This window comes from Grampus griseus (assembly GCF_964374135.1).
Source record: "Grampus griseus genome assembly, chromosome: 2".
In the NCBI taxonomy this organism is placed as follows: Eukaryota; Metazoa; Chordata; class Mammalia; order Artiodactyla; family Delphinidae; genus Grampus; species Grampus griseus.
In genome coordinates this window covers 48,737,991-48,882,169 of record NC_139018.1, presented here as the reverse complement: position 1 = coordinate 48,882,169, position 144,179 = coordinate 48,737,991, and the positions used below count along the sequence as shown (strand labels likewise).

The following is a 144,179-nucleotide window of genomic DNA, read 5'->3' as shown; positions in this document are numbered from 1 at the left end:
TTTGTAGTATAACCTCTAACCCCAGGCAAAGAAACTCCATCTTCCATCTGAGACTGTATCATTCACCTTTTCCTAAAGAATGTGAACAAGTGAAAGCACAGACAAATTCTAATTTCAAACTATATCTAGAATTTTTAGCTTTCCTCACCCCCAGCCTTTTTAATAAACACCCGTCTCCTCCCAGGTTTACTGAATTTTACCTGTCACGATTTGGAAATAAATGACTGTTTGTAGAGTTGTGTCTGTACCAGCTGACAGTTGGCTGCTGCACATAAATTCCAGTGCCTCTCAAGGCTGTTTCTTCAGGTCCCTGCCCTCAGTCTTGGGTGGCAGCACACAAATGTACCAGACAGGGGGAACTCCTGCTTTCCAATGGCAAATCCAGTTGATTCTGTCTGCCCTGCCAGAGCTTGTGGGTTTCATTCCCAAAGACAATAATCTAGGTTAACCAGGACTCCCACTGCTGGATACCAGGACACTTGTTTGATATTTTAAGTACAAAACTGAAGATGGCAATTTGAAATGTGTTTAACATACATTTATGAAGCCCACCTCTCCACCTCTGCGAAATTTCCATTCCTTCTTCCCAGGAATAGAATCCCCATACTCTCTGAACTGAAGAGACGGCCAAAGAGCTTGGCATTCACAGGTGTACTTTGGGGGACAGAAAAACAGGGTGTGTGAAGTGGAAATAACTGACTGCATGATTGATGGAGCCTAGATGAACTCAGGGCATTTCTTGTACCTCTTCCAGAGACTTAATAAGAACAGGAAGTGAGCACACACTGTAACCCTCTTCCACAGCAGGAACCCAACTCCCCATTACAGCTGGATATGGGAAATAGGGTGGGGAAGGTCCCTGCTATTTAGAGGTGGCAGGACTTGGGTCAGAGCTGGTAAGCAAAAGCAGAGTTAACGGCTTTGAATTTTCATTCCTTCCATTGGAGAAGTTGCCGTCAGATTAACTGCTAGAACTTGTATGGAAGAGATAGGTGAGTGATACCCCATTGGGTTAACTCTGGATAATCCAGCCTCAACAGAAGAGGGAGTCTGGAACTGTGCCAGAAATGGAAAGAGGGCGTATGCGGGTGTTCTTGCAGTCTTAGTATCCCCATCCCCATTATATCCCTGGAGCCTATGTGGACCAGTGAACCAAGCTTCTTTGAATAGATGAACTAGATAGATGCTTATAAAATATGATTTTGAGAGTTTCTGAAAGACCTAAATTGCCAAAGCTACATCAGTCCCCTCACTCTGAGGGCCTGAAATTTTACCTTTTAGAGTTCCAGTTTTAGGCTCAGGAATTATTGCCAGAAGATCCTTTTGAACTCAAATTTGTTCCCTAGGAACATAATGTATATTATTAGCCCCCATTTCTCCAGATTAGTTTATAAAACACTTGCACTTTCCCTTAACAGAGACTGGAGAAAAAGGGACTCTGGAATAATGGAACAGGAGACTGGTAAATTTTGATTGTATCAGAAAGAATGAGAAGAAAACCTGCTTCCAGAGTGAACATAAGTATGAAAGTATATTTAACAGTGTGAAGATTTGCCCCTGGAGTGAAGTGTCAGAAAGAAAAATAATGTTTAGAGAGGAGAGCAAAGGTTGAACCCTGACAACATCAAATCCAGTTCTATCTGCCAAATCAAAGAAGGCTGTTGTTTGATCCTGCTGTTTTATGGAAAAGGCAATTGATCAGAATGAATTGAAGATAATACTTGTTACCTGTTGTCTTTTTTATAATAGCCGTTCTGACAAGTGTGAGGTGATATCTCATTGTGGTTTTGATTTGCATTTCCCTGATGATTAGTGCTGTTGAGCATCTTTTCATGTACATTTTGGCCATCTCTATGTCCTCTTGGGGAAAATGTCTGTTCAGATCTTCTGCCCATTTTTTAATTGGGTTGTTTGTTTTTCTGATGTTGAGTTGTATTAGTTTTTTGTATTATTTTGGATATTAACCCCTTATCAGATATATCCTTTGCAAATATCTTCTCCCATTCTGTATGTGGCCTTTTCATTTTCTGATAGTTTCCTTCCCTGTGCAAAAGCTTTTTGGTTTAATGTAGTCCCATTTGTTTACTTTTGCTTTCGTTTTCCTTGCCTGAGGAGACACATCCAAAAAAAATATTACTAAGACTGATGTCAAAGAGTGTACTGCCTATGTTTTCTTCTAGAATTTTTGAGGTCACAGTTCTTACATATAAGTCTTTAATCCATTTTGAATTTATTTTTGTGCATGGTGTGAGAGAGTAGTCCAGTTTTATTCTTTTGCATATAGCTGTCCAGTTTTCCCAGCACCATTTATTGAAGAGACTGTCTTTTCCCCATTCTGTATTTTTAACTCCTTTGTCATAGATTAATTGCCCACATAAATATGGGTTCATTTCTGGGCTCTCTATTCTGTTCCATTGATCTATGTGCCTGTTTTTGTGCCAGTACCATACAGTTTTGATGACTGTAGCTTCGTAGTATAGTTTGAAATCAGGGTGTGTGGTATCTCCAGCTTTGTTCTTCTTTCTCAATATTGTTTTAGCTATCTGGGGTCTTTTGTGTTTCCATACAGATTTTCGAATTATTTGTTCTAGTTCTATTAAAAAATCCCATCAGTATTTTAACAGAGATTGCACTGAATCTGTAGATTGCCTTGGGTAGTATGGTTATTTTAACAATATTAATTCTTCTAGTCCATGAACATGGTATATCTTTCCATCTATGTTGTCTTTAATTTCTTTCATCAGCGTCTTATAATTTTCCAAGTACAGGTCTTTACCTCCTTCAATTTATTCCGAGTTATTTTATTCTTTTTTATGTGAATTATAAGTGGGGTTGCTTTCTTTTTTCTCTTTCTAACAATTCATTGTTAATGTATAGAAATGCAGCAGATTTCTGTATATTAATTTTGTGTCCTGCAACTTTACTGAATTCATTGATGAGTTTTAGCAGTTTTTTGATGGTGTCTTTAGCATTTTCTATGTGTAGTATCATGTCACCCACAAACAGTGACAGTTTTACTTCTTTCTTTCCGATTAGGATTCCTTTTATTTATTTTTCTTATTTGACGTGGCTAGGACTTCCAATATTATGTTGACTAAAAGTGGCAAGAGTGAACATCCTTGTCTTGTTCCTGATCTTAGAGGAAATGCTTTTAGCTTTTCACCATTGAGTATGATGTTAGCTGTGAGCGTGTCATATATGACTTTTATTATGTTGAGGTATGTTCCCTCTACACCCACTTTATTGAGAGTTTTTATCATGAATGGATGTTGAATTTTGTCAAAAGCTTTTTCAGCAACTTTTGAGATGATGATGTGATTTTTATTCTTCAGTTTGTTAATATGGTATAACACATTGATTAATTTTGAGACACTGAACCATCCTTGCATCCCTGGGATAAATTCCACTTGATCATGGTGTATGATTCTTTTAATGTATTGTTGGATTCAGTTTGCAATTATTTTGTTGGGGATTTTTGTATCTATGTTATTCAATTATTTGGACCTGTAATTTTCTTTTTTGTGTGGTATCTTTGTTTGGTTTTAGTTCCAGAGTGATGCTGGCCTCAAATAAGGAGCTCAGAAACATTCCTTCCTCTGTAATTTTTGGAATAGTTTGATAAGAGTAGGTGTTAACTCTTCTCTAAATTTTTGGTAGAATTCACCTGTGAAGCCATCTGGTCCTGGACTTTTGTTTATTGGGAGTTTTTACGTTACTGATTCAATTTCATTACAGGTAATTTGTCTATTCATATTTTCTGGCTTTTCCTGGTTCAGTCTCAGGAGATTGTACATTTCTAGGAACATTATATTAATTAATGGTATTTGGATGTGAATGAAATACAAGTTCCCAATCTTGAGTTTACAGATTTTTTTAGACTTTGCAGGGTTTTGTTTATATTTTGGTTTGATTCATACTTGTGAAAAATGTTTTACTTCTACTAGTGTTGAAATCATAGCCACCTACTGTTTTCTGTAACTATGAAATATTATGTCTTGTTGCTTGCAGAACTAATGTTCTTACTGATTTTCCCTCCTCACCCTTTTGATTAAAAAGCAGCGACAGCAGGAGACAAGGCATTGGACTGAGAGTTGCCCATTATTTTTATGTCTTCTCTTGTCACAGTAATTCTCAACCCAGACTTCACATCAGACTGAACTATGCAGCTTTTTCAAATTGTGGTATTTCCAGGGGGAGAGCCTGACTGGTGTGTGTGTGTCTGTGTGTGTGAGAGAGAGTGTGTGTGTGTGTGTGTGTGTGCACGTATGTTTTATATTCCACAGGGAATCTGATGCACAGCCAGAGTCAAGAACTCTCACTTTATTGACGTCAGTGAATATTTGCAAACTGTTTAAGTCTGGGGTTGGGAGTTGATTTAAACCTCTATTTTAAACTGATACTTACAATGTAAGATCCTGCCAAATGATCAGATCAAAATATTTTGTGTGTGCTCCTCTTTCTGCCTGGTTGTTTCTCCTGCTGCTTACACGAAAGTTGGAGATCTAAACTCCTTTATAGGTTACCCCTGTGGCTGAAGGTATAAAGTGTCAAGAATGACTTTTTAAATGTACTACTTTATACAAGGGAGGAATTGTTTTGCACCCTGAGGGTGGTGGCCTGAGCTGTGGCTGAGCCCCAAGCCTCACGGTTAAGCAGTGATGCTTCTGTGGCCTGTGAACGTAGCTCGCTGTGTGGACACATTGGTAGATGAGAGAGTCGCCTGGAGCGGAGCCCCACTGCCCTGGTTCAAAAGTTCATGGGCCCAGAAAGGGCGGTGGTGGAGTAGAGGCCAGACAGAAACGCTTTCTTTCACACAAGGGAATGCAGAGAAGCAATGTGACTCCTGGTTCGTCTGGGCAGACAGTGCCCTGCATGTATACACGGGGGTCCTCAGATTTCTTGCTCTGTCGGTTCAGGTTTATACACTATACAAATGCTTTCCCCTTCAGGAAAAATTGCATAGCATTTGACAGACGTTGTAAATATTCCTCTTGTGAGTATGCATTTAATATATCCAGTGAGACTAATTGCAATATGTAAAAGAGGGCATTGTTTCATGAAGTAACATAATGTATAGTGTACATATTCATTCAGCCATTTTCTCTGATATGTGATAAATACTGCAACAGGTATGAGCTCAAGACATAAGCTATGAAATGTGCGAGCACAGAGATAAATCAGATATGCATCAGATCTTAGAGTGCTTACCTTATGATTTTAAAGATAAAAGGTGCTTATAAAGGGCAGAACATGGCACATGGCACACAGCACAGTTACAGTTCTTTGCTGTTTCAGAATAAGGAGACTGACCCTAGCTGAAGGCAGTCAGGAGAGGCTGTTTGGAGGAGATAGCCCTGGACCATGAGGGTTAGGTGGGATTTAGACAATACCTGGCTTGGGGGAGTGGCAGCTGGGCAGATTTCCAGGCAGGAGACAGAAGATCTAGGGCACATACAGCAAATTTGGCCAGAATGTGTAAAGAGGCACCTCTGACACCTTCTAGAAGGCCTTCTTGGGTAAGTTACTGAACCTCTCTGTGCCCAGTTTCTTCATCTGTAAGATGGGGATGATAATAGCACCTCCTTCATGAGGCTAGGTGAGAAACAAATGAGTTAATATATGGAAAATACTTGGAACATTCCTTGGTACACAGTGTTCTATAAATGTTATAGAGTTAAAATGTTAGATCTGAGTTATTATCAACGAGAGGGGTAAAGAGATTTCAAGACCAGGTGGCTGTAAGGTCTTCTAATTCTAAGGACCCAGCACACAAACCCGCTAAGAGTTTTGAGTGGCCTCCTGAGGGAGGAGGCCAGCTTCCCAAGGCTACTGCACCACTAAACCTGGCGACAATTTGGGAGAACAGTGTGGGAGGAGACAGAGACCTGGGAACAGAGAAGGCTCTGAAAACAGAGGGCTGCTGCACCTAACTTTTGCTGTTAATATTAATATGGAGTTGAAAGAAAAGGAAAGAAGCCCTGTTAGGTCATAGCCTTCCCTCTCAGTGGAAAATTCCCTATTTTAATTTCCTTTGGCTCTTCTTTTGTGTCTTCTTTGGCAAATAAAGGACTTTTTTAAAAAGGAGAGTGGGAGGAAAACAGCTTTGCTGCAGAGAGAAGAAAAAATACAAGAAAAACAACCAAACCAAAACGAAAAAACAAAACAAACAGAAATCATCGTTATAATCTGTACTCACGGACACAGAAAATGGCCCCAAGAGCCAAACATCTATCCACCCCCTTCACGTCCATGGCAGAAGCCCACGAAGAGTAACTGAGGCAGGTTGTTGGGTGCAGGGTGGGAGGCTCTCTCCCCTCCCTCACTTGCTGTCCCTTGTTGTTGTAGCTCATTGCCTTTCCAAGGCAAGCATGGGCTTCCTCAGTCACTCCTTGGCCTTTTTACTCCAAGCTTGGGAGTCAGGTTTTAAATGATATATGATCTCCCAGGTAAAATTCTCTATGTTAAATGCTGAAAGAAACGCCCCTGAGACCCTCCTACTTCACTGGGCATGGTTCCCTTTGGAGTCTGGTCTCCACTCTGCGTGACTGCCAGGTCCTCAGGCTTCAGGGAGGGAGTTGGGAGTTCTGGTCTCCATTTCAGCTCCTGTGGCCAACCTGATCTCCGTCACACAGATTCCCGACTATTCTCACCTAAAAATAAAGCTGTCAGAAGACTTGAAAGCCCCAATCTGAAACCCCCTACATTTTATAAATACAAGGTGACATTGTTACCGTTCTAATTTTCATTACAGCACTCTCATTTTTTTTCCAGAAAAGGCATAAACAAGAAGACAATTTGTTTTGTATTTTTTTCACTTTCTTACCTCAAGCTCTCCTTTAAATTGCCAAAGGGAATGAGCTACTTGAACAGAGACAGAGTTATTATGGTGGATAGCAAAATAAGATATGCTAAAGCTCAGGGGCTTAATTTTTTGCTTCATTCAGTAACATATTTCAAAAGAGCACCAGTGATTGGAACATAATTTATTTATCAACAGGGTTCTAGATTACTCCCTTGTAGTTGACTCTGAAATCCATCTGACTCTTGCCGGGTGCTATAACCAAGGTGAGAAAGGCTAGAAACAGACCTGGCATTACGATTACCAAAGGGAGAAGAGCTCACCATGGGTATTTATCCACACTGGAATTTGGCAACCAAACTCTGAGTCTTTCTTCCCAGCTCCTGACACATCCATTTGTAAAGCAGGTTAATAATAGCATCATACCTACATCTCCACAGTTACAGCTAAATAACAGTTTCCATGATAAGCCTTTATTTTCCTGCAATTTAGAATTTAAGACAGCAATTTTATCTACAATATCTAAGCCTAGAATTTATTTTTGGCTTTCTCAAAGAAAGTTGTACCCATTTAACTCTGCCTGGCATGAGAGAAAATTTTTTTTAAAAGTACAGAGTTTAGGGCTTCCCTGGTGGCGCAGTGGTTGAGAGTCTGCCTGCCAATGCAGGGGACATGGGTTTGTGCCCCGGTCCGGGAAGATCCCACATGCCGCAGAGCGGCTGGGCCCGTGAGCCGTGGCCGCTAGGCCTGCGCTTCCGGAGCCTGTGCTCCGCAACAGGAGAGGCCACAACAGTGAGAGGCCCATGTACCGCAAAAAAAAAAGTACAGAGTTTAATTAGCTAGGCAATTTGCATGTCTCTAAACCTTCAAACCCTGGCCATTGCCAGAGGCAGGGAGCCAGATGAAGTGGACACGGTCAGATACAGGAAGGCAATGTCAAGGGTTTGCAGTGACCCCAGTTGCTAATAGCCTGTGTTAGTAATACGCATATCATTTTAATGACCTATTAGCACTTGTCATTGAAGTGAAAATTGGGTGATTTTTTAAAAAAAGGGTATCTGGGCAATTTTTAGAACATAGAGGGAAGGTGTATTTTTTTGCCCTTTGCTTTCAGAAGCAGTCTGACACCCAGATGTTGACCTTCAAGCTGCCTCTCCTCGCCCTGGGGCTTCTCCTGGCATTTCCTGGGCGGACCCCGCCTCAGCCTTCCCGGAACTGGGGTAGAGCTGAATTCCAGCTTGTGGCCGGCGTTGAAGTTGGGCAGATGGCAGGCAAACATCGCTGCAAAGGGAAACCGCTGGTGTAGAGCACCTCGGTCCAAGCTTGGTTTTGTTTCTCAGGGCCACCTTTTTGCTCCCCCTTTCTGTGATACCTCTGAGGAGGCTTTCACTGCCTTGGAGTTTAGGATGTGTCTTTCAGGAAGGAAGGTTCTTGTGAATACCTTCCTCCGCCTCTTTGGTAAGAGGAGACCTTTGCAGGAGTTGTTTTCACATCAACACCTGTTGCCCTGTTTCCCGTTGCTTGTCCAACGGTTGCCTTAGAGTTAGTGGTGAAACTCCCTGGCCCAGTCACTAAAGTACTTGTGAAGGCATTTTGTTCAGCCCTTCACACATCTCTGGCTGTTTAAGAAAAGGCTCAAGAACTGCCTCCAACCTTGTGTTGCTGCCTAATACAATAGCACAGGTAAAACCATAAAGCAGGGACTCTAACTGGATAAAAGCCTTGGGCCCCTGAGGATGTCGTGAAGCCATTAGCCACAAAAGGCAAAGGGTAAGGCCCTATGTCTGCCAGTATACAGAGCATACAGAGAAATGTCCCCAAATGCCTGGGCTTGATACCACTGGGCAGTTTTTAATAGTCTCCATCAGAGCTTAGCCATTGAATTTATTCATCAGCTCTTGACAGTTAATAGCCTCTGATTTGACTTTTTAATTTTCTTTGTCCGGCTTCCCCAATAACAGTTGACCCTTGAACAATGGGGAGGGGTGGTACAGGGGTGCCAACCCTTAGAGTCAGCCCTCCACATCCACGTGCCACATTCACGGTTTCTCCATATTCACAGTTCCATCCTCGGATTCAACCAACTGTGGGTTGTGTAGGACTGTACTATTTACTATGGAAAATAATCTGCGTGTAAGTGGACCCTCGCAGTTCAAACCTGTGCTCCTCAAGGGTCCTCTGTAGATACTAAGTACCCAGTAGACTCATCATCTTAGCCTTCTTGGTCAGCCTCATAACACCAAAATCAACTTCCTGAATAAAGAACTGGATATCCTGCTACTCAAAAATGTCTTCCCTGACATCCAGTTACCTACATCTGTATGTTTTCTTTCAAATGAAAATTCCCAGGGGGAGGATTGGTCCCTGCCAATCACTTCTTAATGTGAACTACTTCGGTCAGATAATCAGATGCTCCCAGAAAGAGAATCGAGGAAAATGGAAGTAATTTTTAAACCTGTGGGACTCAGGGAGAAGGTGGCCAGCCTATAAAGGAAGGACTTTGGGGCAACCAGATGTGTGTGTGTGTGTGTGTGTGTGTGTGTGTGTGTGTGTGTGTGTGTGTGTGTGTGAGAGAGAGAGAGAGAGAGAGAGAGAGAGAGAGAGAGGGATTGAGAGAGAGAATGGATACCCAGGAGAAGGAAGGGTTGGAAAGAGAATTCTCATTGATTCTGTAACTTGGTCTGTGGCTCTGGTGATGTGCGCCAAGCCTGAATGGGTGATTTGGAGCAAGGGTGGGCAAACTTCTACCTGTCACCTGTTTTTGTATGGCTCACAGATCAAGGGTTGTTTTTACATTTTTAAATAATTTTTTAAAATCAAAAGAAGAATACTATTTTATGACGCATGCAAATCATACAAAGTTCCAATTTCAGTGTCTATACATAATTTGGTTGACACACAGCCACACTGATTCATTTATGTGTGGTCTGTGACTGCTTTTGTGCAGTAACACAGAGCTGACCAGTTACAACAGACAGACTGTATGGCCTACAAAGCTAAGCTAGTTACTACCCGCCCCTTTACACGCAAAGGCTGCCAGCTCTTGATTTAGATAAAGTTTTCTGCTTGGTTCCTTTTTAGCGTTAACGTTTTTGGGTGGCAGCCTTTTATCGCTCGTAAAGTGAGGGAACAATATTTCTTCCTTTTCATGGCTAACCATTTGGTATTGGTTTAAGTATGGTACATCTACGCAACTGAAAGTTCTAGAATCATTCATTGGCATAGAACTATGTGTCCAACCGTAACTCTTTGTACAGCATAATCCATAAAAAAGGTTCCAATCAAAAATATCTTCAAAGATCCGTACCAAAATTTAGACATGTTATATCCAAGTGGTGGGATTACAAGTGATTTTTTTCTTCTTTTTGCTTCTCTGTATTTCCTACACGATTTTCAGTGAACAAATGTTACTTTTATAAAGAAGAAAAATATGTAATGAAAAACTCTTTGCCCTCTGATGGATAGAAAAATAGAATAGGATATTAATACATTAGGTATTTTTCATCCTTCCCTAAGGGAAAAAAATTGAGTTTTCCTGGGAGATATTGAAGCAAGGGCCTTGGCATCAAACGCCCACTGGGGTTCAGAAACCAAGTCTGTGTGTCACTAGTTCTGTAATCTGGAGTGAACTGCTCACTCTCTCTGAGCCTCGGTTTTTCTCTAGTGTAGAAAAAAAATCCTCTTGGGGCTTTTTCAAGCATTAAATAAGAATGCTTTCAAAGCAAGTAACAACTCATGTAGTGACAGGCACATCAGCATTAAAAAGCTGCCAGTTTTGGGGCTTCCCTGGTGGCGCAGTGGTTGAGAGTCCGCCTGACAATGCAGGGGACACGGGTTCACGCCCTGGTCCAGGAGGATCCCACATGCCGCGGAGCGGCTGGGCCCGTGAGCCATGGCCGCTGAGCCTGCGCGTCCGGAGCCTGTGCAAGCTGCCAGTTTCCAGCATACTTTATGGAGAATATTTGCTATAAAGATATCCTGCCTTTTGCAGCAGTGTCTTTGTGACAAGTCCCTAAAGTGAGATGTGTGGATCAAGTAGCAGGGGAAGGGGAGGCGTGGGCAGGAGGGCAGCAAGGGCACAAGAATGCCAGCTCTCCTGAGGACGAGGGAAATGGAGTGTTCAGAAGAACCATTGGTTGCTTTTTTCCTTTGGTTAGGAAGCTTCCATTACAACCTGCAGCAGTCGGGAACAGCTAGATTGCTGCAGGGAGGGAGAGTGGGCGTGGGCAGAATGTGTGCATGTGTGTGACGGAGTGGGTCTTGGAGGAAAATTGTTCCAACGGTTCACAGTTGAGCTCGATGGTTTGGAGTGTCTGTTAGGAGGAAAGTGCCAGGCATTCCAAGATGCAAAAAACACAACTCCAGGGGAAGCTACAGTCCGTCGTGGTGGGTTGAGAGAGGGGACTCTGGGGAGAGATTTTGGGCACTTGATCACTTGTGCGTCTACCACATTTTCTAGTTCAAGTAAATAGCATTCCAAGGAGTGCTTGCACACTCAAGCCTTAGCAAGAATGAAGATTATTACAACAGTATTCTTACAATTACCTTGTTTTGAGGAAATGATTGGGCCAGGAATAAAAAAAAGTCACTAAAAACATCTAAAGATAAGTTAGGGGTCTAGATGCCAAGAGCTTAAGAGAATGGGAAAAGGTGAAGAGAAGATTCTAGGTAGGGCCCATTGTACTTCAGCAAACATCAAGGAGCAACCCTTGGGTGGGATAACACCAAATGTAAACTCTTCAGTGTGCCATGTTCTTCTCATCCTCTTTGTCCTTCTTGTTTTCCAGGGAATACTGAACTTTTCCCGGGAAAAGCTCACTTTCCACTTTTACTCTCTCCCAGGCCCTCTCCATAGCCATACATTCCCAGCCTCCTAGACTGGCGCTTACTGTTAACACTGGCATGTGAATCTCGGTCCTTGACATTCTGTCCTCGAAGCGTCAATGGCCTACGTGAGCTGCAATCTCAAGATACCTGGGGGTCAAACAAAGCAAAACCTGTCAAAAACACAACCATTTTTTCATAAAGTTCACTCTGTCTCTCCCTGTCCTGCCTTGCCACTCATATAGTGCATTGCGCAGTCATTATTTTTTCTATGCTGTATACTTCTCTGCAGGTTTTTTTTTTTAACATATATTTGCGTTATGTTATTTATTCTAATTTTAGGATGGGTCAGGCAGGCCTTTGCTACATCAAAGAGACATAAATCATTCTCTCTTAATGTGTTCATGCCTGAAGTATTTAGAGTCTGCATAATTATATTGCTCATGTCTTACTCCAAAAGATGTACGTTCTTCTTAAATATATATTCTCTCTCTGCATCTCTTGAGGATGCAGAGAGAGAATATATATATCATGTTGTAAAAGGCACCCCAGTGAGGTGTCGTACCCCCATCTGCAGGAAAGGCACCCAGTAGACCAAGACTATGTAGGATTTATTTATGTTCTACAGGATCTGGGAGAAGGCTCTTTCTATCAGCTGGGCCCCCTCTGTGATTGGAGGTGGTATGTGGACCTTGCAAGCATTGGTAATGTAATGTAAGTTATATTATATATCCGGAAACCTGTTGAAAAGGAAGGTACCTAGAGTCACAAAATAGTTTGTTCATCTGTAAAGGGGATTAAGGTGGGCCTGTCAGAAGGAGCTAGGCCCTCTGAGTCCCGGAACTTGTGTCCTTCCCACTGCTGAAGCTGGATAATCTGAACCACTCCACGGTGACTATAAATTACCCAGTTTCCACACCTTTGTCTCCAGAGGGTCAGAGAAAGTGGTGTCTTCATTGAATATTGACAATATAGCCTGAAGCGTGATGGGTCAGTTTCCAGAGGCTAGGGCAAGTGTGTTCCCTCCAGGGTAAGGTAAAGACTCTCCTGGGCCACATCCTTGAATCACAGCGGGATACCTGGAAGTCCTCTGCAGAGGAATCAAGACTGTGTTATGAGGTCTGCAATACCTTGCAACATCTCCTTGGGCTTCTGGCTCCAGGAAAGAAAGATCCTCGATTCCACACACATACTCACGCTCACACATACACACACGGACTCACACACATTCAGTAATACACACACATAAACATTCACAAATACGCAATGCACCCACACACACTCACACATATACACAGTCACCCATACAAACACACACATAAACACTCAGATGCACACGTATGCAGACACCAGCTGGGTACTGTGCAGGCCCTCTCCATAGAACTCTCTCTAACCCACAGCCCTCACCCACCACCTCTGCCCTCGTGACACACTGACCTTGAGCTAGTGTCCAAGTGACCCTGGCTCTCCTGGGCTCACTCCGTGAATTATCCCTATCCCGGTAGCTCTAGGGTTGAGTCTCTGAAACCAATGCTGAAGGCTGAAGACAGGGAAACCCAGGAGAGCAGAGGAAGGCAGTGCCTTTCCTTCCTTCATCTATAAAAATGTTGGCCCTGATGATCTCTTCCATCTCTCTGGCTCAGGACACACTCTACAACTATCAATGTCCAGTAGGCACCTTGTGGTAGGAGGTGTATTATGCATCCGGTTTAAAACTGAGTGGGGCAACTGAGGCATTTCTCATGACGATCAAAGAAGGAATTGGCAGTGTCACTGAAGCACCGGTTCTAATCCTGACTGACAAAGAGACAACAGGGGTCATCTCTCACTTTCTTTTTCTCTTTTGTAAACCTACCTATCTTTACTTATTTTTCTATTTTTCATTACCCGATAATACATGATTATCATAGTATTGTGAAAACTTCCAGAAATACGAGTTAAGCCAACATCTGTCTGGCATCTGGCCCCCTCCTGTAAGACAGCCTGTGTTAGCGGGCAGCGTATGGTCATCCAGACTGTAGAATGTCTGGTGGAGTTTTTTCCTGACACAAATGGTACCCACTGCATAAATTGTCTTATAACTTGCCTTTCCCCCCCTTTAATTATATGTCTTAAAGGTCTTTTTATTAAGTGATTTTTTTTTATCAAACAAGTCAATAAACTTCAAGGGGTGGGAGCTTTCCCCATTTCTGCCAAGTGCCACGCTGTGCTTGTGGTTCTGTCTGAAATTCCCGATCCTGGGCTACTGCCTTTTCCCATCTGATGGTTACAACACTCGCTTTGCAGTGTCTCTGGGCTCCTGCCTGTCTGCTGTGGCCACGTGAAGGAAGCAGAGTCGTCTTACTGTAATTATTTGAGGTTCTGGGAAGTTTTCTGTGCATCAAATCCAGTAACACAAAACAGAAGAAAACCATTATGCCCCAAACCCAGCTATTTACTCCCTCCCACACATTGTTTTCTGGGAAAGGGAGACTGCAGTCATCTGGGAAAAGGATCGGCCGCCATCCTCAGCGAGGTCGGAGAGCCGTGATACACAGCGAGCACTCTGGGCTCCCAGGAGGGCCAACCCCTGGCAGATGGGACCTTTTTCCAGGAACACTAGCCCAGTATTAGAGCCACGCAGGTGTGATCAGACTCCCCCCCCCCCCCCAGATCCCGTTTCCATCACTTACTAGCTCTAGAACCTTGGGTTAGATACTTATCTGTACATCTCATCCTTATCATCTAGAAAATGGATGTAGTAAAAATTACAGGGGGTTTCGTGAAGTGTAAGTGAGGGAATGCATGAAAAGTCCTTAACACAGGGTATGGCATGTAGTAATTCCTCACGAAATATCGCCTGCTGGCTGAGCTCTCCCCTCCCCTTCCTTCTCTTCCAGATCTTCTCAGTGGTTCCATCCACTTGCGTCAGCCCAGCTCATCACCCTTTCCCGGTTCAGGTAAGCTCACAATAGCTAGAAACCTGCCTGCTGCCCCAGCCTGGCCCTTCCCCTGGGGGGGTGCTGCCTGGGATCTGCGTCACTCAGCTTTTCCAAAACCCACAGAGCTAGTTACTACAGAGCCTCGCTCAACCCTGAGCCCAGCTACAGCTTGTCTTCACTCCCTCACGCGTTCATCGTTCATTCTTTCAGTACACGTGTGCATTAGCACCTACTCTGTGCCAGGCACTGTGAGAGGTGACAGAGGTAGAAAAAGACACAGTCCCAGCTCTGAAGGAAGCCCAGTCTATTGGGGGTTAGAGGCCAATCAACTGGCCATTACAGTGTGGGGTGACAAATCCGTGCTCTGGTGGGAAGGTGTGTCCAGGCTGCTTCAAGGAGGGACATGCACACCAGGCTTGGGTGCCTTCTCCAATTTTTGACAGTTTCTCTAACTCTCCCTTCCAAATCTCCTACTGAAGTTTTTTATATCATCAATTACATTTTTAATTTCCAAGTCTCCGTCCTTGTCCTGATTATTCTTTTTTCATAGTAGTTCTTAAAAAGTCAGTAGGAGTCAGCCAGAAATGTGTATTTGGACCAGGACAGATTCTAACAACCTGAGCAGGAAACGTGGTTATGAATATCCCAATCTCCCAAGGTCAGGGTCTCTGTAAGATCCAGGGAGACAAGGAACCAAGCTGATAAATGTAGTCATTCATTCCTTCATGCATTCAATCCAGTGAATTCGTTGCATCGATGTTATTGTTGTCTGGCGTTGCAGGTTATGGTTTGGGTGGTGCGGGCATGGTCTGTGCTTTCAAGAGTTCACTGTTGAGTGGAAGAAACTCGCATGTGAAGAGTTATAACACCAAGGGGGTAAGCACCACGTTCATCAGTATATGGATTGATTAGGAAGCCATTGAGGAAGAGACTGGGCTGGGGCAGCTGGCGGGGTGCCCACAGCAGAAGAGACGATTTTATTGTTGAGTCTTAAAGGATAAGAAGTAATTCAGCAGCCAGAGAAGGGACCGAGGAAGTAGCAAAGGGGGAATGGCATTCCTGGCAGAGAGAAAGGCATGTATTAAATCAAAGAGGTATTAAAGGGCTTATGGCCCTTGAGACTGGTGAGAAGTTCTCTGACCAGAACCCGGTGTTCACTGAGTCGGGGAGGATGGATGGGGAGAGGACACGGTGAGTCTGAACTGTGCAAAGTCTCGCCTGTCATGTTCAGGGGCTTTTTTTCTTTCTTTCTTTCTTTTTTTTTTTTTTTTTTTTGTGGTTCTTAAACACTTATCATGGACCCTTTTGAAAATATGATGAAAATTACAGGCCTTCTCACCCCCCAAAATGCACATACACATAAAGTTTCAGGGCTTAAAGGATCTGAAACCCATTCCCATTCCTCAACTAAGGCAGCGGGGAAGCCCCTGACAATTTTAAGCAGGAATGTCCTGTTCAGATATAGGATTGAGTTCTGGCTCTTCCATTTCCAGCTGTGTGTAGTGGCAGCAGCCTTGCAGCTCACCACGGGTTGCAGTGGCAATTGAGGTGGGCGGTTCTGTGCAAGCTTGGACATGTCCTCACGTTGACAGTTGCGGCTCTGGGGACCCATACAAAGCCTCAATCCCAGGGCAGCTCCCGACCTAGAGGCCTAGGGGAGAGGGGTATCCATGCATAAATGCCCCAACTTCCTTTTTTCCAGGTCACCGTCCTTCCAATCACTTTCTTTCTTCCAGAAAATTCCAAACTATCTCATAAGCTGATGATTTGATAAACCTATCCCATTCTCTTTTTATACCTTTTTTTTTAAAACAAAGTCTTTAACGTATTGTGATTATCAGGAGGAAAAAGAAGTGCTTGTACTCAGTTGACAATGACTAATGAGACATCTGTTTAAAAATTTTTGTACTACTTAGAGTAAAAAGTTTAAAATTTAAGCCTTTAAAATACATGTTTAAATTTAAAACAAATATCAAATAGGGATTAAACATTGAAATAAATTAGAACCAGAATGGCTAAAATCCCTAAAACTGGGATTAAAGATGAAAACATTTAAAAATCACTTTTCATTGACCAAGTATAATGCCATGTGCTCAGAGTTCCACTACAACACTCTGTACAAAAGGCAAAATATTCGGAGTATGTGCTATGGTCCTAGGTTATGTAAAAAGGGAAATAGTGCTGAGTCCTAGTTTTGAAAAAGTGCATCCTCCTCCTGGTCCCAGTGTTCGAGATGGTTCAACACTGCAGGACTAGGAGGCCAAGGGCTTACAAGTTAACACAGGTGTTTGTTTTTTAAGTGGTCAAGTCATTGAAAAGAAAACTGAGGAAAATGATTCATGGCTGTGACCTTGACTTCTATCAACCTATGGTTGTGGCATTGTGTAGAGAGAATTGGAGTCCCCAAATCCTCTGCTTGCCTAAATACAGACATATAGGAGAAACTGGATTTGGGGCGTGAAGGTAGCAGAAGGTGCCGGGACAAATAAGATTATTAAGAAGAAATCGAGTAGTCTTTCTACTGCTTCTTGTCTCTGTGGTATAGGAAACTCACTTTTTGTGGTCTCTGAGCAGGATATCCAGAGTCTGTCATGGCCAGGAATCTCTTGGGAGAGGGGCAAAAAGCGAGAAGGAGGATAGGGAGGGGCGGAAAGGAAAACACAAATGGGAAATTTTAAGAACTTCTAAAATTTAAATTTTCTTAAAAGCTTTGTGAGGTCTTATTTTGTTTCCATTGTTGTTGTTCTCTTTTGTTTTGTTTTGTCTAGTTTTACCAGAATTTCCCATAGGAATGTATAGAATGACCTGTAAAAAGAACTCCAGCACTAGGGAGAGAGGACTGCTTAAACATCTCATCAATTTATGGTCGGTTTCAGTGCCTTCTTCTGTGGCTTTCCAGGATATTGGAATCACCAGGGAGGCATTAAAAAAGATGGATGCTTGGGTCTGTCTCCTAGCGATTCTGATTTAGTCATGAGTGTGACCTGGACCTCAGGATTTTGAAGATCTTTCCAAGTGATTCTAAAGTGCAACCAAGGTTGAGAACTACTGTTTTTAGTTACTATCTCTTATATATTACGTGAACACAAATCACCTGGGTTTCTAGTTAAAATGCAGATTTGAATTCAGTAGGTCTGGAGTAGGGCTCAAGAGTCTGCTTTGCTAACAAGCTCCCAGGTGATGCAGATGCTGCTGGTCTGAGGCCAAGACTTTGAGAAACAATGGACTAGAGATCTCTGAGGTCCTTTTGAGGTATTATTCTACCAAGATGTGGATTTCATGCTTTTATATATCACTCAGTTAGGACTCAAACAAGTCTGAGCATTATGGTATAAGTAGTTGATGGACTACTATGCAGCCATGGAAAGTTATGCTTATGAAGATTATATACTAATAATGGAGGAATGTTTATGTCATAATGGAAAATGAAAACATGATGGCAGATTAAAATGTTATATGCTCACAAATATGTCAGACAGAAAAAGTGCATCATTGTCATAATGTGGTTCTTCCTACTAAAACATTCTATTTCTCTGTGTAAAATACCATCTTCATGTCTGTTGAATAACTCAGGGAGCACCTCACATTGTAAGTAGTCATATGAGACAGGGGAAAGATGGCTAGGGCAAGTACCAGGGCGAATTCTTGAGTAATCTCACCAGGTAACTAGCTAGCTATGTGACCTCGGACACATTGCTTAAATGCAGTGGGGCCTCATTTTTCCCTTTTGTAAAATGGGTATTAATAGAAATGCCTACTTCATGGAACATCATAAAGATGAAATGAGATAGCAGGCACTCAATAACTGATGACTCATATCTAAGCATCTTGATTTGCTCATCAGGGAATGAGAGAGTAGACTAGAAGATTTCTAAGGTTCCTCAAGCTCTAACTTGTGAGGCTGGAGAGCTTTACTTTTGGAAGATTTATAGAAACAAGATTACTTGGAATTGCTCTGGATGTCAAATAAGTTCTTACAGTTCTTAGCACTGTACTAGGCAGCAAGGACAAAAAGTGAATAACTAAGAGGAGCTCACAGTCAAACAATTCAATACAGTATGATATGTGCCGTAATGGAGACATATACAAAGTGCTTTGAGCGTCTCAAAGTGGATGTAGTAGAGATGGTGATAACGTGGGTCTTGAAAGGCAAGGGGAGGAAAAGGCATTCAGGCAGAGGAAAGCACATGTTCAAAGGCTTGGAGACATGAAAGAAGATTGTGTGTCTGGTGTGGCTGGAGCGTATATGGGTGGGGTGGGGGGTTGGGAAATAAGGATGAAATCTGGATTGAGACAGTTTATGGAGCACCTTTTTGGCTACAATGAGGACTTTATGACATACTCTTTGAACTAGGGAGTAATATAGTCGGATTTGTGATTTTAAAATAAACTCTAACAGTGGTGAGGAAGATGATCTTGAAAAAGGGAGGCAGGTGGGAGGTTATGACAATAATCCAGGCAGGGGTAACAGAGAAACACAAAAGGGTGTATTAGAAAGATTGATAGGTCTTAATGATTGTTTGCATGTGCCGGCTTGGGCAGGAAATGAGAAGAGGAATTCAAAGATGCCTGTGACCCATATAGAAAATCAGGAGGGCAAGGTTGGTGTGAGAAGTGCTACTATGGATACATTAGATGGAGAATCCACGAAGACAGTGCAGGTTCGTGGATATGTGTGCCTCTAAGACTGGAAGCAGAGAGGTTACAGGATCTGTGTGCCAGTGGTGAAGTGATGGGTGGGTCAATGTTTGTCTCTGGAAACACCAGCAGTGTTAGGGGTTTCCAAGGCAACCTGTCTCTAATGTGGACCAAGGACAGCCTTACCAGCATCACAGCCCCCTGGTGCTCTGTCAAGGCTCTGTCAAGGCCCACTGAGACAGAATCTGCAGGATGAGAGATGAGCATTTACATCTCAGCAAGTCTCTCTTTGCTCTAAGAAAAATAGCCCTTTAAATACTGATGAAAGCTATGGACACAGTACCATCCAACAGAAATATAATGTGAGCTAAGTAGGTAGTCTTGGTTTTTCTAGTAACCAGGTTTAAAAAAAAATAATCAGGTAAGATTAAGTTTAATAATATTTTTATTTAGTCAAATACATAGAAATATTATCATTTCAACATTAATCAGTAAAGTAATTATTAATGAGATAGTTTGCATTTTTTTTATCACTCTAAGTCTTCAAGATCCAGTAGGGGTTTTAACACAGTACACTACAATTGAGGCTATAATATATCAGGCACTCAGTAGCCATGTAGTAATGGCTACTGCACTAGCCTGTGTATTTACAAATACCTCCCACTCCCCTGCTTTGGAAAAAAATACATACACGCAGAATTTTTCTAGAATTTCTAAGAATGCTCACAGCTCCTGAAGCATATCCATGTTTGGTTAAGAACTCTTGTTTTTCAGGTCTTTGGGTTTTTTGAGACTGATTCTGAAAATAGATGGCTTTCTTCGATATTGTGAGGTTAATTTTAAATGTTCTAGTCATGTAGAATATAAAGTACAGTACAGTGCAGAGTGATAAGAATTCATTCTTGCACATAAAAGAAAGGATTAAACAAAGCTTATTATTTTAAAATTCTGCAGTGGACTGTCTACTCTAAAAGTGGGATTTTTACATTCTCACAGGACATACTATTGGTTGCAGACTTGATTTATTAACTCTGTGGATATTGTTTCTAGGCTGGACAGAAACAAAGAGTTAAATGCAACACTTTCTAGGTGAATCATTTTAAACACACTTTTTAATTCAGTGAATTTAAAAAATTGGTTTAGGTGGTTTCCTTTCCCCTCACCGTGGTTATAGACATATTGCAGAGAAATGGCCTGAGACGTCACTCCTTTTCCAAACTCCCATGTGTAGCCGCTTTAAAGCAGCACCATTATAATGGAGACTTCTTTCTGAGTCTCAGGCAGAAGTATTTTTAGAGAAAGCATCATGCTGTATTTGAGAGAATGACCCTTCCTGTAATTGGCCTGTTGGGATGTTTGGGTTGTGGTCTCACATAATTACAGACCCGTGCCAGGGGTCTGAGGGCCATCAGCATATTTCCAAGGCCTCTAAATCAAGGTTATTTGGTTAATTGCTCACAGGTGTTTTCCTGTGCTCATGAATACACACAGTCTATGAATTTTACAAAACTTGGCAGAAGGAAGGGCCGTGTGGCCAAGGAGTTTCTTAGATTTACTCAGCTAATTAATCAGGCAGGGTAGGGATTTGGCTATTCTCTTGAGGGAGCTAAGCGTTTGGAGTATGACTGAGAAGTAACCTGTATTTTTGAAGGAGAGTTTAAGAGGAAAACAAAAGGAAGCAGAAACACTTCAGTAAGCTGCTGCCGGTGAGAGCTCAGAGTGGTGGCGTAGCCTATTCCGGCTGCTTTGCAGAGCTGGATCAGCTCTGCCTCTGCAAAGAAATGGTGCTGGATTCTAAAATAAAGTGACTGTGTCAGGGTATGAATTTTAATTTCTAAAACTGTGTCTAAAGTACAAGCCACACTGTTCATTCTTCTTTCTTCTGATTTCTCATGATCATTATTGTTTGGGCAATGGCCTTGGAAAGTGTGGAAATTCTGAGGAGAGGATTCCTATACTGGATTTGTTTAGAAATTCATCCTAAACAAGTGAATATGACATTATTCTGTAGCATACTGTGAAGTCCAGAAGAATGTCTCAATAATTGCCCTAGGTCATTTCTATGATAGTTATTCATGGGAAAAAAGCATGGGGGCCTGGTTAAATGAAATTCACCTGCAGTCAGTTAGACCACATCATTCTGCCCAAGAAGCTAGATAGCAAATTGTTTTGCAATTCATTTCAACAAGCGTAGGTGAATCCCTACAAAAAGACAGGAGGAAGAGTCCAGCTAAGAAACCTTGGTATTCAGGAAGAATATTACCAGCATACAAAGAACTAAGTGGAGAGTAGATGGCCATGAGGCTGGAAACAGAGAGATGACAAGCTCCATGGATACCTTTTCAAAGATGAGGGGGACTTAATCTTGCTTATAATCTAAAAGAAAAGATCCAGTAGAGGGGAAGAGATTAGAGATACAAGCAGGTCCTGGAAGATCTTGGAAGATATGGGTATAAAGGACATAGTTTTTCCTGAAATAGAGGGATGACTCAACCAGTACGACCAGAGGGCAGGACAACAGGGTGGTGGCACATGTAGAAAAGCTTGTGAGCAGATAGGAATTTGAGATGTTGGTGTTTACTGCCTCACATTTTCTGATGAATTTGGAAAGTTCTCTGCTTTAAGGCAACGGTTCTAATCCTTAGCGGTACACTGGAATCATCTGGGGAGCTTTAAAAATAAACCAAAACTGATGCTTGGATCCACTGCCAGAGAATCTGATATAATTGGCCTGGGATGCAGCCTAGGCCCTGGGATTTTTAAAAAGTCCTGGGGTGATTTTAATGGGTTGCCACAGTTGAGAACTCCTGGCTCAGACTAGAGTAAGGGGGCTGAGGAAAGTAGTGAAGAGGTCTAGAACAGCTGCTGAGGTCTGGAAAAGGGAGCTGAGGAGAAGCAAAATAATTGTGAGGCAATCTTAAAGCCAGGTGAGTCTTAAGATCATACCTGTATAAGAGCCCCAACCCACACACGGGCTGATTTCTTCCCCCAGCGGCAGTGTTATGTCAGCCAAGGAGGCTATCTGCGGGACTGGTCCCGAGGTGGGCTTTACACAGGCTCCGGGGAACAGAGGCATGAGAAAGGGGTCAGGTCATTTCCTGCAGTTTAGGCTGGGCTTCGAAGAAATCGAGGCAGGAAGCAGCCCAGCCCAATGCCACCATAATCCTATATTTCTACTAGTGGGAGTTCTTCTCAGCAGGAATTTAGACCAAAAAAACCAACAAGTAAACAACCCCACTGGGAAAAGCCAGGGAACCGGACACTCCAGCACTTACATAACTAATTGCTGAATAATCTAGAGGTGAGTGTACACGCTTACTATAAATACGTGTGCCACTGCATGTCAGGAACTCATTTCATGCCCATCCCTATTTGAAAATCACCTCTCATGCCCATGAAATAAAAAACCAGGATGTGGGTGATGGTGCGTATGGCTCTTCCATTTGTCATAGAAGGCTTGTCCCAGATCACAGGAGGGCTGTCTACTAGCCCCCATTTTCCCCCTGGGGACGGGCAGCATTGCTCTCGCTAAGGCAGTGACCTATTATTGAACCATTTTGCATGTGCACAGTGAGTCATTGTTCTGGCAGAATTCCCCGCTCTCCACACACATTTTTACCCACCTTTGGAATGTGGGAACACTGACTATGTATATAATAGCCTGGCAGAAAAGTGGCTCTGTCAGAGATTTTCCTACTGAACAGCAGGAGGGGAAGCCAGGAACAGGAGAAGGGAAGGGAAGAGGGAGTGTAGGGAGAGCAGTGGCAGGGGACATAGAGAGAAAGAGAAATTTCAAGATGAACCAGAAATCATGCTATCATGTAGAAGAGTGAAATTAGAACACTTCCTAACACCATACACAAAAATAAACTCAAAATGGATTAAAAACCTAAATGTAAGACTGACACTATAAAACTCTTAGATGAAAACACAGGCAGAACAGTCTATGACATAAATCACAGCAAGATCTTTTTTGATCCACCTCCTAGAGTAATGGAAATAAAAACAAAAATAAACAAATGGGACCTAATGAAACTTAAAAGCTTTTACACAGAAAAGGAAACCATAAACAAGACAAAAAGACAACCCTCAGAATGGGAGAAGATATTTGCAAATGAAGCAACTGACAAAGGATTAATCTTCAAAATATATAAGCAGCTCATGCAGCTCAATATCAAAAAAACAAACAACCCAATCCAAAAATGGGCAGAAGACCTAAATAGACATTTCTCCAAAGAAGATATACACATTGCCAACAACACATGAAAAGATGCTCAACATCACTAATCATTAGAGAAATCCAAATCAAAACCACAATGAGGTATCACCTCACACCAGTCAGAATGGCCATCATCAAAAAATCTACAAACACTAAATGCTGGAGAGGGTGTGGAGAAAAGGGAGCCCTCTTGCAGTGTTGGTGGGAATGTAAATTGATACAGCCACTATGGAGAACAGTATTTAAGTATTTAAGGAACAGAGGTTCCTTAAAAAACTAAAATTAGAACTACCATATGACCCAGCAATCCCACTACTGGGCATATACCCTGAGAAAACCATAATTCAAAAAGAGACATGTACCACAATATTCATTGCAGCACTATTTACAATAGCCAGGACATGGAAGCAACCTATGTCCATCGACAGATGAACGGATAAAGAAGATGTGGCACATATATATACAATGGAATATTACTCAGCCATAAAAAGAAATTGAGTTGTTTGTGGTGAGGTGGATGGACCTAGGGTCTGTCATACAGAGTGAAGTAAGTCAGAAAGAGAAAAAGAATACCGTACGCTAACGCATATATGTGGAATCTTAAAAAAAAAAAAACAACATGGTTCTGATGAACCTAGGGGCAGGACAGGAATAAAGATGCAGACATAGAGAATGGACTTGAGGACACAGGGAGGGGGAAGGGTAAGCTGGGGCAAAGTGAGATAGTAGCAATAACATATATACACTACCACATGCAAAATCAATAGCTAGTGGGAAGCAGCCACATAGCACAGGGAGATCAGCTCAGTGCTTTGTGACCACCTAGAGGGGTGGGATAGGGAGGGTGGGAGGGAGACACAAGAGGGAGGGGATATGGGGATATATGTATACATATAGCTGATTCACTTTGTTATACAGCAGAAGCTAGCACAATATTGTAAAGCAATTGTACTCCATTAAAGATGTTGAAAAAAAAAGAAAAGAAAAGAAATCATGCTACCTGCAGTATTCCTCACTAATGAGAACCCTGACTGAGTAGAGCTCAATGTCAGTGAGATAACCAACATGAATACGTATGTAAAAAACATTTAACATGATGAACATATATATATGTTTAAGACCCTGAGCAAGTTACCTAACCTCCATATTCTCAAATAAAAGAGATATTACCTACCTCACAGGGTTGTTATAGGGATTAAATGAGTTAATATTATTGGAGCACTCCTGGAACATCATAAGACAACAATAAATGGTAATCACTGCTGTTATGTTTTTTCTATGTATTAGGCAGCTCTGAACTTGAGGACGTTAAGTCACCTTTCCTAACTTATTTTTCTTTTTGAAACCTGTTTTTTACTATCTGTAAAAGGGGGATAAAATCATCTGGTCAATAGGTCATAAATGTAAGGGAATTAGAATACTCATGCACCTTCAAGTAAAATAAAACATGCAGGGCTTCCCTGGTGGCGCAGTGGTTGAGAGTCTGCCTGCCGATGCAGGGGCCATGGGTTCGTGCCCCGGTCCAGGAGGATCCCGCATGCCGTGGAGCGGCTGGGCCCGTGAGCCATGGCCGCTGGGCCTGTGCGTCCGGAGCCTGTGCTCCGCAATGGGGGAGGCCACAACAGTGAGAGGCCCGGGTACCTCAAAAAAAAAAAAAAAAAAAAAAAAAAACATGCAGTGTACAAATGCATTATAATGATGATCTGTTTATTCACAAATAGTTATTGAACATTTATTATATGCCTGCACTGAGCCAGGACATGCATGGTGTCTGCCCACATAGGGCTTAAAGTCTGCAGGAGAAGCTAGACATTATATATGATAGAATAATATAATATAGTATATGTTATATTATAATATGTATTATATTATAAAAATTTACAATTGTGGTGAGGGTTCTGAAAGAGAAGAACCAGTTGTTATGTTTGAGCATTACAATGGGAACTATGTTGGTCTGGGTACAAACCTTTGCTGAGGATTGATGTTGAGTTAAGACCTGCCTGATAAAGAAAGTAGAGATGGGGGTGGCGGTGGAGGGGAGGAGGAGGAAATGTTCCAGATCAGTTTACACACCAAAAGAAGAGTAAAGGCAGTTAGGGTTTAGGGAGCCAAGGGAAAAGTGGCAAGAGATCTAGACCTGCATTAAGGAATCTGGAACAAAAGCACAACTTGCTCCTGTTTACTTCTCTAAAAGGTCACCCTGGTTGTTGTGAGCAGAACAGATTGGAGAGACGCAAAGGTGGAAGAAGAGAGACCAGGTGGAAGGCAAAGAAATGATGGTGGCCTGGGAAGACTGGAGTAGATGGAGATGAGAAGCAAATTAGGCAGAGTTGAAATATATTGTGGAAGTGAAATTGGCAGGACTTGGTGATGGATTGAATGTGAAGGGTGAGAGGGCTGAGAGGTGCCGAGAATGGCTCCCAGGTTTCTAGCCTGAGGTGTTGGGTAGATGGTGCAGCCACCCATGGAAATGAGGAAGTCTGTCGGAGGAACAGATTCAGTGGGGAAGATGATTAGTACTTGTGATTTGTTTTCAAAATCATTTCATTGAAATGCAAATTATCGTAATCCATTGCGATCAGTAAAGAATTATAATACAATTATGATGTATATTTTATGAAAAACTGACAAAGTTTCATCTGATATATATATATAGTTATAATAGTAAGGAAATCTGGATGATTCTTGGACTCCCTATGTTTAAAGAACCTCATGTAATTGGTTGTGAGGCAAAAAATATGATCAGTCATCTGGCGGTTTAGTACCCCCTTGACCATTATTCTGGCATCATTTAAACTTAAAGATTACAGCTCTGTGCACAAAACAGAAATTTCTCATGACAAGAAGTTCTGTACTAAAACTTCCTGGTCTTGATTATCTATACAATGAAGAGTCTTCTCGTGTTTATATTAGAAAATGAATATTCATAGTATCTATACGAAAGCTGGGCAACATAAAGGAGCCCTTATCTTTCATATGTGCACAGTAGGCCAGGGCTCAACAAGTGACCGACTGATACAGTATCCCTTCCACAAGCTGTGACTGTGAGTGCCTGTTTATTAAATCGCACAGTTGAGCTTTGAGGTACAAGGAGGAAAAGGAGGAGAAAGAAGAGAAAAGAAAGAGAAGAATAAGGAGGACAAGGAGGGAAGGGGGAGGGAGAGAAAGGAGAAAGAAAAAATAAGAGAAAATCTTGACTTTCACTTGAATCTGTTGCCAATACATAAAGAAAAAATACCATTTGGAAGAGTTATCATAAACATAACAAGAAAGATTTCTTTCCAAATACGCCATAAAACAAACCTCCCTACCATCACTACCTTCCCTAACTACTCTTAAAGCACCAGAGACAGATGGGGAGTCAGAGAATATTCCAGACTCAGAGCATAAAGGTTTATAGCTAATGCACAGTTTATGACTGGAGCCTAGGACACAGATCAGTCCAGATGTTTGGAGAGTTCATGCTTTCCAACAGCTGGTCCCCGTACCTACCAAAATTACATCAGCAACTTGGTATACTTTTCAGAAAGTCTGAAATATCTCATCAGCTGGATTCCACATGTTTTCTTTAGGGATATAACATTACTCCATGAAAACAAGTGAAAAGAAAGACGAACTTGAGAAAAATAGTCAAGGCCTTTGCTTGTGACAACTGTATTTAATTTGCCCCAGAAGACAAACAGATATTTCCCCTGTAGTCAATAGTGTCACCCATGCCCTTTGCACTTTCAGTGGTGACTGGTAAATAGCGACGTGATTGGGCAGGTTAATTCACCTTTATGAGCCCCAGGTCGCTCATTGTAAAGCAAAATGCCTGAACTAAATGGTCTCCATGAGGTTTCTTCCAGGTCTTCCTTCAACTTTGACTTGCCTCCCTGGGAACACTGTGTTTAAACCCCATGGGAATTGGCTTAACTTGCCCTGTGGAGGTCATCCAAACCTGATTTCCACTCAGCTTGTCCTGTGACTTCTACTTTTAAGTTGGCCTGGGAACTTCTCTAAAATTTACAACTGGATGAAATAAATCCATCAAGGGTGGCTAATTAGCATGAATATAGTTGCCAGCACTAACTTATGAAGGAAGTTCTGTGAGGATAAAGGGAAATGATTCACCCCAGACACAAGAAAAGTTCCACTGATTTGGCACACGGTTGGGGATTGGGTGCCAGGACATAGGGTAGAGGGGTAATTACTAGGTCTTTTTCCCTGAGAAAGGCAGAATTCCAAAGTGGAAAGGGATAAAAGAGGCCCTGTGTCCCTGTATTTAGGATGAAGTTAGACTTCACCAGTCAGACATTGGCCTGTGCCCATGAAGGCAGGGCTTCTGCAGCCAGCAGCTGAGAGACATCATCTTCGCTTCTAGGGAAATCACCTTCCCAGGAAGCCTTGCCCACACCACCAGCCTTTCTCTAGCTGGATTTCTCCAGCTTGCTGAGCAGTAACTGTCCAGCCCCAGCAAGATCTGGCAAGACAGGGTGAGACACAGACCCAGGCCATGGCCACTGTCACTCCCATCGGCCTCAGCAATTTTCCAAGGGCTCCCACTGAACATGAGTGACCACAGCTGCTATGGGCCAACGTCTGCAAGCCGTGCCCCAGACATATTGTTGGTTGCAAGCTGGCACCAGCCTTAGAGAGCTGGGCCGTGCACCCACACTTGTCCTCAAGTTCTGACTTTCCCAGAGAGAGTTCCCAAGCAGGAAGTAGTAAATTCAGGGAGAAGCAGGATCCGGGCCAGCTGACTTGCCAGTTTGCTAAATAGAATCAACTTTGCTGCGATGGGGCTTTCACATCGCCACATTCCAGCACTGTAGTATAATTACTTTAAACACAAAGTGGCATCTAACCATGCCACTGTTTATGTGTCCAAATCATCACTCAGAGGAAACGTTTTGATGTTACCTCGACATTGCATGTGACTTTGGCAGGGAAAATAAGCCTGGTTATTTGCGCTTGACGTCTGACTCCAAGGCTCTGAAGTGGTGTGTTGGATCTGGTAGCCTGCCCACAACGGAGCTGTGTTGTCGTTCTCACTGCTCCAGCCTGCAAACCAGCTTCACATGGGGGCAGAGATTTCCTGCCTTGCTTGTCTTTCTCTAATAGTGATGAACTGACACAGTGTGACCCACCAAGGCCAAGCTATTGCCGGGATAACACTTCCTTAACTCCACCAGCACATTCAGATGCAGTGTTTCACCCAAAGGATAGGCACCGACCTATCTTTTTAACTAGGCCTGAATGTCCTGCTGCTCCACCCTGTAGACTGTTCAAGAAGGTGGGTGGACCTTCATGAAAGCATAACAGAGAGAACTAAAGCTACTGGATTAGATGGTGTTACTTACAGATTCTTGGATGTCTAAAATGAAAGAGGCCTTACGCACCTCTGACAAATTTTTTAAAGTGTGAATTTATATAATATCAAAACGATGACTCTTAAGAAGATAGAAAAACACAAAACAGGAACCTTCCTTGCAACGCACAATAAGTAGGTCCATGTGATTAAGACTTTAAGACTGGGAAACTGGGATTCTACCAGACCTACTTGGGGCAGAAAGGCAAAGAAGATGCTAAAGTCAGAACTGAAAGCTCCTACCTGGGACCAGCTTGTGTGGTCACAGAGGTGCCCAACATAAATAGGGTGACCATACACTTTACAAGGCAAACCAGGACTGTTTTTTCAGAATGAAAAGGAAATTATTAAAATTTAAACCTGGACCCATATCTTACGTCACTCACAAAAATTAACTTGAAATGGATTAAAGGCTTAAATGTAAGATCTGAAACCATGGAACTCCTGGAAGAAAACACTGGAGCGAAGCTCTTGGACATGGGTCTTGGTAAGGATTTTTTGGATTTGACACCTGAAGCCCAAGCAACAAAATAAAAAATAAACAAGGGGGCTACATCAAACTAAACAGCTTCTGCATAGCCATCAACAAAATGAAAAGACAACCTAAAAATGCAAAAAAATATTTGCAAACCATATATCTGTTAAGGGGTTAATATCCAAAGCATACAAAGAACTCAAAACCCCAAATAACCCAATTTAAAAATAGGGAAAGGCCCTGAATAAACATTTCTCCAAAGAAGATCTATGAAAAGTCAACAGGTGCATGAAAAGGTGCTCAACACCACTAGTCATCAGGGAAATGCAAATTAAAGCCACAATGAGATATTACCTCACATCTGTTAGAATGGCCATCATCAAACAGACAAGATATACAAGTGCTGGTGTGGATGTGGAGAAAAGGAAACCCTTGTGCACTGTTGTAAATTGTGCAAAATTTACATTGTACAAGGTGCACAATGTAAATTGGTGTAGCCACTATGGAAAACAGCATGGAGGATCCTCAAAAAATTAAAAACAGAACTACCATATATGATTCAGTAATTCTCCTTCTGGGGATATATCTAAAGGTAACAAAAACACTAACTCAAAAAGGTATCTTCACCCCTATGTTCATAGTAGCATTATTTACAATAGCCAAGACATAGAAACAACCTAGATGTTCATCGATGTATGAATGGATAAAGAAGTTGTGGTGTATATATATATACAATGGAATGTTATTCGGCTACAAAAATTGAAGAAATCCTAATATTTGCGACAACGTGGAAGGACCTCGAAGGCATTATGTTAAGTGAAATAAGTTAGAGAAAGACAAATACTGTATGATCTCACTTATATGTGGAACCTGAAAACAACAACAAATCAAACTCAGAGAAAAAGAGATCAGGCTTGTGGTCATGGGGAGGGGGAATTGGAGGAAGGTGGTCAAAAGATACAAAGTTCCAGTTATAAGATGAACAAGTTCTAAGAACTGTAATGTACAACATGATGACTACAGCTAACACTGCTGCCTGTTATATAGAAAAGTTGTTATAAGAAGATACTAAGAGTTCTCATCACAAGGAGACGTATTTTTTTTCCTTTATGGTTTTCTTCCTCCTTTTCTCTTTATTGTAGCTAGAAGAGAAGATGGATGTTAGCTGAACCTATTGTGGTAATTATTTCACAATTTATGTAAATCAAACCATCACGCTGTAAGCCTTAAACTTATACAGCCATGTATGCCAATTATTTCTCAATAAAACTGGAAAAAAACGTAAACAAGAATAACAGGCATAACCTGGGACTTTCTGGCAAACCAGGACGTACATCCAAGTCATTCTCCAGCAGCCTTTTTCAGTGGTACTGCATCTGGGTGAACCATGAGACCAATGAAGCATAAGCTTCGAGTCCCTCACTTGCATGGGTCCCTGTGAGCGCTGGGGGTGGACCGAGCCTGTAGTGTTGCAGGTGTGAAGGGAAAGCCAGACGCAATCTGGAAACATCTCTATGGAAGCAATGCTGGTAACTCCCCTAAAGATATTTTAGGAAACGTCCCAGATCTCCAAGGCTTTGGTTACCTGTTATGATTTTTTTCCTAAATCATTATTCATTTCTGTACTTAATTTTGCATAATACATAATTGTTTTCTTCAAGAGTATCCCCCTTTCCACCCCTTCACCTCCACCCAAGTTATTTAAGCCTCAGGTTTCATACTTTGTGCTTCGGTGGGGCAGTCTGGGGAGAGAAGTAGGGATCAACATCATCCCACAGGGTGCAAATAGGCTATTTCTTACCCTCACCATGTTTATACTAATGAAATTAGGATAAAATGATCATTAAGGGCAGCTCAAGAGAAGAAAATCAATCTCCCAGCTGGAGCTGAGGGCCATAGCTGATAGAAAAGGGGTAGCAGTAGTCTTGACTCCTAATCCTTAGTTATAGGAAGAAATACAGAAGAAAATGATTTATCGTATGTTTGTGAGCTTCAAGTCTTTTTTACAGTCCCCATTAGTAGAGTTATTTCCCGCCCTAGAGCTTCACTCAGAGTCAGTCCCTGACCCAGCTTCTGCTGCTGCCCAACCCCCAGCTCACATAAGCTCTGTTCCTGTTCCAGGGTATTTGCTCCTATTCACAGTACCCTAAAGATTCATCCCAAACCGAGCTTTGGGAGTCCTTCAATCTAATTCTTTCTCTGCACTGACTTATTTTGTGGCTCTGCCATTTTTCATAAGATGCTCAGTTTTCTTGGATGTGCAATGGAAGTAAATAATGCCAGCATCTCCTTGAAAAAAATAGATCAAAATTTAAAATCAGCTGACCTCTATGTGTTAAAGCAACACCTTAGGTGCCTGGAGTATGAGAAAAGAATAGGTGATTGTTAAAACAACACAAAAATGATCTTGATGGACTTTCTGATCATACTTCAAGAAATGAAGTGAGATACTCTTGTTTTATCACCAGCTGGATACATTGCAGAATCTTTGCCCCAAGGAGTTCAGCATTTTGAACCAGTCTGCCCTCATGTTTCCTGACTGCCAATCAAGGAAACGTCCTTTTGGGCTCCTGCATTCCACAGATCCAAACACTCAAATTGATTAGATTGTGAAAACTAGAGGCTGGCTGGTGACTCTGAAAGCTATAATTCTGCAAACCTCTTAGCCCTCTTCCAGCTCTGTCATCTTTCATATTTTTGCAAAGGTCATGCACATTTTCTCATGCCTCTGGACATGCTGTTTTTCCAGTTAGAATGCCTCTTTACAACTTCTCCATCTGGGCCACTCCTCCTTCCTTCAGGGTTTCCCTAGCTATCACAGTTTCCAGGAAGATTTCCTGAGCACTGCTGCCCTCCGCCCATCACCATTAGCACCTAGCTCCTGATCACATCACAGGGCTCTACGCTGCATTTATTATCTGTCTACTCCACTGCACTAGGAGCAATCTGGGTGTAAGGACTGTGTTTACTATAGCTGTAGTAGACAGTCAATAAATGTTGAATAAATGAGCAAATGAATGAAAGCAAGAAGGTATTGTAGATCATTAATAAGGCATGAGCTGTGACTTAGTGGCTCTGGAAATAGATTCAAAGAATTTCCTATGAACCTTATTTTTTTTTTTTTTTTTTTTTTGCGGTACGTGGGCCTCTCACTGCTGTGGCCTCTCCCGTTGCGGAGCACAGGCTCCGGACGCGCAGGCTCAGCGGCCATGGCTCACGGGCCCAGCCGCTCCGCGGCATGTGGGATCTTCCTCGACCGGGGCACGAACCCGTGTCGCCTGCATTGGCAGGCGGACTCTCAACCACTGCGCCACCGGGGAAGCCCTATGAACCTTATTTTGATGTTTCCCAACTTAAGAGACTGTAGCCCTTTTGGGGAACACCGTATGGGCAAAATATTCACAGATTTGGATAAAAGAAAATTTCAATGGTCTGGGAGAATTTGAGTGATATATAAAAGGGTAACTTGGACTCTCTTTCCTGGCTTTGAATATTGTTGGCCTCCTAAAAGCAAGATGGATTTGTAGGGTGAGTGTGTATGATGTATTATCCCACGATAGAATATATGTCTCTCCCATTGCTCTGTATTTTTAAAACAGCCTCTGCTAGGCACAGCTTAGCCAGTGAATGCGAGCAGAGTCCCCAAAGCTGCTTCTGTCCACCCTCAAGAGCCCCGAGGGATGTTTTTCACTTGCCCTTCTAAACTGCAGCACCGAGATAGCTAAACATCAGCACCAAATATTTTATGCTCAGCAAGTTAGTAAAATGAATTTTTAAGGTCCAGATTAGAGCCAAGGGAGCTTGGGAAAATTTGTCTGGAAGCCTAACTTGCTTTGTTAAAACTCACTAACAGAATTGCTCACCCCAATCTTGCACAAATTAAAAACTGTGTAATTATACACATTGGAAAGTGTTCAAGTTGTCCAGGTAATAGGAAAATCGTAATGACAATAATTACATTGTATCTAGAAACTATGCTTGAAGACTATAAAGACAGTTAAAGCTGTTTCTCCTGTTTCACTAAAAGATTCCAACATTGTTTGTAATTTTACAACCACGTCATTTACTGCCCACCGTGTTTCCAGCATAGTATGAGCTGTGAAATAGGTATAGGGATACGGAAGTGAAGCAGGGCAGTTTGGGGGCACTTTCATTACCAAAATCAGTACTTGAAACACTTGGTATCATACCTCCAACAATCTGCATAATTAGAATGGGATGAATTTGTCTGTGTTGGGAGAGGTGGTGATATATTTTTTCCCATTCAGCAGAAACTAATTCAGAAGAAGTTCAGTAATTTCTACTGTTGCATTTTCAGAGAAGAAATGACTGAAACTGAAAACAGAACACAGAAATTCTGATTTCTAAACCCATATTTGTCCCATGACCTTTCTGGGATTCCCCATACTTTTTTTTTTTTTCCCCTGAATGATGGCAAAAAATAGAAAAAGCTCTACCCATGACAGGAAGCAGTACCTGGATAACTATTCCCTGGACCTGGACTGGAACGTAACTTCTTTAGTGTCATAATGAACTGCCGTAGGATAAATCACTATAGCGTTTGCGTCTTTTTGCTCCCTAGCACAAGCCCCCTCACACCAACCAGGTAGGTGTCCTCACTGTTCTGGGATTCGGCATGCTCATTCCTAGTTCCAAGGATGCTCTTCCCTCTCTTCTCTGCTCATCCAAACTGTGTCTTCTATCAGGTTCAGCGAGGCCTCACGTCATTTGAGGAGGCTCCCCGCTATTCTCATCAGCTCATAACTGGGGCCCTGTCTAAACTCCGCTAGCACTTACTGTCTGAATCATTCTTCATAGAACTTCATTCTCTTCTCCTCTCTTTACTGGATTGTGAGCTTCTGGAGAACAAAGTCCATGTCTTACTTTGGAGGATTCTCATTTCCTACACTTGTTAGGCATTAAATAGGCAACTTATAAATGGTTGTTCAAGCAGCCCCCAAAATCATCTAATCCTTAGTGGTACTCCAAGGCTTGATGAAGAATGAGAAAGCATGATGGAAAGCACATGAATTTCGAGTCAGACAGAATTTTTTAATCTCCCTCGGTTCTGTTTTTTTATTTTTTTCCCCTGTAAACAGGAATAAGAAGACCTAACTTGCCAAGTTGTCAGGATTAGAAATACTGTGAAATGCCAAGTACAGTGCCTTCTATATAGTAGGCTGTCAATAAATGGAAGCTGTTATTGGTTATATACCAAGACCTGGAAAATAATGATTCTGTTTTATATTCGCTTGCCAAACAGATGGAAGAGTTTTGAGATTTCGCTTATCGAGGGAAAATAAAAATTATTGAGTAATATTGTTTGAACTCATGATCAGAGAAATCTGTAGGGAAAATGGAAAAGGTTGCAGCATGTTACAGGCTGTGTGAATATTTTTTTTACTTATCAGCATCAGGTTCAGAACTGGGGTTTTCTGCAGTGAATATAGCAGGAGTCACATCTTCACAATGAAAGGTTTTAAAGCATATTCCTTTGCAAATCATTCACTCTGTTCTCAGGATTTGTCAGTCTTCTCTGCTACTCTTGCCTGATGTCAGATTAAGAAGATAAACAATTCTGAAACACCCCAAAGGGAGATTTTCAAGGAATCTGAGATGCAATGATTTACCTTTAGTCAAGTGACTAGTTTTAATTACTTAAAATATGTGCATATATCCACCGTGTGATAATGTTCTTGACCCATAATCTCCTGTCTTCTCCTCAGTGGAACGGATGCCAAAATGTTTGCATTGAATGTAAACCAAAGTTGCTACTTAATTAGTCCTAATGACCTGGTAACCTGAACACAAATGGTCCTTTTTAGGTGAGTACCCTAAAAGAAGAGAGTCCTGTTCAGGAGAGTCTTACAACCTGGTGAACAATTTATAAAACACTGAAGAGGAGGCCCGCGCGGCTCAAGGACAGCAATCTATAGAAACCGACTAGATGCCTATTCTTGAGGGAGTCATATGTCCTTGGCCCCTTGTGGCGTCTCCATTTGTAAAAATGAGGGTGACAATTTTTACAAGATATTATCATGAGGTCTACTTAGATGTATAATGTAGTGACTGAGGACTCTGGCTTTGGGGTCGGAAAGACCTGGACTTGAATCCTGGTTGTACTACCTCTCAACGGCCACTTAGAGCAGAGAACCTCTTTATGTCTTACTTTCCTCATTTGTAAACTTGGGGTAATTATTGTTCCTATCTCATAGGGTCATTATGAAGATTAAATAAGGTGCGTGGAACATCACAATAACTCAATAATTATTAGCTGTTATTTGCAGAGTACTCTAAGCTTCTTATGGAAAAAAAAAGCCATATAATTCAAAATCCAGACTCTTCAATTGGCAGATAGGTTTGGGAGGGCATTTTAAATTTTAAGTAGATTTAAATAGGCCTCCACTTTAAATAAGTACTGTATGCCAAATTATCTCATATTTTCTGTGTGAAATTTACACAATTTCTGATTTCTTTTATATACCTGTAGAGATTTTTTATATGCCTGATTATTTTTCATAGGCCTGTAGAATTACAACCATCAAGATTAGGAGTGCATCACTTTCATCTGCGTATGCTCCCTCGTGATCATTTTCCTGTGAAACACTGGAACTGGATGAAGTAAAAGGGAGAATTATTAAATTATCAAGTCCTGAACTAGTCAAACTTCACTATTTTTTGAGATTCTCACCCACATTCACTTCTTCAGTAATGTAAATTGCAAATTAATAATCTTAGCTTCTTAGGTATATGTTTGTGGATGAGACCTAGAAAGAAGTTTGATAAGTAACTGAAAAATAATAATTAGAAGATAGGGTTTTCCTTGGCTTGGACTGTTACATACAGGGGTTAAGACAGTTCAGAGGATCTAGCCAGATAGGACACCCTGGTGCACAGATGACCGAGGGACTAATAGATGAAGAAGCACAGCTCAGAGGAAGTTGGAAATCGAAAAGCAGGAGTGGGATAGGGTGGGGCAAAGAGAGACTGCTGGCCAAGATAGGAAGTGGCAGGATGCGCGTATTGGGTGCTGGTTTGCAAAAGGTCAGGCCATGCAGGTGTGTGCTGCCACCTCCATTCCTGACATCAATGTACAGAAGTAATTCCGGTCTGCTTATCTGCCCTCTGCACCTTCTCTTCTGTGGCTGACATCACCCAGTCCTGCTTCCCTCCTCTGCTCACAGCTTACCCAGTTGGGAAGTTGGAGCACTGGGGTTGTTTACTGTTAGAATCAGAGAATAATGAATATGTGAGCTGAAAGACAGATGTATCCCTAAGAATACACCCTGATTATCATATTCTCCACAACCTCTGAATGTTACTTTTGATAAGGAGATCATTTCATGAATTGCATAACAATAAGCATTCTTTTTAAACAGCTTTATTGAAGTATAATTGATATATCATCTATTTTAAATGTACAATGTAATGACTTTTTAATAAATTCAGAGAGTTGTGTAATCATCACCACAATCCAGTTTGAGAACATTTCCAACACCCCCAAAAGCTCTCTTATGCTTGTTTTCAATTAATCCTTATTTCCACCCCTAACACTAGGTGACCACCAAATATGTCCCTATATATTTCCCTTCTCTAGGCATGTGCACGAAAGCATCCAGTATGTCCTTTGCACCTGGTTTCTTTCACTTAGTGTAATGTTTTTGAGTGTTATCCTTGTTTGTAGCAAGCTTCAGTAGTTTGTTTCTTTTTAGTGCTGAATAGTATTCCATTGTCCATGCACAATTGATAGACATTTGAATTGTTTCCAATCTTTTGCTATTATAAATAATGCTGCTATGAACATTCATATATATGTCTTCGTGTAAATATATGTTTTCATTTCTCTTGGGTTGATTCCTAAGAGCAAAATTACTGGCGAGGTTTAACTTCTTAAGAAACTGCCAAATGATTTTTCAAAGTGAAAAATACATTTTACATTCCCACCAGCAATGTAAGAGGGTTCCAGTTTCTCCACATCCTTGTCAACACTTACTATTTTCTGTCTTTTTAATTATACCCATTCAATAGGATCATAAGCATCCTAAAATGACCAGAGGTCATTTACCGACTTGAAACAGGCCCTCTGATGTCTGTACAAACATAAAAGGAATGCTTATTTGCTATTTCTTGTTTTGGCCAAACAAGTAGAATAAGTTCAGACGCATACACACACATCTAGCACTTTATGTGGGCAGGGGTGGAGGCTCAGCACTGACTATCTTCTCCCCTGGGCCAGTGGGCCAGCTGCTGCTCCTATACAACTCCTCCTCTGCTCCAGCAAATTGAAGCAGGTCCCTTTAGGATAATCCTCTCATAGCCCATGGTGTTATTTCAAAGAAAACAAGCAAACAAACAAATTCAGGGAAGTAATTTATTCTTTATTTTCTTCCCCAAATGGTGAGATTGGGTGATAAATAATGCAGGTAGAGGAGAAGAAAAGAAAGCAGAGAACCCAACATTTGTCAACTGCCCCAACACTGGAAATGAGATAAGCATTTTCATATTTTTCACATCATGAAATTTTCATAATCTTTGATATAATTTTATGATCACTATTTCATGGGTGAAGAAGTGAAAGCTCAGAGAGGTGAGGTAGATTGTGTAAGGTCACACAGCGAGTAAAGCTGGGATTCAAGCCCAGGTCAAGTAGTTTCGAGCCAATTTTATTTCAGTATGCCAACTGAGAAGAAATAAATAAGGGAGGAAAATTCTCAGAAACAGGGAGAAAAAAGGTCATGTAAATGTTAACTAGTGAGGAAACATAACAGTGAGATTTACAATGGTCTAAATTATACAGCCAACAATTAGCTTGTGGTGCAGGGCTTCTATTATTTCCACACTTTGGTGCCTATGCATATACAAAGTTCAAACCCTGGGGACTAGGAATCAAACTCGAAGCTTCAGGGAGGAGTGGTATTCCTGCTTATTCGATTTTCTCCCAGCTGAAAAAAGATTGTTCATTCTGAGCACTTGCCCAGGTAGTGCAGAGAAAAACCACAGAGACATTTTTACCACCCAGGGTGAGAAACTGAGAAGTTCCAGAATTAACCTGGTACATTTTTTGACTAACAGTTCTGCTTCCCTCGGGTAAGCGGTACCTTTGCTGATGTCATCACCACCCACCATCACCTGGCATCCCTGAGAGGTGGCGGTCACAGCAGGAGAGAAATAGGGTGGAGCATTTAGAAGAGGTTACTTGGAGGAGCTGTCTCAAAGAAACACATTTACAGATTCCACAGTGGAGGCCTCCTTAATCTCTGTCTTTAGGAATATTTGATTTACGTGTCTCTTACTCCATTTTTTTCCATAAATGTTTATATGGTCATCATGAAAGAAAAAGTGGTAACTCATCTTTAGGATGCCTAGTTTCAGGGGAAATAGCACTGCCTTCTTTAGTTCTTCTAGTCCTTAGAGCAGCAAGTTAGGGGTTGTTCATGCTTAGGTTGGGAATGTGGTAAGAGGGACAGGGGACGAGAGATGAGAATATGAGTAATATTCTGTGAAATTACGTTTGCTCTAACAACCAACACAAACTCTAGTATTCGGGGACAATTTGGATTTTTGCCAATTAAGTCTTCAAATTTTAGGGCTTTAAATTAAATCCTGACTCTGGCAGCAAACTTGTTACTCAGCTCATATTACATACTTAATAGCTCTTATTTTTGAATGGGAATAAAAATACCAGTTTACACCACAGGATCTCAGAGTGAGGGGAAAAACTAGCAAAAGTGATTACAAGGTACGTTGCCAGAACAAATGTTTATTGGTGTACCTAATAAAAGTGGTAATAATAGTACAATAGATCAATGCACTTTCCGAACTACGTTCTCAAACATGTTAACAGGTGATCTGTGGTGGGGAAAAAAAACCCCAACTCCATAATCAAATACATTTGGGAAACACGGAGGGAAATTTGTGTAACACCAAAAAGACTTTAATATATTAAATGTGCATTACCAGCTTTCAAGAGGAGGATGCTATAGGGGGATTTTCTGAGCTGCTTGAAAAGAGAAACTTTTAATCACAGAAACATTTCGTGAAACATTTTGGGGAAAGATGACACAGAAAATTTGCAATTGCTTTAGGAGTATATTTTCTTGTCCTACCCAAAGTTCACATATCCAGGCAACTCTCCGTTTCACCCATCTTCTGCCTAATATCTCCAACCAGGACTCAGATTGGTAAACCCATAGAGCATAGAAAGATGTTGAAAGAGGAATGATATCTATGACCCTTTCTAAATCTGAATTATCTTCTAAAAGCCTAGAGAGCCAGCCTGATTGAGACACTGATTAATGGTGGTCTCATGTGAAAAGGGAATTCTTCATTAAAAAACAAAAACTAACAAACAAACAAACAACACTAACTTGTGTGATAATAACTACATGCAGTGCATGGAACTTGTTTGGACCTGGATTCTAACAAACAAACTATAAGAAGATATTTTGGGGATAAGTGGAAAGTTTGGAGGCTAAGGAATTATTATTAGCTGTGTAACCAGATAACTGTATCTGGTTTTCTAAGGACATACACTCAAGTGTTTAGTGTGAAATATCATGATGTTTAGGATTTGCTTTAAAATAATTCAGGGAATTCCCTGGCAGTCCAGTGGCTAGGACTCCGCACGTTCACTGCCGAGGGGCTTGGTTTCAGTCCCTGGTCAGGGAACAAAGATCCTGCAAGCTATGTGGGGCAGCCAAAAAACAAACAAAATTTCAAAACATAGAGGAAGCAAATATGGCAAAATATTAATAACTGTTCAATCTAAATAATGGGATATATGGGGATTTTTTTTTACCATAGTTTTCTGTCAGTTTGAATTTTTTGATGACAGTGTTTTTTTAAATGAAGATTTATCAGTTCCAGATCTACTAAATGAAACTCTCTGAAGATTGGGCCTGAAAGTCTGCTGTTGTTTCCCTCCTCCTCTCTCTCACTCTCTTTTTTTAAATCATATGTAGTATCAGGGTTTTTTAGGAAAGCTGAGTTGCTAGCTTCCTCCAGACTGTTATAGCCTTTGCACGTTGCCCCATCCTTCACAGCCCAGTACTTGGCAGTGATGTAGGTGTGTAAGGTAGTTTGAATATAGGAGAAAGCCTATCACCCAGATATATAGGGTGAGGCTACAGATGCTAACTGAAACCTCAACCATCTCATTAAACAAGTTTAACATGACTTGTTTTTACTGATTAGTTTTGGTGTTTACTGTTTGTAATATGAACACAGTGGCACATCTTTGAATTAAAAATAAAAAAGTGAATAATTATTTGCCATAATTAGAAGGTAACCATAAAGTTATAATAAAAAAGTATTGTATTTTACAAATACAACATTTTAAAGCAAGCAGTATAAATAATAAACCTAATCAATTTCTAACACATTTACCTAAAAATAATTTCCTTAGAGAGAACGGCCATTATGAGTGGTCAGCATAATAAAGTTATATATTATACTTCACGTGCTAAATGACTGTCAACGTTCAGAGGTGACATTTTGATGTATCTTTTAAAAGAACACAGTGATGAACACAGAAATTCAGTACCTGCAGAATCCATGCTATTAAACCATATCAGCTGTACTTTCAAAAAGCCATATTGTCGTACTTTCTAAATGTTATGGTAGAAGGTTTACATAACGGGCCTGAGTGTCATGCTGTGGTGCATACGGTCTGCAGAAAGTAGTCACCAGCATAATTAGCCATGTTCTAAGCCATCACATCCATTGAATATGGGTTTATGAGCTGTTTTCATTTTTCTAAAATATTACATTGAAATGGACTCATAACTATTCTTTTTAAATGCTTGTCTGTTACCATCTAAAATCATGTGGCATACCACAAGGAGTACCCTTAATACACCTTGGGAAACATCAACCTAATTTAAGAGCAGCAAGATTATATCAGATCCTTTGCTAATAGGAAAGAAAGGGGAAAATGATTCCTAAAGGGGAAGAAGTTACGTCGTAATTATATTTGTATGACCTGTAGCTAGCACAGTGCCTAAAACATAACAGGCATGCAATACATGTCTGAGTAAATTAATGAGTGCTCATCATGTCTCTGAATTATCTCTAGCTCCTACTCTCAAAACCAATTATTTGTCAAGGTAAAGGCTTTTAATCAGAGCTCTTAGCCCACGAAAATTAAATTGCTGAGCCTGGCCCCTTTGTAGGAAATGTAAAACTCATGAAATTCAAGTACTCTTGGGAAATTCAAACACATTTTCATTTACCAATGTATATAATCGAGGCAAAAATAAATTTAGATAAATTTATTTAAATAATGGATATTAGCTTTTGACATTTCCTAAAACACTGGAAAAGGAAATGGAAAATCCTATCTCACGGATTTGGAGGCAGCTTAGTGTAACTGAAAGAATGCAGACAAAAAGCCCAGGCTCAAATCCTGGCTCTGCTGCTAGTTAGCAGTGTATAACCTGGTAAAGTCACGTAATCTCTCTGAGCTTCAGTATTCTCATTTATAAAATGAAAAGGTGAGATTAAACTATCTATAAGTTTCCTTCCAGCTCTAAAATTCTATTTTCCGATTCTTCTCCCAGAGACTCCCGAGCAGTGCTTGGTATGAAGCTTCAGGTCTTTTCCAGTACTAAGTAGGCAGAGGATGGCATGGTCCAGTGTATGGACCCAGAGCCATTCTGAATTACTTGAGCCCAGGTACTGGCAAACAAAATCATTGGCATATAAGTAAAGGCTCTCGGTTTTTCAATTTTCAAACAAATAAATTCAGAAAACAATTTAAAATGCTCTCATTTCCTTTAATATTTTAAATTTTATCGCAAGGCAGTACATTTAGCTATTAAGGACTACTCTCGGCAATCAGATTGTTTAGGACTAAATCCTAACTATAGAACTTAGACAAGGATAGATGTGCTACCTAACCTTACGTAATCTTATTTTGGTAGTCATTTCACAATATATACGTGTATCAAATCATCACACTGTACACCTTAAACTTACACAATGTTATATGTCCATTATATCTCAAAGCTGGGGAGAAAAGATCTTAGGACAAGGGTCTTCTCCATGACTCAATTACCTCATCTTTTTTAAGTGATTACAAAGAGAAAAACAATGCTATCTACTTCACAGGTTTGTGGGAGGCATAAGAATTAAATGAAAAACAATACTTGCAAAGCACTTAGGAGAATCCCTGACATGTAGTAATCACTCAATAAAGCAGCTACCATTGGTCTTTTCCAAATATGCTTTATCTAGGAAACAACTGTTTTTTCCTACTAAAGAACACAATAAAAGAGTTCATTTGGTGTGTACCTACCCCTTTGCTCTGAGCTACTTACATTTACATCTGCAGAATAAGTGAGGAAGGCAGGCAGGGATCATAGCCTGTCTGCTCCTGGTCACTCCTACCCTAGAGTTCTGTTCCACTCTGCAACCAACTAAATCACTTCAGTCAAGTCATCAAATTTGCCTAAAGTTAACCATCTGTCTAGCTGTGTGCTATTGGCCCATTCTGGGCAGCTCTACAGAAGTTGCCATGTGAAATGCTGACTTGCGTTGAAAATGATGGTTCAGGAAGTCCCTGTCCTGTTTTGCAAGGCCCATGAGATAATGCCTGTGGTTTAAATGCTGCAAAATGCTGTTCAAAATGCTGTCGCTTATTATACGTAAGGTCCAATTTGAAGATAAAATCTAAAGGGAAAAGGCCAGAATGTGGGATGTGACCTCTGGAAGGTCTCTCATTATTACAGGGGACTGTGCTCATGTCCCATGGGTCCCGGAGTGGTTGTTTCTCTGTCCTGATTTGGCACAATGAGAGGGATGGCCTGAGGGAGAAGAGGAGAGACCCTGTTCCCCAAGAGGGCTGGGGATGAAAAGATGGAGACACCATAGGGAAGAAAAGGCCATATTCATTTTGAACTATTTCCTCACATTCATAAACATTTTAAGTAAACAGTAATTGTATTTTACATTTAAAAAAATAAATGTTTGTTTTTCTTTAAAATTACTGACAGGAAATTTATATGAATATGTCTCCTATTTAAGGGAAAGAATGAACATTTGAATTCACAACCATTAAATCAAAATCTGGTTTTACTCTACAACTGACGTGCCCCCATTTCGTATGTTAATGAATGATGTTAAATGTATGTGTCATTTCTTTATTTTAGAAACATATTTTTGCAATTTTTTTTTTGGAAGCATAATGCATAAGAGTGATACCACTGGCTGGAAATAGTTGCTGGGGGAAAAAACTGACATCAAGCAAATGGCATGTAATCAGCCAGAACAGTACAATTAGCAATAACATTTTGCCCAACCGCACACACTTGCAGTGTCCGGTATCTAAAAACAAGCTTCAAGGGAATGGAGAACAGGGAAAACATTCTTTCCTTGTTAATTAGCATAAGTCACAAAGCTAGAGGGATTTTAGTTTGAAGTAGGAATTACAAGTAATGGGGGCAATATCAAAAACTGAGGCTAAAGATTAAATTCACAAGACAAGTTGATATCTTTATATCTTTGGGAAGGTAATCCATAAATCCATCTAAAACCATTTAAAAAAATCATTCCAATTTAACTCATCTCTCCCCAAATCTCTCAAAAGGTTTTAATGCCTGGCTTTTCCTGAAACTCAAGGACTTTTAGTTCTCCAAGTTGGCGAAGAGTAATGGGGAAATCTCTGATTTAAGAAATGGAACGTTTGCCAAATTCTTTCCGTGGGTTTGGAGTGAGATAGGATAGCATGGTGCCCGATCCTTATCCTCCACATCAGTGGGAACAGTAATTCGGTCCCTACCACCCCATTCAGACTGGGAGCCTCCAGCTGTGGGTGGTTCTGCATTGTTCGCATTCCTCCTAGAGACTGTCGGGGCAGGGCTGACGGTCACTCTGGGAGCCACAGCTGACAGAGGAGGCTCCTGTCGCGCGTGCTACATTTTACAGCTCGGCTCTAGCAATGATAAACAAAACCATAGGAACGAAAGGCAAAGGTGATTCCAGGGACTGCCATCAGTTCCCTACAGGGACCCTGCACTGTCCAACTCTCTCCTTTATGTTGTGTGTGTGGCTCAGATGAAGTAACTGGAAACCCGAAGGGGAAAAGCCAGGCTGCAGATAGAATGCAGAGACAATGGCAACTTACCTGAGAGCTTTGTCATTCTTCCTTCAGTTTATCAGTTTAAAACCCGGGCAAACTTAAGCTGTTAGGGTGGAAGGGGTGCCATCAGGCACTGCCCTATTGACACCTTCTTGTCAAATGATATATAATTCTTTATAAATTCATTTAATTCTTTATAATTATTTAAAAATAGATCTGTCCACTGGCAACAGGGCTGAGAATTTTGTCCCCAGCCCTTCCTGTCTCAAATCTGGGTTTGCACACCTTTGAGTGGGCACAGATCTTGGGTATTTCTCAAAGTTTTCTGATACCATAGCTTGCTGTCTGAAAAATCAAACACTTCGCTAAAAAGTGGACACTCTAGTGTCAGGTTTTAAAAACTGTATTGAATGCAGATGCAAAATGTGACTTTTCCATTTTGCTTTAAAAAAATTATTTACAAAGTCTAATACTAAGGGGCATTTTGTATTTGGGTATGTTGTCTGTGCCCTGGTTTCCTTATCTGTGAAGTAGGAATTGTACCTATCTCAGGGGGTGACTGCTATGATTAAATGAGATAATAAATTTAAAACCCTTGCCACAGTACCTGCAACACAGTAAATAATAAACCATCAACTGTCATTTTATTTTATTCCTGGAAACAACTCTTTTGAAGTCACTCGTCATTCATAGAACAAAACAGTATCTATCCATGCAGGCTTGCAGTTATCCATGAGGTGTCGGTCACCTTCCAAAGCCCTGAGTGGGCCAGTGCAGTGGGCGTGAAATATATAGATGTTTATCAGGCAGCATTAAAAGAGCAAAGCTATGAAATGGGAAGAAATAAAAACTGGGATGCTTATATATTCTGTTCAGTCTATATTCTCAGAGCTGCCCTGCAGCATATTTACAGAAATGTTAGTTAAGACTCTGATTCATTTACATGCTATTAGATTCATGTGGAAGTTTCTGGGGACTTAATGTTATTGTGATGTTTCCGGAGATGCGTTATTCATGTTATTCACATTATTCACTAAGACTGGTAGTCTCTATTGCTTTATCTTTAGTTGAATGACTTTGTAAAAATTAATAAACAGAAACCTCAGTTGAACTAGAGTTGGGTTCAAATGCCCTACAACGATAGCAGAGCCCAAAAGGAAGAAGAAAGACTTCCTCTTCTTGCCTGGCGAGAGCTCAGCCAATGAGAGACTCAGCCAATGAAAAGCCACTATACTTTGAACTCTCAGTTGCTCCAATGGACTCTGTTTACTATAACCCTCCCAACTTCCTTTTCCCCTTTATGAAAGAGATCTCCTCTCCCTGTTGTGTGGGACTTGCAAGTGACTCACCATGGGTGCAGACCCCGAATGGCAATGCTTTGCTGGTCCTGAGTAAGCCCATTTTTGCTGGAGAAATAATTGGCAGTCTATTTGTTTAAGGTCAGCAGCTTCCTATTGACCAAACTAATGATCACAGTTTTAGTTACTCCAGTCACATCACAGAAAATTAAAAATAGGCAGCCCTTTGTGAATTTGAATTGGATGCACTGACATCAATGTCCTTATTGTGATAAAAAGATTACTAACACATCTTAACACATTACCTCCCCACCAACACACATTTTTATTCATTGGATAAAATGAATTGGTGGAGTAACAGGACCTAAAGTATTTTGGGGCTTTCAAATGAAACATTTCAAAAGTATCTTTAATCTGGCCTCTTCATTTAACTCTTACTTTAGCATCGGTATTAACAGAGCAACTGGTCACAAATGAGTGTCAGAACCATCTGGAGAGTTTGTTACTTTTTTTGAGATTCCCAGCCCTGTCACTAGTTCTTCAATGGTTCTGATACACTTATGGGTTTGGAAACCACTATTTAAAATAAATCAGCTAATAAGTCTAAGTGGAAATTGGGCAATATTTGTAAAAGGTACTTACTGATGCCTTTTTAAAGCTACTTTTCTTGGGTTTTGCTTTCATGAGAATTTGAATATACTTGAGTACATACATATATATTCTTTATTTTAAAATGCTAGTGATATGAAGAATAATGTAAGGAAATATAGAGATAAGGAAGTGGCTGTAGTCAATATGAATGTGATCAATATGATTTATGCAATTTTTTTTTTTTTTTTTTTTTTTTTTTGCGGTGCGCAGGCCTCTCACTGTTGTGGCCTCTCCCGTTACGGAGCACAGGCTCCGGACGCGCAGGCTCAGCGGCCATGGCTCACGGGCCCAGCTGCTCCGCGGCATGTGGGATCTTCCCAGACCGGGGCACGAACCCGTATCCCCTGCATCGGCAGGCAGACTCTCAACCACTGCACCACCAGGGAAGCCCCTATGAAAATAATTTTTGATAGCCCTAATAATCCTTTCAAAGTTCATTTCTGTGTAGTATTTGTCAATAGCTATTTGTTCAAAACAATTTTTAATATTTAATCTATTAAGTGCATTTCTATTACACTATTTTAAAATAAAATTTAGCAAATTATTTAAGTAATTACAGTTATTCATTGTGAGAACTAATAACTAGTCAGGTCTGGTTAAATTATAAAGTTTATACTTTATTAATATAACTTTTCCTTAAGACTAATTTTAGTTCAGTAAGTTGATTCTTCACTGAAGTGAAAAGCTTTAGTGTTTCCAACTTTTTTCTTCTCTGACATCACTATCATTGAATATGAATTGAGATAAATCTTGCCATACCTCGGCTGACAAAGAGGATGTGTTCTACCACCTTAGAAATTTTATAGCCAGAGATAGAAATTATGCTAATGCAAACAATGCTTTCGTCAGATAAAAAGATTATCCTATTTTCTTTCCCTCTCAAAAATCACTGTATACTTAATAAAGGTGATACAGGAAGACATAAAATGTGTATCAAGTCTTGGGGCTGAGAAAGAGATCCAGGTAAGTTAGAAGAGTAGATGGAGAAACCGAGCCTAAATACCTCACTCTGTCGGTCCCAAATGATCCCTCACCTCCACTCTTTTCAACAGACCTTCAGTAGGCTCAGCCAGCATCCCTAGATGGGAACCTCCCCTCATCCCAACTCACAGGGCACCTAAATGTACCAGTCAAGTTCACCCTTTAGATCAGCGGTTCTCAACTAGGGGCAATAATGCTTTATCATGAGGTACCCTACACTGTAGGATGTTTAGCAGCATCCCTAGCCTCTACCCACTAGATACCAGTAGTATCACCCATCTCACCATGCATCCCCCACCGCACTGTGACAACTAAACATGTCTCCAGACACTGCCAAATATTTCTGGAGGGGCAAAAGTCACATACTGATTGAGAACCACCAGATTAGAAATGGCAAAATAGGGGGTTGAAAAGTGCCTTATCTCAAAAATATATATCTCCCCCCTTAAAAATGCTGAACTTCCTGTAATAAGACCTTGTATCTTTCTTCCCACAATCGCAGAATACAAGGCTTAAACTTGTACCTATTCTTGTATAGGTATCAGTCTGAGGTTAACTTTGTGGGAATACTTTCAGCTAAAATGCAACTAGTCAGTCAATAATGACAAAAGGTTGGACTTCCCTGACAGTCCAGTAGTTAAGACTCTGCATTTTCCACCGCAGGGGGCACAGGTTCCATCCCTGGTCAGGGAACTAAGATCCCACATGCCATGCGGTACAGCCACAGAAATACATACATACATACATAACGTACATACATACATACATACATACAAAAGGTTGGTTTTCAGAACCTTCCCAGGTCTGCTCAGATCACCTCAAGTGGACCACTTTTCAGAAGGACTAAGAACAAACTTCTAAACCTTGATGACTTTACCTGGAATTGTTCATCTGCCTGTCTAACACATACGTGCTGCCTTGTCAGGATTGGTGCTAGATGTAGTGTGAAATATACAGTGATTTCAACATTCTGTAGGTGGAAAGAAGGGTCTAGAAGAGGGTCAGATATTGGATATTTAAGAGGGAGAGTGGATAATTGAAATTTAACTACAGGATGGGAGACTAGGTGTCGTTTACCTCTGTGTCCCCAACACCTGGTACGCAATAGGTACTTAAAAAGAATTTGCTAAGTGAATAAACGAATGATGGAGAAGGCCCTCAAGCAGCTGGGGGGACTTGAGATACAGAGCTTTGGTAGGAGGAAATTGACTGAGAAGAGTCAGGAGAGAATGGCCTAAGAGGAAGATAATGGAAGCTTGGAAGTGGAGAGGACTAAAGCCCAAGTGAGAAGATGCCTGATCAACTCTGCACCAGAAGTAAGGCAATTTAGGGAGAAAGCATGAGCTTGGAGTCAGATTTCCTGAGTTCAGATCCTGGCACAACCACTTGTTTTCTTTAAGATCTTGGGCATCTGTAAACCAGGGATAATGACAGTTCCTCCGTCAAAAGGCTGTCATGAGGATTCAATGAGGTAATACTTATAAACCTCTTAGACCAATGACCAGCCAAGGGTCAAGCTAGATCGACTCTTGAGAGTGGCAGGGTTTCAGAGAAGGATGAGGGACTTAAGAGCCATAAAAATCTGAATGATCACTGTGGTGAAAGGAAAAGGAAGCCAACCAGGAATGAGTAAAAAGTTGACCAAACATCTGTGAGCACTCCACTGACACAACTGTTGTCTTGGTGATGTGACTGACTCATTTATTTGATTTTCCTTAATCTTCCTCAGTGACTTTAAAGCAAAACGCAAGAACACTGATGATTGAGTTGACCTGAATTTGGGGATTGTTAAGAAAGCTGCATTAGAAGGTCAAAGAGATATGGGACGTTGAGACTAAGGGGAGGATATATTCAAAATGGTAAGCCCAGGCATTAAACTCAAAGGTTAAGAAGGGAAGCCCAAAACAGCTAATAAACTGAAGGAACTGGGAGGTGGGTGCGGGTTGGTGACTGAAACTCTCAAGGTCAAACAACGGCTCTGATGGGAGAGGTGGAAGGGCAGGATGTGGTGGACAAAGCAGTTTCCAGTGTTCAGAGATGGAGCAGCTCCCGATGACACAAGGTCCAGTTAAACTTCACATGGAGGTGGGGGAATCCAGAAAGGAATGGAAGCAAGGCCACTTCGTTTCCTCTTGATCAACTCAAACCACTGTGTTCCCAAGGGTATCTCATCAAAATGTTTTGTTGGCAAGGAATTCAATAATTGATTAACTGCTCTAGTAAAATCCCTCTAACGTTCTTCTTGCTATCTCAAAAGGCTGTAGGTGAGTAGTTAAAGGCAGGGGGAAGGCTCACACAGAAATAAAGTACACATCCAGGAATATTAGTAGAGACAGAACATTGATAATTATACCATATGTTTATACTTTAAATATAAACATTAGGTAAACTGGCTGATGTATGATGTCCCATTCAAATCAACCAAAAGTCTTCTTAAGGGATTGATTCTTTCTCATCATTACCTGGGATATCTGTCCAAGAACCATCTCAGCAAATGTTAATCCTCTCCCATTCTCATCTCAGTGCCTTCTCTCTTTTCTCCACCTCACTCTCAAAGCAGCCGTGTGCGCTTGTGTGTGTGCGCGTGCATGCGCACACACACACACACACACAAATACATACCCTCCCTACGCATAGTTTATGGGATTCAGTCATTTAACAAATATGTACCAGACACTGTTCTAGATGCTGGGGCCACAGCAGTCAGAGAGGTTAGATCTGTGCTTACATGAAGCTTATATTCTAAACGGAGAGATAGTTGACAAACAAGTGAACATATTCATAAATAATTTCAGATTGTGAAAATGCTACCCAAAAAATAAGTGATGTGATAATAAAATATTTTATATTCATTTGTATATTAAGTCTGTACATATATAAAATTATCATGTAGTAGGTATATATCCCCATTATTTAAGAAATTGGGGTGAAAGTGACAAAAATTATGATCCAATATAGAACTATAGGCAGAAGAGAAAGTTGTTAATTTGCTGATTCTGTTTTTCTGCTCAAGAAATCACATAGAATATTTGGCTTAATGATATACGAATCACAAATACTTTATTAAAAGTTTTTAACAGAAAGCAAGTTTAAGAAAGCCTCTTCCCCCCCAACCCCAAATGGTTTTACCTTCAAAGCAAGATCTAGTTAAGAGTGCTACCAACCAGCACTTTATTCTCCTGGCCTGTCAAAACTAAACTTCAGGGTCTGAGGTCCTTTGAGAACAATCTCAAATCCGTGATTCCTAATTCCAACTCCATAGTCTAATTACCAGTGTCCCTTCTTCAAAGAACTAGAGCATAAGAATTCTGTTTAGGCTAACAGAATGATATATTAGACTCCCCTTGAAAAAGAAAAATGGAACCACTGCTTTGCCTGCAGAAGAATTTCTTAAGATTTTTTTGGCATTAGATTCCACAGGCAAGCCAAAAAAGAGTGAATGTAGGTTTTGTTTCTAAACTAGGATCAGGTGAAAGGGAAACATCAATCTAATGTGCGTGTTCACAAATACTTTCTCCCTTTTATCCTACCAGTTAATAATAACCAGCACGCCAGGACCTTGTGTTATAACCAAAATCCCAACCACTGCAGATGGGTAGGGCTGTCTCTTGGAGGCCCCACCAACAGAGTCCTTTAGCCTCAGTGAATCTCCTGTGAAATGCCAGAGCAAGCACATCTTATTTGCACTTTTATCCATCATTCTTTTTTAAGCAACTAAAATCAAGTTTAAGAGCATGTTTGTTATGCCTACAGTCTACTCAAGGTAACCAAATTAAAACAGACTGAACAGATTTTAAACCTTCTTCATAAATGGACTTTCCCTCAAGAAAGCCAGAATCAGCCAGGCTGTAAGTCTGTATTCGTTTGGGAAGATGGACGTTCATACCTCCCCCGTTCTAGTTCAGTATGTTTCATGTGTCTCAGGCACAAATCGATAAGATGGCATTTAAATATGGAAGAGAATTTCAGTGACATCTGTACTGTTATCATTTGTGTTTCAAAGTGACACCACCTAGAATACTACCCCAGATAAAGATCATCAGAGTGTGCCCGAGGCATAACTCAAGAGTAACCAGTCTGTCACCAGAGTCCTACTTCTTATCCTTTCTCATCTGTCTCCCCCAATGGGGAGTGGAGGGCGTTGCCTTCCATCTCTGGGGGGTAGGAATGTTTTCTTTCAGCTTTTCGGAGAGTAATCAAGGAATCGGAACTGAAAAACTGCTCTGGGACCTTAAAGGCCCATTATATAAACACACAGGCGGCATACATCAGCAGGTTTTATACTGTAGGCAGTCTACCCCTTGTCTTGTCCCTTCTACTAGACAGTTTTTGGTATGAGGGCCCTTCTACCTGTCCTCAGTCTTCTCTAGAATGTGAAGCCCATGCATAAGGCAGCAGTGCTCTTTTCACACTTAATTCCAAGATCTCAGTGCAGTTCTCTGTGCTGGGCTCTCCTACCTTGTGTAGCTAATACCTCCGCTGTACCACTTAGAACGGCCTCTCCTCAGGAGTAAAGGGCCTGGCCTGCCCGTCCCCGGTCTTCTGGAAACTTTTGTCTGGAGTATTTAAGAATTCAAGCCCTCAAGGAATTGGAATGTGGTGTCTGTGGTGAAACTAAAACCATAACAGAATAGAAAGAAGTTCTTCAAATATACCTCCTGTAAACTTTTACATACTGTATTAAAACCAGACTTTGTCCCAGGATAATCAAGTTAACCTATTTAAAAATAGTGTCTCAAAATTTGATGTCCAAGAGAACAGAATTTAATGAATGCAGATGTTTTTCAAGTTTGTATCTCTAAATTGGGTAAAGGTAAATCTTCCTGAATTAGAGGTACATAATATTAATCCCAATGCTGTGCTGTCTCTGCAAGATACAATTGACCCTTGAACAACCGAGGGGTGTGGGGTGGGATTTAGGAGAACCAGCCCTCTGTGCAAAGATCCAAGTATATAGTTGGCCCTCCACGTATACACATATACCCTCAGTTCCTCCATGTGTGTGGTTTCTCTGTATCTGCAGTTCCATATCTGCAGATTCAACCAATAGCGGATCCTGTAGTACTGTAGTATTAACTATTGAAAACAAATCCACATTTAAGTGGATCTGTGCAGTTCGAACTTGTGCTCTTCAGGGGTCAAATGTCATTTTTTTTTGTCCTGGTTAGGGATTCCTGGTACATAATAATGAGACAGCTGGATTAAATGACTGTTAATCAATTCTCCTGCCTTTCCTTGAGAATTAAAATATCTTTTGGTGTTTTTATTTTACAGAACACAATTTATATACTAGCTGAGAATAATAAAAAGGGCACTTTGAGTTTTAGTCAGTGAAAACCAGGACTACATCACTGCACTATTTGTTTCCACAAGTGATTCTTTTTTTCTTTCAAAGTGATATACATTAGCTAAAGGGACATTTAAGACCTTAGAGTAGGACTTACTTAAATTTATTTTGCTTTAAAATGCATTTTGTTTTGCTTTTTCAATGAACTTCAGTAATTACCAAAAAGAAAAAGGAACCTAATTTCTTTATTATGACCTTCAGCCAGAATGATGAACAGTATTTAATTTAGGGAAAGTATTCTTTAAAAGCTAATATGTCAAATTACTGGCTTCTCCCTTTGACTAGAATTTATATTTCAGCATTAAAACATACGGTAAGTCCCAAATTCCCTTGAATTATGTATAAAAGATGAAAAATAACTAAGCTTTTTTCTTCTAACATACTGAACTCATCTTAATTCTTAACGTACTATTCTGGTGTTTGGAAAATATCAATACTTACAAAGGAATGTAAATTATAGCAGTTCACATCTCTTAGTTTTCTATATAACTGTGTTTCTTCCATAAAAGTGTGTAACTATCACCCACCAAAGCTTAAGCCTCTTCAATTCCAAAATGAGGCTATGGCCACTGTCCTTTAAAACCATGTCTCCGTGCACCTGCTCATTCTGTGCTCTCTTCCTAAGATACCCTAACCCATGGTTCCCACATGTGTCTCCACTTAGAATAATCTGGGAATTTTGAAAACACTCCCAAGCCCAGGTCACATCCCAGGCCAATTAAATCACATGCCTGGTACACAGGCATCAGGAGTGCTTTTTAAAGTCCCCAGGTGGTTGCAATATGCTGCCAAGTTTGAGAACCGCCCCCTCAGCCAACTTGTTCCCAAACTGTCCTTCATCCTTCCCATCTCAGTTGACAGGGTATGTCTGAAGCCCTCCCTGAAGGTTCTAGGCCTTCCCATTACTCCTCCTGCATATCTCTACCACAGCAAGTAGTAAAAAGTATATTGTATCTGTTTATCTGCTCACCTGTTCCCTCAAACTACTCCAAGAGTCTATGTTTAGGTCTGAATCCCAGAGTCTCACCCTGTGCTTAGTGTAAGGGCGTACTCAATAAATAAATTCATGGAACGAATAACTTCTTCCTAATAAAAGTAAAGCAAAAACATACAGTTATGTTAATATTTATATGCTATGGAGAAAGTATTAGTTTAAGATGTGTTTTAGGATAATGTTTCACTTGATGGGCAATGTCTCATATTTAGGAAAACATCTCATCATACCAATGAAAATAAATCTATAACTCAACATCAAAAAGAATCATAAAATATAACTTTGATTACCTACAAAACTTCATTCTTTATTGTAATAAGCACAGAAAAATGTTTCCTGTGATAAGAAACATCTAAAACAACCCATCCTTTCTTAGTTCCATTTCCATCTTGAGTGGATTATGCGTTGTTTTCCAAAGCAATCCTTTCCGAATTTTATGATGTTTCAGGGGTTTATAAAACTGATTTTTAAGAGTTTTAAAGTACTTAGTTGGGACTTCCCTGGCGGTCCAGTGGTTAAGACTCCGTGCTTCCAACGCAGCGGGCAGGGGTTCAATCCCTAGTCCAGGAACTGAGATCCCACATGCCATGTGGCGCGGTCAAAATAAATAAATAAAGTACTTAGTTTACAAAGTGTATCATGTTAAGAGTCTATGTTTATCATGGTATTCATGCTGTTAACATGATCATTATGATTAAAAAACTTCATACAGTAAGTTTTGCTATAATCAAATTCTAGACAATAAACCCAAGCTTAAACGCATGTTTTAAAAAAGGGGTTTATATTTTTTATTTTTTTGCCTTATATATCCTGAGAGGTTTATTGATTTCTTTCTGTTTTCAATGTAATTGTAGCTTCTTTTTATTAGTAGGAGTGATAATATGATTTTTTTATTGTCGTAAAAGATATATAACATAAAATTTACCATTTTTCCAGGTTTGTTGAGATATAATTGACATATAACATTTTATTTGTTTCAGGTATACAGCATGAAGGTTTGATATACTTATAGATGGTGAAATGATTACCACAATATAAGTTAACATCTATCACCTCATATAGTTACAAATTCTGTGTGTGCATGCGTGTTAACTTTCAAGATCTACCCTCTAAGCAACTTTCAAATATACAATACGTTGTTTTAAACTTTAGTCACCATGCTGTATGTTACATCCCCGGTACTTATTTACCTTATAGCTGAAAGTCTGTACCTTTTGAACACCTTCATCCATTTTGACCACTCCCACTTACCCCTTCCTCTGGCAACTGACCAATCTGTCCTCTATATCTATGAGTTTGGGATTTTTTTAGAGTCCACATATAAGTGATATCATATTTAAAATATTTTGCTCCTTGGGTTACCTATTCATTTCATATTGCAGCAATGTTTTACAATCTAACAATATGTTATTCTTTATCTGCTAGATTTTTATGCATGAAGCCTGAAAAAAAATCAGATTTAGGAACTGTTTTCCAAGACAGTATTAAATTCCTCACTTGTCTCACATCAAATTAATTTAAGACCTTAACAACTACTGTTCAATATGCACTTATTCTGAATGCATATTAAAGACAAAAATGAGAGAAAAAGTATAATCCTCCACTTTTTAAATGCCAACATTGTAATCAACTACTAAACAAAAATTTAAATTTAGTCTGTTAATTAAATACACATAATTTAAAAGGCAGTCATTGGAACATGGTTCTTGTCCTCCTTCCCGTAACGGGAGTCATGACTTTAAATCATGAGTGCAATAGGCTTAGAAACTGTTCTGCTTTATCTGAAATGAGCTCCGAATGTATTTTCAATTGTGGAAAGACAAAAAGATTACCGTTCCTAATATTCAGGTCTAATGTCATGGTTCCCAAGATGTAAAAGCTGTGAATAAGACAACTATTCCAAGGAACCTTCAGCTGTGAACACAAAACGGAATTTCTTTTGCCATGCAAACAAGGCACACAGGCATACTTTCAACCAATAACAGCTAGCTTTATACATTTATGTTTGGATCAAAAGAGCAGGGCAATTTTAAAGCTGGCTTCTGTTAGCATCAGTCTGATCTGGGGTGGTGTCCTTTCTTAGGTCCTCTGCTTCCTTGTCTCCTTGTCACATCCAGACCCACCCCATTGCTCCTTTAGTGAGGGGCCCTGTGGGGCGTTACTGCCGCCGCTGGCCAGGGCTCACCGGATCAGCAGGCAACAGAACACCTAGGAGGGTATAAGCCCGGGGGGCTAGGGGTGGGAGGGTTGGAGCTCTGTGGGTCGCGGGCCTGGGGGCCAGGTGGAGGCTGGTTCTCTCTTCGTCTCCAGTCCCCAGAAGCTGGTCCAGTTGGCGCAGGCTGACTGGAGAAGCGTAACTCACCCTTCCCTAGAACCAACAACTAAAAGTGGCAAAGAAATCTCCATCTCCTGTCCTGAGTCTTAGTGCCATAAAAAATATCTTCCACTGGCCCTTCGCATCACGCGCTGACCCTCGGCTACCATCGAGAGCGGGCAAATATAATTTCTGAGAGGTCACTGGCACTAAAACCACAGCGGATAGAGAGGCCTTGTCTACCTGAAGACGTGGAGAGGCAGAGTTAGCGGGGGAGGCTTGGCTTCCTCGGCGGCGCCCCCTCCATCCAGCATAAAACCCGCGAAAGAGCGGCGTCCTGAGTAGTGGGTGGGCAGGTGGGTTCGAGACAGGAGGACGGGAGGGAGCAAGGAATCACAAAGCCTCCTCCGCTGGGGCCGCCTCCTCTCTCAGTGGCCTCCCCACAGTCGCTCCGAATTAATAAGACGAAGATCAGACCAAATTGCCGCCCCCGGCCAGCCCAGCTGGGCTCCGGAGGGAGCGATCCCGGGAGCGGGGGTCCGCGCGTCGGAAGGGGCCATTAGGCCAGAAGGGGGGTAGATGACAGTGTCCCCTCGCGCCTCCGTCTCCGTCACGCGGGGAAAGGCCTAGATCGCCGCGGTCCTAACACAGAATCCGTCTGCGGCTCGCCTCCCTCCCTAACCCCGGAAGCGTGGCGCCCTCGGCTTTCTCCCGCCCCTGACTCGCGGCACCCCTCCGCAGGACGCTTGGTTGGGCCCGGGGCGGGGCCTGCAGGCGCTCCACGTGCTGCTGCAAGCTCCGCTCCCGCGGCTCTGCCACCGCCCCCACCACCTCTGGGTCGACGGGGGTGGAGTTTCAGGGGGCGGGGCGGGAGGCGTGGGCGAGAGGCGGGGCGGACGCGGAGCGCTCGTCCGGCTGCCCAGGCCAAGGGGCTGAGAGCAGTGGGGCAGGCGTGGCGGCCGCAGGAAGGCACTGAGAGCTGACGGGAGTCCGACGCCTGGTGCTGCGAGCTTTCTCTGAGGTAAGACCAGGAACCCGGTTCCCCAGGACGCCCCCCGAGCCCGGCCACCGCGCCCCGGCCGCTCACTGTGCCCCTTGCCGGCCGGGTGGCGGTGGCTGGACGGGACTTCAGGAGGGCTTCTGGAAGTCGCGAGCCCCAGCCCAGGCGGTGTCCCCTTCTCTGCGTCTTTCTTCGCCTTCTCGTCGCTGCCTCGGCTCTGGGCGTCGGGCACCGGGCTGGAAGGTCGCTTTTCCGCGAGTCGGAGCTCGCCCACGCCGGGAAGGGAGGACGGGGCCCCGGGGCAGCTGAGCAGGGCGGCGGGGGAGGAGCGGAGCTCCGGGGCCGCGTCTGCGGCGAGGGCGGGAGGCCGGCCGGGGCTGCGGGCTGCGCCCCCGGGCACGGTGCGCGCGCTCGGCTTCCCGGTGGTCGCCGGCGCCCTGGGCTGGGGGCGCCTGCCCTTCGCGCCCTGTCTCTGTGACCCGGAGGCGGCGCCAGCCCCCGAGCCCCGAATTCCTGGGTGCCGCCTGTTGTGCGCGCGCCGGCCCGGGCAGCCCGACTGCGGGAGGGGACCTGAGGCGCGAGGTCTGCCTCATCGTCCCTTAGCCGGGGGAGCCGGAGACTGAGCTCGGGCTCGGCGACGCCGGAAGGGGGCCTTGGTGGGATGCGAGTGGGGGGCGCGGCCTGCAGAATTTGGGTTCCTGGAGGAGCTGTCGGAGCGCAGGCCCGGCCCGGGGCAGAGGAGACCCCCAGCTGCTGATCGGGGAGGGCCAGGACCTGTCAGAGATGGACAGCTGGGAGCCACCGGGTGAGGTCTACAGGGATTATAGCAGCACCTCCAGTCCCGGGACAGCATAACCTAATGGTGAGGGCGTTTTCTTGAAGGCAGGAAAAAATGGAAAGCTGTCAAAATAAAGCCCATTTTAAAGTTGAAAGGAAAGTTGGAGAATTTTCAGGCCGTGCAGTTGTGTAGCTAGTGTCCAAAGAAATATTAGCTCCTTGACACCCTTTTCGTTTGGATTTCTTAGCAAAAATATGTTTTGCCAGTATTTCCCTTAGGAGTTGTGCATTGCCCGCAGTGGGGAAGGAAAACTTAAGCAAGCGTTCTCGGGTTGCTTTTAACTTGCCTGTGCTCTCCAGCCTTTTTGAGTGTGCAGAAAAAGTATCTCGCTGGATTTCTCATGTAGGATTCCGGCTCTTCTTCTCTGGGGCCCGTCGATGTTTGTTTATTGGTTTTATAAGCATCTATTTAAATTTAGTCCTTGAACGAAATACTCCCCGTTGCCACAGGGTGTAGTTTAGGGATTAGAGAATACTGTTGGATAAAACTGCTAGTGGCTTCATTTTGCAAGAATGTAAGTCATTTCCTTTCTGTGATTTCAGGGAGTTGATATTTCACAGCATCACAACTTTGTGGGGAAAATTTTCCGTAATACATCTGTCATTAAAAAGGCTTTTGACTTTTGGATTTCTCTTCTTAGAACAGAGCGTAAATTTAGGCTCAGCAGTGTTAAAGTATCAGAAGTTTTTCAGAATCTACAGCATTCTGAAACTATTGTAGAAGGTAATTTTGACAAGCACCGAGACCTGCAAACTGCCTGCAGGATAGAGAGTGGGGGAGGGGAGAAGACCAGAAGAGAGAGGCAGGAAAACAGATGCCTGGGCTGTTGTCCTTTGTCGTATAAAACTTCTAGCACTTAATCATTTTTCCTTGGGTGTGGTTTTGAGAAATAAAAGTATTATGTTAAAAATGAAAATACTCCACAGTATGAGACAGCTGACATTTGAATGCTCTTTCAGTATGTTTGTAAACATATTGGATTTACATTTCATATTAAAATGGACTTCTGGGATTATTAGATGAGAAGGGTCCCCCAGGGGATATCTAGTATCAAGTTATCTGCAGGATATATTTTCCAGAAAGCAGACTGCCTGTAATATGAACTAATTCTCCCCCCCATCCCCCTTTGAATTGCTTGTAAGAGTGCCTGAGATCTGACACTGATGGACCACAGTAATCAGCAGTTCTTGCAGGGCCCCAAACATTTTAAGGGACAGGAAATCTTTCTCTGTTTCTACCCCCTCCTTTTTGGTGGGGCAACAGGGGTAAGCTACCAGCTTCAAACACATAATTGGAACTTGCAGATTTAAGATGCTCCTGGCTCTACAGGAAAACTGAATGGGCCAGGATGAAGACGGCTGCTTTTGAAAGGGAAATGTCAATGTGCTAGGTAATAATTTTTAGCTACAAGTTCTTTAGAAACTCATTCAGCTGGTCTAGTTGAATTGAGCGGGGGGTGGGGGGGGTGGGGGGGGTGGGGGGTGTGGGGGGGGACGGGTTGTAGAGCTTTTCTGATTTCTGAACTTTGTTTCCACTTTTAACTACACTTACAAAGCTTTTGGCTTTCAGAACTTATGACATAATAGACCATGTAGCCTTTTGCTGCAGATGCTTGAAATGAAAGTTTCAAACAGAATTGTTTTTGACTGAGCTGTCAAGTTCAGAGTTTAGTGTAAATGAGTCCTGTCTCACAACTAACTTTTTTGATAAAGGAATTCTTTGTAGTTTTCAACTTGAATGTTGCAGATTTTGATTTCTGAGTCTGTGGGGGTTTTTTTAAAAAAAACTAAAACCTGCAAACAATTATTTTAATACATGAAAGCCGGTACCAAGAAAAGATTAATTCAGTCCAGATGTAAAAATGTATGTGAATTTTAGATTTGGATGATCTCAACCAGTTTTCCCTTTTGTTGATGAGGCTGCCTGGATCCCAGATGGCATTCACAAATTATCCCTTAGGTGGTTTTCTGAGTTCAGAACTAAATTTCACCAGCCTTCTCTGAAGTCATTTTAATATTTTTTCAAGTTTTCTGAAGGATAGAAAGCTTTCTGCATTTATAGAGAGATGGATTTTTCATACTACTCATTAATACTAACCTTTTAAATGCCCTGGTTTGGTAGATGAAGCCTATGGGGAAACTGGAGGTATTCAGTGTTGTGTATTCTTCTTCTTCTTTTTTTTTAATTAAGAGGTACAAAACTCCAGTTATAAGAATTGTGTATCCTTATGGGCAAAGCATAGAAGATTTGGTTTTCGTTTATGCAATTCCAACTTTCTTCTTTTAAAGAAAAAAGTTTTAAATGTGTTTACAGTCTTCAGTAGAATCCTGTTGTAACAGTTTGTGGTCTCTGATATAGCAATTGTATGATGAGCCTCAACGATTCTTTCTCAACAAGAAACAGCAAACACAACTAATAAGAAGACTCCAGTATTTTTTTAGCTTGTACTCCCAACACCAGAGTTATAAAGGATGTGTGTTATATATTTAAAATTATAATTTTTTAGGAAGTCTTTGTATGATTATATAATTATACATTTTGGGTGTTTGAGTACATTGTGATTGTATATAAAACAATCCAGTGTAGGGGGGGGAAGGAAAGATTTAGTGAAGGAATTTATGAGTGGTGAAATTTTAGTTAAAATGTATCTTTCCTGAAACCCAAACAGGAAAAATGGTATTGTTGGTCTCTGTAGTTAAACTTTGATATAGGGAGTAGTTGCAAGGGCTATTTGAATTGCACATTCTTCTGAGGAAGAGGCTTTGGGGGCCTATAAAAATAAGTAGAAACAAGTTAAAGGGATAATTTGAGAGGAAGGAAGAAGTAGAATACTGGGCATTGAACTGCAAGGAGAATCTAAACTTAGAAGGATGAGTATTGAGAACAAGGCTGAAGTAGGGAAAGCTTTCTATTTAAAAGTAAATTAAAGAAGAAGATCTTTTTAGCTGAGAAAAAAAAGGATTAGAATTAAGGTGCCCTATAAGGTCTGTATACAACATGAAATAGTGCTGCGGAGTGATATTTATGCTGGAAACCTTGCCTGCATTTGTGTTGAATCACTAGTTTGGTGTTAAATATTGCATTCAGGGGCTGGATGCTTATTACCGTCCTCTGCTCCCCCTTGCCCCCTTATACCCCCACCCCACTTCCCATTTCATAGGCTGGAAACATTTTTTGTCTAAGTTCTAATGATACGAGAAATATTAAATTAGTCCTCCAGCATTTGGGAGAACTGCTGATGCTCACCCGCCATGCTGTGGGACCAGAGGGAATCTACAGCAGTATTGGCTGAAGTTATCATAAAGTTTTGAGTGAAAACATGCAATCTGTGTTTCCAGTTACCTTATATGATTTAGTGGTGTAATTACTTCTGATGCAACTTTGTGTATATCACTTTTCATATGTATCAAATGGAGCAGTCATGCAGTATACCGTATTGATCAAAGAGGGATCCTAGAACATTGGGGAGGGGAAAGAAATCACTGATCTGACAGCTGGTATAACGTAAGGAGGAAAGTGTGGTGCCGAAACATTCACAGATGAACCAGACACAGAGCAAAGGAGAAGGCAGTGTTTCCTGGAGCTTCCTTGGAGTTGTCTGTAGCACAGCGTTTTCTGGAATGCCTTTCCCCACCTATGTGGCCTTACCTAGCAGAGTTTAATCTATACAGCAAGAATCTAGGTAGAGATTTGGTCATTAACCAAGTCATTTCATTAATGTGGTAATTGGGATAATTCTGATCAAAAGTATCTATTTTGAGCCTCCATATTCCAATTAGATTATCCTGGGATATTTTCAGATGTTTTCTAACAACTGCCTTTGTACATATATGTTATAGAACTTTGAGCAGAAATGTTTTACTGGTATATGAAGATAGAGGGAAAAGCAATATGTTATACTACCTTATAGCCACAGTTTCATGTGAGGGAGGAAATCATTATAAAAATCAAGGAGATTCTGGATGAAGATTTTAGGAAATTAACGTCATTTCTCACTTAGCTTCTCAGGTGGTTCTTTGTCTGATTCACATTAAACGAAATGTAATTAATTTTCTCCCTACAGGTAGCAGTACTTATGCTGTCCAGTTTTAGTAGATGGCTTTTGTTTGGAGGGAGTGGGTGTCCCTGTGGCTTTATTTCTTTGAACTTGTTCCTGAATAATTACATACAACCAGAAAAATGCAGAGATCAGAAGTATACAGCACAAAGTGATCATATCTAGGCACTCAGCATCCAAATCAAGAAACAGAACCTTACCAGGCACACACACCCCCCCCCACCCCGCCCCAGCTCCAAGTTTCTTGCAGTCATAATCCCTGCCCCAAGGATGACCACTATTCTGACTTTTATTGCCGTAGGATAGTTTTAACCTGTTTGGGGGTTGCATTTATTTATTTATTTTTGGCTGTGTTGGGTCTTAGTTACTGCACACGGGCTTTCTCTAGTTGCGGTGAGCGGGGGCTATTCTTCATTGTGGTTCGTGGGCTTCTCATTGCAGTGGCTTCTCTTGTTGCAGAACACAGGCTCTAGGTGTGCGGGCTCAGTAGTTGTGGCACGTGGGCTTCAGTAGTTTTGGCTCGCGGGCTCTAGAGCGCAGGGTCAGTAGTTGTGGCACACGGGCTTAGTTGCTCCGCGGCATGTGGGATTTTCCCGGAACAGGGCTCAAACCCGTGTCCCCTGAATTGGCAGGTGGATTCTTAACCACGGCACCACCAGGGAAGCCCCTCTTGGGCTGCATTTGAATGCAATCAAGTATAAGTTCTTTTTCGTGTCTTTTTTAACTCAACGTGGTGTCATGTCCAAATTGATTCAGGTAGCAGTACTTGTTTTTTCTTTTATTTCCGTGAATAAATATACCTAGTTTATTCATTCTGTTGATAGACATTTGGGTAGTGTGGGGCTTGACCTTTTGATGGCTCAAGAAAAATCAAGCAGTTTGGAATTGAAAGAAGAGTAATCTTCAGGTTAAAAGAAAAAAATACATCAGAAACGTGAGAGAAAAAAATACAATATCACACAAAAATAAAGGCTGAACTCAGTCCACAGAATCCGTGTTTCAGGGACACATTTAGGAATATACCAACTGGATCTTGCCGGATTTCACTTGAGAATTGAGAAGAGGGAAAGGACCTTAGGTGACAGCTAGCCCCTTTTTTTTTTTTTGCGGTACGCGGGCCTCTCACTGTTGTGGCCTCTCCCGTTGCGGAGCACAGGCTCCGGACGCACAGGCTCAGCGGCCATGGCTCACGGGCCCAGCCGCTCCACGGCACGTAGGATCCTCCCAGACCGGGGCACGAACCCGTGTCCCCTGCATCGACAGGCGGACTCTCAACCACTGTGCCACCAGGGAAGCCCAGCCCCTTCATTTTTTAAAGGTGAGGGGACTAAAGATCCAAAAGACTGAGTGACTCAGAGTCTCACAGCTAATGACAGTGCCGAGAGTAGAAGCTGCTTCTGACTTCCAGTCTGGTCTAGACTAGTGCCATCTGAGGGCTGAAACCCAGCTCACTACTCTGTTGTCCAAGCAGTGAGTCCACTGGCCTGGAGCATGGGGTGCCCTTTCCTGATCCACACAAAGATATCCTATGGCTCGGTTCAGATAGAAGACCTGCCCAGAGAAAATGGAGCTGTGGCCCAGTGAGGCAGAATTATACTTCCTCAAGGCTGCTCTGCCTCTGCCCCCAGTACAGAGCCCTTGGAATTTCTGTTTAACCCCTTTCTCCTTCTCTCCTCTCTCCAGTGAGACTTTGGGTTATAAGCGCCAAGTAGGTGATATCTTGAGGTCCCTCCTGGCTCATTGTTTTATTCATCCATAAACAATCTAGGATTGACCCCAATTTCAAAGGACTGCTCTCTAAATATTTTCAGAATAGTTTATTCTTAAGAATAAGAATATATATAAATATATATTTTTTGCCTCTTCCTGACATTATGTCATCTCCTTTCTATACACTTTTCTCCTCCATTCTGCCCCCCCCACCCCCTTTAAGTTATCTTTTCTTAAATATCCCTGGAAACATCCAGTTTCTGGTCTCTGTCTACCAAAAACAACAGAGAAATTCTGATGCTGAAATCTGTGGCACTTATTGTAATAAGTGCTCCGCTCCCAGGAAGCACTTATTGTAATAAAACATAGGATTATGAGAAATCTGATAGGTAAAACAAAGTGCTTGTGAAGGAAGACTGTTGGTATAGATATTTTCTTTCATGTTTCCCTAAAGAGAAAAAGGACATTTTCGTGGTTCAAGAAAAGACTCAGAATTTCAACTTAGGCTCATTAGGAAGGTGAAAAAAAGGTAAAACAAACAAATAAAAAGAGCAAAACCTGAAGCTTCATAAATGGGTAGTAAATAACATATCCTGCTCAAATGAGATACAGCTTATAACAGCAAAAATTTAGCATGTATAATCTTAGCAAATAAGAGATAAGTAAGAGATACCTGGGGGAAGAGTGCTCACCATAGGGCCTGACAAATTGCTCACTGAAATTACTACAGAAAAGAGTAATAAGTTTTGAAGACAAAATGGAAGAAAGGCAGTAAAATATAAACGTTAAGAACAAGATTTTTGAGATTAGTTCTCTGGGGTCCAAATCTAGGCTCCACTGTTTTCTAGTGTGTAACCTGGGGGAAGTTACTTAACTCTCTGAACCTCTTTTTCCTCATCTGTAAAATGAAGATAATAATAGCAACTATCTCATAGGGTTGTTTTGATTAAGTGAAATAGCACATGTAAAGCAAGTGCCATGGTGTGACACGTAGTAAACAGTCAAGAAAAGTTGGCTTTTATTACTTAAGACAAAAAGAAATGATGTATACAAAGATTTCTAGCCCTTGGAAATCCCTAAGCTTTTGTTTACAAGTAGTTGTTCACAAGATTTTATTTTGTGTTTTGATCGCATTAAGTAGGCAACAAATTATAGTATTTCTAAGTTACAGATATTGGGCAATCTATACTGCTGCACTAAGAATAGCTGGCATGTCCCACTGATCACTAATTGAGTTATTTTTCCTAATTCTCCTATTTCCAGCAGTCTCATTCCCGCAGCTTCTGCCTGCTTGCTAATTATTTCTTTCCAGCTGCCAAAAAGTAAATTTACAGATTAAAAAAATTCTCTTTGTGATGAATAATATTGTACAAAGTACTTTTAAACTTAGAGTACCAGTGGCCCATGTCTTTTTCTCTTGTACTCTGCACATTTCATGTGAGTCCTTTTTAAGAAAGCCACTATTATTGGGATAAAGCAATTGTTTATTCCTCCCAACCCCACGCCCCACCATTGGCACAGTTTATAAAATGTGGGCCAGACCCCTTTACGATTTTCTGTTAGGCCCAAAACTTAAGATTTTTAAACCATTCATTCAAAGAAAATTAATAGTCTGAAAGTTTCAAAGGAGTTTTTAAGAAAAACAAACTTAAGCACATTAGAAAGACACATTTACATCTAAATAGCATAATTACAAATCCAGTCAAAATAGGCACAGGATGTTCCAGAATAATCATGGGTGTCATTCTGCTCTGTTCATTAAAAGGGGGGCCTACCCCAGATAACCCTGTGCCCTGGTAGGTGTTGTATAATATCTTAAACTTAATAAACTTAATACTTTAAAAATGTTCACCAGGTCCCTCAAAAAACAGGTTTTGCTTCTGTATGAAGTATCCAGGACTGTGTTGAATACTTACTGCAAGTCCTGCCAAAGGGTTTCTTGTCTTGGTGGGGGAACAAAATATATGTGTTTAGAGAGGTATTAGATATTTCCCAGTAAGTGCTAAGTGGACTCCTGGAGCAGAACCAATGATGCCCAAAGGTAGGATGGCCCTAGCTTCCCTGGGGCTGCTGGATTTGGGTTGGGTCAGGAGGTCAGGCTGGGATCTTTGTATTCCTCAAGTACAAAGGACCTTTTCTAGGAGCAACAGACATGTTCAGGATTTGGTAAAAGTCTCAAATATTAAAAGAAAATTATGAAATTGAAACTATTAAATGTTTAATTAAATTCATTCATTCATTCAACATAATACTTGCCTACTCTGTGCTAGACACTGTTCTAGGCCCCGTAGCTACGTCAGTGAACAAAATAAAGAAAATAATCCGGCCTTCATGGAGCTTATATCCTATTAGGAGACAAACACTAAACAGAACAAAGCTATAGTATTTTAGAAAGTAGTGTGTTTGGAAAAAGAAAAAGCAGAGCAAGGTAAGGGTCATTAGGAGCGCTGGAGGAGGGAAGCAGGGCCTTTGGCAATTTCAAATAATATGGTCAAGGTAGGACTCATTGAGAAGATGACATGAGGGAAGAAGTTGGCCATACAGAGACACCTGGGGGAAGAGTGTTCCAGCAGAGGGACCAGTGAAGGCCTTGGGCAGAAGTGTGCCTGGTCTGTCCCAGGACCAGTGAGAAGGCCACAAAGTGGCAGTAGATGAAGTTATAGAGGTTTGGGGAGCTTATCACGTAGTGTCTGCCTGGTGGACCATTTTAAGAACTTTGGCTTTTACTCTGAGTGAAATGGGGAGTCACTGGAGAGTTTTGAGCCTAAGAGTAAGGTGATTTGACTTGGATTTTAATAGAATCACTGGCGGCTGTGTTGAGATTGAAAAATGGAGTAGGGTAGTCCCGGGAAGCAGGGATACAAGTTAGCCGCTGTTGGCAATAATCCAGTTGAGAGATGCCAGTAGCAGTGGAGGAGGTGGTGAGAAATGACCGAGGTTTATTTTATAGGTCAAACCAATAAGATTTCCTGGTTTGAGGAGCATGAGAAATAGCAATCAGAGGAAGGATAACACCAAGGCTTTTTGCATAATTATGGAGTTGCCATGAACTGAGATGGGGATCTGATGGAGGAGCTGGTTTGGGAAAGATAACCAAGAGCCATTTTGGACATGTTATATTCAACTTCCAAGTGGAGAAGTTGAGCAGCTTGTTGGATTTAGGAATCTGGAGTTTAAGGAAGACGTCCAGGCTAGAGATAGAAATTTGGAAGTCGCCAGCAGGCTTTGGATGAAATCATACAGGGAATGTCTGTAGACAGGGAAAGCAGTCCATGGACCAAGCCTTGGGTCATATCCATATTTATAGTTTGTGGAAAAGAGAAGTCTCATAAGAATGTATCTTAAGCCAAAGGAATTATGCACATATTTCTGACATAGTGGACCTAATTGTTTCCATTCCCTAAGTAACAGTGTTATTATTAGTAGATACTAATTCTACTGACCCACACCATGGGAAGAAGGAACTATGAGTTACTTTTTCTGTGATGAGGGGCTTGGGCTGAGCCTGAGGCACTTCAGGCTCTAGAGAGTGAGTTGATAAGGAGGAACCAGTAGAGAAGACTGAGGAGCAGTCAGGGGACAGGAGGGAAATTAAAAGCATATACCTGAAATCCAGTAAGGAAAGCATCTCAGGGAGGAGAGAGTGATTCAGTGGTGTCGTGTCAAGTCAAGTAGCTTGAAGACTGAGAGTTGCTCATTAGATTTAACAACCTTGAGGTCACTGGTGACCTTGACAAGAGCTGTATTAGTGGCAAGGTGGGGACAAAAACCTGGCTGGAGTGGGCTCAAGAATGAAAAGCTTCCGAAAGATAATTCTTATTTTTAGTTCAGTTTCTTATACTATTCAATATTCTATGTGAGTACATTTTAATATGTCTGATAAAATGTGGGGTGGGACTTCAGAATGCTGGGGGCCATGAGGGTCTACAACAGGGATGGGGAGCCTTTGCATTTCCCACTAGTAGAGTGTATGGTAGGATTGTTTTGTTTTGTTTCTAGTGACGACATGTTCTTTAATTCAACCCATTAATCATTTCATATGAAAAGGATAAAACAGAGCCCCAGTGAGACATGTGTTTTGAGTTGGCTTCTTTTTCAGCAACACTGATAGGTTTGAGCTGACCAGTCTATATACATCATGGTACTCCACCAGCCTGAAAACCTTCATTCATGGAGTGGATGGCTCAGGTTAGGGGTTCCCAGGGGCCAGAGCAAACTGAGTAATAGAAGCTTTGCTTGTTTAATATTTCTTTTATGCTTTGATGACTTTCATTGTGAATATTATTTCAAGGCATGTGATTAAGCAATTTTCATAGTTCTGTATTTTATATCATAATTATGCACTAAGAATTTTCTGGTCTGGGAATTACCTTTGAATTATAATTACAACTTTCTGTAATACTATCATCAGAAAGAATCAACAGGTCTCTGATACTAGTTATCTTTTCTTTCTCTAAGCTTATTAAAATGCTAAAACATAGGCCTTTAATGCTTAAATATTGCTTTTGGGTAGTTAAAAGCTTATAGTGATAGGTAGAATTAAAACATTGTTACATATATTTGAGTGCTGCTTGGTAATGAAAGTACTGTATAGTAATAGTCTTTAGAAAGTTGCTGATTATGGGAAAATGCTGGAAAGGGTAAGGACTTTTCATTTGTAGTGGATTATGGCACATGTTTTTTGAGAAGTGGAGATCCAGTGATTATATGTGTGTTTCTAGTGGGTTGTGGTATACACATATAATGTCAGCATTCTCTGAGGTACTGTTCTGTCAACACTGTTTTATTAGTATCAGTTTGAATGTTGTTCCAGCTGAAACTTATAAGTCACTCTACAGTTAATTAAACGAATGAAATTGGCCTGTAACAGTGAAATGCTTAACACAAGGCCAATGTGAAATAATTTGGCAGTGCTGAGTGTTTTACATGGTTAAATACTGGAGCGTGCAGAGGTATAAAACTAAGCAAATTATGAAATAAATGCTAAGTCTCTTAAGTCATTGACTACAGGATGAACTCCAGATCTCTTAGCGTGGAGTTCGACGTGCCAAACCAGAGTTGCAAGCCTGTGGCGCACCAGCAAGATTGGCTACAGACATATTTTGGTTTTAACACAGTGTTGAAAACATCTATTTTCCAGCATTTAAAAATTGAGAAACTTTAAATTAAAAAAAAGTGAATTTTACACATTTTCTTAAAAAACTAGAAGGCATGGCAATGATCTGTTGGGGCAACATAGCAGCTTCCCTTTTTATACGGGTGTGTGCTCAGCAATCCCCCGTTGTCCCCAACAGAGATCCTCTTGCTTCCAACATTGAGACCAAGTGTCTGTTGACATTTTTCATCCTGCAGGCTTCACTCCGATGTTAACTGTCCCTGTAGGCATGTGAGTTTGCTGTCCTCCTGTTGTAAATACTTATTTTCCAGTGTCATCTCGAAGCTCCTTAAGTCTAGCCAAATTGTTCTGCCCTTTGTCCCGTCAAACACATACACAGTTAGTCTGGGTCATGCTTCCTCTACCCCTTCCACTGAACTGAGCTGTTTATTGCCTATACCACTTGATGGAAACAGAGCACATGCTACATTGTATAAGTCATCCTTTTATATATATTTTCTAGCTTCTCAACTGTATTAGAATTTTCTTGAGGGCAACAACTATATCTTAGAATTTACTAGTGCCTATCAAATTTATTTTAGATTTAATAGATTAACTATTGTTTAGATTTAGCTTCCAGTGTATGGTAATATATGATTATTATGATGCTGTAAAAAGATTAGAAAGTATCAAAATCTTGTATAAAGTCTGCTTCCTCAAATAGGACTTTAATTTACTATGTCCATTCCTTTGTAGCTTTGTAATCACATTTATGTAATCTAATTGAGTATTAATTCACTAAACACCTCATTTATTGCCAATTCTCTGATTCTGTTAGGTAGATGAATGAAGTTTCCAAATTACATTACATTATATTACAACATACCATTTTATTTATTTCAGATATGCTTCTTTCTAATGGCTATTATTGTTTTACATGGCTTATTTTCTCATTCATTTGACAAATAGTGTGTACACTATACGGAAAGCCCTGGAGATGTGTGAACTTGACAAGCATGATGGTACCTGCTCTTCAGAAACTTTTAGCTGGAAAGGCAGATATTAAATAATTGAGTATATAATTGTTCAATTTTGATAAGTATTAAGAAGTAGGGCGTGTTCTGAGACCTTATAACAGAGCACTCTGGTCTGGGGGCAGGGGCTGCAGTATGGCGTACAACACGACTGAATTCTAAACTCCTTGACTTTCTCATAATTCCATAGCAGTTTGTAAAATATTCTGAAGGTAAAAATTTAACCTTAGAAACAAATAAATTAAGGGGTAATTTATGTAACAAAATAAGAGCTTAAAAAAAAAAACTTTTCCAAAGAATTTACCATTGGCTGTAGACATTGCATTAATGATAAAAATTATAATTTATAGCCCTATAGTCTTTGTTTAATACTTGAGTTGAACTCTGTTTAAGTAAACAAAAGGAAAAAGGGAAATTGAGCTAGAAATTTCTGATCTGGCTAACTTGCAAAACAACTTTTGTTTTATGAAAGTAATTATTTCAAAGGCATTTGTAGTAAGAACTTTTCTTATGACTTTCAAAAATAGGATATAAAAAGTAAACTGATTTATTCCTTCAAGAGTAACCAGGGTATTGTACCTTAATTTTATACTTCTAAGCCCATGACTGAGAAAAATTAATAGTTTATCAGTCTGATCTTGGAGTGAGGTAATGTGGTGTCGTGGAAAACCTCAGCAGTAAAGTTAGTGACAAGTGTGAGCCAAAAAATAGAGTGGAATTTTGTGTGGTTGCATATATTTTATCACAACAGTCAGACATGCTTTAAGTGTTTTTTCCTAAGGAAAATAGAATTTTATACTTAACCCATCTAAATATAGTGGTAAAGTTAATTTTTTGCATGGTTTATTGTCACACTGAAACAAAGGTCAGCCGCAGTGGTGCCACTTCTGAAATCTTTGTTAAGAAACTCATGTCACTTGCTAATTATAAAAGGAGATTCAGAAAAATCGCCATACTTAAGGAAGGTTTAGTGCAAATAAACAAGATTTTTAAATGTGATCTTAAGGAAATGCAAGGAAATCAGATCAGGGCATAGTTTTTTAAGAAATGTCAAGTGTCATGTACAATTTAAAATAAATTCCAAATAAATCTGTTTAAAATCTTTTTAACTTCAAATATTCATTAATTGAGCCCACATTCATTTTAAATCTGTAGAAAGGATGTTGAACTGATAATTCGTCATTTACTAAATTATTTGCCGTTACTGGTGCCTGGAGAAATGTAAAGATAAATTTTTGTAAATGTCAGTTGTCGAATAAAACCTAGCAGGAAAAGCTAATGGAAGTTATTTTATTCATAACATAGAACGAAACTTCCTTTATTTATTTTTTATTTTATTTATTTATTTTTGGTTGTGCTAGGTCTTAATTGCGGCTTGCGGGTTCCTTAGCTGTGGTATGCGAACTCTTAGTTGTGGCATGCATGTGGGATCGAGTTCCCTGATCAGGGATTGAACCTGCGTCCCTTGCATTGGAAGGCAGATTCTTAACCACTGTACCACCAGGGAAGTCCCAGAACAAAACTTCCTTTAATAATTGACTTATGGATTCTTGAACTAGACTCATGTTTCTGACCAATACGTTTTCAGGAAATTTGTAATCAGTATATTATAGATAGAGGAGTTAAATTAATGCATTTTAATGTATAATCTGTTTTCTACTGAGAAGACTTTGAAATATATGCTCAATTGGCAAGGGGATGGGAAAGGATATAAAATTTTATTTGGGGGCTTGGGTAGGCTGGTTAGTGGTCATCTGAATTCCATTTTCTAGTGCTTTGAATCCTGACCAGACATGTTGTAGTGGGACTCCTGTTTGTGTATCTTTTTCTGGTATGATGTTATTTTCTGCATTACTAAGGTTAGTCACATCTTCCATGTAGGCAGTAAGCTGTTTGAGGACAGACAAGATGCTGCATTTCTCCCTCTCCTGAATTCTTCCATAACTCCTAGAAAAGTCCTGGCTATTGACTTAAGCCCAACAGGATTACAGCTTTATTCTTTCTGATCTCTATAAGGTGAGAGAACCATCATGTAGATTTGAACCTTCAGCAAGTCAGGGAGGCATTTGACACATTAAAAAAAGTAACAGAGGGCTTCCCTGGTGGCGCAGTGGTTGAGAGTCCCCCTGCCGATGCAGGGGACACAGGTTCGTGCCCCGGTCCGGGAAGATCCCACATGCCGCGGAGCGGCTGCGCCCGTGAGCCATGGCCGCGGAGCCTGCGCGTCCGGAGCCTGTGCACCGCAACGGGAGAGGCCACAGCAGTGAGAGGCCCGCGTACCACAAAAAAAAAAAAAAAGTAACAGAAATGTGTTTATGAAAACCCATATGCCTATTTCCCAAGTCTGACATATAAGTAAAATATAACTCTTCCCGTAACAGTCATGTGTATTCAGATTTAATGTTGGCATTCAAAAATATACATTGTGTTGCTTAAATTTTCAAAAGCCTGTGAAAATACAAATTTTGTTTCTTAAACTTTCAAAAGAGCATAAGATTGGGTTTTTAACATTAACAATAGAATGCAGTGATAGAAATTATCTGTGATTTCTCGATGCAGAAAAACAAGGTCTCTTTTGAAATGCCTTAATTTGGGGTTTCTTCCTGGCCCGCGAAAGAACAGGGATTCTTGTTTCCTCATGCCATCAGTTTTCTGTGAGCATACGGAAGGTAGAGTGTACACAGATTTCCTCTGCTTTTCTGGGGTTGGCCAAGGCATAAGTTTAATCCATTGAAAATGTCCACTTGACCATTCCTGCAGTTTTTTCTCCTTGGCTTGACAGATGGTGGTGTCCACTCATGTTGTGGTGATCTAGTTGTCCATGAGGAGGTAATCTTAACTTGACATGGACCTCTGACCATTTGGGTTGATATGCTTGGCCCTGTGGCCTAGGAATGAGATGATAATGGATGTCATATTTTATTATTAGAGGGTTTATATTGGTCTTACCTTTCTTTCAGATTAGGGACAAAAAACACAAAATGTTGGGATTATTTAATATAAAACTTTTGTGTTGCTGGGCCACCCATCTTCTCTGCTGTTGCCTTGACTTCCTTGGAAATAGGAGTTTTAGCTTCCCCTGACCTCTAGTTCTTCATCCCTCTTCTATGTTCTGTTCCTGCTTCATCTGTCCACCTGTGTGTTCTCTATTCTTACAGAAAACAAAATCTCTGCATATGGTATGTTTTATATTGGGATAATGAGAAATTAACTAAAATCATGTATAGAGATTCCACCCCTTTCTAGTTTATTTTACTGTGTGTGTGTGTGTGTGTGTGTGTGTGTGTTTCCCCCTGAGTATATTAATAAAGTTACTTTGTGAGTACTTGTATGAATTTAAACCTTCCACAAGCCAGGGGGAACAGTTTGACCCATAAAGCAAACTTAAAAATGTATTTATGAAAGCCAAGTATGTACCTTCCAAGTCTGACATATGAGTAAAATATGAATAAAAGTAACATGTAGTTAAATTTAATGTAGAATTGAAAAATATTTTGTTTAAATTTTCAAAAACTATAAATAAAGATTGAATTTTGAAGATTACCAATAGATTGTAGCTATAAAATAGAACATCTTCCTCAAAGAAATTGAGATGTCATTGATGAGGTTCCTATGGTAATTAAAAAAATAATATTATATATTTTAAATGTTTGATTATGAGAATAATTATATATAATCATAAGAATAATTACAAATGGTGTTTTTTCAATTCTCTGAGATGCTAAAATGTAAAATAAAATAGATTTTCATAAATGTTTATGCACCTTAATTAGTGAGATTTTTCTGCCTAAATGTAGATAGAAATAGAACCATACAGTATGATTAAGAATTCTGACTACCATTATAGTTTGGTATTATAATAAATTACAGTTCAGAAGTTAAATTATATCTGATATTTGAGTGAGGCCATGGATCTTAAAGAATTATTAGCAACTGGAATATACTACTAAGATGAAATAATGTATTTGAAAGTGCTTTGTAAATGATATACTGTATAGACACACCTCGAAGTCTTAATCACAGTTATCTGGATGGTCATTTACTACTGATACTGTAGGAGAAAGAAGAGTGTAGAAATTATCATAGTGTACCTGGGCCAGCCTACAGCAGGGTGTTTAACCTAGACTGTAGGTCATGAGAGAGAGACTCTAATTCTAAAATCAAACACAAATGTCCTGTATGTGTGCATGGACACATTTGTAGGGCAAGGATGCATACTATTTATCAGATTATATAAGAACCATGATTCATATACTGTATGGTATTTTTTACTTAAACATTAAAGGAAGGTGGGAATTCCCTGGCGATCCAGTGGTTAGGACTCAGCGCTTTCACTCCCAGGGTTCGATCCCTGGTCAGGGAACTGTGATCCCGGAAGCAGCACAGCATGGCCAAAAAAAAAAAAATTAATGGAAGGTAAGCATTTATTTCCTTTAACCAGATTTTCTAGCATCATAATAATATATATCTGTAGGACATTTTTTATTTTACTGATAAATGGAACCTTTACTTGGTTACTATATTTGGTCCTCAAAGTAATAGTCTCTCCATTTTACAGATAAGGAGGTTAAATGACTTGTATGATTTGACACCTTTACCTGTTTCAATTTGTGACAAAACCAGAACATGACACTCTTCTAACTCTGGGACCTGTGCTTGTTTCTTGCCACCTCAGTCACAATTGCCCTGTTGATAAAACATTTCTAGAGTGTTTGTAAAATATGGTGCAACATTTTGATTTCTTTTTTCTTTTTTTTTTAACTACCTATTTAAGTGAATTTAGTTTCTGCCAGATACTAAACGTGTGGCCCTTAATTAGCTTACATTGATTTTGCCATAGAGAATTTTTGTGTCATTCTGAACTAGATAGGATAATCTTTTCAAACATTCTACTTCCCATGATAATGCATTTAACTTGGCACAAAATTCCAGATCATTGGATTTTGTCTGAAGAAAACAAGATATGCATAAAATTTCACACTATCAATCCTTTTGTTACCTTGAAAAAACCTCTATTAATTTGTAGGGTTGGTTAGTAAAGAGAAATTTTTTTTTTTTTTACTATTTTGTCCGATGGTTATTTGATGTGTTCACTCTTTTTTTAAAAATTTAATTTAATTTTTTATACAGCAGGTTCTTATTAGTTACCCATTTTATACATATTAGTGTATACATGTCAATCCCAATCTCCCAAGTGATCCCATCACCACCACCACCCCGCCGCCCCCCTCGCCCCACCGCTTTCCCCCCTTGGTGTCCATACATTTCTTCGCTACATCCGTGTCTCTGTTTCTGCCCTGCAAACCGGTTCATCTGTACCATTTTTCTAGGTTCCACATATATGCGTTAATATATGATATTTGTTTTTCTCTTTCTGACTTACTTCACTCTGTATGACAGTCTCTAGATCCATCCACATTTCTACAAATGACCCAGTTTCGTTCCTTTTTATGGCTGAGTAATATTCCATTGTATATATGTACCACATCTTCTTTATCCATTCGTCTGTCGAGGGGGACTTAAGTTGCTTCCATGCCCTGGCTGTTGTAAATAGTGCTGCAGTGAACATTGGGGTGCATGTGTCTTTTTGAATTACGGTTTTCTCTGGGTATATGCCCAGTAGTGGGATTGCTGGGTCATATGGTAATTCTATTTTTAGTTTTTTAAGGAACCTCCATACTGTTCTCCATAGTGGCTGTATCAATTTACATTCCCACCAACAGTGCAAGAGGGTTCCCTTTTCTCCACACCCTCTCCAGCATTTCTTGTTTGTAGATTTTCTGATGATGCCCATTCTAACTGGTGTGAGGTGATACCTCATTGTAGTTTTGATTTGCATTTCTCTAATAATTAGTGATGTTGAGCAGCTTTTCATGTGCTTCTTGGCCATCTGTATGTCTTCTTTGGAGAAATGTCTGTTTAAGTCTTCTGCCCATTTTTGGATTGAGTTGTTTGTTTTTTAAGTTTTGAGCTGCATGAACTGTTTTTATATTTTGGAGATTCATCCTTTGTCCGTTGATTCGTTTGCAAATATTTTCTCCCATTCTGAGGGTTGTCTTGTTTGTAGTTTCCTTTGCTTTGCAAAAGTTTTTAAGTTTCATTAGGTCCCATTTGTTTATTTTTGTTTTTATTTCCATTACTCTAGGAGGTGGATCAAAAAAGATCTTGATTTATGTTGAAGAGTGTTCTTCCTATGTTTTCCTCTAAGAGTTTTATAGTGTCCAGTCTTACATTTAGGTCTGTAATTCATTTTGAGTTTATTTTTGTGTATGGTGATAGGGAGTGTTCTAATTTCATTCTTTTACATATAGCTGTCCAGTTTTCCCAGCACTGCTTATTGAAGAGACTGTCTTTTCTCCATTGTATATCCTGCCTCCTTTGTCATAGATTAGTTGACCATGGGTGTGTGGGTTTATCTCTGGACTTTCTATTGTGTTGCATTGATCTGTATATCTGTTTGTGTGCCAGTACCATACTGTCTTGATTACTGTAGCTTTGTAGTATAGTCTGAAGTCAGGGAGTCTGATTCCTCCAGCTCCGTTTTTTTTCCCCCAAGACTGCTTTGGCTATTCGGGGTCTTTTGTGTCTCCATACAGATTTTAAGATTTTTTTGTTCTAGTTCTGTAAAAAATGCCATTGGTAATTTGATAGGGATTGCATTGAATCTGTAGATTGCTTTGGGTAGTATAGTCATTTTCACAGTATTGATTCTTCTAATCCAAGAACATGGTATATCTCTCCAACTGTTTGTATCATCTTTAATTTCTTTCATCAGTGTCTTATAGTTTTCTGCATACAGGTCTTTTGTCTCCCTAGGTAGGTTTATTCCTAGGTATTTTATTCTTTTTCTTGCAATGGTAAATGGGAGTGTTTCCTTAATTTCTCTTTCACATTTTTCATCATTGGTGTATAGGAATGCGAGATATTTCTGTGCATTAATTTTGTATCCTGCAGCTTTACCAGATTCATTGATTAGCTCTAGTAGTTTTCTGGTGGCATCTTTAGGATTCTCTATGTATAGTATTATGTCATCTGCAAACAGTGACAGTTTTACTTCTTCTTTTCCAATTTGTGTTCCTTTTACTTCTTTTTCTTCTCTGATTGCCGTGGCTAGGACTTCCAAAACTATGTTGAATAATAGTAGTGAGGGTGGACATCCTTGTTTTGTTCCTGATCTTAGAGGAAATGCTTTCAGTTTTTCACCATTGAGAATTACGTTTGCTGTAGGTTGGTCGTATATGGCCTTTATAATGTTGAGGTAGGTTCCCTCTATGCCCACTCTCTGGAGAGTTTTATCATAAATGTGTGTTGAATTTTGTCAAGAGCTTTTTCTGCATCTATTGAGATGATCATATGGTTTTTATACTTCAGTTTGTTAATATGGTATATCACTTTGATTGATTTGCATATATTGAAGAACCCTTGCATCCCTGGGATAAATCCCACTTGATCATGGTATATGATCCTTTTAATGTGTTGTTGGATTCTGTTTGCTAGTATTTTGTTGAAGATTTTTGCTTCTATATTCATCAGTGATATTGGTCTGTAATTTTCTTTTTTTGTAGTATCTTTGTCTGGTTTTGGTATCAGGGTGTTGGTGACCTCATAGAATGAGTTTGGGAGTGTTCCTTCCTCTGCAGTTTTTTGGAAGAGTTTGAGAAGGATGGGTGTTAGCTCTTTTCTAAATGTTTGATAGAATTCACCTGTGAAGCCATCTGGTCCTGGACTTTTGTTTGTTGGAAGATTTTTTTTTTTTTTTTGCGGTACGCGGGCCTCTCACTGTTGTGGCCTCTCCCATCGTGGAGCACAGGCTCCAGACGCGCAGGCTCAGTGGCCATGGCTCACAGGCCTAGCCGCTCTGCGGCATGTGGGATCTTCCCGGACCGGGGCATGAACCCGTGTCCCCTGCATCGGCAGGCGGACTGTCAACCACTGCGCCACCAGGGAAGCCCTGTTGGAAGATTTTTTATCACAGTTTCAATTTCATTACTTGTGATTGGTCTGTTCATATTTTCTATTTCTTCCTGGTTCAGCCTCGGAAGGTTATACTTTTCTAAGAATGTGTCCATTTCTCCCAGGTTGTCCATGTTATTGGCATAGAGTTGCTTGTAGTAGTCTCTTAGGATGCTTTGTATTTCTGCGGTGTCTGTTGTAAGTTCTCTTTCATCTCTAATTTTATTGATTTGAGTCCTCTCCCTCTTTTTTTGATGAGTCTGACTAATGGTTTATCAATTCTGTTTATCTTCTCAAAGAACCAGCTTTTAGTTTTATTGATCTTTGCTATTGTTTTCTTTGTTTCTATTTCATTTATTTCTGCTCTGATCTTGATGATTTCTTTCCTTTTGCTAACTTTGGGTTTTGTTTGTTCTTCTTTCTCTAGTTCCTTTAGGTGTAAGTTTAGATTGTTTATTTGAGATTTTTCTTGTTTCTTGAGGTAGGCTTGTATTGCTATAAACTTGTCTCTTAGAACTGCTTTTGCTGCATCCCATGGGTTTTGGATCGTCGTGTTTTCGTTGTCATTTGTCCCTAGGTACTTTTTGATTTCCTCTTTGATTTCTTCAGTGATCTCTTGGTTATTTAGTATCATATTGTTTAGCCTCCATATGTTTATGTTGTTTACGGTTTTTTCCCTGTAATTGTTTTCTAATCTCATAGCATTGTGGTCAGAAAAGATGCCTGATATGATTTCAGTTTTCTTAAATTTACTGAGGCTTGATTTGTGACCCGAAATGTGATCTATCCTGAAGAATGTTCTGTGCGCACTTGAGAAGAAAGTGTAATGTGCTGCTTTTGGATGGAATGTCCTGTAAATATCAATTAAATCTATCTGGTCTATTGTATCATTTAAAGCTTGTGTTTCCTTATTAATTTTCTGTTTGGATGATCTGTCCATTGGTGTAAGTGAGTTGTTACAGTCCCCCACTATTTTTGTGTTACTGTCAGTTTCCCCTTTTGTAGCTGTTAGCAGTTGCCTTATGTATTGAGGTGCTCCTATGTTGGGTTCATATATATTTATAATTTTTATATCTTCTTCTTGGATTGATCCCTTGGCCATTATGTCGTGTTCTTCCTTGTCTCTTGTAACATTCTTTATTTTAAAGTCTATTTTATCTGATATGAGTATTGTTACTCCAGCTTTCTTCTGATTTCTATTTGCATGGAATATCTTTTTCTATACCTTCACTTTCAGTCTGTATGTGTCCCTAGGTCTGAAGTGGGTCTCTTGTAGACAGCATCTATATGGGTCTTGTTTTTGTATCCATTCAGCAAGCATGTATCTTTTGGTTGGAGCATTTAATCCATTCACGTTTAAGGTAATTATCAATATGTTCCTATTACCATTTTCTTAATTGTTTTGGGTTTGTTTTTGTAGGTCCCTTTCTTCTCTTGTGTTTCCCACTTAGAGAAGTTCCTTTAGCATTTGTTGTAGAGCTGGTTGGTGGTGCTGAATTCTCTTAGCTTTTGCTTGTCTGTAAAGCTTTTGATTTCTTCATCAAATCTGAATGAGATCCTTGCCGGGTAGAGTAATCTTGGTTGTAGCTTCTTCCCTTTCATTACTTTAAATATGTCATGACAGTCCCTTCTGGCTTGTAGAGTTTCTGCTGAGAAATCAGTTGTTAACCTTATGGGAGTTCCCTTGTATGTTATTTGTCATTTTTCCCTTTTTGCTTTCAATAATTTTTCTTTGTTTTTAATTTTTGTCAATTTGAATACTATGTGTCTCAGCGTGTTTCTCCTTGGGTTTATCCTGCCTGGGACTCTCTGTGCTTCCTGGACTTGGGTGGCTATTTTCTTTCCCATGTTAATCTCTTCAAATACTTTCTCAACTCCTTCTCTCTCTCTTCTCCTTCTGGGACCCCTATAATGTGAATGTTGTTGCATTTAATGTTGTCCCATAGGTCTCTTAGGCTGACTTCAGTTCTTTTCATTCTTTTTTCTTTATTCAGTTCTGCAACAGTGAATTCCACCATTCTGTCTTCCAGGTCACTTATCCATTCTTCTGCCTCAGTTATTCTGCTATTGATTCCTTCTAGTGTATTTTTCATTTCAGTTATTGTATTGTTCATCTCTGTTTGTTCTTTAATTCTTCAAGGTGTTTGTTCTTTAATTCTTCTAGGTCTTTGTTAAACATTTCTTGCATCTTCTCGATCTTTGCCTCCATTCTTTTTCCGAGGTCCTGGCTCATCTTCACTATCATTATTCTGAAATCTTTTTCTGGAAGGTTGCCTATGTCCACTTCATTTAGTTGTTTTTCTGGGGTTTTATCTTGTTCCTTCATCTGGTACATAACCCTCTTCCTTTTCATCTTGTCTTTCTGTGAACGTCGTTTTTTTTTTTTTTTTTTTTTTGCGGTACGCCAGCCTCTCACTGTTGTGGCCTCTCCTGTTGTGGAGCTCAGGCTCCAGACGCACAGGCTCAGCGGCCATGGCTCACGGGCCCAGCCGCTCTGCAGCATGTGGGATCTCCCCGGACCTGGGCACGAACGTGTGTCCCCTGCATCAGCAGGCGGACTCTCAACCACTGTGCCACCAGGGAAGCCCTGAACGTCATTTTTGATCCACAGGCTGTAGGATTCTAGTTCTTCTTGCTTCTGCTGTCTGCCCTGTGGTGGATGAGGCTATCTAAGAGGCTTGTTCAAGTTGCCTGATTGGAGGGACTGGGGTTGGGTAGAGCTGGCTGTTTGTTGCTCTGGTGGGCAGAGGTCAGTAAAACTTTAATCCCCTTGTCTGCTGATGGGTGGGGCTGGGTTCCCTCCCTGATGGTTGTTTGGCCTGAGGCTACCCAACACTGGAGCCGACTGGAGCTCTTTGGTGGGACTAATGGCAGACTCTGGGAGGGCTGACGCCAAGGAGTACTTCGTAGAACTTCTGCTGCCAGTGTCCTTGTCCTCATGGTGAGACAGAGCCACCCCCAACCTGTGCAGGAGACCCTCCAACACTAGCAGGTACGTCTGGTTCAGTCTCCTAAGGGGTCACTGCTCCTTCCCTTGGGTTCCGATGCACACACTACTTTGTGTGTGCCCTCCAAGAGTGGAGTCTCTTTTCCCCCAGTCCTGTCAAAGTCCTGCAGTCAAATCCCGCTTCCCTTCAAAGTCTGATTCTCTAGGAATTCTTCCTCATGTTACCGGACCCCCAGGTTGTGAAGCCTGATGTGGGCCTCAGAACTTTCACTCCAGTGGGTGGACTCCTGTGGTATAATTGTTCTCCAGTTTGTGAGTCATGCACCCACCAGTTATGGGATTTGATCTTATTGTGATTGTGCCCCTCCTGCCATCTCATTGCAGCTTCTCCTTTGTCTTTGGATGTGGGGTATCTTTTTTGGTGAGTTCCAGTGTCTTCCTGTTGATGATTGTTCAGCAGTTAGTTGTGATTCCAGTGCTCTCGCAGGAGGAAGTGAGGGCACATCTTTCTACTCTGCCATCTTGAACCTGTTCTAGTAAAGGGAAATTAAAGATTTTTTGAAATGATTGCACATCATATATTTAAAGGTGAGACATCGGTTGCCTGATTTCTCTTTAGAACTTCGTAATTTTTAAATTGCAATAAAGAACACTCTGAAGCTTGAATAAAATAGTGCTAATGTTTTATGGAAGTGCATCTACCATATGCTCTCCTGCAGGAAGTTTTACTTACATGTGGACTTTGGAGAAGAAACCTAATTTAGCATGAGAACATCTGCAGTTCATTCTTTCATTCAACAATCATTTATGTGCCAAGCAGTTTGCTAGAAATTCAGTGATGAACAGTGCATGGACCTGTCCTCTAGAAGTTAGAGCCTGGTTGATGAGAGGAGACAGACAAACAAATGAACAGTTATACCATGTGACAAGTGAAATACTACCTATTAAAAACTCTGCTATTGCAATTTTTAACAAGAAATTTTCTTCTGTCTCTCCAGAATTCTTGCTGGATGGTAACCTTTGATAAACATAAAAGGCCAACCTTTGTTTTTACTTAGTATCCTTTAAAATTATAGTCTATTTCCAAATCACCGTGACTTCCTACATTTTAATTCTAAGGTCTGGTTTAAACTTTTTGAAGCCATGGATTTAGCCAGTTTATCTAATGTATTGTTTCACTTTTGTTTATGTTCTGTGTCATGCAGTGAAGGGTTTGAGGTGATGTATTACTTAACATGTAAGGCACTTTAATGAACGTGTAGATTCATTAAAATTTTTTTAAATCAGCATTTTTTAATGATATGAATTACATACAATAAGAATAAACTTCACAAATTTTAAGTAGATAATTTGATGACTTTTGACAAATGTATATAATCATGTTACTAGTGTCACAATCAAGATAAAGATCATTTTTGTCTTGCCAAAAAGTTTTTTACAGCCACCTTTTAGCCTCTCCCCCACCACCACTTCCTCTCTTCTCTGCCTTTCCCCCTTACCTCCCCATCCCTGACAACTACTCATCTTTAGTTTTGCCTTTTATATAATTTCATATAAATGGAATCATATGGCATCTAGTTTTTTCTGCCTTGCCTTTATATCTGACTTCTTTCACTTAGCAAAATGCTTTTCGGATTCATCCATTTTGTTGCATGTATCAGTAGTTCCTTTTTATTGTTGGGTATTATTCAGTTGTTACAATACGTTTATTCATCTGTTATTAAGGGATATTTGGATTGTTTTCAGTTTGGACCTGTTAGTAATGAAGTTACTATGAACATTCATGTGTAAGTCTTTCGTGACTGTCTTTTCATTTCTCTAGGGCAAATATCTAAGAATGAGATACCTGAGTTGCATGGTAAATGAATTTAATTTTATGAGAAATTGTCAGACTGTTTTCCAAGGTGACTGTATCATTTAACATTCCCACCAGCGGTGTCTAAGAGTTCTAGTTGCTCCAAATTCTCAGCAAGACTTGGTATTCAGTCTTCTTAATTTTAACCATTCTTGTGAGTGTGTAGTGGTATCTCACTATGGTTTTTGTTTACACTTTCCTAATGACTAATAATGTGGAGTATCATTTCAAATGCTCATTTGCCCTTTGTATATCTTCTTTGGAGAAGTGACTATTTAAATCTTTCAGCCATATTTTTAAGAGAGTTGTCTTCTGTTAGTTATAAGAGCTACTTATGTATTCTGGATTTAAGTTTTTAATCAGAGAAGTATTTTAAAAATAGTTTTCTCAGTCTGAGGGTCGCCTTATCATTTTTACGTGATTTTCAAAGCAGAATTTTTAATTATAAAGAAGTTCAATTTATATTTTAATGTGTCATGGTTTTTTGTGCCCTAAAAAACCCAAGATCACAGAGATCTTCTTCTAGAAGTTTCTGTAAGTTTTATAGTTTTAGCTTTTACATTTGGATCTGTGATCCTTTCAAAGTAATTTTTATATATGCGTTGAGGTCGTTTTTTTCCTTAAGGATATCTAATTATTCCAGCACCACTTATTGAGAGTTCACTCTCTCACTGAATTGCCTTGGCGCCTTTGTCAAAAATCAAATGACTTTTTATGTATGGCTCAATTTCTGGACTATCTGTCCTATTCCATTGATCTATTTGTCTGTCTGTAGGCCAATATTATACTGTTTTGATTACTATTCGTATGCCTTATAATAAGGCTGACAGTCAGCTAGTAAGTCCTCCAACTTTGAATGTGAGTAGTGAGAGCGGACATCCTTGCCTTGTTTCCAATATTAGGGGAAAACCATTCAGTCTTTCACCATTAAGTGTAATATTAGCTGTAGACTTTTCATAAACTGTCATGACTTTTTACACTCTTGGAGCAAATAATTTCCACATTGTAGACAGATTAATTCGATTGGAAGATGTTTTCGAAAGACTCTTTAGAGGGAATTTCAGAATTTTATCTCCTGAATTCCCTGAGACTTTCACTGAATTGCAAAGCCAGTAGATAACTTACAACTTTCCAAATCTTATATCTGAAAAAGAATTCTCATCCAGCTTTCCATAGAAAGCCCATGACTAGGACCAACACCATGTTTTCTTAATTCACTCTTCCAAATGAGAAAGTCATGAAGGGAAAGAGGCACTTCTCTCCCAATGACTTTTTGAACACTTGAATAGTTTTGCCTCTGGATCTAAGATGAGATGATTCCAAGGCAATTGTTGGCAAAATATAGCCTTTTTTTGGTAGGGTTAAGGGAGTAAAATGGCAGTGACGCACTACTGGTTTTACACAACTGTCTCGTCAGGAGTGATGGCTGAGACCTTGGAATAGGCTGCTCATCTGGTTTCTCCAGGACAAAAGTCTGTAGGTCAGCCTCAGAACTAGTTGCCATTCCAGCATGATTAGAGCCATATAAAAAACTCAGTCCTGAGCAGAGGTAGGGTGGTTTCTGTTTTTTGTTTGTTTGATTGGTTTGCTTGTTTGTTTTTAACTCTAACCTTCAGGGCTGAGCTGTGGTTCCATTTTTCATGGAGGATTAACCCTGTTAGTGTAGGGCAAGGTGTAATTCTGGTCTCCTTCCTCCACACCCTTTAAAAACCATACTTGAAGTCTTTCTCACAGCATTAGAGGATGATTACTGTAAGAAGGAATGCTCTCTTTTGGCAATGTGCAGGGGGAATGCACAGCACAGAACCAGAAAATCCAATGAACAGGTAGGTCAAATGGGCTATTTAGTGACTTTCTATTGGGTTTTGTTGACTTCACACACCAAGGAGCCCAGAGGTTCACTGTTAAGTGGCTTTTATATCTATTCCCTTTGAAATATGTGGATAATAATTGAGTAGACCTTGGTTTTTATCTTATTTCAAAACCCTAGTTGAGAAGAGTTCCAGAAATAAGGCCTGTGTATTGGTATATGGGAAATAGAATGTTAGTACATAGGTAAGTACCACTGGAAAATCAGATTTCATACTTGATAGAACTGGCAAATTCATGGTAGTTGTCTTCCAGAAGCTAAGGGAATTAAACACTGGATGGCAGGTAGAGGAGAGCCAGCTTCTGATTGACGATTCCCTTGGGAAAAACCTAAGGCCGCAGCCCTGGCTCCCAGTGAAGTTCCCCATAGCAATCTTAACAGTCTTGGATTCATGTTTCTCCAGAATGACACAAGCCACTTCTCTCTCCTTAGAGTAGACTGGCTAATGATTTGATGATGCCCCAGAGGAATGGGGGGTGGTGGTGGTGGAAGTGGGTGGTGAGATGTTTTTAAAGTTTAGATTGTTAGTGTCTGGTTAATGGTAACTGAAAGCTTTGTTAGGAATGAGTGTCTTTTAATGTGTTGGAGATGTATCCCTGCATGACAATAGCAATGGTAAATATTTTGTAAAGCTATAATAAAGAAGTCATACATATATCTAAAAAAGACAAAAACTAATTCAAAAAGATACATGAACCCCAATGTTCATAGCAGCACTATTTACAATAGCCAAGCCATGGAAGCAACCTATAAGAATCCATTGACAGATGAATGGATAAAGAAGATGTAGTATACACACACACAATGGAATATTACTCAGCCATAAAAAAGAATGAGATAATGCCTTTTCCAGCAACATGGATGGACCTAGAGATTATCATACTAAGTGAAGTAAGTCAGACAGAGAAAGACAAATATCATATAATATCAATTATATGTGGAATCTAAAAAATATGGTACAAATAACTTATTTACAAAACAGAAACAGATTCACATACATAGAAAACGAAACCATGGTTACCGAAGGGGAAAGGGAAGGGATAAATTAGGCGTTTGGTATTAATAGATACACACTACTATATATAAAATAGATAAACAACAAGGATTTACTATATAGCAATGGGAAGTATATTCAATATCTTATAATAACCTATACTGGAAAAGAATATATATATAAAAATAACTGAATCGCTTTGCTGTACACCTGCAACTATCACAAAATGGTAAATCAACTATACGTACTTCAGTTTAAAAAAAAGAAGCCATATATAAAACAAACATTTATCATTTCCCTTAAGGATTTTTCAAACTGTAAATCAGAGTTCTAAGGAGGGTTTTTAATGATTAAAATAATCTTTGTTTTTCTCTTTTTAAATTGATATTTTCAGATGCCTTTTATATTTATGTGATAGTTTTGTTTCTAACTTACATATTCACAGCAAAACCCCTAAAGGAATGTTAAATAAGACTTTTGTAGCACTATAAAGCCGTGTTAGAATGTCCAGAGGAATCTTTTACTTGAAAGTCTGTAGATTGTGCTTTTGATCTTTTACTGTAGAGGGTGCCTGGCCCTGTGAGTCTCACTTCACACCATTCTGCACGTTTGACACATGCACAGTATATGTGCGTGTGTGAGGGTGTGTCCAGGTAATGCTGCTCATTTGGGTGTGTCCGGTTAAAACAATTTCAGCCCATAATTTTTATGTATAAGTGTAAAAACTGGATTCTTAGCATTTCAAAGTCTTTTTCTGGCTTCATAAACTTTTTTTTTTTACATATAATTCTACAACTATTAGGATAAAAGGCAGGTTTTACTAGCATTTGGGTATGTTTACTTTAGTGAATCATTTTAACATGTTTCTTAACTTTCTATTTAAATATATGAAATACGAACTTTGCAAAGAGACTAGTTTAAACTAAATTGTTTTCTACCCATGGGAGTTTTTGAATAGAACTTAGAGAAGAAAAATTCTGGAAGGAAAACACACCAGCTGCCTAAAACTACCTGGTATCATCTTGGCCCAGTCATTCTAAGTGTCAGTTTCTTAACCTGTAAAATTAAGGGTTTGGACTGAACCATCTTGAATATCTGATTCAGTGGCAAGGTTTTCATTTGATTGTACTTTATTGCATTACTTTTTCACTTAGTAGTAGATAGAAACCCATGCATAATCCACTGTCGACTTAAGGGAAACACACTACATGAGAGTTGTGAGTTTAAGTTTTATTCAGTTAAGTTTTATTCTCACTGGGGACTATATATAACCCAGGAAACAGCCACTCAGTAGCTCTGAGTTAACTGCTCTGAAGAGGTAGGTGAGGAGCCAGTATGTATATGAATTTTGGGGCTAGGAAATACAGATAGTCAAGCATACATCTTGGTAAAAGATTACTACAATCACAAAGAACAGATATCACAAGTTAATGATTCTAGTGCTTTTCTATGTATGGGAAGATGCAAGAAGCTGGGTCTTTGAAATTCTTCCTGAGATTTGCATCTAACTATCTAGGAGCTTGTTTATCTAAAGCACGGAATGCCTCATCCTGTTTTTTCATCCTGAATTCCTTTCAAGATGCATTGTTGGTTAGTGACTACGTGGGTTTTGACTTAACCCTTGTATAACTGGTTGTTACATATCTTTTTAAAGTTTAATCAGTGGTATGTGATTATTCACAGCATTTTAACATCAGTACCTCCGACTTTAACTTTTCTAAATTGCGAAATACACACATAGAAGAGTGTTTATAATGTCTATGTGCATTTTAAACAGTAATAGTTATAAAAGAACACCATTGTATTTACCACGAAGCTTAAGAAAAAGACTATTTCTGTAGCACCTTTGAAGTCCCTGACCCTTTCCTGAAGACATTCCCTACCTCAGCCTCCCCCACCCCTCAGTACCACTATTACAATTTTGAGGTTAATTTTTCATTTGCCTTTCTTTATAGTCTCACCGCATATGTATGTATCCCTAAATGAATCATTGTTTGGTTGCCCGTTTTTGAACTTGCTATTCATAGAAAAGAATCATAGCATATATAGTCTTCTGCAACTTGGCTTTTTTTGTTCAACACTGTTTTTGAGATTCATACTTGTTAATGTGTAGCTGTAGTTCATTAATGTTCGGTGCTGAATTGTGTTAATGTACCGTACTTTATTTACCTATTCTACTGCCAGTGGACTTTTGCATTTCCAGTTTGTATGTTTATTTCATTCTTGTTATTAAGAACCATTTCATGACATGTAAAATCCTTTTTCAGTGTTATAAGAAAGCTAGCAGCTTCTCAAATGCTTAATTCAATCTTTAAAGAGCTCCATATACTACCACCAGATAATGAGAATTTCACAGCAAAATTATTATCTAGAAAGCTGCAGTTCTGTGTCAGAGGGAATTAAATGCATCTACCATGAATGAAGGAATCAGAGATTTCATTGTGGAAATTAGAAGCAGATGCTTCTAAGTTGGAGGATTTTCCCTGAGAACAGCACTTTTTGTTGGCAATGTCATGCTAGAAATTCATCTTGGTTGAAAGGAATTTTTGCCCTAGTTGCTAAACCGATATGACTTTTGAATACAGATGGCTATGAAAAAATGAAGTTTCAGTGGTTTAAAATTTATGAATTTTTACCATTGCCTTTGTTCTTCTTGTTGGTTGCTTATCTAGCATCTGCCTTCATCTCCCAACTTCCCATGTTTTTGTTTTGATGTCCATGTACTTCAGGGGAAGTTGATCCCATCTCTAGCTCTGGAGGTGGGCCCTGGGAGGCTTCAGCTAATCTAACTATTCCATGCCCCTGCCCAGTGATAGGGGGCCTGTAGCCTAAGACATCCAGTCAGAGTATCAGTACTCTTGTTTGCCTCTACATTCTGGTTGATTTGGCTACTCTGAGAGATGCCGGCCCTGAAGTGGAGCGATTCCAAGGTGCCAGGAAGAAACTAGGTCCTGGATGACATGTTTAACTACTACATCAAACCAGCCACAAGCTTACCCGTCCTACTTCTAGGCTTCCAGTTACTTTAATTTTTATAAATTCCCCTTATATCATTTAACTAGTTTAACTATCAGTAGTTAACACTTATATAGTGTCTACCATATGCCTTATAACTCCCTTTAAAGTAGATACAGTTATTATTTCCATTCTAAAGATATGGAAGCTGAGATGTAGCAAGGTGAAGGGACTTGTCCAAGGTCATACAGCTAGTAAATAGTCAAAGAGTCCAACCCAGGCAGTGTGGCTTCAGAGTCCAAGTTCAATTTGGATATCTTGGGTACTTGCAACTTAGTGCATCCCAACCAATGTATCTTTATATATGTTTGCTTAACCTGATACACATGGAGAAAGTTGGCTTGACCTGATACACATGGAGACTTTCCTAAAAACTGTACTTTGTTGACAGTATTGACATTACGTTTGTCCACTAAATTTAAAGACAAGAAAAAAGGTGCCCTCTTTCACCTATAATTAACATACAGAAAATATTCAGGAAGCTGTGACCAATACTGACTCCCATTGCTGGGGTGAGGGGAGTGCTTCTTAAAGAACCTAATTTTAATCTTAATTGCTAGGGAATTCATTCACATTTCTGGTGACTTTCTAAATAATTTAGTCAACATACCTTACTGGGTGCCTGTTACAGACCCAGTACTACTCCAGGCATTAGAAACACAGAGATGCTGCCAGAGCCTATCCTTGAGGAGGTTCCAGTGCTATCTGGGGAGACAGACTTGCTAACAAGTACAAAGGTGATAAAAGTGCAACTTTTTTCCTCAGCTGCCTACTGATGTGGAGACGTGCTTCACAGACCAGTGTCTTGAGTTTTCCAGAGAGAATGAATATTCTTTGCTTTTGTTCTTTTGGAGGTGGGTGGAATAATAGGCAAGGGAGGATATTATAGGCAGAGGAAACACCATGGTCAAAAGCATGGAAATATGAGAGCAAAACTTGTTCAGGGAACCATAAGGAAAAGAATTTCAGTAATATAAAACGTGACTTGGAGAATGGCCACACTGAGGAAGGAGGGGACCTGATGGTGAAAGTTTGCTGTGCCTCACAGTTCAGATGCGATCCTGTGGAGGTGCTGTGGCCCTGAAGAATGTGAGCTGGGGTGTGATATGCAAGATCGGATGTACAGTTTAATGAGGTCACCCTGACAGCATTGCGGGGGTGGTAGATTTAAAGAATGAGACAAGACAGAACATTTAGAAATCCAGTGAGGAGGTATGGCAGGAGAGAAAGCCACTAGAATGATAGACTAGACAGAAGGAAGGGTTTTTTTTTTTCCTTACTAAGGTTATTTTTTAAATGTATATATAGCAACTAAATCTATCCCAACCTTTCAGCCATTGAGGATCACTTGTTATCCTTCTCTCCCACCTTCCTTGGCTTTAGATTTGGAAAAATTGTCTATCAAGATAAATTTAAGTCATTTAAGTCATTTGTTTTCACTTTTTTAATCTGGCAGGTGAAACTAATTGTGCTATGAAAAGAAGCACTTAAAAATGATATTGAAGTTACTTAAGTGAATGTGCTTTTAACTTCCCTTGAGATATCACCATGGGTACATATGCCAATTTTATTAGACTTTTTGAAATATTTAAAATAACTCTGAAGATTCCCATTACTTCTTTTATGAACTCCAGGAGGGAAGCCACTGTAATTGTTGATTAAAAGAATTATGCTTATAACTGTTCTGTTTAGGGAGAGTATACCAGAATGGTGCTTTGCAGAAATATGTTTTTAATCTCAAGTGGTGGTTTTATTTCCCCAGGTATCACTGTTATCATTACCCTTTGCTTTGCCTCTATAATTGAGTGAATAAAGTGAGTATGGTCATAGAAAATAATGTCAAAGAAGGGGAAAATTCAAAGGTCTGGCAGTCAGAATACCACAGTGTGCAAAACCATTGCCAGACCTAGAGGAGGTGATTGGTTGCATTAACTTAGAACACAACTTTGAAAAAAACGACCCACTGTATGATGTCTTGATGAGCCAGAAGCCTCTCAGGGTACTGAAGAAAGTGCCTTAAGATGCAGGGGAGCTCTAAGTCCTGATGTCATCCATCTGGTCTTTGCTGGGGCGGGGGGTGGGCAGGCCTCTCTCCTGCCTCCCCTCTCGGGGCCTTAACTGTGTTGCTTTCCACCCTTGCAGTTCTTCCTTCTTCTCCCAACCGCATACAAGTCATTCCTTTCCCTCCATGAAATTGGCCTGAGTGCTGCACTCTGCTCAGGTCTCAGTCTTTTCTCAAATCCCACAACCATTATGTTACCGTGCAGTTTAGCATTTAACTTAAAATACAATTGTATTACTTTCTACTGTTAATTTCAGCTCTTCAGAGAGATTATAAGGTCTCTAAGGGCCAGAATTTAGAAATGGTATGAGAGACAAAAAGTAGTAAACTTTAACAGTGTTATAGGACTCAAATGCCAGTTGGCTTATGATTGTTCATGGACTAACAGACTACTTGCAATCTTTTTCTTTCTTTTTTTCTCCCTACCTCTTAGATTTAGAGGCTTTCTTTACTTCTTTATTCCTGCAAGTTCTGTTCTAAAAACATACAGTGAAACAGGGTAATTTTTGGCTGTAGTGGGTATTTGTGATTTGGGGGGAATGTACTCAGTAAATGGTGGGGGTTTTTTTTGCAGTACACGGGCTTCTCACTGTTGTGGCCTCTCCCGTTGTGGAGCACAGGCTCCAGACACGCAGGCTCAGCGGCCGTGGCTCACAGGCCCAGCCGCTCCGCGGCATGTGGGATCTTCCCGGACCGGGGCACGAACCCGTGTCCCCTGCATCGGCAGGCGGACTCTCAACCACTGCGCCACCAGGGAAGCCTGGTGTTTTTTATTATTGATGTTATTTTTGACATAAAATAGTTTACTAATCCATTGCTGTTGTTAGACTATTTAGATTTTTTTTTCCAGTTTTTACTCTGATGGATAATGGTTCCTTAAGTACCTTTGATCAAAAGTGTGGTGCTCTGTTTGAATTATTTCCTTCTTATACATTTCCCAAGGTTGGCTTACTGGGTCGAAAGGTATGAACATTTTTATGCTTCCTACTAGAGTCATGTTGGTCACAGTGATTTACAGTGCTAACTACAGCTTATGAGTACATCCATTTCACTCATTTTTCTCCTTATTGCAATACAAAGCTTCCTTGCCTTTGTCTATAGCCAAGGACTAGCCATATAATTTTATTCATTAGAGTATGATAAGCATTACTTGGCACCAGTTCAAGTCCACTTTAATTGGAAGGTTCTTTTCCATTCCCAGCCTCAAGGTGCAGCAAATCTCATTGGTTAAATACAAAAATGAAATAATTTATTAGCTACTAACAGGAGGAAAATACTATGTCTTGCAAAACTCAAGATATGATTAATGACAGAATAGATAGATTAGAACCAACACATATTACCAAAAAGCAATTCCTCCACTTGCTTTCCATGATAGGAAGTCAGTAACATTACCTAGTAGTAAATGAGTAACCCAATTAATAATCTTCCCAACAATTCCATTTCAGAGGTGAAAAAAATGGACACAAGGAAGTGAAGAGACTTGCCCAAGGGGCATCCAAGTGGCAGGTGTCAGAGCTGGCATCCAAATCGGAGCAGTCAGGCTACATACAGAGTCCAAGCTTAAGCAGCACATTATATTGCCTTTTTCCTGACTTAAACTTTCCATTGATTCAATAGCTACATTTCACGTGTAGTTATCACTTGTATTATATGTACATATTTACATACATATGCTATTTATGTAAAAAGATATATGTATACTTACATATTTAAAATAACTACATATATTTACATACCTGCAAACTTCTCATACAATAACTATATATTATAATAACTGCATTTCAAGTGACATACACAGCCACTTACATAGTGTGTATAATGTTACAGTCAGGTTATAGTCCATACTAGATTGCATGTGGTAATTAACTTAATGATTTTCCCCTTACCAACTTTTGCAAAATTGCTACAACTATGCTATAAACTGACCAATTCCGAAATTATATATCAACGATGCTTTCTAGCTATTTTGTTTGCAGAAAAAGCATTTTTTTGCAGCTACTGTAATTTATTATAAGTGGAAAACATAATAAAAGCATATTCAGCACAATTCTGTAAAAACACATAGTGGTCTTTAATAAGAGAGGATTATTCACCCATAAATTAGTATTCCAGATAAGATATTCTCTTGTTGCTGAAAATTACTGTTATGAATTAATTGCCCTGTATACTTTGTTTGCCTTGAATGAATTTATGCATTATACCCATAAATCACTTGCTGTATGTAATGATCTTAGAGAATGATGGTATCTGACCAGCAACTCAACCACCTAAATTTTTCATCTACTCAGATTTTTTTCCTGCCTCTCAGGTCTTCTCTGCTAATGGTGAATATTCACCATAGAGAATATTCTCCTTTGTTTTAGAATCGAGAAAAACTTTAAAACTTAGGGCAATGTTTTTTTCAAGTAAATATTGATGTGGGTAGCCAGTGATAGTAGGCATTCAGTGAATTAATGAATGAATGTATCAAGCAGTATATCAGCTTGTTTGGATGGGCTGTATTCAAAAAGACTCATTCAGTTGCAAGTGGCAGAATTAGCTGAAGAGAACGAATAATTTATTCACTCACATATGGAAATTCCTAGGGGTAGTTTCTGGCTTCAGACACAGCTGGTTGTAGCAGCTCAAATGATGTAACGAGGATGCTTTCTGAGCTTCTCTTTCAGGAAAGTTCTTACCATGTAAAGATGATTGCCAGCAGCTCCAGGCTCATATCATTCTCACAAATAGCAATCCAAAGAGAGGAGCAGCCCTCTCCATTTGTATACTTTTTTATGGAGGAATTCTGGCCTTGAGTTATATGTTCTTCCTTTAGACCAAGCACTGTGACTGAAGATGACGTACCCAGTTTGGCCAGCCTTGAGTCACATCCCTACCCTTCCAGAGTAGAGTGTACACTGTGATTGATAGCTCCACTGGAAATATCTGGGATGGGAGAGGGACACTCCCCAGTGGAGAGATGGTACCAAGCAGATGAAAACAGATGTTTTTTTACATTCCATCCTTTAGTCAACAAGCACACACATTTGAACCTATACACTCATACATACTTTCTCTTTTTCAATACATAAAATTTCAGAGGAATTACCACCTTATATAATACAGCTGTCCCATTTACAACCAACAGTAGACTTAACTTCCCCACCCCAAATAGACATCCCAAAGTTTAGCCCTGATGCTGCCTCTGGCTCTAAGCTCTAGATCTCTAGGTGATACGTGTTTTTGTCAATCAGTTGTAGATCTTCTCATGAGCTGGCAACTCATGATGGTTATTTTAATGAGCATCCCCCCAACAACCTGATATCTAGTACTTTATGTCCATTGTCTCATTTAATCTGACCAATAATCCTAGTAGGCCAGTAGTACGTATTTTACAGATGAATAGTCAGGCTCACAGATTAGGTTCCTTGCCCGAGTTCATACAGCTCTTATTGTAGAATCTAGGTAGGATTCAGGTTTGTCTGATTGGGGAGGTTAAGTCTGTCTTCTTAATCAGTATTCTGTCCATATTGTCTCTAAACGTCTGATGTTCAACCGTATGGGAGGTGATCTTCAGCTTTTCAGTCCCTCCTTTATCTACTAGAACAATGGTTAGAGGTGGGAAAGAGACAGCAACAAAAGAGTCTGATGTTCTTTCCAGAGGGTTTGGCTCCAGATAGCTGATAGATGTCAGCTACTTTCTTTTTTAGATAAAACAGTAACTCCAAAAGAGTCCATAAAATGTACAATTTACTTACTCTTTTTTTTAAAAAAAAATTTATTTATTTTTTATTTTTGGCCGTGTTGGGTGTTAGTTGCTGCGTGTGGGCTTTCTCTAGTTGCGGCGAGTGGGGGGCCACTCTTTGTTGCGGTGTGCAGGATTATCAGTGTCGTGGCTTCTCTTGTTACGGAGCACGGGCTCTAGGTGTACAGGATTCAGTAGTTGTGGCACGCAGGCTCAGTAGTTGTGGCTCACGGGCTCTAGAGTGCAAGCTCAGTAGTTGTGATGCACAGGCTTAGTTGCTCCGCGGCATGTGGGATTTTCCTGGGCCAGGGATCGAACCCGTGTCCCCTGCATTGGCAGGCGGATTTTTAACCACTGTGCCACCAGGGAAGCCCTACTTACTCATAAAATTATATGAGGAAAATAATTCTGTGGATCCAAAATGACCCTTGTAAGCAAATGACTCGTACTTAAGAAAGAAAATATTCTCGTAATACAGAGAGCATACAGACAAATTGAAAATCAGGTATCATTTGTTTCCAGGTCAGTTTTTATATTTCTAGATATTGGGATCAAAATATAGGACTCGGGCTTCCCTGGTGGCACAGTGGTTGAGAGTCCACCTGCCGATGCAGGGGACACGGGTTCATGCCCCGGTCCGGGAAGGTCACACATGCCGCGGAGCGGCTGGGTCCGTGAGCCGTGGCCGCTGAGCCTGCGTGTCCGGAGCCTGTGCTCCGCAACGGGAGAGGCCACAACAGTGAGAGGCCCGCGTACCGGAAAAAAAAATAATAATAATAGGACTCGCCAGCAACAAGTACCTGGTAATAATGAAAGTCTACTTACATGAGAAGCTTGGCAATATACTCCATTAAAAATTGAAGTTTCGGGCTTCCCTGGTGACGCAGTGGTTGAGAGTCCGCCTGCCGATGCAGGGGACACGGGTTCGTGCCCCGTTCCGGGAGGATCCCACGTGCTGCAGAGCGGCTGGGCCCGTGAGCCATGGCCACTGAGCCTGCGTGTCCGGAGCCTGTGCTCTGCAACGGGAGAGGCCGCAACAGTGAGAGGCCCGCGTACGGCAAAAAAAATAAAAATAAAAAAAAAATTAAATTGAAGTTTCAAGCAGGCTAAACTTCAAAGTGGTTCTGAAGCTAGAGGCCATTAGACATTCAAGACGTTGAAAAATTTGACTTCAAGGTTCAATCCAGATTTCTGAGTTTGGAACTTAGTTGCTGACCTTTAGTTGGAAAATGTTTATTTGGTAAGAATTATACTACTACTTAAAAAATAGCTGGATGGTAAAAGTAGCCCATAGTGACTCAATAAGGAAACTTTCTCTCAACAATTGGTTCTCAACAATGGGTGATTTTGCCCGCAAGTTGACATTTGGCAATGTCTGGTGATATTTTGTGTTGCCACAACTGGGGGGTGGGGGGATTCTCCCTACATTTAGTGAGTAGAGACTAGAGATGCTGCTGAACATCCTGTAATGCACAGGACAGCCCCTCACTACAATGAGTATTTGGCCCCATAATGTCAATAGTGCCAAGGTTAAGAAACCCTGCTGTATAATCTTCCTTGTCCAAAGACATGTGTGTAGTAAGCCATACAACCCACTTTTAATGAGCATGTACTATATGCCTGCCATTGGAGATTAAAAATACACACAAACACTCTCACACACACATACACACATAGCTAGTGACCCTGCTCTAAGAAGATCTGAATAGAGGAGATAGACAAGAAGAATAACAACTACAAGTTACTGAGTCATCCATGAGGCAGAACTTTGACGGAGTATGAACTAGTCCAGGGTCAGCTCAGGTTCAAGAGAAGGAGAAACAGATCTCGCCTCTCCATGGGAAGCATGGCAAAGAGTTTTCAGTTTTCTTTGATATACCTTAAGTATAACCATCAGCACTTGGCACATAGTAAGTAAATGTTAGCTATCATTATTGCTATTATTTTACCTTTTCTGAAGAGTAAGTGAGCTTTGGCATTTACTGTCCCTCTACTTGGAAATCTCTTCCCTGAGATGGATGGATGAATGAAAGGAAATAAGGAAGGAAATGAGGAAGGGAGGGAGGGAATAAATTACATCCCTCTCTTAGTTCTGGTATCTGCTAAAACATCAACTTGTCAGAGATGCTTCCCCGGGTTACTGTGTATGACATAGCAGTCCACACTACCACATTATCTTCATCAACTCTCTCACCTACTCTGGGTTTATTTTTCTTCATAGTACATGTCACCATCTACGCTATATTGTCTGTCTCCATTAGAGTGGAATATTTGTTTTGTTCATTGCTGTGTACTCAGCACTCACAACAACACGTGACACATAGTAGGTGTTTAATGCATGTATGCTGAATGAATGAATGAATAAGTGAACAACAGCAAGCCAACTAATTTTACCAAAGGCATTTTGGTATCACTTTTAGGATACCATTCATTAAAAGACCATGTCCTTTTTTTCCAAAATGATCTTAGCTACAGTATTCATATACCTAATGCTGTCATCTGTTATGTCTTTTCATAAGAAATGCCCATTGGAGTCTGTGTGCTCTTGGCAAGCAGGGACAACGTCATCATCTTAAGCACCTTGGCCCTGTTATATCCCTAACTAGATGGTGAATTCATGAGTATAGGGGCACATCTTCTATTGCTTTTCTGTTCTGCTTTTCACCAAGTAAATACTACAGTGCTGTGTGTATAACTTGAGTTTCATTAATGTGTAGTGATTAAATTAAAAGATAGGGCTGTCTGCAATCCAGTTTTTCAAGATAATGTTTGCCTTAGTTTTGTTAGGTAATAGAGATACCTTATTGACTGTGTAAATATGCCTATTAGACTTGCTTGCATTATAGTAATTTTCTTATCAAATTAACCACCTGTTCACTTTTTTTAGGGTGACAGTCTCAGAATTGAGACTCCTCCTTTGCCTGCATTCAAAGTGAGACTATACATATTGTATGGGTAGGAAGTTTCTGGTGACCTAGGGTTTTTTTTAATAAACTTTTTAACTTCAGAATACGTTTAGATATACAGGAGTTACAAAGATAGCACAGAGTTCCTCTGTAGCCCACAGGTACCCACTTTCCCTGTTGTTAACCTCTTACATGAGTGTGGAACATTTGTAATGAACCAGCATTGATACATTATAATGAACTAAAGCCCATACTTTTATTCCAGGGTGACCCAGTTTTAAAGCCTACATCCAATAATTTCTAAAAAATGAAAATCAATATTGAATGTCCATACTAGGTGGTAGCTTCCTGATTCTTAAAAGAAATGAAGTAACTTTGTAACCAATGGGGCTTGTCAGAAAGTAAGGAATTTACAATAATGTGGGTTTAAAATTCAAGTGGGGAAATCTTATAGCTTAACATTTTATTTGTAAGTTGGGTGTTTGTAAAGATGGCAGGATGGGGTTTGATCAGTATCTAAGCTGTTTTGTTGTTGTCTGGGAAATATGGTACTATAACATGGTTTGTTCTTCATAAATAATCTATCCCAAGATGGTTGAACAGACAAGGGCTGCCCTGGAGTAGGAAATGTGCCCTCCTGGGACTGAGTTGGGATTTAGCTTAGGATACAGAATAAGTAGCCAATGGCTCAGAGGCTAAATTCTATGATTAAAATTAGTTTAAATTTAGTCGAATTCTTTCCCCCAGGACTCTCCAACTTAAGATTAAATCTTATACCGAAGCACATTAGAGATATGGGTATTTTGCTATTTCAGTGGAACCTTTTAATCAGCTTTAATGCAGGCCTGGGTAAAGTAAAATCTTAATACTATCTCTCTTTCAGGGCTTTTCTAGTTTGCTATCCTCAAAGCAGAAAAAGGAGCAATGAAGCAGCACCGCTTCTTAAAGACTCTGCTTTTATAAAATTTTCTTCAATAATCCTCTTCTAGTCTTTTTTTTTTTAATACTGCACTATCTGAACCATAAACAAACTAGTAAATAAAAATCATATCCATGAAATTTTAAAATTATTTTAATGAGGCTCTGGAAACATCCCAAAAATCAGAAGATATTTTTCCCTAGTTTATTTTTTAAATTCTAGAAATTACGTCAGTAGAATTATCCCCCTTTAATTAGTTTAATTAGAAATGGAAAATTATATGAGTAACTCAATTTGAAGTATAGATTTGAATAATTATACTGAGATTAATATCATTTAAGGGTTTGAATTTAAACAAGTTACATTTAATCATAGCTTATAATTTCTTGAAAAGATTTTAATGTCAGAGAGGAGGCCTAAATTTTGGAATGTATCAATTCATAGGGAAAAATTTTGCCATGAAATATAATATTTGACAATGAAATTGTTTCAGAACTGTATTTCTCAGGTGGTATGCCTGAGAATATTATTCTACAGGACCTTAATAGATTTTTCTTGCGGGGAAATATTCTGTGCCCAAGTAAGTTTGAAAATTATTAAGTTAAATTTAAGAAGTTGCCCGTAGGACTTCTCAGAGCCTTCAGTGCTTTCTGAATTGCTAAGAGAGGTTATACAGGATATCCTGTTTCCTCACCTAGTTACATTTTTTAGGAGAACATTCTGAGTACACAAATTTGACCTGATTTAGGAATTCATACCTTTGAAAATGTTGAGGACTTTTTTTTTAGTTATAGTGATGATGTGTGCTATATTTCACATAGTTGCTTATCCCTAATTCTGTACCTCAAGATATTTTCCCAGTATCTTCTATGAAGGTGTTATATCCACCCCTCTGCTCAGCAACTTCTTTCTTTTAGCTAAAGTGTTGTTTCCATATGTGACTGCATATCAGAAATACTTGGGGAGCTTTTTTAAAAGATTAAGATTCCTGGGCGCTGACCCTGGAGATTATGAGTCAGTAGCAATGTCACTGTGCTCAGGATTCTGTATTTATTACAAACACCTAGGTGATTCTGATGCAGCCGACACTGGTCCTCCAATTGGTGCGTTGGAACTGTTAAACTAAAAGTGTGCGTTCTGCAGATTGACGATTGGATTTTGAGTGCAGTTAGTTTGTGGTCATAGAACACGTGGGCTAACCATCCCATACTGGAGAGAACTATAGCACTGACCTCTGGTGACCCTGTAGGGTGATGTACTGGCTGCAACCTAATGTGAAACAATTGCTATTATGCTTTAAGAGAAGCAGAATACTCCTAAGGGGCTTTTGGTCACCTTCCTAATAAGGAAATACTTACTGTATATGTTTTTACTTAGTTTGAGTAGCTCCCTTGTGGATGGTATTTCATTCATACTTTAAAAAGAAATACTAGTTTATATTTACTCATGGTGCCATGTAAGATATATTCTGTCCCATCTTCCTGCTGATAACAGATGGAAATTGAACCTTAAGCAAATAAGACTCATGTATGCTTTGATTTATGTCAGCAGTGATAATAGCTCTTCTATTAAAACTGTATGGTTATACTTTCTGCCTGGAAATTCCTACATATCCTACAAATGTAGCTGGAAAGGAACAATATAAATAATTACTAATGGTTTGACAGACAAATAGTCTTAACATACCTTGGTTGAATAGTGTTATATTAGCAATAATATATGAAACACTAGACACATTCATTAAATATAGAAAATATCCACCATTGTTTTAAAATTATTCTTCAAGGTCTTGCCAATGCAATGAGACATGAAACAGAAATAAAAGTGTGATTATTGAAAATTGGAGATAAAGTCTTCATTACTTGCAAACAAAATTCTATACACTGAAAATCTGAGAGAAGTTAAAAAATAAAATGACATGGTTTAATAAACTGATTACATATGAGAGGTATCCAAAATCCATGGTATACAAATATAGTTTATACAGTCATGTTATTTCTATGTATTAACTGGTTGGTGAAATAACATATAGAAAAATTAAGTTTGCATTGTCAGGTTAGAGAATCAGAAGAGAGAGCAGCACCATAAAAACTCAGGAAGAAAAAAGTTGTAAAGAGGGCTTAACAACCTCAGTAAGTGTTGTACATAGAGAGATCAATCAAAATGAATCCTGTGGATTCTCTTGATGGTCTAGAGATCACTGGCTTCCTGTAGCAAAGCCATGCTGGTGAAGAGAAGGAAGTGGAAGCCAGACCTCAGTGGTTGAAGAAGGAATATAATGTAAGAGCCAGGACATTTATATGAGTTTGATTGTAATGGAAGAAAAAAAGAAAGAGATTGGTAATTTTGTTGTTGTTGCAATTTTGTCATTTTGTTTGTTTATTCCAGAACCCTTCATTTTCTCCCATGTGAGACTGGAAACTTCTCAAAGGCAGGCTTCTGCTTCTGTGAGCCCTGTAGTACACAGTACTGCCTTAAATGTAGAGGGTTTATGTTTAATTCATGACTGAATGAAAGTTTATTTTTTAATAGTTATTTTATTTATTTTCCTTATTTTTTTTTTTTTGGTTGCGTTGGGTCTTAGTTGCAGCGCATGGGATCTTCACTGAGACAGTTGGGGTCTTTCATTATGGCGCTCAGCCTTCTTTCTAGTTGTGTCCTGCGGGTTTTCTCTCTCTAGCTCTGGCATGCCGGCTCCAGGGTGCGTGGGCTCTGTAGTTGAGGCACGCCGGCTCCAGGGCGCGTGGGCTCTGTAGTTTGCAGTACGCGGGCTCTCTCATTGAGGTGTGTGAGCTCAGTAGTTGTGGCACTTAGTTGCCCTGCGGCATATGGGACCTTAGTTTCCTTAGTTTGGGACCTTGATTTCCTGACCAGGAATCGAACCTGCATCCCCTGCGTTGGAAGGCGGATTCTTTACCACTGGACCCCCAGGGAAGTCCCTGAAAGTTTTAAAACACTTGATAGCGGGCAAAGCACAGAGTACGTTTCTGTGCATTCTCATTGATTAAGCGAGGGAGCCCTCACTGTGAGACGTGCTGTACCTGTGCCGAGACCAGTCGTGCTGCTGCTCCTCTCCTCGTCTCTCTCCTCCTCTCTCTCCTCACCAACCTTACCGCCTTTATTCACAGCCTCTTTTTGGGCTTTTTTTTACAGCTATGAAACCCACGTAGTCGAATGTCGTGATGCTTCTTCTGTAGGGCGTGTGATGAGGAGCAGAGTTTGGCTTTGGAGTGCTCGGAACCAGAGGAATTGCCGAGGACTCGGAGCCCAGCCCTGATCACTAGAGAGCCCACAACACAATGAACAAATTGAACTTCCATAACAACAGAGTCATGCAAGACCGCCGGAGTGTGTGTATTTTCCTTCCCAACGATGAATCTCTGAACATCATCATAAATGTGAGTAGATCCCACTTTAGAAATGTCTAAATGATGATGTTCCCACCAGTGACCACATTCAAATTATGACTTGGCTAAGGATGAAATCATTACAGAATGAGACCATTAATAATGTGGGAGAATTGGGGTATTAAAGTGGTCTACACAGGTATAAACTTTGAATTATGGCTTAAGTTTAGCTGCTTTCAGCATTCTCTTGTCTGGTAAAAATAAGAGAATTTTGGTTATTATATTATAGAAACATGAACACTTTGCTATTTTTAAACCTTTATTGAAATACAATTTTTATGGATATCTGAGTTTGCTTTTTAAATAATTTTGAGTTGTCACCTACACACGTGAAATGGCAATACAGAATTGCTAGCTTTTTAACACGCGCTTGATCATTGTTTTAATAGTAACCTGTAGCCTAAGTCTAGCCAATTTCAAGAATAGGCTGTGTATTTGAGTACTAAACTGTTGCTTATGGTTCATGAGTCAGAGTTAACTCTTTCAGTTAACCTGGACATTGAGGAATATGATACTTTTTTGTATTTTTTACTTTTAAAGTTGGCTTATAATTTACTTACAGTGAAGTATAGGAATCTTCAGTGAGCAGCTCAGTGAATTTTTACAAGTGTATACATCCATGTAACCATCATCCAGCTTGAGATATAGTAGATTTCTAGTACCCCAGAAAGATCTTTTGTGATCCCTCCTAGTCAGTAATCTCCACCCTAGGGTAATGACTATTCCCACCTCTATCACCATGGAGTAATTTTCTTGTTTCTGAACTTCATGCAGCTAAAATTATGTGATATGCTCACTTTTATATCTGGGTATATTTTATGTACTCAACATTTGGCCTGTGAAAGTCATCCATTCTATCACATGTGACAGTAATTCCGTTTTCATTATTGTATAATATTTCATTGTATGAATATGTCCAGTTTCTTTTCCAACTATTATTGATGGATATTGGGTTATTTTAAGTTTGGGGCTGTTACAAATGAAACTATTTGGAACATTTTATGTATATGCACATATGTATACATTTCTGAGCTTATACCCGACAGTGGATTGTGAATCATGAAGTACACATATGTTTAGCTTTGGTAGAGACTGCCGAACAGTTTTATGTAACCACAATCATGCCTAGCATTTTTCAACCCCTCTCCCTATTATCAACTTTCATATTCTTTCACTGATTGTATTCTGATGGAATTAAGGGAAAAATTGCCTTAGTGCAAGCCTTGAATTAGTTTTCTTTGCTATATGCAACTATATTTTTAACCCAATTGCTGTATAAAAGAATATTTCTAAATGTTATAATGAAGCTATATGACATTTAAATAGCTCCATTAAAAGTTTAAATAGGAAAAGGTTCTGCTTATTACCATAATTATTTGGGTTTTATTCTGTCAGTCACCACAGTTTCTTCACAGATTTACTAATGTAACCTTGTTTTTGCTCACAGGAATTGTCTGAGCATCAAACCTGCCTGTTGAATGAACTTTATCAATCCGTTAGGCAGAATTTCCTTTGATTAGCTACATTTCTACTCAGGGTACCTGAAGTTGTTTTGGTTTTGTGAAGTGATAGGCTGTTATTTTTGGCAACATTATCATTCTTTGTCAGTATGGGCACTGTCAGAATATATCAAAATGTAATTTACATGTATACATGAATATGCTATTTGAGTTCTTTTATACAGTTATATAAAAAGATCAATTAAAATTTTTAAATATACATAAATATAAGCATAAGCACTTAAGAAACTTCTCTCCATTCCACTTCTTCGGTCTTTTCATCTGGTGGAATGTGTATACATGTGTTTATGTGTGTGTATGCTCATATACAGGATATGGGGCAAAACCTTACTGATCTCAGGTAAGTTAGAAGGAAGACTAATCTGACTTCATGAGGAATACTAGGAGCTGACTATAATTTTCTAAGAAATTAATTTGTACTAAAATCTTGGCTGAGGAAGATAATTACAGAGAACAGACTGGCAGATAGCCAGTCCATTCGTTCCTGTAGATCAGTGATTTTACAACTTGATGTCCATCAGAATTACCTGGAGAGCTTGTTAAATACCCAAACTATTGGACTCCACTCCTTGGAGATGCTCATTTAGTAAGTCTAGGGTAGGATGGGGGATGTAGGTGGAAATCTGTACTTCACAATTTACTCTGCAACCTTGGGCAAGTTAGTTTTTTGGCTTCGGTTTCCTCTTCTATAAAGTGGAGATAATCTTACTCTCCTCACAGGGACATTGTGAGGATATAAAGACATAACATGAATAAATGCTTATTACAGTGCGTGGTACCTGGGAATTGCTCAGTGAATGAGCACTTAATAGAGTAGCACTTGTTTTCATTTCTTTGAGCTGTGGTCTCACTGTTAATGAAACTCAGCTGTGGAGTCTGACTCCCACGTAGACCTGTTCTTATTCCAGGGTCCATAGACGGCCCTGCCATGTCCCGACTCCTCATTAGCAAGCAAGCTGTTGGACCAAAGGACGGGGAGGAGGAACTGGGTTAAGTAGTATGCAGTTCCCTCCTCGCTAGAAAGCCAACTCAGGGCTGCCAAAGGCCTGTCGTGTTCTACAAAGTGTTATTTTTGTCTTTGGAAAATAGCAGCTGATATTTGTAGAGTTGTGGTAGAACAAATTAACTGTAACAAAACTATTTCATTAATGGTCTCATTTTTTAAATCATTTCTAAACTTTTTTTTAAACAAAGAAAGTTTGTTCCCTGACAAATGTAGTTGATAGAATGTTGCCTTTCTGCATGTGGGGTAAATTTAGTGTTTTGGTCATTTTTAATTCTCCATGAGTTGAACTAATAGGGACTGTTCTAAATGATTTTAATCATCAGGTAATAAATATGGGAACTTGGAAATTTTTGGAAATCAAATGATGGTAAATGTAGGAGCCACAAAATTTTTGAGTGATATAAATTATGGGTAAGAGGTTACACCTCTTCACTGAGAAGAGAGTGAACAGTTCTTTTTCTGGAGCGTATTTTAAACATTCTTGCTCAATATCAAACCATTGACATTGAGAATCAAATGCTGTTTTTATTAGAAAGTTCCATATAGAGTATATTTTTAGATAATGCTTTCATTCTTATTCTTAATACCTCATACTCTATGGCACTTTTTAATGTTCCCATTGCTCCTGAAGATTAAAGAACTTGAAAAATTTCACAGTCAGCTAAAATGTAGCCTTAAAGACTCATAATATGCAAATGCAAAAAACTCAAGCTTGTTTTCACAGCAGGTAAGACTTCAGAGCCACAACCTTACTTAATTACAGTTTTTAAACAAGAACATTGTTATTTCCTTAATAGTTGTTAAAGAGCTTTTTCAGTTAGGCTCCAAATACTTGATTTAAACTAGCGGAACAATAATAATTATATAAGGTGTGGGGGGGAAATGCACAGCATTATTTGAACAGCAGTTACGCAAAGTTACAACATAGTTCATTTTGCATACACCGTGTGGTTTGGAATTTTTCTTTTAATGTTTTATCACGTTTTACCCAGAGTGCTTTGTATATGACATTTTATTTTATTTTTTTATTATATTTTTAAAATTTATTTATTTTTGGCTGTGTTGGGTCTTCGTTGCTGTGTGCGGGCTTTTTCTAGTTCGAGCGGGGGCTATTCTTCATTGTGGTGAGCGGGCTTCTCATTGCGGTGGCTTCTCTTGTTGTGGAGCACGGGCTCTAGGCACGCAGGTTTCAGTAGTTGTGGCACGTGGGCTCAGTAGTTGTGGCTCACGGCCTCTAGAGCGCAGGCTCAGTAGTTGTGGCACACGGGCTTAGTTGCTCTGCGGCATGTGGGATCTTCCCAGACCAGGGCTCAAACCCATGTCCTCTGCATTGGCAGGCGGATTCTTAACCACTGCGCCACCAGGGAAGTCCCATGACATTTTAAAATACAGTCAAATCTAAAGATTAAAGAAGTCCTAGACTATATGACATCTGAAGTCTCAAATTTGTAGTATCTAATTCAATTTTATTTAACATTAGACACTTTTTCCATTACTTTATCATTTTCTTTATTTAAGCTTATTTGTAAAGTGGAATCACAGTAATATAGAACTCAAATCCAAAGTCTTTTTAGTGAACGAAGATGATACTGATTTCCTATTGGCAAATGTATTCCCCCAGTGGTGTTGGTGGATACGTATTGATACATTTTCCCTAAATTCTTACGTGGCACATTACTAAATGATCTGCTCAGTGGGTCAGAGAGTCGTCTGTAGTCATGGAACAGAAGGAAGGTGAGGAGCCCACAGGAAAATCAGATCCCTAGCTTTTGTTCATCAGACATTTACTGAGTGCCTGCTGTATATCCTGAATATAAAATAAGACACTGTCCCAGCTTCACTGAGTTCCTGTAACTTCTAAAACAGCCTAAGTGGTACTCTCTGGCCTTACATAAATACTTTTTGCACTTTCTAGTGGATAAGGTGCTTCAGATTATTTGCCATTTAACAGTGAATGTGGAAAAGAGCTGTAAACCTATTTTTCTTACTCCAGTTGACATTGTCACCATTTTGAATTGTTTGGCTTTCAATTGTCAAGAGATCTCAACATGTTTTTATTTTCTGAGTCTGAGTTACATATTAAGGTATGATAAGAAGTCATTAATTCAGAGTTAACTAATTTAGAATTTGTAATCATTAAAACTGTAACTGTCATCATTGTTGAAGAAAGAAGTTGCAAGTTAATATTACAAATACGAGGGGAAATGCCACACAATATATGTACCTACACTGATAAACTGTCATGTTGCACATATTTTATTAATATACATATACAAAAATATTGTAATACAAAATGAGCAAAGGTGTGAGTTGCTGCCTCTGCCACTACTAGTTACATGACTGCAAGCTGCCTGGCTTTTCTTTTCTACTTCTATCAGATGAAGAAATTGACCCACGTGGTCTCTTAGTGTCAATCCCAATACTAATAAGCTTTAGTGGTTCTGAATTCAACAAGGCAGACTCATTAGAATTATTGTCTCCCAAAACACTTCATTAAACATTTGAAAAGTCATTAGAACTGTATCTTTTAAAGACTGTTATCGTTCAACATGTGACTTTTCAGAATAACTTAACCCCAGAGTTCCAAATTAATATGGTTTTATTATGTTTGAATTATACTAGGACTCAGAAAAAGAACCTGGTTTAGGTACTTACAAGATGTGTCAATTATTAAAGTAAATAAAAGCTAGGTATTCACTCATTGTGCAGTATGTGAGCATTTTGTTTAGACCATCAAGAGGAAAACTTTCTTTGTAAAGATACTTGCCAAATTAATAATTTTGATAATCTGATTAGGCTATTTGGGGTTCCTTCTGAAATACATATTTATCATGCACCACAGCTATAGAGTAAGGCCTTATCCATGTATCCTAAGATTTATGAGTCTTGTACAAGATTGCAGTGGTACTTTATTACCAGGTTGTAGAAATTTGAATTGTGATCATTATTATTGAAACACAGCTGCAGATTAAAGTGATTTCCATAAACCAACTGTCGTTTTGCTAGTGTCAGCTTGTCCCTTCAAGGCATGTATTTAGGATGCATTACGTTGCCTGATTGTGGCTCACTGGACTTCGCTGAATTGTTATCTTAAATGTGTGTTTGTTTTTGTCTTTTTTCCTATAGGTTAAAATTCTGTGTCACCAGTTGCTGGTCCAGGTGTGTGACCTACTCAGGCTAAAGGACTGTCACCTCTTTGGACTCAGTGTTATACAAAGTAAGTCTCAATCCCATCTCTGATGGAGTTAGCCAACTGTCCCTGAGGAAATGACATTTTATAGCTGTAACTTAAATTGAGCATATTGTTATGTAATTATGATTGTCAAAATACCCATAAACTGATCATGATTTTTAATCTAGTACTCATATTTTAATATGAGTACTGTTCTGTATTTCTTACAAGTTTAGAATTTTAGGTCATGAATTTATTATGGTTTGAACTTAAAAATTTGTTCCTCTTTAGGAGTCTGGGTTTTATGTGTTTGCTCTTTTATGTTTTAATGAACTAAGATTGATTTTTGTTTCTTTGCACTCAGGGAGCAGCTGGCGCTAGTAGGAAATTGGATGTTTTTGTAATTTAATTTGTTTTATAATTTTTAACATTAAAAGACATTTAAACATAATAAAACTGACTTTCCTCTATTCAGCTTCTCTTGCTGTTGAATATATAGTATAACAAAGTGATCTATTAATTTACTCTTATTTTCTGTTTTTCCTTCCTTGCCCCTTCTCTTTTTTCCAGTCAGAACACATGACTTAGAGAAATGGGATCAGTTTCTTCTGTATACTTTATGTGGAGAAGATTTTCAAGCAAAGGGCTCCATATAAGCTTTCTCTGCCAATAACACCTTAGTTAGAGTTAAGTTCCCAGGGTTTAAGTGCAGCCATTCCTTAAAGCGTTCTTCTTTCAAATCATATTTTAAGATTTCTCTAAGTTAGTCTTCTAGATGCCAAAAACCTTTCAAATCTTTGCTCAGTTTTCCAAGGAGACCTTTTTTTGTGAAATTTATCTATATTTTATATTTGGATATGAATTATTTTATACTATTGGAATTGGTTTCAATTTAAAGGCTTATGATATCTTGAGAATCTGGTTAGTACCATAAAGTGCGTAGGTTTGCCGTGTTGGAAAGTATATCATGATCAACTGATCAACAAGTTCAGCTCCAAAATGTGAGTGAGCAGTTTTCAGTTGTCTAAAAAGACAGCTCTGGAGAGGCCAGAGAGCATGGAGCAGGAAGTGAGGAACCAGCCATTTGCTCTTCAGCTTCTTCCTGTGGTAGTGAAAGCAGTAAAAACACAGATGCTCAGCTCTATCCTTGTATTAGTACACACCTCAGTCATTCTTTCAAGGAAGGGTCTGGGGGTATAAGATGCCCTACAGATTCTAAGTAACCTTACTTTTATTTTGTACTCAGAGTTAATTCTTACTACAGCTACAGCCAGACTGTTGATCTTTGTTGTTGAACAAGTCAATCTCATAAAACCAGTTTACAGCTTCCTTAGGTTTCAGAATAAGAGTTTTTCAGATGTCCTTTTTGGTATATGTGCTGCCGAAGCGAGCACTCAGATGTCCTTTTTAAAAGAGAGATTGCAGGATGGCAAAAAAACATTGGAACAGGAATCAGATGACCTGGTTCTGATTTTGGTTCTACCACTAGCTAGCCATGTGGCTTTAGACATATCCCTTGCCTTCTCTCCATTTCAGCTTTCTCTCAGGTCTAATGGAAATCACTGTTCCACCTGTTTTCAGGATTGATGTGTGCTTGAGAATTCCTGAAGTACAAAGCTCTGGTCAAACTGTCAGATGGTAGAGACACAGTGATAGTTTAAAAAAATATGTATGTGCCATTATGGTGAACAGTCTGTTCTATTCATTATGTTGCTTCTTCAGACAGGAACTCAAGCCAAACACAAATCAGATTCAACAGTAAGGTTGTCTGATCTTGTCCATTTCATGTTTAATTGGTAACATAAGAGAGATGGGAGATAGTTTTAGTTGACGTGATAAGTGGATTTTAGTAGCGTCCTCTTGGTTTGGGGACCTCTTCCTTACCCGTTTCGTCCAAACTGGTTGACTTAATATGCCATTCATAGACAAAAAGTAGCTTTACCCTTCCTGTTCTCTTATGATGCTTTTCCAGTCAAACTCCAACATTCAGTCATGAGTGACAGCGTGGTCAAGTGTGTTATCCTTGAAGCAGTCAAAGAGACACACTTCTCTTCCAGAATGAGTACATTTGTATCCAGGGCTTTCCAAGAGCATGCCCCCATAGTGATGGTTAGAGGAAAAAGAAGGAGTTTTTTTTAAAAAGATTGAAAACTGTACAAGATAGGAAGGCTTTTCATATGAAATATCTCTCTCTTTAAAAGAGTCCATTTGGGAAATCAGAAAATTTTTACATTTTTTACCAGCTTGTTTTCACATGTTTAGATCATTTTTATATGGGTTTTTTAGCAGTCTTATTTTCTGTTCATCTTAAGAACATCATTCCCTTGAAGAAATATTTTGGCATTCATTCTTGTTTTGCATAAGATTCTTCTCCTCTTCCCACAAGGTCAATCCCAAAGGCAGTGCGAGTAATGCTTTATCATTTCTTCATGCTGTTTTATGTGGAGGAGACAGAGAAGGAATAGTCTAAAAGACTTCTCTTCACAAAGCACATGGGTCTTAAAGACCATTCTTCACAAAACACATGGGTCAGGCTCCTCACTTGGAAATGGGTTGGTTCTCATCAGTGTTTTCTAATTTCTTACGTAACAATTAAGGCGGTGTTTCTGCCCTGTTTCATTACTTTGCACTTATGAGATGAGTCCTCTGTGAGCCAAACAAGAGCATGTTTTTCTAAAACCGAGTAACACCCACAGTGTTGGAAGTTAAACTGTAAGTTATAACGACCCCAGAAACTAAGTAAAAGTAAGAGTTGGAATCTAATACTTCTTCTAAATGTTAACATATTTTTAACGAGACATGTTCTGTATTGCAAAAGCAAAATAATTCATAAAGCTTGTCGTTAATGTCTATCCCACAGAACCTTTTATCTTTTAATATCCTGTTGAGTTTTCTTGGTAATATGTGAATTCAGAGTACATTCACAAATCTGGAGGCTTTTTTGAAAAACCCATTTCTTTTCTTTTGAAAAAATCTATCCTTTATCACCTTGTCTCCTTTTTTTTAAATGTGCAGATAATGAACATGTGTATATGGAGTTGTCACAAAAGCTTTATAAGTATTGTCCAAAAGAATGGAAGAAAGAGGCCAGCAAGGTACGACAATACGAAGTCACTTGGGTGAGATTACATTTATGAGCAAAATTCTTTTGATTTTTTAAAAGGTTTATTTTAATTATTATACATTAGAAAAATATCTTAACACTTTATACAGTAAATATTGGGAAAGCGAAATGAATTATAAGTTCTAAAATATCACATTAGTGAAGTATTAATAGCTTATAGCATGTAGCAATAGATTTTGAATATCTGCTAAAATAATATTGGATAATAACCTTTTAGTAATCTTGGGATAATATTTTGAAATGAAAAGCATGGAAAAAGTATTTGTTCCTGTTCTTTGGCCACGTTAGTTGTCAAAACTGATGGTCTAGAAATTATTAGTCATTTTAAAATCCAATTTTACTATCCTTACATTTGATATTTTGTTACTTTATTGAACCAGTGCCTTCCATTTGCATAGGGGAGCATTCACTGGGAATTTACTTAGTGTTTTCAAGATCACCCCCTCGCAAATCAGTAATAATCCCCAGTGTCTAATCCTCAATCCTCCAATTTGTATTTAAGAATTCTTGGAGTAAACTGGAAGGCTACTTCAAAGCCAACTACAAAGTAAGGAACCTGAAGGTCTAAATAAACAAACAGCATGTTAGCATTTGGTATGTGGAATGTCAGACGAACAGAACATTGTAATGAGGAGCAAATGGTCACCACAGGGGACAGAGCTGAGAGAGGAGCTGGATCTCAGCTAGAAATTTCCACTGGCATTTATTTTTATCTTCCCGTATGTTGTCATTGGCATTACAGTGAATGAGTATCAGATATAGTTATAAAACTTCCCGTTTTCACATAAACTTGGTATCCATCTAGGACAACTGAGACAACTGTCTACCCGCTGCAAGCCCCTACTCATTAGAAGTAGATCAAACCTTTTAGTGTTTAAAAAGTTACTTGTAAATAATGGTATTTGTTGTTTTTGAAACCCACTTTTGAAGTAACTAAAAACAGCCTGATTTTTACGCATGTCTTTGTTTAGGGTATTGACCAGTTTGGACCCCCTATGATCATCCACTTCCGTGTGCAGTACTATGTGGAAAATGGCCGATTGATCAGGTATGAGGACAGGGAGAAATTCCGAACCGTTATTTTTCTACAGTACTCATCCTCTAACATATCAGATAAAGTACTTGTGTTTATTGTTTGTCTCCACCTGCTAGAATATAAAAGAGCAGGGATTAAAAAAAAATTTTTTTTTACGCACGCATGTATCTTCAGTCCCTAAAACAGAGGTACAGTAGACACTCAATAAACATTTGTTGAATGAATGAGTGATAATGTTAGACTATCAGTGAAAATGTTAACAATCTCATCAGCTCACATTTTCTCTACTCCACATTTTCAATAACAAATCAGTCACCAAAAAGATAAGAAAGAACTAGCACTCGTGTAAAGTGGAAAGTTGGTTAATGGATTATATTCTTTTCTGGTGGTGGTGTGAGGAGTGGAACAGCAGCAGGAACTCGTTCCTATAAAAATGCATGGGTGTTTATATAGCCTGGTTTTCTTTTCACTTTTGGGGTCTTGCTTCTGTTCTTGGCACTAGCTTTAAAGCTAAGATTACGCCCAGTGGAGGTATCCTGTGAGAATCTTAGATGCAGTTTGGCAAGGGCAGGTAATTGATTCTTTTTCTGGAGGCAGGTGCATGAATAATACTGTGCTCATGATACAGACTCAGAATTCCCCAGTTTAGAAGCTCAGTTTATTATTTATATAGGAGGATTCAGTGCTGGAAGACTTTCAGAGGTGATTTTGTTGGCTGATAGAAAATACTAGAAATGTGAACTCTGTGTTTTACTTATTTATTTTTAAATTTTGAGAAACCCCACGTAAAAGGGACAAAGATACATGTGGCTAATGAGTTGTATCTGAGATTTGCTCTTAATATTTATGTTACTGCCACATGCAAATTAAAAAGTAAAAAATATTAGCCCGTAAAGAATGTTTTTAAAGCAGAGAAACTTTTCTAGTTATTCTCAGTTTATATAAAACTTTTTCTAAGTTTACTTAATTGGAGTGGAATGTGCTGGAAAGAAGGAAAATATATTATTTAGCCAGTAATTAGCCCCCTGGGACTAATGAATGTTTAATTGATCTCCATGCTTCTGCCCTTTTCCCCAGTGATGAGCTAGTCCAATCATTGTGTACTCAACATTATAAAAAGAAGTGCTCTGAAAAGTCATAAGGGAAAAAAAAATTACATAAATGCTTTATTTTTAAATTTTAAACTTTTCATTTTTAAACACAGTCTTGGTTAAAGTAAACCCGTATGTTTTTATTATCATCAACTAATGAGCTATTAATCTCAGGTGAACATTCAACCTAAAGTAATAGGGAGACAAATACTCATTAAATACATACACACACACACACATTTTTTTCTTGCATTTTTACTTTGATCACAGAGGCGTCCTGTTTGCCTGTGACATTTTTTGGAGCTTGACCATATTTTTCCCCAATCAGCACTTCTTACTCAGTGTATTTAATGGGGACTGTATTTATTTCTGACCTCAATGGATTGTAATGAGTGCACTATTCGTATTTCCATTTGTGACGACTATCATGATTCTTACAACATGTGCCTATAAAATCACACCCATAAAGTAACAGCCACTTAATTAAAAAAAAAAAGATTTAAGGAGAGTTTTCAGCTTATTCATTCTTAGAGGGAAAAAAAGACTATTCATAGTTAGGCAAATTCTTTTCTAGTAGGGCATATAAACAGAAATATTTTGAAAAGGGCCTCAGTGTATTTGTAATGTGCTCAGATGAAAATCAAAACAAAAAAGGACAGCATAACATTCAAGCCAGGATTGTCTCCTCAGATTTGTCCTTATTTGTGTCATGTGTGCAGCATTATTGTAGCAAAATTATTTTAATACAGACAACAGATGCCTAGGCTTCTAATACTTGTTCAATGTAGTATATCCCACATTGGAGTGGAATGATTCAGATCTGTTTTCCATTCTCTGAACGAATCAAATGCTATTGGCCATAGGAAGTGTTATTTTTGCAGTCTGGGTAGTCTGACTTGGGGTCCTGACACCCTGCGAACTTGGTGAAGCAGCAGTTAGGCAGCAATCCGGTATTAGCTACAACCTCCCCCTTTTCAGTGAGTGAGGAGGGAGAGGGGAGGAGGGAGCAGGAACAGAAGAGCTCTTGTCACCAGATGGATAGCAGGATTGGGGTTGTTTACATGCCTTTAGATTGTTCCATCAAAATGTGAGTTCTGTTTTATTTTCCTAGTGACAGAGCAGCAAGATACTATTATTACTGGCACCTGAGAAAACAAGTTCTTCATTCCCAGTGTGTGCTCCGAGAGGAGGCCTACTTCCTGCTGGCAGCCTTCGCTCTGCAGGCTGATCTTGGGAACTTCAAAAGGAATAAGCACTATGGAAAATACTTTGAGCCCGAGGCTTACTTCCCATCTTGGGTAGGCACTGTTTTCAAATTCTGAAGTGTTTTCTCTAGCACATTTCTAGTTCATTGTGTGGGTAGTCATGCTGCTACAAGAACTGGGAACGCAGATGTTTGATGGCCAGTACACCCTCCGTGACACCCAGATACACATTTCATACTTGAGAGCGTGGCACCTACAGTCTCTCGATGGACTCAATCTGCTTATGGGTTATGAGGAAGAGGATTGCTATCCATCGTAAAGATGGTGGAACTCGGTATTTGCCAGCCTTCTTTTGGCATTTACATGGCCTTGACCGTCTTATGTCCTCTTAATTCAAGCAGCATTTTTTCCCTTCGAAGGGAGAAACACATTACTCTTTAAAAGGTGAGATCATTCACAGCTTCTCCTGTGTTGAGGAAACAAATATAAGTAAACTGCTTGATCTGACCGCCATCTCCTTCACTCTCAAAAGAGGAGCAACCCCCTTATTTCAGCAAGAAAACTTAGGTTATTTGAGCACTGACGGTCTCAGAGGTCCTTTCTCCATCCCCACCCTGTTGATATCGCTTCCCATTCTTCCTCTAGGTCTCTGCCGAGACGTCTCTCTCTCCCATATCTTCAGCCTCTACCCCAACTAACTCTTCTTAAGTCAGGACATACTTTGTTTGCTTCACACCTCCCCATCCTCAGGGAAGAAAGGAGGGAGGGAAAGAAGACCTACCAATCTCTCCTTCCCTTCTCAGTAAAGCTTCTTGAAAAAGTGACGATGTATATTTGATTTTTTAGCTTCTTTACTTCGACGTGTAATCCTCAACCCACATCCATCTGCCTTCTTTCCTCACCACCCCCTCCACTCATGGTGCTGTCCTTAAAGCCAGCAGTGACCTTTAAATTGCCAAATCCGGTGGACACTTTTCACTTCTTTTCCTGAATTTCTCTGCTGCATTTGACACTTAGTCACTCACATCCCAGGAGATCTCCTCCAAATTAATGCTTTTTACAACCACCTATGTACTGGCACCTCCTGAATCTGTTTCTCTCCCCTATGTCTGTAAGACAGCTGTTTACCCATAGGCACCTCACACTCAGAATGTCCCAAATCAAATTCATCTTCTTCACACCTCAATTCTCTGCGTTCCCTACCCCTGTGTTCCTAACCTCAGCCAGTGGCACTGCCATCCACCCGATCACCTAGAAACTTGAGTCGCTCGGGGCCCTTTCTTATCACCCTTCTTTCTCCCTGCCCCACCCAGTCAACGAGAACATCCTCTAACAGAAACCCTTGATTCCGCATCACCCAGCTTAAGAAATAAGATTCGCTTGTATTTTTGTTGCTCTTAACTTCCTAAACATTACCACGTGTCCTCCCCGTAGTGGTTCTTCATGTTTCCCAGGCTTCAGCTCTCATCAGCACTCCTGCAGTTGTCCCTGTTGTCACTGCTTCAGGCTTTACTCACAGCTTGCAGAGGAGTTGTTTTTGCTTCTGATTTAAACCTTCATCTTCGGAGTGAAGCCCAGGCTCCCAAGCATGACCTAGGAACTTCCCAGCATGGGTCCCTGCCAGCCTTTCCAGCTTCCTTTCTGGTTGTCCTGCACCTTGTGTGTTGTGTTCTAGCAACACCCAGCAATTCCTGTGGTGTTTCACACATTGGACCTTTCTGTCTGCAGCTCCTTTAGCTGGTGAGGCCCCCTCCCTGTTTCACCTGGCTACTCCTGCTCATCAGCTCAGGTGTGGTTCCCTGGGCAGACTGTCTAGGTGCCCAGTGCCCCTCCTCTGGGCTCAATAAGACCCTGAACATAAGTATTTTATTTTCAAATGCTCTGTTTGTCTCTTGCACTCAGTGATCTAAGTATTTCTTAGCATATTCTAAAGGACAGGCATAAACTTAACCTTTTCTGTTTCTTCAGCATTTCACATCACGGTGCTCAATATAAGCTTTTGTTCACTGGCTGACAGTGCTTCAGTTGTTCAAGAAAACCCACAAAAGATGTCAGGCTATTACATAGCAATGTCTGTTGGGCCAAAGTTAACCTGTATTTACATTCCCTTAGTTATCATCAGGTACTCAATGACCCTTGGTCTTTAAAGCAGAGCTTCCCATTAGTGTGCCATGGCACCCAGGGTGCTGAGATACCAGCTTCCTCAACCCTTGCGATCACCAAAATCATCTACTTCATTGCCCTTACAGATATTATTTTCTAGGGGTTCTTTGACCTGAAAAAGGTTGACAAGTACTGATTTAGGTGATCTCCATGTAAAAGGAACCTAGAAAGAAAAATCTGTAACTTGAGTTCTCAGCAAAACTTGATTATTGGCCAATAATAACTCATCATGTTTAATTCTCCTTAAAATATTCATAGGAAGAAACAAAACATCAGTAACTATAAAAACAATAATAAAACTAAAAATTCTCTAATTTTCAAATCCTGGTCATTTTAAGCACTAAAATGCTTTTTGTTCACTTTGCATAATTCTTTCCATATTTTATAATCTTTGTGAAATCAGCTAAGACTTTTATCAACACCTTTCTTTGAACCTGCAGCTTCTGGATACTATATATTTTTGATATCTAAAAGCTTTGACTACTGTCTGTTGAAAACTGAAGTTGCAGTGAATTGTAATGAATATTTGAGTGAAACTGTTTTCTCATAAGCATTTGAGTAGAGTGTTCATATCAGCCTCTTATGCAAAAACTAGAAATGTTTCTGAGAATTCCTCGCAATCCCCTGCTTTCTTCGGATTAACATTTAGAAGCTCCCACTCTGTGGCTGTAATTTTAGAAGAGTTAAGTAGGATCCGGACCCTGAAGATGTGCTGACAGTGGCTGCATTTCATGGTACCAATAATTCTGCAAGTATAAGCAGTGAGGTGGACAAAACTGTGCAAGTTTGCATGGTTTTTCTTTGTTGGTGATTTTAAAGCCAAGAGAACATATTTTCCCCATTTCTTGTGATTTTTCTTCTTAGATATGGAGTACTACAGCTAAATTGACTCTGTAGCTTCTAGTATTAGCTGATTCAGCCAGGTCACATAACAGATGATCAAAAAAGAATAAGCGTGGGAATTTTCTAATGGAAATCAGCCAATTTACATGGCCTGTTTTCGGTTCTCATCATTTGGGAGATGAGGGTAGTATTTGCATCCCTCCAACAAATGTTGCATTGCGCTCCCATTGTATTCCAACAGGTTGTTTCCAAGAGAGGGAAGGACTACATCCTGAAGCACATTCCAAACATGCACAAAGATCAGTTCGCACTGACAGCTTCTGAGGCTCATCTTAAATATATCAAAGAGGCCGTCCGACTGGATGATGTTGCCGTTCACTACTACAGATTGTATAAGGTACAAAACTGCAGTAGGTCTGCAGCCATACCTCCTTGATCAGGAGACGTTTTTATTTAAAGTTGTCATTTTAATTTTTTTTAATGGGCTTTTAAAAGAATTTCATTTCAACCGCTGTTTGTCATCATTGGTCAGTCTTGGAGTCAATGATGCTTTTCCTCAGTCCTGGGAGCAGACTACAGGAGCAGTCCTGTAGTCTTTTTAATGGTCCTAGTATTGAGATAACAAGTGGCTGTAAATTGTGCATCTGGCTTTTCAGCGATTATGAAATAGTTATTTTTCTCTTTCCCAAATCCGCATTTCTGCCTTGGGGAGTAACATTTGCAACTTGTTCGATCAGTAATTTTTAATACTCCTTGAAGTGAAGCCGTACCTGCATGTATCCATTAGTAATAAGAACATCGCCACAATAGCTAATGTTTATGGAGTATTGTGTTTATGGGGCCACTTTATAGTTATCCTCTTTTAAAAATCCTTAACTATAAGATAGGACTGTAATCTTCATTTTACAGACCAGGATACACACCAAAGATCACAAAACTAGTAAGAGCCAGAATTCAACCCAGGTCTACTTGACAAGAGCCTGTGTGCTTAAACCACTGACTCTGTGCTGTCACTCTAAAGTTTGATACTGCCTTTCTCCTGTGTCCTTGTGTTTTGTGTTCTTGTGTCTCTAGCCTCATTTTTCCATCCTGGGTCAGAGGTCACAGACCCAAATAATAACTGGGGTGGGCTCTGCAGGGAATCACTGGCAATATGTTCTGTCTTCTCTCCTGCTTCTCCTTCCCACTCCTCTCCCTATTTCACAAGTATCACTTCCATGGCAAGAACCCTTGAATTCCCATTTAAGTATTCAAAGGTATATTTATTCTCCAACCAAATAGGATGAAGTGGTTCAGAGTGTGATCTGTTGGGCCTACCTTTCTGGGATTAAATCCCAGCTTCACCCCTTACTGTGTAACCTTAGGCATGTTACTTAGCCTCTCTGTGCTTTAGTTTCCCCATAGATAAATGGGGATGGTAACAAAGCCAATAAACTCTGAGGTTTATTGAAGACTAAAGGAATTAGTGGGTGAAAAGTGTTTAAAAACAGTACCTAGCACGTGTTAGGCATGAAATTAAACGTGTTGCCTTTACCATTATTATTGTTATTATTAGGTTTGTTATCTCTCCTACATCCTTTGTGGTAAGATTAACGTAACTAGACAATTGGAGACTAGACCGTAGTTTGGATATATTGCTGGGTAATTTTCCTGGCTGGTTCAAAAGACTTAAAAAGAGAGCAAAGGATGTTATTTTTTCTCTTTCATGCGCAAGAGATGCATTGTTAATGCCCTGTCATCTTTCAAAGGCATAGAGTTCCACAAGATCTCTTCAGCTAAATTCCTGGAAGACTGAGTTCTTTTTTTTCTTTTAAGGGAGTTCATTGTGACACCTCAATTTATCTGAGAAAATGCAAATAAATGACATTTTTTGACAATAAATTTATATTTTTAAATGTATTAGAAGTATGAATGATATATCAGAAAGACTGTGGCTTTATAAACCCTCCATCAGCAATCACTCTTGCTGGGATCCTAGGCAACTGTTGCTACAATCCTGGGCATCTGTTAAGTGGAAATGATCCTATACATATCACAGGTTGGGAAGATTCAACAAGATGGTGAATCTGAAATAACCAGATGGAGTGCCTGGCACATTAGTGAATGCTCAGTAAATATTGGTTGCTTTTTATTTTGTAGGGAAGCTTTGGTATTTTAAAGAATCCTATTAAGTTCCTATTAGGAATCCTTTAGTGAAGTAGATATCTTCAGTTTATCTTTCATGTAAAAATTAATTTTTCAATTTGCTTAAAGTGCACTACTTTTGTGTGTCATAGAAAATCATTCTGGTCTGCTTAAAACAAGATAACTAATACTAGTGAACTGAATGAGGTGGGGAAGTAGATATGTTTTCCTTATAGGCAGAATTTTCATTCTTTAAAGAAATCACGTGGCCACCATTAAAACTGCTTCATTTAAGTCCTGTTAATAAAATGGAGACAGAAGACAGGAAACTTAAAACAACAAGAACAGCAACAAAAACCTCTGTGCCTCTTTCCCAGTAATATGCACCTCATACACGCACTACCAGCATTTTTATGAGCACAATCTTATTTCAGGAAGCAATCAGAACAGCCTTGAAAGGGAAATTGGCCTAAGCTCATAGTGATGGATTTGTTTCTCCTGTTAAACCTGTACTGTGTGTGCCTTTCTTGATGTAAAGAGTATTAATGGGAAAAAAAAAGCCCCAATAGTGAAAATAGGCTGTGGCTTCTCTTTACTATGCCAGGTAAGGATGCATTTTCTAAAAATATTCCTTTCCATGATCATGCAAAAACTGGCAGTAAATGTAATAAAGATCTGCATGTACTCATTTATTGTTTTTATTGAGAAATCTCATAATGAAAATATTTTAGTTACTCAGCAATTTTGTTTTCTAGTTTGAACTTTACACCTTATATCCACTTGTTACAGATGAGCACTTAGAAGATGTGGCCAAGTTCAGAATACATTCTTAATTGTACAATTTTTTCCCTTATACTTGTTGTAGTAGTTTTTTTTTTTTATGGTTTAGCTGGTAGAATGTATATCATATTGGCAAGTGATAATTGAACTTCTTAAACATAAGTATTTTCTTTCAAGACTAACTGAATGTAAAGCTTTTATAACTTTATTAGCTATCTTCATGAAAGGGCATTAACTATTCAGGCTTGCCTCTGACTTTGTTTTCAGAGTTGGGAGATTTAACCAGTTTTAAACATATAAAGTCTAGTACATCTCAGAATATAACTATGACCTTATATTCAAGATTCTAACTTCTGAAAAAAGATTAAGCATAAGAGAGAAGATTAAAGAAATGATGTAAAAGCAGCAAAATAGTCTTACTGGAGTTCTCAGTAACACAAATATTTAGAATATTGTCAGATATGAAAGTGTATATAATATAGTAAAAACACTAAAACTTTGAAATCGCAGGGATTTAGAAAGTAGAAAATACCATTACTGATTTAATATGTGCCCATGATTTTCTTAAATCTTATAGAAAACAAGGAATGCAGAAAGACAAGCAAAGTTATTTTAAGTCAAAAGCTTTCTAATCCTGAAATTTATCTTTGGTTCTTTTCTTTGGTGCTGAATTGTTCATTATAGAAGAAAAATATACTTTTTCATACAATTTTATTCCTATAGGATAAAAGGGAAATTGAAGCTTCTCTGACCCTTGGATTGACCATGCGGGGAATACAGATTTTTCAGGTTAGTTAATGAGAAATAAAGTGTCAAATGGCATCCACTATGTCTTACTCTGGCAGTGTGCCTGCCTGGTCCTGTGATAGGTTCACTGGTCCATTTCCAGCCATTGATTGGTCATTACTTCCTATTTGTCTAGCACAGATGTAGATAAGGTGGGATAGTCGAAGTGAAGCAGTCTGATCCTTGACACTAATAAGTCCTCTAGAACAGAAAACAACAAACCAAAGATTGGCCACAGTTCATCACTCACAGATCATTAATATCCAGACATTTTTCTTTGTGTGTCATTAATTTTTAATATTCTTTTTTATCATCTGGTGCATCTATAACTGTGGAAAGAAAAATGACTTTTTAATACAGTGACTGACCAGACATTTCAATTTCCGTTACAATTTTTTGATAAAACGTGTCCCTTGAGTAAGTAGTTACCATCATCCTTTTACAAGTGGGATGGTTTTATGCTACAGCCATAAACAAGGGAGAGAGATGCCTCCCTCTGTGAGACCTGGGAGAATATAAGGATGCCTTGTCTTCGATATAGGCAAAATATCCAGTTATGAAAGTCTGAGTGCCTTATCTCATCTCTTGAATGCCTGAGTCTTCTGGACTTTTTATTTAAATTTAGGGATAGGCCAGAAGGGAAAAGATTGCCTTAAAAGGGCAGGTTAACACAGTCACTCAGGAACCAAAAGCGACAGAATTGTATCACTCCTCTTTTAATTACTGTCTGCATATCTCCAAAGAGAGTTGGGGACCTCTTTCAGATGTTAATTACTGTATTTTAGTTTTCTGGGAAAGAAGTTAGAGCTATTTTAGAATATCTGTCAGTTTCCTCAGTAGCTCTCTGTGCATTACTTGTAAGAGTTATAAGTAACTCTTATAATTCTTTCCACAGAATTTAGATGAAGAGAAACAATTACTTTATGATTTCCCTTGGACCAATGTTGGAAAGTTGGTGTTTGTGGTGAGTTTAAAATAACTGACTTAAAATACTCAGTTTTTTGTTTTTGTGGACTTGTATTGTTTTTTGTTTTGTTTTTTTAAACAAAATATTGTTTCAGGCACAAAACTTGATATTTTCTCAAAATTGAAGATGAAAATAGTTAGCTGTCTTATATTCTTATGCATGTGGTATAATTATAATCCTTGCCACTTTTCAGTAGTGAACCTAAAACACAGAGTCTTATAGCAAAAGAAATTACTAATTTTAATTTGTGTATATGGTCCCCACCACTCTACCCTAAGTTATTCTAGTTTCAGAAGAAATGTGATGGGGAAAAGTTCAAGATGAATTCATCAAACAGAATTGTTTTTAAAAATGTACAGCAGAGGGATTAGAAAACAGAAAGCTGTAATCAGAGGGTAAATTACTCTTAGCATGGGGGTTGGCCATTTCTTGTGGAAGTTAACTTCTCTTGAGCAAAGAATAAAGAGTGATATAAAAAGATGTTTCTATTAATATCTGTCTGTTGAAACTCATCATTATAAAGAAAGGACTGCAATTCTTAACAGGAAAAGTACTTTTACTTTTAGATTATTGAGAATGATACACTTTCTTTTGTTGGAGCAAATTCTTGATTTTTCCCAGCTGTTTCACTGTTTTGTCAGCTGTATCCATTTGGGCGAGGGTTCAAAGAATTACAGTTAATTATATGTATTTCTAGTGGTCGTTAAAATTCATAATTTCGCTTTGTTCAGAAATTATTGGAAAAAATACACAAAGAAAGGAGGAAGATAAGGATTAGGACACATGTGCTTCTTTCTTTCCATCAGGAAGATGGCCTATATAAATAAAGGGCTCTGTTGCCAGATAGCATTTGGGCACTGACTCCACACTGCCCTGGGAGTTAAAAGACCTGTTTCTGACTTTACATTGGGCACAGTCCAATCTGATTTCACTTCACTCATACATTAAATGGGGCCTGACCTGCCTCCTACTCACTGGCTCTTTCTCGTTCAAGCTCTTTGGGAAAGGAGTGGAGCTATTTATAAATGAGCAAATTATTACCCCACTTGCCCCCTTCATGTCCCCAATTAAGAAGTAATAAAATACATTTATAGAAATTGAATTCCTTAAGGGTCCTGCACCCAGTGGTTCCTGAATCTAGTTGTGCATCACTCGCATCTGAGGAGCTTATTTAGATTTCTGGGCCTCATCATCCTCACCTAAGAGATTTTTGATTCAGTTGGTCTGGGGTGGAGACCAGGAATCTATTTTGGCAAACTTCCCAGATGATTCTTCTTGCAGCCAGCCCAGCCCTGCCTGGTTGTGTGACCCTGGGCAAATCACTTAACACCTCTGTGCCTTGGTTTCTTCATTCCAAAATGGGGATAATTGACTGTCCCCGCCCCCCACCCCATAGACTTGTGAGGATTAAGTGAGTTAATACATGCTTAGTGCTCATTAAGTGTAAGTTATAAGCATTCTAGCATTGACATCCAATGTTGGTTCCTTTTAAAATGGGAAGTCGAGAGGTAAATTCCATCCATGTCTGAGTTACACAAACCCATATTGCTTTGCACTGACTTTAAGTGTGTAGTTAGAATATGCCTCCCTCTTTGTTTTATCTCTCCTCTCCAGCTGAGAATCACTGTGCCTGGAATATTCCTTTCTGTAGTCCTGCTGCCCTATTCATTGTCAGGAAAGTTAAAGGAGTTAGTAACATTCCATAACTGTAAGGAACTTTTCCAAACCCTTGCCCTCAACTTAGAACTTTATGTGAATGATCCCAAACCTAGTGAATGAGATTCCTCTACTGACAGAAAGATACTTACGCTACTTCCATCTCTTATTTCTCCTTCCTGTCTCATCCCTCTAACTGTCCTTCCGGCTTCCAGCTCCCTCTTTTATCCAACTAGAGAGTTTTTCATTTTTTCTAAACCCTAAATAGATATCCTTTATTGTTCACTATCATAACTCCTTTATTTCCTTACCAGAATTTATCATAAGCTGCAATTATTTTATGTGTTTATTTACCATCTCTCCCACCAGAATGTAGTGACATAGGGGTAGGGACTTTGTCCTCTGCGCTGTTATTTTCTCAGGGCCTAGCAAAGTGTTTGGTACATTGTAAGTGTTCAACAGATACTTGAATGCATTACACTTCGAGAATTTGTTGTCTTGTTTACTGAGTTAGGGTGTTGGGATTACATTTAAGGATGCTTTTGTGATGGGCCCTTCTCTTCTCCATTATGTAAATGGCCTGGCCAGCCAGAGAAACCAAAGATGGAACCAGAAGACCCTGGCTAGGCACTTCCCTGAATTTTTGGTAATCCTCTGTCCTGTGACGTTTTTGAAAGGGAAAACAGTCATTTATCCTCCGGGAATTTTGGATGGAGCTTTATACATTTATTTCTGAGTCTGTAGTTTTCCTTACTGACTAGAAAATGAAGGGGAGCTTGGCACATCGGATACTTTTCTTCCTGATCTGATTCATGCCTTCCCCCCACAGGGGAAGAAGTTTGAGATTTTGCCAGATGGCTTGCCCTCAGCCAGGAAGCTCATCTACTACACAGGGTGCCCCATGCGCTCCAGACACCTTCTGCAGCTCCTGAGTAACAGCCACCGCCTCTACATGAACCTGCAGCCTGTCCTGCGCCACATCCGGAAGCTGGAGGAAAACGAAGGTCCTGCAGGGTCTCGGGCGGGAAGCAGATGGTGCTTTTGCCACCCAGGGCCCCGTACCCTACAGCTGCCAAGAACTGGGGCTTTAGTCTTGTGAAGAGTGGGACCTGGGGACCGGCGTCTCCAGATCCCCAGCAGCATTCCTGTTTCATCTCAGCACTGTCCCAGAAGGCCCACAGTGCTAGTCAGCATATCCGAGATTATCCCTGCCATTTAGCTACCTTCGAGAACAGTCTCTGTAAGGTTTCCCCACACTTGGCTTGAGAATTCTTGCAGAAAGCCACCACATGAAGGTGCAGGCCAGGGTTTCTGTGCATATCAGCTTTTATCTGCATCTCAGAGCTTTGTTTATACACTGATCCACCTTGGTGCTGTTATCCACAGGCTATCTGGAATTCCTTCCAGTGTGATTATTCCTTAGGTTAGAGTGACAATAAAGGTGGGTCACAGAATGTCTCCAGCCTCTTGTTGACTGCTAGGAGGCCCCGTGTCTGGCTGAGCAAGAAAGACAAACAAAGGAGAGAGAAGTTTACAATTGAGGATCTTGTCAGCCAGTCCTGTGGGAGCTTTGCTGAGACACAGAATAGAGCAGTGCCTTTGGGGCTTCAGAGTTCCAGGCCCTGAAAGTGGGGTCAAGTCATGGTGAAGAGAGGAAGACGGGGATGGGGGCTTCTAGCAGCAGACTTCAACTTCACAGTATTAACCTAATGGTTAACTCTTTATCTCCTGTGGTTACCGTGTTCGGCACACTCCAGCTTCTAATCCCCAAAAATGCTACTTTGCATATTTGGTTTTTTAATGTCTTCGACTTTTTTGCAAACTCATTTTGTAGTAATTCTTGGTAATTCGATTGGATTCTATTTGGGGTATTTGCATGAATATTAGGATGCAGATTCATATTTTAGGTCCATATCGGAAACAGATTTCGTCCTCTCAGACCTCACTTTTCTTAAAGAAGTGAGACAAGTCCCTGTCCTCTTTTTTTTCCTAATTGGGGTATAGTTGCTTAACAATGTTGTGTTAGTTTCTGCTGTACAGCGAAGTGAATCAGCTATGTGTATACACATATCCCCTCTTTTGGATTTCCCGTTTAGGTCACCACAGAGCATTGAGTAGAGTTCCCTGTGCTATACAGCAGGTTCTCATTAGTTATCTGCTTTATACATATTCCTGTATATATGTCAATCCTAATCTCCCAGTTCATCCCACCCCCCTTTTCCCCCCCTTGGGGTCCATGTGTTTCTCTACATCTGTGTCTCTATTTGTGCCTTGCAGACAGGTTCATCTGTACCATTTTCTCTCTTAACAAACAAAAACCTTATAGAGGTTTGCATCTGATTGATTTCTCTCAAAAGCTGTCTGTCAATTTAAATGAGACCCAGTTTGGAGAAGCCATTGTAATTTAAGTAGCAGTTGGAATGTGAATCATTTTCCACTGTCTGCCACCAAACTGCATCTGTCTTCAGAGAGAATTGGTCTCACTGTCAAGTGTATTGGCTTCCCCTGCTGCTAGACTGCCAGTTCTTTCCCATGATGACTCATCAGTATAATAAATGCATATATCTCTCTGACGCTGATATGAAGATTAGGAATTTAAACAGGACAGAAGCGCCAAGGAAGCTTGTGAGAATAGGTAACTTAGGTTCAGGGCCCATCATTTTGCCAAGTTGGCTTCATTCCTAAATGGCCAACTTGGCACCTTGTGAAATTCACTTATTCCTGCAGCTCTCTGCCAGCAGCATTTTAGTAAATTCTTGTTTAGGTGACCTTAACGGGAGCCCCTTAGAGCTTGAAAGAATTAACGGACGTCGCCTACAGATTCTAAAGCAAAATTACATAGAATGTCAAGTTAAGAGGGGAGGGCTTTGTCTGTTATCAAGCATAGCACCAAGTGCATTTGGGAGCTTATGTGAGTAGGGGCAGTGAGGGCATGATAAAGGTGCAGATTGGATCTTTTACGTGGATACATATAGATAGATTTTGCGGGGATGGCTTTTTTTCCTTTACATCTTTAGTTTTCTCTGCTTAGAAATCCCTCCAGATCTGAAGAAAACCTGAAACAGTTTCTTTGGACTTACCTTGGCCTGAATCCATTTATCTCACCCACACTTAAGGACTCCATCATTTTAAACAAAAAAAGCTATTAACATTAGCCAAAAATCACAGCATGAAAAGAATCTATATTTTTCTTAATTAAATTTCATCTAGAGTCACCTTGTCTGAAACACTATTTTCTCATTTTATAGTAAAAATGATCACAAGAATCTTATGGTATTTAGAACAGATGGATAAAAAATGCTTTCTGTCTTTAAAAATTTTTTTCACCTCAACTTTATTCAATAGCTAGGGCTTATTCTTAGGTCTGTGTCAAGAGGGCACATTGACTGCATTATATTACAAAATAACATATGAAAAACTTGGTGGTCTGTGGGCTTTTACAGTAGAGGGAATAAATAGAACACTGACACATTGATGATTTCTCCTGTTGACACCAGTGATTACTAGGGGGTGAGAGGTTGCATTTTGCATCTCTTAGAATAAATTTCAGAATTATTTCAGCGTTTCCCTCATTTTGTAACCGATTGGTATGAAGCTTCTTAAATGTTTGCAGAGGGTCTAAGAGATAAAGCACAATGACAGGAATAGAAGCCAGCACATGGAACACCAAGGCTGCGCTGACACATTGACAGGAAGTAATTCATGCTAGGCTCCTATTAGATAGAAAACAAGTTGGCAAAGTGCTTGTCTTCTAGTGACTATGCTTATGAGTATAGAATAACTGTAGTTGATTCCAAATCTACAAGAAATTTGGGAGTAAAAGGGCTATTTGTAAAGAGACAGAAAAGCTTTTAAATTATTAGATCCACAATTCTCAATTGTCTTAGAACTCGAACACCATATAGGACTTTTTATTTTTACTTTTTCTCTTCACTTTCCACCCTTCCAAGGGCAACATGGCTATTGTATTGAAACTACAGTGAATAGAAAGTATGAGAATTTTGCAAACCCCTTTAGTTCTTCATCTTCATCTTAACTCCTGTTGCCTTCAGAAAATAGGAAATCATTAGAACCCAGTCTAACCCTAAAAAATGGGCTGTAGATGGATGTACTTTTGTTGCAGTGATGGTGTGTGTTAGGCTCTGATGTCTGGTTCCAGTCTGCCTCTGTGTGGCTACACACACTCACCTTTGTGTGTTTCAGCTCGATTCCTTAGAATTGACATGAAAGGGCTGAAGCCCAGAAATGTACACACAGCCTTCTCCAAGCATTTTTTCCATTTTGCATCCTGGAATGCATATTTTCTCTTCCTGCTGATGTTCATTCCCTCTCTGGGGAAGCCTGTGGTGATTATACTTCAGAGCTGGATTCAAACATCAAGAGTGCAAGTATTTTTACTTAACCAAGACACAATACAATTAAATCCATTAACAGGCCCTTGAGAACCCAATTAGTCTAGTAGTCAGCAGTTTCTGAAATAATATCAATTTAACATTCCCCAAATGCACTCTCCATTTTTAACATTGTTCTAATGTGTTATTTCTCATCAGTATTAAAGATACAAGGCAGTTTAACTATTTCTTGGTTTTAAATTTCTGACTTGAAGCACAGTTTCTATCAGTTGTACACCTGTAGCTCAGTTATAACTTTGTGCCTTTATGTAATGGTTAGTTTAGCATTCGATAAAAGGGACTTTCCAATATTGTGTCTTTGCTACGTTAAAGAGGTGTACTGACATGTTAAATCAAAGAACAGTTTTATCAATCAGAGGCTACATGAGTATAAATTATCAAACCAGTAGTGATTACTCTGTGTTCTTAATAGATGGTAAAACCTCACTGATTCAGCCTAAATGGAGAAAAGCAATCTTCATCCATGAAAATCTAAATTCTAGAGTTTTTTGAAAGGAATTCTCAGAAGAATAATTTTATTTTAAATTGTCTTCAACAGCTAGAGCTAAGCTAACAATGGCCCAAATTGAACAGATGAACAAATCAAATGAAAGGCAATTAGCATAAGTAGATTTATTGAACTGTTTCTGTAGCAGTTCTTTTGAAATTATCTGTGGGGAAGGACCAGATTTTTAAAAACTTCCAATCCACTGTGGACCGATACTTTTGCAAAGCTCAAAATCACATTCGTGGATGTCCTGGCAATGTCAGATCACTCTAAAAGTTTCTAAATGTTTATTCTCAATTCCTGAACTTATTCCACTGTGGACCAATAACAGTTTGCAGACAAGAAGTGATCTGCCATCTTACACTTTGAGTAGCATTCTTCTATGGTGTTTGAAGCTTTAAAACTCTTTGAGTAGTTAAATACTCGCCTCATATCTATGGTACTGGTTTTTGTTCATTTTGCAGTCTTCTTAAATTGAGCTCCTATCAGAATTATGAGCACTTTCCACTCACTCACTTCTGAATGTGAAATTGTACTTGTTCTTGGCTTGACCCCCGCTAATCAGCTGTTCCTTCTGCCTTGGTTGAATATAATGACGAGCTGTCTTCCTCACCACACAGAGAAGAAGCAGTACCGGGAATCTTACATCAGCGACAACCTGGACCTCGACATGGACCAGCTGGAGAAGCGGTCCCGGGCCAGCGGGAGCAGCGCGGGCAGCATGAAGCATAAGCGCCTGTCCCGTCACTCCACCGCCAGCCACAGCAGCTCTCACACCTCGGGCATCGAGGCTGACACCAAGGTCCGGGACGCGGGCCCCGAAGATGCCTACCCCGGCAGCGCCATCCACCGCAAGCTGAAAACCTGCAGCTCCATGACCAGCCACGGCAGCTCCCACACCTCCGGGGTGGAGAGTGGCGGCAAGGACCGGCTGGAGGAGGATTTGCAGGACGATGGTAACCTGCCCCCCAGGCCCTCCGAGCTAACAGTGCTGACCTGTCGTCTGGGATGCTCTGCTTTTTCTCTTCCAGTTTTTTCGCATTATTGTTTCTGTAGAATTGATGTAGTAATAGAGAAGAAAGAAACAGCATTTGGCTGCTTAAACCTGTGTTAAGGCATAAGATACGATCAGACCTATAGCCTGTATCAGCCAAACTTAGTACTTGTGTGCATCTTTTTTATTTTTCTGTTTCAAATAATTGCTGTAGCATTCAGGTTTGGGGAAAAGATACACTGATTCCATTAAGGGAAACTGCAGAACATACGTGTGCTTACTATAGAATTCACGTGGATATCAAATCAAGTTGCTAAATGCTCTGAGAGAAGGCAGCCGTGGGTGATGGGGAGCTTCATGCACTACTCATTCTGTCCTTGTTGACAGTCAAATCATGGCATTAGCAGACTTGTAGGTAACACAGCAGTCCTGTGGAGAAGAGAAGCAGCATCTAGTTGAGAGTTGTCGCTAGAGTTTCCTGTTGTGGAGTCTCATTAGCAGATTTATTTTTAAATATGAATAATTAAATAACCTCCCTCAAGGTGTGGCTATGAATTTCAGTGGCCATTTCCCCTTAGGTCACTAAATGTCTTTTCTTTCTTTGTCAGAAATAGAGATGTTGGTTGACGACCCCAGGGACCTGGAGAGGATGAATGAAGAGTCCCTGGAAGTCAGCCCAGACATGTGCATCTACATCACAGAGGACATGCTCCTGTCTCGGAAGCTGAATGGACACTCTGGTGAGCTCCCTCGGGAAGGTCCTCTCCTTAGCTAGTGGGTTCAGAGGATACTTAATAATGTAAGAAACCTAGGTAAGAAAAACAGTACAAATTGTTTAGATAGTACGATCTCAAATTATAAAAATGTTTACATGTATGTGACAAAATATACATAAAATATTAATAGCCTTTTCTCTGGATGATGGGGTTATGGATGTTTTTATTTTCTTCTTTGCATCATCCCAGTTTGCCAAAATCTCTACAATTTGAGCCCATTGTTTTAAAAACATGGAGCTAAGATTGAGCAGTGACGTAGTGTACTGCTCTGTCCTTCATTCTTGTGGAAGTTTGGCAGGAGTCTGTTCAGTGTTCTGAGCACCAGGCTTGATACTGAGTTTTCTAGTGCTGGTTCTGGGTTTTGGAGCAAATTATTTATAGGCAGAAAAGGGCACATTTACAAGGAAATTCAAAAGGAACCATACCCAGTGCCAACCAGTGCACTAGTCCACATCTTCTTCCTATGAAGATTGACTCAAAAGTTTAAGGCTTTTTAGAAGATAAGGAGCTTTCTAGAGAACGATCTTCTACTCAAGCACTTTGTACCAACCCCCAAAACATGAGTGTCATCTGAGAATAATTTAAACTGTCTACATGTAAACCAAGAATGTACATATATCATTTTTTAATTGAACTAATCATCAAACAATACATTCTAGACACTGAATTATTATGAGACCCTTCTAAAGAGATAGAATACAAAAAGTCATTTCTGTAGGTTACTAGCAGTGGCTGAATAACAATCACATTACTTACTCAAGGTTCTTTTTTTATCAGGTAGAAATGTACTTAAGCCATTTAGCCTTAGGGCTCTGGGGCCTGACCTATTCACTTGCTCCATCTGTTTGCAAGAAAAATATGAGTGGTTTTTACTTACATCTCCAGTTCGCATTGACAATTTTACCTTCTGAAACATTTTTCCTGGGTGCTTTTTTCCCATGCCACAGTCACTTAGGGAAGTGTCAGCCCCTGGATTTCTGTTTCTGAATTATCAGGTTCCCCGAGCACTGGGGTGATGAGGAGCTCTGTTGACCTCAGAGCCCCAGAACTGACTTCTCACCGTGGCCTCCCATTTTGGTGTCTCACCGGTGGCATCTGCTGCAGGAGGCCTGTGCCACGGTGTTCCCGCTGGCCAAGAGGAGCCTCCGGAACACAGTGTGTTCCATATGCTGGTCCTGGACCTAGCCCTTTGTGGGCGTTTGCTCTTTAGTCAGATGGGTGCTAGGCTCAGCGCCATTTATAAGAGGTGCAGACAGACACAAGGACACACAGACACTGGCCAGGACACACAGCTCCTTAACTTACCTGAACCCAGTTCCCACCCAGATCTGTGTGACTCCAGAGGAGGCCCGAGCCCTGCACTTACCCACTGCTTGTCTAAGTAGAGCCAGACCTAGAGGCTGTGTCCAGGTTAAATTCAAAGTCAGTGTTGTGTGGAGAGTGGGGGGAGCTTTAGGAGATACAGTAAAGAGATTGCTTTGCACCTTCAGCCTTTGTGTTCATTCCTAACTGCATCATAAATAGCTTAATTAAAAGTTTATTTTAGGAAATGCAGTTTCTAACCTCCGTCCTGTGCTCTAACCCCACATGTATCCCACTCCTCCTATTCACTGCAGCACAAGGAGAGAATGTGATCCCCCCCCCGGTCATCTGCCACCAAAGGGCCACAGTGAGATGTGTGGGCAGTGGTTAATAGTTGCCCTTTCCTTCTTGGTAGCAGTATATGTCAGATGAGTGGCAAGAGGGATGAATAATTTGAAGTCTTCACTCGTTTTCCTCTGCGTTTCACTTTAGGGTTGATTGTGAAAGAAATTGGTTCTTCCACCTCCAGCTCCTCAGAGACGGTGGTCAAACTTCGAGGCCAGAGTACTGATTCTCTCCCACAGGTATGGAAGGGATTGAAATTTTAAATCAGCAGCTGAAGGTATAGAAAATTTTAAATAGGAACTTACATTTATAATTACATAAATGAGCAGAAATTTAAAACCTTAATGAAATGATTCCTAGTAGATACATGCATTCTAGTTTTAGTCTGAATTTATGTCCATTTATTTTCTAGTTCTGTTTATCTTTGAGTTGGGTTTTTATTTGGATGAACTATGTACTTTGTTTCATACTTTATGTGGGTGGGAAGCCTCTACAGGCTTCAGGTTAATTCTGGTGTGTGTATGTGTGTGTGTGTTGATCTCAACAACTGGGAGAGTAATTTTCTCGTCAGGTGTGTTGCAGTAGAAATGTTTCCACACTCTAATTATTCCATTCAGATTGAATCAAACTATGCTAAGCTAGAGCATTTGATAACCCATGATCACTGGTTAAACTATTAAACTATCAGAAGATATAGATAAATTAAAATACACCATTGCAGCATTTAGATATAATCTACTGCTGATATTCACCTCTGTCTCCAGGGAAGCACTTGGATGCTCTGTCTCTTTTGTTTTTTTCCTTCTACGTGTGTTCCTCTTTTCTTTCTTTCTCTTGCATTCTGGCAATCTTTGCCTCCTATATTTTTCTCTCTTTCTTCCCTTTTTTCTCATTTGTCCTTGTTTCCTTTTCCATTTAAGTAACCATAATGTGAACGTGACATTTTATTAAATATTCTTCTGGAAACTCCAATGAGTGATATTTATTGCAGCACATGTAGCATGATGATTAGGACTACAAGCTATAGGGTCAAACTAACTGGGTTTGCACCCCAGCCCTGCCAGTCAGCGTTAGCTCTTACTGTACATGAACGTTTGTGGGGCACAGCGAAGGATCAGCTTCCACATCTACCAGATAGGAAGAGCATTCGTGTGCCTGCCTTGATGCTTTGTGGCGATGACCTGATGAATTCTATGTGAAATTTCGGTGGAGCCTCAGAAGACGTCAGTACAAGGATCGTCATCTTCAGGAGGCTCTCGGACCTGACCCTTCCAAGAAAATGTTGTTGAGCTCAGGCTCTGTTCTTTCTTCCTGTTACTTTTTCCTCCAGCAAAAATGATATCTTATTCTAACAAGGCTGGCCTTTGTGGTTTCAGCCGCAAAAGTAGATTAGAACTATAATGCCTCTTTTCATTAAGTAACCATTAAGGATCTTCCATTCATGTAATTATTGGAACCATTTTTTAACCTACTTATATTTTCAGCTGGAACCACCTCTTGGGATAATGAGTTCTAAAAGTCTGCTACCTGCTGTGTGGAGCATTTGTCAGAGTGTGACCTCTTGCAGTGTTCGGGAGCCCACCTCTTTATCCTGAGGCCGTCTCCCAACTTGCTATACCAAGAGCACTTCGTGTTATTTTTCTACCCAAGAATTGTGGCTTTTGAAAAAATAGTTTTTTAAACTGTGTTTCTTGAGTAATAATTGGTTTGTTTTCCCATTTCTTATTAAAAGAATAACAGACCTCAGCATGAGAGTGTTGCCGTGCTGAATTGCCATATCCTCATGGAAAAACCGAGAAACAGTATCTTTACCTCTGCAACCTGATTTTAAGATAACTGCTTGATTTCTGAGATGCTAGAGACAGTTGGATTCACATTGCACTGACTTCCCTGTGCCTTGGGTTATTCATCTGTAGAGGGGGGAGAATAATAGCACCTGGCTCACAGACTGATGGGAAGATTAAACGAATTCTAGGGTCTAGCACACAATAAGGGCTCAGTAAATGCTAGCTGCTATTATTTGGTGGTGATGGTAGTGACGTTTTGCTCCACAGGGCCTCAGGGCCCACAAACCACAGACTGGAAACCACTTCCTAACATATAAGGATTCCTTAACCTTTTATGATTTTGCAGCTTCTGTCTGTACAAGGCAAATAGTGCTAAACTTTCGCTTTAGTCTATGCTCTTAAAGTTGTTTCAACCTTCTCTTGTCTTGTAGACTATATGTCGAAAGCCAAAGACTTCCACCGATCGACATAGCTTGAGCCTCGATGACATCAGACTGTATCAGAAAGACTTTTTGCGCATTGCGGGGCTGTGTCAGGACACTGCTCAGAGTTATACCTTTGGGTGTGGCCATGAACTAGATGAGGAAGGCCTCTATTGCAGCAGCTGCTTGGCTCAGCAGTGTGTCAACATCCAAGATGCTTTTCCAGTCAAAAGAACCAGCAAATACTTTTCTCTGGATCTCACCCATGATGAAGTTCCAGAGTTTGTTGTATAAAGGACGTCTATGTGCAGCTGTACAGACAGCCTGCTGTTCGATAGAGGCTGTGAAAGCCATGGGTTCTTTCTTTACCTATTACTGTGCCATATTTTCTTCACCCCAGACATAGCTCTTTCTTTATAATATTTGCGACAGAAATAAAAGCTGAGGGACAGTTGCACTTTAAGTATTACACAGAAGTAAAAGGACTGCAGAGAATGTACACAAGACAAGTGCCCAGAAGTTCACTGATCCTTTGGAAGGAAATGTGCTTTACTGGTTACCAAGCCTTCAGAATATCCAACTGTGGTGTGTTTGTTCATTGTTTTGTTTCCCAGTTCAGTTACATGTAACAACACTTTTTTTTTTTTTTATCATGTGAAAGATGTTGTTGGGTTCCTTTGTTTGCTTGTACATTTTTTTACCACTCCGTCATGAAATGCTGGTGGTTGGAGGGAAGAGAGAGAGAAGAGGCTCTCATTTTTTAGTAGAGAGACCGTCACCTACTCAGAGCCATTGCCACCCCACTGGGGCTGTACCAAAGTGAACACGAACGAAGCAGTCAAAATCCAGCACGCCAAAGATGCCTCCACCAGAAGGGCAGCCGAGGGCCAAGAAGATGTGAGTCAAGCAATAACCAAAAGACCATGCATGCCGTGATGCCTTGTGACTCCTTCACACCTGGTCAGTGCCACGTCATCCTCCTGCTCTTCCAGAAAGCTCTAGGACTCAGCTGAGCCCCTTGTCCAAGTAACGGATCAGTTGTGTTCATGCCATAATGAATTTTGTGGAGTTTCCAAAACCAGTTTCTGTTAAAACTATGGAAATGTCTTAAAATATGTCTGTACTTGGTGGATTTTTTTTTTTTTAAATCAAGAGCAAAGTATGGTCATGCTGGTTTCTGCTTAACCAAAATACCCTAACTATACGTACATGTTATACATATGTAAATATATGAGACTGTGTGTGTTTATATGTATTTAAAGCTTACTAACTTTTCATTTTGGCTCCCATGACTATCTCATATACATGGTCTTTCTTGTTTGGTAAAGAGGATATGTCATCAAATGAATGATGCCTACAGACAATCAGTTGATAGATACAGAGTTAAGAACGACTGTTTTCTCATGTGTCTTTTGCCATAGTTCTCAACCCTGGTTGCATCATAGAATTATCTGGGGAGCTTTAAAAAAATAACAATGTCTGGGTCCCACCTTAGATGAATTAAATCAGTCTCTTGCGGTGAGACCCAGGTGGAATTGCCTTTTCTTTTAAAGTTTCCAGATGGAGCTAGTATGTAACAGGATTGAAAACCACCGATCCAGAGGATATCTTTTTCATTAATTTTGAAGTATACAGAAAATGTTAGTGTTTGAGAAAGAACCATTTTTAAGACAGTTACTGCTGTCCACTGCTGTTAGGATATATCCACTGCTGTTAGGATATATAATGAAACCAAGTCAGGAGATTGAACTTACTAACCTTTAGATGTACAGTAACAGTGTTGCTCACACTTCAGGAAAGTACTTTAGCACAATGTCTTTCTATGAGATGTTTTTAATGATTTCATATTTTACAACATTTGTTTACCATATTTTGATATACCATTTTTTCTATCTACCAGGTTTTATTAAAAAAACTATATTATTTTCTAAAGAAACAGTCATATTTTTATACAAAATTAAGTTTTCAGGTAACAAAGAAATAGACTTAGGGTACGGCAGCACCTGCAGTGTTCCCCATGGATGGGAGTCAGTATTATAAACACATGGAGAACGAGAACAAACTCCACCTGTACTGTCCCTAGCGTGCCCCCGCCGTGGACGTGACAGGGCAGTGTCTACACACAAGCCTGGTCAAATTGGCTTAACTTGACACTTTAAAAGGAAAAAAACTCTATGACACTCTATAGTCATGAAATGATTTTGCTTTTATGAAATGTTTGAAAGAACCAAAGTTTCAGGTATCAGAATGTATAAAAGTATCTCAGTCTTTGTATAAAAAGATGAAAGTATGAAAGGATCATCTAATGACTATTTTACTTATGTCATTAAATAATCCACCATTTCTTACAGATGCTTAAGAGACAAATCCTGATGAAGTTTGACTCTAAAGAGCCCAGCTCATAATGTGGTACATTTCCTTAGCTCCTAGTGTTTCTTGTGTAAACATTAAGAAAAAATATATTTAATTAAGTACATAGTGCTTTATACTTTACTTCAAACAGAATCAGGTCTTTAGGGTTTTTCCAGCATCGTTGGTGGTTTTGCACACCCTCTTTCTAATTGCATTTATGAATAGTCTTGTGGGTTTTCAAAAATGAAACATGCTAAGGACATTTTTGCTTTTTGATCCACTGTTTGCAGCAGAATTATATATATGTATGTGAAAATCCATTTTGAATATCTACATTTTTGTATTTGGAAATTGTTTTAAAAATAAAAAAGGAGAAGTATAAAGCTGTTATTTATTCTGCATTTGTTAATATCCATTGCTAGTCAGTATACCAATTTGGTATATATTGCCCCTATACATCTACATTTGTATTTGCAACAATGAACTTTATATCTACATAAACTGTAAATAATCCTTTCTGTGAAAGGATCATCATATCAAGGTGATACCAAAAGTGTGTGAAAAAAAAAACTGCATTATTTTGTAATTATTCTTATAGGAATTTCATGGTAAGATTAGCAGTCAATAAAGTTACTTTTTATTTGTCTTTAAAGTGCCTTTTTTAAATTGAGTTCTCAGTTATGCAAGAGTGAGTGTTCTCTTTTTGTTCTTCTTTCCTATAATAGAGCACATTAATGGACAACCTGGTAGAATTCTGAGCAAAATGGCCCTTGTGGAGATGATGCTAATAGCCGATGCTGAGCCCTGCCATGTGCCACATCCCGCTCCACGTGTGTTAGAAGCTCATGTGTTAACTCATTGAATCCTTGTATTCCTATAAGGCAGGTACTATTCTTCTTCTCAAGTTAGGGATGAAGGAACCAAGGCTCCAAGAGGCTCCGTCTGAGAGGGTGTGGCAGTCAGCCACTATTCAGTCCCAAAGTGTGGGGCTGAAAGGACTCTCCTTAAAATATAATAATATTTTAATAATAATAAAATAGTTACTTTAACTTTTACCCATTCAACAGACATTATTGGAATATTGGTTCTAATTTCAGAATAATGAGTGATTGCACTTAAAAGCATGCATTCACAAGACCAAATGTGAGAGCAACATGACATAAAGTATAGAGCCCTGCTCCTAAAGGAGAATCCATTGTCTTGTCTTTGCTCGAGCTTTCTCAGGTGTAAAACAGGAATAATTCAAAGGACTGTTGGGGATTAAATAAGGTAATGGGTATAATATGCCCCTGATGACTAGGGTGGGAGAGAAGAGGGTTCTCAAGTCTTCTAACAAACATTTAACTTTCATAGAATTGAGTCATTTGGTCATTTGGAAGCATAAGGTACAAAGCAGAAGCTTTCTAGCAAGGTGTTGTCCATGAATTTTGCAGAGTATCTGGTAAGTTATGTCAGTTGGAGGCAAGGGGAGGAAATATATGGGCACCTACTATGTGTCTGGTACCATACAAGTCACGGCTAATCCTCACAGCCCTTCAAGGTGTCATCACCCTCATTTTGCAGCTGAGGAAGCAGTTCAATTTGCCCAAGATCCTGTCACTAGTAAGTGATAGAGCAGAGTTTTCAACATAAATTCGTCTCCAAAGACTTTGCTTTTTCTACTACATATACCACGTTACCCAGTGTTCTCAGAGAAAGCTCAGTATCTAGTAGGAAAGACAAACTTACAATTTTGATACTGTGATAAATGGAGTTTATTTGTTCACTGTTTTTTTTGGAGCACCCACTATCTGCCAGACACAAGGCGTAATCAGATGTTGCTTTGACATAGGCAGTGAAGACCTAGGAGCTGGGAGTGGGAGGTGGCAAGATCAGAGAAGCTTTTATTCAGAAGAGCCTTGAATGGGGACTTCTGGCAGGATGGGTGAGGTACAAGCTGTCCAGGCAGGGGCTTAGAAGCTGGGGACAACAGTGCTCATTCAGGACTTGCGAGGGACCCTTTGGTTCAAGTAATGATCCCCCAGCCTACTCACGAGAGGCTTTGGATGCCCAGGTGAAGACACTGAGTGTCTGGACAGCAGGGAGCCATTGAAGAGGGTTATAAGAAGAAAGATGTGTTTGGAGTTTGAGAGAAATAATGGGAACAGTGCAGGTAGGGGTGGGGAGGGAGCAGCAAGACTAGAGAGACGACGATTTGAACTAAGGATGTGGCAGCAGGGAGGCAAAGGAAAAGATGCAAAAGCTACGTAGGAAGCAGAATAGCAGGATTGTCTCACAGACATACACACACACACACAACGTGGTCACCTCCAAAGCTAGAAACTGGAGAAATAGGGAATTTTGCCATACTTGGCAATAATCTTGAAAGAACTAAAGAGTTCATTACTGCTTTATATTATGAATTAAAATATACTCTGCATGAATACTTTGAAAATTGGCACAATGGCTTCAACTACTCTAGTCTCCAGCAGTGGTTCTCAACCCTGGCTGCACATTAGAATGATAGAGAACAATGCCTGGGGCCCAGATCAGAGCTGCTGATCTATTTTGTCTGCGGTGGGCATGGTGCCAGTAAAAGTTTTGCAAGTGATGCTTACGTGCATCAGGGTTATAACCTAGTAGTCATTAGGTGAGCCCAAGCAATATGGACCAACCAGTAATCTGCTCCTGAACTAGAGTGATCCACACGTGGGATGGGTTGGGTCTCCAGAGTGTCCAGGTGCATTGCATTTTGTGAGAGTGGCATTGTTTTCTTTTCGCTAACATAACTGTCAGAGAGTGAGGCACTGAACTCACTGTTTCAGAAAGTCTGAATGCACCCACATACTAGAGACCTGGGTGTTACATAAATATGACCAAGTCTGGCTAAGTATGAGGGTGGCGGTTATGTGAGTACCAGTAAAATATTTTAAAATCTCCTCCCTGTTGCTGTTTGATTTGCCTCATCATTTCTCTGATGCTTTATACAAGTTGATCCCCACACAGAGGTGTAATGAAAATAGTAAGCTAAATTCCACCCAACCCTTTGATTCTTAAGACATACATTTTGTCTTACTGGAGGAGCCTGAGCTCTGAAAAGTCCTGCTTAGATGCTACGAGCCATTGTAGGTGATGGAGTCATATACTCTCAAGAGATTAATCGAAGGTCTATTAACATGGCACTGGTATAATTAACCAACTCATTACTTAGGATGGGTGTTTACCCATCTGGTGTCAACTGTAGTCAGTTAAAGTCTCTTCAATTTATTACTGTCATTATGGCAAGAGGTAGATTTCTGCCAGCTTAGGAAGGAATTATGTTGCAAGTTTGCTCCCAAATTGGTTGTTTAATATTTAGAATACACATCCCAAACTTCGCTAACTAGCCCACAAATGCCTGTTTATCCCAGAGAGATTATTAGAGATGATTTTTTTTCTGTGCATTAGTAATTATCTATCAAAGAAGAGGCCCAGTGTATAAATAAGGTAAGTGGAGTGACCCCACAAACACATGGAGATGATAGCGCCCCCCAGAAGACCAATAGTTCAGTCTTCAGGTTCTTCTCAGAGTACATTCATACCCAGCTATACGTAAACGTGGAAACAAAGCTTCAGGCAAACCATGCCAAAATGAAGCGGCTCTAAGCCAGTTTCTACCATGGGGTTCCATGAAGGGTGCTTCTAGTGTTTTCACATGCACACCCCAGGCCCTAGTTCAGAGCTGCTCAACCTTGGTCTGCCATCATGAAAGAGTCAGCTGGAATGAAGCCAACACCTAAGGTCAAGTCAGAGGCCCTCTCCTTCTGATCTACAGGAATGGGAGGAAGTGGATCGGTGTAAGAGCTTCCCGGCAAAGCAGAAGCCCCGGGGTCTTAGATTCTATCCCTGATTTGCTACAGGGTATAAATAAGGTGCTATAAGAGAGAATATAAGGAGCCTATACTGGGACCTTTAAATGCAACATCAATATAAATGTGGAAGACCATAAAATCCACTGGAGACATTAAAAGAAGGCCTAAATAAATATACCATGTTCCTAAAAGGAAAGACTCAATATGTGTCAATTTTTTCCATCAGTTCCAATCAAAATCCCAAATGAAACATTTTAACCATGAGGGGGTAATCAGAACCAGTTTTACCCTCTCACCTTAAACAGCTAAAAACCCAAAAATATGCATGAAAATGTTTTTTATACATTCAACAACAGCTAATGCAGTAGTGTTAAGCCCCAAAAGGAGAGAAATAGATGAACCTTATCACTGCCCCAGCTTACTGCCTGGAGAGCATTTCCAGGCCAAAAGGAGGGGAGAGTGGTCTCCCTGAGAAGGCAGAGTGGAGAATTTGGGGTTGCCAAGGTAACTAGAGTTCAAGGGACAGAGTACCAGAGAATAGAGAGCTGCACAGAGCAGGGGGCGGGGAGAAGGAGGGAGCGTTCTCTGGAGATCTGCAGAAGGTTCCCCTCAAGTTTTCAGCTGAGCACTTAATCAGCATGTACATCTGAGGAAAGCACCTAGGACTGGGAAGAGAACCACGAGAAAGGGGCAAAACCATCCCCGGAGCTTACATAGGGTCAGAAATAGTTTGTGTTCCCACCAGTGAGAGTGAAAAAACCTTGTGATACATGGGGCATCTCGTAAAGTACTCAGAAGGGTATTTTCCAAGACTAAAGGTTGTTCTGGTCCTGCCTAACAAAGTGTAAAAAGTAAGCCTTTTTCAATTTTGAAAGAAAAGTATTGTCAAGTTAGAATTCTGTACCCAGCAAAAGTCTCTTTCAAAAACGAAGATGAAATTAAAATTTTTTCAGGCTTACAGAAGCTGAAAGAATTCAACACCAGCAGATCTGCACAAGAAATGTTAACAGAAGTCTTTCAGGCACTGAAGAGCCCCAGAAATGGTAAGTATATGGTTAAATATAAAACACAATTTTTTTTCATATTTTAGATCTAAAAAAATAATTGAAAATAATTGCTAATTGAAAATTTTAAAAATAATTGACCATTTAAGGCAAAATTAAAAACAATGTGTTATGGGGTTTATAACATGTAAAAGGTAAATTGTATGACCACAATAGCGAAAAGACCAGGAAAGAAGAATGAAAGTATACTGTTGTAAGTTTCTTATACTATATTTGAAGTGGTATAATATTATTTAAAGATGGATTATGATAGCCTAAAGGCATATCCTATAAACTCTAAAGCAACCACCAAAATAAAAGCATGAAAGATAAAATAGAATAATAAAAATTACTAAACCCAAAAGAAGGCAGACAAATAGGAAAAAAGGGACAAAGAAGTACTAGGACAAGTAAAAAACAAATAGAAAACTGGTACTTTTAAACCCAACCATATCAACAATCAATTAAATGTAAAATTCACCCAAAGACATTTACAAGGAATAGTGAAGAATTTTTTGAAATAATAGACCCAGCAAGAACATATTTACTTTTCTAGCTGCAAAACACACTATAGAAGTCCTGTTATTGATAATGCTGATGCAAGGATTGGCAACTTTTTTCTGTAAAGAGCCAAATAAATACTTTAGGCTTTGTGGGCCATATGGCCTGTGTTGCAACTTCTCAACTCTGCCATTGTAGTGTGAAAGCAGCCACGGACAGTATGTAAACAAATGAGCATGGCTGAGTTCCAGTAAAACTTTATTTACAAAACAGGCAGCAGGCTGCATTTAGCCCACAGGCTGTGGTTTGCCAGTCCTGATCTAGAACAGTGTAATAGACAAAGAGGTCAGAAGTGGACCAACATATAAAAAAGAACATAGTATATGAAATAGGTGGCATTTCAAATCATAGGGGGAAGAGTGGATTATTCAGCAGTTAGTGCAAGAAAAATTAGCTTGTTTCTTTTGAAAAATAAAATTAGAATCAACTTTGTATCATTCACAAAAATAAGTTGATTAAAGAGCTAAACATTTAAAAATTTAACTATAAAAGTAAAGGGCAGTGAAGAAAAATGTATTTATAAACTTGGGGTGGGGGGAAGCATTTCCTAAAGTAAACACTATAGTCACAAGTCACAAAAAAAAAGTTGATAAATTTGAGTACAAAAAATTTTTAAAACTTTCCTGTATACTGTCTAAAAGTAGATGTCACCTAAAGGTAGGAGACACACAGGGAGAAAATATCTTCAAATTTTAAAACAAACAAATAATTGGTATCTATAGTATATGAGAGCTTCTATAAATCAATAAGAAAAATACAAACAACACAGTAGAAATATGGGAGAAAATATTATTGGGCAATTCACAGAAGGAGAAATTTTAAAAAACAGCTAATAAATACATGAAAAGCTGTTCAACTTCACCAGTAACAAAGTAAACCAACATTAATATACCATTAAGAATTTTTTTTTGGCCTATTGGCAAATTGGCCAACCAAATCGGCAAAAGATAAAACAATTGATAATATCCAGTGTTTGTACAACTGTGAAGAAATAGATTCTTTCATAATTTTTTACAGGAGTATAAACTAGCATTATAGGACAATTTTGAATAAAACTGACTTACAACCCAGCCATTTATTTCTAGATGCTTATCCTACAGAAATAAAAACATATTTTAAAATAAGTCTTGAGTATTGATTTGAAAAGAGAAACATGTAATATGATCTAAATGTCAAGTAAATACTGGCACAGTCTTATTTTGGCATAGTATGCAGCAGGTTAAAATAATAAGTAGTTTAGATGTACAGACATTAAAAGATCTTCAGCATATGCTGTTAAGTACGAAAACAAAGGCACAATGCAGCACATTAGTGTAGCACAAAAAAAACAAGGTATGTAATTATATGTGTATGTTTAAACGTAAGTAAGTGCATGAAAAATGACCTTGAAGGACATCTAACAAACTAAACTATGGGTAACTCTGAAGAGGAGAGTGATTAAAGGCAAGGTAGGAAAGGGGACTTACCTTCTTTTGTTTGTTTTAAGTCCATATTCTTCTTAGAAAAGACAAACAGAGATATCGCAGGGAGTAAAAACAATACTTTGGAAAAAACAACCTATTGTTAATATTCTCAGAGAGATAGAAAATAGTGCACTCAGACAATTGGAGAAAACTGCTACATAGATAGAGATGTAGAGAATTACAAGAGCTCTTCAAAATATGATAGCCAAAATAAATGTTCTAGTGGGGAAGTTGGAAGATAAAGTAAATTTCTCAGAATACAGAACGAAAACAGCAATGGTAGATGTTAACATACATGCATACATACCAATAGATAGCTTATGTACATACATGAAATGAAGGGAAAATCTTACAAGAAAAATTTTCAGAACTGAAAGATATGCATTTCCAAACTGGAAAAAATGCAAAGAATGCCCATAAAATAAGTAATAAAGACCAATCCAGGAACATATCATCATAACATTTTAAAAACTAGGGATAAAGAAAAGATCCTAAAAGCATCCATATATTCCCTCCCTAACCTCTGGTTGAGTTTTTTTTAAGACTTTATTTGGGGAGTGGGGAGTTTTAGGTTAACAGAAAAATTACGGGGAAGGTACCGAGATTTCCCATATACCCTCTGCCCCCACACATTATAGATTTTTTAAGAAAAAGGATGGAAAGAAAGATGGATGGAAGGAAGGAAGGGAGGGAGGGAGAAAGGGGGAAGGAGAGAACAAGAGAGAGAGAAAAAGAAAATAGTCATATATAAGAATCAGGGCACAGAATGGAATTAGTGTTTTCAACAGTAACACAGGAAACTGGAAGACAATGAACAATACTTTAAAAGTTGAGGGAAATGTTTTTCAACCTAGAATTGTAGAATAAATTAATCAAGTATGAAAGTACAATAAAGACATTAAAGTCTTTTAAAGATTATCTCCCCTATCTTCATACTCAGAAAGCTACTAAAGGATGTGCTCCCACAGGATGGGGGAGTGAGTCAATTAAGAGGAAGATAGATGTGAGATCCAGGAAACATGGGACCCAGCACAGGAGAGAAGCAAAGGGAAGGCATAGGTTGTCAGCCATATAGCAGACTCAGGGAGCAACCAGTCCATGTAGAAACAGGAAAATGGAGGGTTCTAGGAGAGGCGTCTCCAGAGGGAAAATAAAACTGACGGCTCACTCAATGTATTTGACCAAGTAGAACAGGATATTGAGAGGGGCTTCATAGTTCTGTGAGGAATGTGGGAAAATTTGATACACATATAGAATAACTGAGCAAACAGAGGAAATTAACTCTGAGAAAAAAATATTGAAGAAAAATATATCATCATAATATTCTACAACTGACTTAACACTTCCATAAGCATAAAGTAAACATTGTATAATATTGATTTAACCAAAATTGTGACATAACTATTGGGAGGAGAGGGAGATTCTAGGTGGGGTGGTGGGACAGAGTGAATGTGTGTAAAAGTGCTTTCTCCTATCTTCCATGATAGGAAGTTGACAGATAATATTCCAAATTGGAAAAGAAGCATACATGTATTATAAGAATGTTACTTAGAAATATGAAGGTAAATATTTTTCTTCTAAAACCACCTCAAGAGTTGAAAGTATTAGCATTTAGGGAGCGAAGGAGGGGCTATTTATTTATTTATTTTTTAGGGA

General features: G+C 39.7%; 1 protein-coding gene across 2 annotated transcripts; it reads left to right on the top strand.

Annotated features, from left to right (window-relative positions):
- Window positions 1-56,805: 56,805 nt before the first annotated feature.
- FRMD6 (FERM domain containing 6) lies at window positions 56,806-136,240 on the top strand. Of its 2 annotated transcripts, none has more exons than XM_082648091.1 (14): window positions 56,806-56,908; window positions 101,023-101,267; window positions 106,929-107,019; window positions 109,990-110,069; window positions 111,070-111,146; window positions 113,337-113,523; window positions 116,678-116,833; window positions 120,064-120,129; window positions 121,022-121,090; window positions 123,579-123,753; window positions 128,269-128,604; window positions 129,251-129,382; window positions 131,213-131,304; window positions 133,284-136,240. In XM_082648091.1, exons 2-14 carry the CDS (start codon window positions 101,169-101,171, stop codon window positions 133,566-133,568), a joined length of 1,845 nt encoding a protein of 614 aa, XP_082504217.1. In that variant the 5' UTR covers window positions 56,806-56,908; window positions 101,023-101,168; the 3' UTR covers window positions 133,569-136,240. The 2 variants fall into 2 exon arrangements, with proteins under 2 accessions (XP_082504217.1, XP_082504216.1); XM_082648090.1 differs by having other exon boundaries at window positions 109,990-110,093.
- The last annotated feature ends 7,939 nt before the right edge of the window (window positions 136,241-144,179 follow it).

Excerpts from the sequence above, each read along its gene's own strand:
- FRMD6 (XM_082648090.1), top strand. The coding sequence starts at position 101,169 with ATGAACAAATTGAACTTCCATAACAACAGAGTCATGCAAGACCGCCGG. Across the intron at positions 101,268-106,928 it reads CTCTGAACATCATCATAAAT|GTTAAAATTCTGTGTCACCA; the intron begins GTGAGTAGATCC and ends TTTTTCCTATAG. Across the intron at positions 121,091-123,578 it reads TTGGAAAGTTGGTGTTTGTG|GGGAAGAAGTTTGAGATTTT; the intron begins GTGAGTTTAAAA and ends TTCCCCCCACAG.